This window comes from Maniola hyperantus, chromosome 9, assembly GCF_902806685.2.
Source record: "Maniola hyperantus chromosome 9, iAphHyp1.2, whole genome shotgun sequence".
In the NCBI taxonomy this organism is placed as follows: domain Eukaryota; kingdom Metazoa; phylum Arthropoda; class Insecta; order Lepidoptera; family Nymphalidae; genus Maniola; species Maniola hyperantus.
The window spans coordinates 11,220,345-11,344,613 of NC_048544.1; the positions used below are offsets into that span (position 1 = coordinate 11,220,345).

At 37.8% G+C, this 124,269-nt stretch overlaps 8 protein-coding genes across 10 annotated transcripts; 1 reads left to right on the forward strand and 7 right to left on the reverse strand.

Annotated features, from left to right (window-relative positions):
* Nucleotides 1-2,035: 2,035 nt before the first annotated feature.
* On the reverse strand, nt 2,036-18,969 carry LOC117985397 (potassium channel subfamily K member 18-like). The gene is made up of 3 exons (XM_034972099.2): nt 18,515-18,969; nt 3,049-3,737; nt 2,036-2,976 (listed from the first exon to the last, which is right to left on the reverse strand). Exons 2-3 carry the CDS (start codon nt 3,644-3,646, stop codon nt 2,183-2,185), a joined length of 1,392 nt encoding a protein of 463 aa, XP_034827990.1. The 5' UTR covers nt 3,647-3,737; nt 18,515-18,969; the 3' UTR covers nt 2,036-2,182.
* A 3,656-nt stretch (nt 18,970-22,625) lies between these two features.
* On the reverse strand, nt 22,626-39,254 carry LOC117985354 (apyrase-like). Its single transcript, XM_034972050.2, has 11 exons — nt 39,043-39,254; nt 34,035-34,257; nt 31,995-32,192; nt 31,555-31,685; nt 28,970-29,120; nt 27,606-27,732; nt 27,126-27,283; nt 26,757-26,838; nt 26,175-26,333; nt 25,459-25,604; nt 22,626-24,790 (listed from the first exon to the last, which is right to left on the reverse strand). The coding sequence occupies exons 1-11, from the start codon at nt 39,174-39,176 to the stop codon at nt 24,665-24,667; spliced, it is 1,635 nt and encodes a 544-aa protein (XP_034827941.1). The 5' UTR covers nt 39,177-39,254; the 3' UTR covers nt 22,626-24,664.
* A 4,031-nt stretch (nt 39,255-43,285) lies between these two features.
* Nucleotides 43,286-52,390, reverse strand: LOC117984847 (apyrase-like). Its single transcript, XM_034971506.2, has 11 exons — nt 51,830-52,390; nt 49,012-49,234; nt 48,290-48,487; nt 47,940-48,070; nt 46,956-47,106; nt 46,473-46,599; nt 45,696-45,853; nt 45,158-45,236; nt 44,588-44,746; nt 44,120-44,277; nt 43,286-43,508 (listed from the first exon to the last, which is right to left on the reverse strand). The coding sequence occupies exons 1-11, from the start codon at nt 51,949-51,951 to the stop codon at nt 43,380-43,382; spliced, it is 1,635 nt and encodes a 544-aa protein (XP_034827397.1). The 5' UTR covers nt 51,952-52,390; the 3' UTR covers nt 43,286-43,379.
* An 878-nt stretch (nt 52,391-53,268) lies between these two features.
* LOC117984846 (apyrase-like) lies at nt 53,269-67,404 on the reverse strand. 2 transcript variants are annotated; one of them, XM_069501089.1, is made up of 11 exons: nt 67,195-67,404; nt 62,043-62,265; nt 59,773-59,970; nt 58,451-58,581; nt 57,574-57,724; nt 56,778-56,904; nt 56,481-56,638; nt 55,144-55,222; nt 54,558-54,716; nt 54,310-54,467; nt 53,269-53,435 (listed from the first exon to the last, which is right to left on the reverse strand). In XM_069501089.1, exons 1-11 carry the CDS (start codon nt 67,317-67,319, stop codon nt 53,310-53,312), a joined length of 1,635 nt encoding a protein of 544 aa, XP_069357190.1. In that variant the 5' UTR covers nt 67,320-67,404; the 3' UTR covers nt 53,269-53,309. The 2 variants fall into 2 exon arrangements, with proteins under 2 accessions (XP_069357190.1, XP_034827395.1); XM_034971504.2 differs by having other exon boundaries at nt 56,778-56,900; nt 57,570-57,724.
* A 1,937-nt stretch (nt 67,405-69,341) lies between these two features.
* On the reverse strand, nt 69,342-83,738 carry kz (putative ATP-dependent RNA helicase kurz). The gene is made up of 19 exons (XM_034971503.2): nt 83,488-83,738; nt 82,629-82,811; nt 81,876-82,059; nt 80,921-81,409; nt 80,308-80,523; nt 79,501-79,742; nt 78,734-78,880; nt 78,286-78,432; nt 77,659-77,821; nt 77,111-77,330; nt 76,404-76,632; nt 75,758-75,883; nt 74,754-74,894; nt 73,541-73,696; nt 72,813-73,008; nt 71,841-72,065; nt 71,085-71,226; nt 70,177-70,379; nt 69,342-69,487 (listed from the first exon to the last, which is right to left on the reverse strand). The coding sequence occupies exons 1-19, from the start codon at nt 83,560-83,562 to the stop codon at nt 69,411-69,413; spliced, it is 3,561 nt and encodes a 1,186-aa protein (XP_034827394.1). The 5' UTR covers nt 83,563-83,738; the 3' UTR covers nt 69,342-69,410.
* Nucleotides 83,739-95,600: 11,862 nt separating this feature from the next.
* On the forward strand, nt 95,601-97,690 carry LOC117985380 (uncharacterized). Its single transcript, XM_034972078.2, has one exon. It carries the CDS (start codon nt 95,704-95,706, stop codon nt 97,663-97,665), a length of 1,962 nt encoding a protein of 653 aa, XP_034827969.1. The 5' UTR covers nt 95,601-95,703; the 3' UTR covers nt 97,666-97,690.
* Nucleotides 97,691-98,255: 565 nt separating this feature from the next.
* Nucleotides 98,256-104,967, reverse strand: LOC117985095 (fatty acid-binding protein 2-like). The gene is made up of 4 exons (XM_034971773.2): nt 101,531-104,967; nt 99,389-99,555; nt 99,127-99,237; nt 98,256-98,705 (listed from the first exon to the last, which is right to left on the reverse strand). Exons 1-4 carry the CDS (start codon nt 101,598-101,600, stop codon nt 98,649-98,651), a joined length of 405 nt encoding a protein of 134 aa, XP_034827664.1. The 5' UTR covers nt 101,601-104,967; the 3' UTR covers nt 98,256-98,648.
* A 148-nt stretch (nt 104,968-105,115) lies between these two features.
* On the reverse strand, nt 105,116-119,452 carry LOC117985529 (fatty acid-binding protein-like). Of its 2 annotated transcripts, XM_069501063.1 has the most exons (5): nt 119,265-119,452; nt 119,104-119,188; nt 107,698-107,867; nt 106,211-106,321; nt 105,116-105,813 (listed from the first exon to the last, which is right to left on the reverse strand). In XM_069501063.1, exons 2-5 carry the CDS (start codon nt 119,174-119,176, stop codon nt 105,754-105,756), a joined length of 414 nt encoding a protein of 137 aa, XP_069357164.1. In that variant the 5' UTR covers nt 119,177-119,188; nt 119,265-119,452; the 3' UTR covers nt 105,116-105,753. The 2 variants fall into 2 exon arrangements, with proteins under 2 accessions (XP_069357164.1, XP_034828169.1); XM_034972278.2 differs by having other exon boundaries at nt 119,104-119,451.
* Nucleotides 119,453-124,269: the final 4,817 nt, after the last annotated feature.

The window sequence follows — 124,269 nt, forward strand, 5'->3', positions numbered from 1 at the left end:
GATTCCTCGTACTCGCTAAAACCATCTTCACAACTGTATTACTTGTGTTCAGGTAATATTATTAAAAGTAATATTACTTACAACGTAAAAGAAGGAAAGGGTGTGGGTAAATCCTAATAGTGTTTTATGCTTCAGTGCATCGCCGAAGCTAATGGAATTTTTAAACAAGAACCTTAGCAGTACAGCGAGGAATTTCCACTCGTATAATTTGAGAACGCTACAGGTTTTTTGCTTCAAATAAAAAGCATTGTTACTTAATTGCTGCTCCGGCAAAAATTTCTTTAGAGAATACTTTTTAAATAGTATAATTTTTATTGTTGGTACAATTTGTAGTTTAAAATCTTTTAGGAATTGTGTTTTATTTAGACCGGATGCACATACAACGGAAAAATGTAATATAAAACACTTAAGTAATTAATATAGGTATTATGTAAGTTCAAAACTTCGAAACCTCGACTTTGGTATTGGTTCAAAAACCACAAGTGCTGCTTTGAGGTTACACCCATCTAATTTAAAAAACTGCATCAAAATCTGTACTGTAATTTCTAAGGAAAATCGTAAGAAACGTTCACACATAAAAGCTCTTATCCCAAACTAATCAAAACTTGATAAAAACAGTAATTTAGAAAGCCTTTAAAAAGCTACTATTAAAACGAAACTGGTCAGTTTATAACTAATTACCTACTCCAAAAAATCTATCAGAATTCTATATTGTCTTTTAAATACAAAACAGTGGTTATACTTATGTATCTACTTATACTTACTTACGAACTAAGACAATTTGTCAAAACCACTCAAATTAAGTAAGTAGGTGTAGGTGTTATCTAACGTAGACGCTATGAAGCGACATCCCGACACATACAAATATAATTTATCATACTCAACGTCTAGAAGTGTAATCAATCCATTGGTTAGTAGCACCAGGCTTTAGTGCAGTTTCAGACTAGCGTTTTGTTCTGCGGGTATTACTTACGCTCGTATTGGCATACGCGCGCGTTTCAAACGCATAATAAATCGAACGCATTCCGATTGCCAGCGTGCTCGCTCGAACCAGTGGATCAGTCAGTAGCAACTAGCAATATGTTAATATGATCAATGACGGTGATGAACAAAAACTTTTTATTTGATAAAAATGTTTTATTATCTTTACACTTCATACAATTGCACAAAATGACTTTAGGTCCTTAAATATTAGGTAGATGATAAAATTCACACTTTGTACGAACTAAACTACTTTTGCGAAAACGTTTCACAATAGTAGTTTGATTATAATAATTAAATATATCAATAACGCTCTGACAAACATAATATTATTTATCAATTCCTCTATAAGTAATATCCATTATAAAGAAAAAGAACATTTTTAATAACCAACCACTTTTTAGTAATAAGGCCCGGTATCCACTTAAGTGGTGCAAAACATTTATATTGTGTCTTCAATCGACATCAGATTTTTAAGAGATTGGTGTGCTAAAGTCTAAACACATATTCGCGTATGTCCACTTTGGTGGATACCAGGCCCAAGGTACATTGACTTTATTGCAATCTTATGAATATCAAGATTTTTACAGCTTTAAAGCCAAGAATATGAATATTTTAAACGTATACGTATATTATGTTTTTTCTATTTGACTTTTGTAGTTACATCATAACCCAATTCCATTGTTTTTAATAAATCGAGTATAGTAGGTACAAAAAATGATATATTATATCCGTATTCATATAACACTTATTTAAATATTATTTTATATATTAATATCCTATTCATATAGGTTTATACAATTACTAGAGGATCCACAGCTCCAGTCAACTAACCGAGACTTGCCTAATTTGGCACTATATTTACTTAAATAACGCAAGTAACAAACACTTCAGTCATTTTATTTAGTAAACGAGTATTATATTTTATCGGAATACTTTCTATTATTTCTACAGTTCATTCATTCCCTTCAAATCTAGAAGTTAAAAGTTAAATTCCAAATGATTTATGTCTTAGTAAATAATTTGGATATTACATTTGATTTGCTTTTTCTGGTTCTTTTTCTTCCTTTAAAGTATAGACAGATCGACGGATCGCGCCACCATCATATCTAGAAGTCGGCACATGATGCAAAACTTCGGGTAGTGATTCTGATTCAGAATTCATTGCAGTCTCTTCTGTGAAATTGCCACTTTCGTCTCGTCAAGATCTCTGCAAAAATTCCGGTGTCAGAATCTTCTGAGTATTACCTTTCAGTATCTTCTCGTGATGCCTCAATCGGTGCACTATTTCATCATGAAGAACGTTGAAACACATCGCCGTCAAAGCCAAACCAGTCATTATGTAAATGGAGCAAAACCAAACGGTACCTGATGATGCACCATTTTTTTGAGTCAACCCAGGAGCTAAGTGTCCAAAACCAATAGTACTGAGGCTCATAAAGCAGAAATAAACACCGTCTATGGGACTCCATCCCTCCAATTGGTATAAAACAAGAGCACCGAAGAAAATGTATGTAAAAATGGCCGCTAGACACAAAGAAATCGGTGCAAGAATAGAAAATCCACGCAGTGACACTTTAGAATCCGTGTCAGCACAGCTCATAGAATCGCAGTCGCGTAGAAAGTTCAGTCCGGTAGCTTTATCTTTAATGGAGTTTGTACTGAGGCTGTTAGCTTGAGACGCAGATATAATGGTACCTGATGGTGAACGTACGTAATATGGTTCTTGCAAATGCAATGTTTGCGTTCTGTAATCATCCTGTCGCCTTTTATCTTTTCGATCCTTAACAGCGATAGTTCTTTCGTCGAGGCAGCAGTAGCCACATTTAGAACAAAGACAACAGCATAATGCTCGACTGAACACACTCCGAGCAAGTCTTGATAGGAGAGCTCCTACGACGGACAGGTATAGAAGTGTTAGTGGGATGCCTATAACAGCATACCCAATTGTAACTGCTTTACCCAAAGCAGTTTTTGGAGCCACACTGCCGTAACCTGTCAACAAAACAAAAGTTGAAGAAATGCAACAAAGTTTCAACTTTATTAAGGGAATATCATAATATTTACCTATAGTAGTTAGAACCGTCAAGGAGTAAAGAAATGCTTTTGCGAAATTCCATTCATAATCATCAGTGACTAAAGCCGGTGCAGATTCCAATGCTCTTGCCCCTCCGTATTGTTCTGATACATCGGCAGCAACCCTCGCCACTAGTTTTTCTTGAAATCTCGCAATTTCTTGAGCAGCGAGTCTCGTCCAATTTTCCTTGTACAGAATATTCAAGGAAACTGTTATTTCCCAGATACTTTCAACTGTTTGTGATCTCAATTCAGCACTTACTTGTGCAATACTGTTATTGACTTTTGGAACAGTATTTGATTTTTTGTTTTCGTTTGCATGATAAGAAGTTGTGGCCAGGGTCTTTTGGTGCACTTTAGCAGCACTACCCTCGATAGCTAGAAATATAAATGCTCCTATTAAAGTGTATATTAGAAGAATTATGAATATTCCCAAGTTGGTAATACATCCAGCAATCAAACTTTTCTTCTTGCTCTTTTTAGTTTTAACACATAAACAACAGGTCGTGACGATGTCGTCATAGTTATCCGTTTTCCCGTTTTTCTTGTACTTTCCATTGACGGTATTCTTTTTCTTATTCTTTTCCATATTTGAATTCAGGGGATTGCACGTGGACACATTTTTTGTTTTTCAATTATGATTCAATTAAATTAGATTTTTTTTCTCATGTAGCCGCAATCTGCAACAAAAATATATATTGGTTAATCATTTGATAAAAACAATTATTTTTAAGAATTTTTTATATTACCATACTTAATCTTTATATTTGTAAATCAATTCATAATACTTTTTAAGTAAAGGTAAGCGAAGGTACTATTCTAAAAATAAAAAACGAAAATTTAAAAGGAAATGTTCCGATTGATATTTAAATGAAATCGGTGATCTGGAACTGATTATTATATGGATAATAGCGATTCCCGTAAACCTGCCCATATAAAGAATTTAATCTGAAATTCAGCAAACGAAAATAAAGTAGCTTGACTAGCAAAAGGCGTGGCAGAGAACGAAGAAAAAGGGGAAAGAAATTCAAAAGAGATATCGTGAATACATACATATGGCATGATGTTTTAGAAAACAACTTAAACATGAGCTTTTCTTGAATAATTCTCTTTTATTGGTTTTTATTTTCGCTAAGTTTAAATCGATACCTTCTTTATTTCTCTTCTTTAAAAGTTATACAACCTTAGGTTTCTGGTTCAAGGTATGTAGGTACATATTATTAGGATATAAATTCTCTAACCTAGGCTATCACCCTAAGGGCATCCTGTTTAGCGGGTCAGGTGTTCGATCCCAGGCATGCACCTTTAACTTTTTGGAGTAGCTTGTGTGTATTTTCACTTGCTTTGTGAAGAAAAACATCGTGGAGAAACCTGCATGCCCGAGCGTTCTCCATAATGTTCTCAAAGGTGTATGAGGCCCGCCAATTCAAGTGCGGATACATGTGCCTGACCACTGTGAAACACAAACCCTTCTCATTCTGTGAGGAGACTCGTACTCAGTAGTGAGCCGGCGGTAGGTTATGATGATGATGATGATATTATGCTCTAACTTACATAATCCATTAGGTATAAAATAATAAAATTTATTGAGCACACAAGGTAAAACCAAAAATTAAAATAATCATAATGGCAAAAGTGGCTGGTAGTGGTAAGGTAAAATCAAAAATTAAAATAATCATAATGGCAAACTGGTTCATAAACAAAGTCAAGCTTACTTAAGCTCCGACGATGTTCAAGTATGGCTTATAGATTACACACTTAGTTCATCCGCTTTAGTTCGCCTAGATGTTTCAAAGAACATTACATTAACGTTATGGCATCCCTTCCGCTACATTAGTCAAAGCTAGCATTGATTACTGAACTTTACTGAAACTTTGTTGATAACATTTTTTAAGGAACTATTAGGTAAAGTAAACCCTTTTAGTTTGTGATCCTTATTCTGTTTAACACAAAACTTGAAATCGAATTGAAAATACTATAAACGAAGCAGATTTCTACCGATTGAGCATTGTGAATGGATAGGTATGCTTCTATTGTAGTCAACTTCATACTCTGGTTCTGGTACTTATACGACCAAAATTAGTAATCAAGCTATTTGTAATCTGTCGATTAGTTACCAAGCAATGTTATTATTTGTCAAAAAATACCACACAATTTTGTGTGATTAATTATATTTATTAATTTCGGCCGATAAAAGAAATAATAATAACAGCTATAATAGTAATTTAAAAAAGTTAAATCGCTCTAAAACCATTAAAATTTCACCGTGCATATTTTAGACATTTAAAGGTCAATATAACAAGCGCCAACTATCTTCAATTTGGACACGAGTTAGAACACTAGGATATACTTCAGTCCAAACTTGACCGACAAAAACATGTCTATGTACATTGTACAGTATACAACCAGAATCACAGTACAACTTTGGCAGAATGAACGACTTTGGTATGAGTTATGATTTAAAAGTTTTTGCTGTGCTAGATGATTGTACAATCCATCAAGTCAGAGTCGGACTCGTACAGGAAGAGTTCCATACCCTACCCCTACGAGTTATTTCTCGTACCCGCGGTACAAGAAAATACACCTTTTTTTTGTCATGGCAGCAATGTTGGATTTTTAGTATTTGTTGTTATAGCGGCAATAGAAATACACATTATGTGGAATTTTCAGGTCTCTACCTATTATGTTTCACGAGATACAGCCCACTGACAGATGGACGGACAGACAGCGGAGTCTTAGTCCATCGTCCTAATTGGCAACCACGCAACGAGTACTTAGATACGATGACCCGATGCGTTTTCGTCGCACGATGAGTTCAAACTTCTGATCTCTTCAGGGTGTCCTAATTGAATAACGATCGTACGATGGGTTTGATCGTCCGATCATGTACCTAATCAAATACACCGATCTCTTTTGAGTGTCCTAATTGATCAAAAGATATCGGTTGGCAATGGAGAGAGCTATGTGATCTCTACGTGATCTAATCAGAAATGAAGAGAAGAGAGAACTAGAGTAACCAACAGCTCAACGGGTTGCGAAGCTGAAGTGGCAATGGGCAGGGCACAAGTTCGTAAAACCAATAGACGTTGGGGTGCCACGGTGCTAGAATGGCGACCTCGCAGCGGAAGACGCAGCGTTGGAAGACCTCCCACTAGGTGGACGGACGACAACAGATGAGTCGCAGAGAGACGCTGGATTCGGGCGGCGCAAGACCATGGCGTGTGGAAGTCCCTACAAGAGACCTATGTCCAGCAGTGGACGTCTATCGGTTGATGATGATGATAATGATGAATTAGTCACGCGTCATCGCGCGAGCACGGCAACGCGAGGGGGGGGAGTTAAAATTTGTGTTCACCAGTTCTGAAGGACCATAGAAAACAGGTCGTATTCGTTATCAAGGGAAATAATCTATTCAAAAATAAAAATAAATATTTTTATTTTTCATTTCGCGAACTTTTCAACCTCCTTCATTTTATTTTTCCTTCGCCAGATTTTTATAAATCTTCGCCGTTTTTAGGGTTACGCACCTCAAAAGGAAAAACGGAACCCTTATAGGATCACTTTGTTGTCTGTCTGTCTGTCTGTCTGTCTATCCGTCTGTCTGTCTGTCGAGAAACATACAGGGTACTTCCCGTTGACCTGGAATCATGAAATTTGGCAGGTAGGTAGTTTTTATAGCAAACATTAGGGAAAAAATCTTAAAAGCGTGAATTTGTGGTTACATCACCCAAAAAAAATTAAATTGTGGTTATGAACTAATAATTAGTATTTTCAATTATCAAAGTAAGATAACTACATCAGGGGTATCATATCAAAGGGCTTCACCAGTGGATTCTAAAACAGATTTTATTTATTTTTATGAATCATAGTTTTTGATTTATCGTGTCGTTAAAATGTGGAAAAAATACGACTGTAGGTACCTACTACGGAACCCTCGGTGCGCGAGCCTGGCTCGCACTTGACTGGGTTTTTCATCTAGTGACGATAGGCATAATATAAGTACTCTTAGGCGGCAATCACCAAGGCGTATACGACATTAGGGGTCTCATAAAAAATAACAAGGGGGAGGAAAATTGTATCGCGGTGAATGCACGGCTCAGCAGACTCCTTAATCATGCAGGATTTTGTCATACAATTACATTGTTGTGCTTCTAAAAACACGGCAGGCTTTTGAAAACCGCTTGTTCCAGCCTTACAATAGGATCATGTACCTAGTCGTACCTATACAATAGGTACAACAGCCTACCTACCAGCTATACTTATACTTATAGCCTACTTAGGTATGTAATTTTGTTTTATTTTATAAAACGCATTCATTTAAAAGAATGTACAAAACGTTCCGTGCACAGTTTTTATTCGGATAGTGGTGGCAAAAATCCATTGCCAGGTATCTCAACTCTCAATTGATAAAGGAAAATTGAGCATCGATCGATGATTATCCAATATTTTAGAGTCTTAGCATCCCTAACTCCTAACGTCCCATTAAACTCTCTATCCAATTTTGAATGAGTCATTTTTAAATAATCGAGTACTTAGTTACCATGGAACGCGATTCCTGGCCAAAAAATTCGCAGGTCTTCGTGCCACGTAGAAAGGCAAGAGTGAATATTGCTACTTCAAGGCAAGCGCGATCCAACCTAGAACTTATTCGTTTTCATCATTGAAGTTGGAAGGCCACCGTATGGTTTCCATTAATCGTGAAGCGCAAGCAAGTTTCATAAAAAAAAGTTTCTAACAAAGCCATAGAAACCATTGTTATCAACAATTTTTATATTCAATAACTACACCCGGAATAATTATTACAGTGATCCTTAACTAATAAAACAGTGCACGCACAGCAGATGGAAACCTGCCCAGAAAGAAGAAAAAAGGAAGAAGGAAAGAAAGAAACTTACGTACAAGGAGACCCGATCGCAAATGAAATGGGATAAGGGCGAGGGAAAGAGGAAGAAAGAAAGAATAAATGAAAGAATCTTTAAAATATTTCGAAGGCGATTTTGATTGCGAGTGCTTTATGCAATTACCCCCAAGCTCAAAGCTCGCAAGTTTGCAGTTCAGAACTAATCGGTAACTTTGGCTCTCCATATGAGAACTTTATGCAGATTAAGACGATAATGACCTCAGCGATATTACAAGTCGTATCTCCGAAATGCCTTGAGAGTGATAATATATTCAGGTACCATGACTTTGTGTTTACCGATACCTGTGCTGATACCCAGTTGGTAGGTTGGGTACCTAAATATAATCCATACTCATACACGCATAGACGTGAAAGTCTGTCTGTCTATCTGTCTGTCTGTCCGTCTGTCTGTCTGTCTGTTTGTATGTCTGCTAGCTTTTTACGGCCCATCCGATCGGTTTACCCGATTTTAATGAAATTTGGTACAGAGATAGCTTGCACGGAGCAGGACATATAAGCTACTTTTGATCCCGAGATCCCGAAAATCAACGAGTTCCCACGGGATTTTAAAAAACCTAAATCCACGCGGACGAAGTCGCGGGCATCATCTAGTTTTATCTAATGCAAACATGCATAACCATCTCTTTTTATTTTGTTTGTACAGTAAGTGATTTATTATCATGAACAACCTATCGCTGGTCCACTACTGAGCACGGGTCTCCGCTCAGAATGAGAAGGGCTTAGGCCCATAGTCCACCACACTGGCAAAGTGCGGATTGGCAAACTTCACACACCTTTGAAAATATGTGCTTTTTAAGACTATAAACACTAGACCTGCTAAGATCATGCGCAAGCACTGTGTGGACATAGCAACTTGGGTACAACATCAACCTACCAAATATTGCTAATCTCTTCCAAACGTAACTCACAATATTGCAAAGTAATAAAATTATTAAAGCAACGTTCGTCCCATGTAGGTAGGTATGTAGTGATATTCTAACATTGAACGAGAATCAGATCTGAGAATAATGTTTTCTTTTTCCTCACTTGCTTTAGAATTCTTAGCGGCGCCAGATCAGCACACAGCATTTTGTCACCTAATCAGTATTTTGTTCAAGAGTTCAATAATATCTACAGCTCCTATCGTGAACCAAGTTCTACGCGTAAATCAGTTTTTGTTCCGTATAAATTCATACTACGTAACTAAGAGGTAAGTTTAGTTCAGCATAATATGGAAACTTCGGCCAGATTAAGGCCGCATCGATTGCAGTAGCGTTACCATCTTGAAACTGCCTTCGGTTACGTTACAGTCTGGCAGTTTCAATATCATAAAAGTAGTTTATACCTACTTTTAAAAGCAAGTACCTGGAATTGATGAATGAATGAATATAAAAGCAGAGATAGAGCAGTCAAAATGCTAGGTAATAGAAATACATTAAATAATATAAGGCAAAAGTTTGTATGTGTTTATGTTTGTTACTGCTTCACGCCACAATGCCTGAACCGATGTGGCTGAAATTTGAAATAGAAATAGCTTATACCCTGACTTAACACATAGGCTACTTTTTACAAAAACAAGAATTCCCGCAGGATTTTTAAAACCTATATCCACGCGGACGAAGTCGCGGGCATTATCTAGTATAATATTATGTTTACAGTGGGTCGGGATTTTATTTCTAGTTAGCTAAGTACGTATTTGTACACCTATTCCATCAAATATCCATTTTAGTATTATGAATGTAAAATTGTGTCCGTCTGTCTGTAACTGTCGGCCCACGCGTTTAATCGATTTTCATGTTTGGTACAGGCAGCTTGCATTCTGTGCTTCATAGGCTTTGCTTTATATTACGAAACATCAAACAGTTACCCCAGGATTTAAAAAAACTTTAATACTTGCGATAAAAGTCGCAGGTCATTAAGTAGTATAATATTATAAGATTCACAATATTTAAAAAAACCCGTTAAGTTTCAATAATTAACAGCTTTTTGTTTTTAAAAACTTGAGGAAAATAACATCAGGAAAACAAAAATAAAATTCATTTTCAAACCAAATCTTTGAATACTTAGTAAGTACCTTCAAAACTTTATCGGCCGTAAATAATCAAAATAAATTATCGCAGCCCTTTTTGCTGAGCGCTGAGGGCGAAAATATAAGGAAAAGAAAAAATTTACATCCTTTTATCTTTTATTTCAAAAATTAAAGAGATTGTCTTTTATTCTTTCTTAATTTCATATTTCAACTTCCTTCTTTTGAAAAAGTTTACGACAATTACAGTACCTACCAAAAGCCATATTAATAAAACTGCCTTAAAATTTTACATGTACTAGGTAGGTATCTAGATGATGATGATGACCGCGACTTCGTCCGTCTTTATCTAACTATCTGAAATAAACAGCACACAAAGTCTGTGTCCACTCTCCAGGAAATGTATATCCATAAGAAAAATCATATGAATGCGTTGATCTGTTGGTCTGCATAATTAAAGGACAAACGCCTGAAAAATGGCATGATATCCCGCAGGAATTGTTTGTTTTTTCGGAATAAAAAGTAGCCTTTGTTTATAATAATAATAGGTTTTTAACTATATCCTAGCAAAAAACTACTTTCATCTTTTGCTTGGATCCTTTGCGACGTGATTGCCTTGACAAACCAATAAACAAACATACTTACTTTCGCATTTATAGTATAGGTAGTGATTTCGGAATTTATGCCTACGAATCTACGTCTGTAGAAACGCAGGGTAATGAAATAACTCATTTAAATTGGAATAGAGATTTCAATGGGACATTAGGCGTTCGGGGGATGCTAAAGCTCCTGTAATATTGGATTATATCACTGATTTATGCAGAATCTTTATCGGCGGCGACACCTGAAATTGGATTTTATCGCCCGCGGCAAAAGGGACGGAAAAGATTTGATTTTGCCCATTATTTATTACACGGAATGAATCTTCGGTTTTGGTTTAACGTGATTAGCGGATATTCCAACATTTGTTTGAGTCATTATAAATCGTTAGTATAATAATAATAAAAAACTAGCGCATCCTACTTATGCGCGGTTGAAGTAAAAACAAAATGCGCGCGGGAAATTTTTTCAAAATATTGTGTCGGCAAAAGGATTTTTGTCATAACCAATAGTTCTTGCATTTCACGAAGGCGAGTAACTCATGCTAGTGTTTAAGTCGTATCGGTATACGGAAGGTACAGTAAATGTCTGCGTTTGCGAGCGCTTGCACGCGAGTGATTGGTCCGACATGCACGCACACGTACGTAATGTCCGTGTACACGACGTAACCACAAGTAAAGTTCACTCGCCTTCATGAATTGCATGAACTCTACATATTAATAATTTAAAAAATAGAGTTTTTAATTCATGTCTTAGGACACTAATTATTTTCAAACAACCTTGACAAAAGCAAGCAGCCTCAAAACGTTCGGCACAAAATAAGTAGACAGTCGCATGCTGCAACACAAAGTTAATATTTCACTAGCATGCTGCATTTTCGAATGTTGCTTGGGCGTAAAACAGCCTTTATGTATACTGTACTATTATATAAGATTACTAATTTAAAAATAGAGTAGGTAAATTTAAAATTGGATACTAGTAGGTAGCTTTCACGACGCAGGCACACAATGTTTTATATTGAAGTACCTACAAAGAAATAGTAGAGAAAGAGTCCTGCATGATTAAGGAGTGTTCTGAGCCGTGCATTCACCAGGGCACAATATCCTTCCCCTTGTTATTTTTTATGAGACTTGCCATAATACATGTTTGCCGGACGATAGCTGATATAACGCCGGCGAAAGTGAAAATATCGCTTAAATAAGTCTATGAAGTACGCTTAGACTTATAATATTTATCTGAGAGCTTTCTTAGATAAATATTACAAGGAAAATAGAATAGTATAAGATGTTATACTTAATAATGAAAGATGCCTACGAAGAAAATGTAAACAATTATCTTTAACTAGCTGGCCCGGCGAACTTCGTACCGCCTGGAAGTCGATTCTATTTTTAAAAAAAAATCTCTCCGTAAAAATCCTCGTACTTCAAGGAATATTATAAAAAAAGAATTAGCGAAAGCAGTTCAGCGGTTGTCGAGATTTGCGATGAGCAACACATTTAGTGATTCATTTTTACATTATAGATTTAACTTATTGCACTTTTTAAGGTTACCTACCTCAAAAGGGAAAATGAGCCATTTTTGAATCATTTTGTTGTATGTCCTTTTTCTCAGGAAGTCGTGGAGGTGCGATTACAAAGTTATATTTGCAGTTAGAGATAATTTAAGCAACAAAATATAATTACACGTATCCATTCTATGGTACACGTTTATTATTCTGTAAGTTGTTGTCACGTAAGTAACTTACGTAATTAATTGTGAACTTTACTTACTATTGTAAATGTAGTAATGAGAGTGTTTACATTAGTAAAGTCGTAAGTTAATCACTAAGCAATAGTACGCGACAGGGCGAGATAGCAATCGGGGTGTGAGGCGGAGGGACGCCCCGCACACCTGCCCGTCACCCGCGCTATCCCGCACCTGGTTAGCGTGGGACTGTGCACTGTGCAGGTGTGGGGGCCGTCCCGCATGCCCACCCTGATTGCCATCTCAACCCGTCGCGTACTATACCTACTTACGTGCGTAAAATTAACAGATCGGCGGCCTTAGGGCGTTTGTGCACTCATCCGTATTCGGTTCTTATCCGTATTCTTCGAATTCTTCGAAGTGGGCGTCATACAAATACATAATATAGGTACATTCGATTCGAATATTTTCACGAATCCGTCAATTCACGAATGACTGCACAAAGGCCCAAAGGACCAATTTTTAACTGCCACAACATAGTTAATATTTAACTGAAAAATGACGTTTTGATAGTTTTTAAAAATATTTTTATTTGGCGACTGGACAATCAGCCCTAAAAGCCAAGAACGCCAGAGCTGAGTCTGACAGTGCATGGCGTAATTTCTAATACTTACTATTCCGAAGAAAATGTAAAGAAATTAGACTATACATTGATGTAAGATTTTTTTACACCTTTATTACGTGTTCCAAACGCCTCCGTGATCGAAACTTCATAGTCGCTGATCTTTCCTCCCTGTGTTGGGGACAAAACACAGAGAAACTTTTAGCTTTTATATAACCCGTTTTATGCCCGACAATTCCCGATAGTACCCGTACCTATGTAGGTACTCGTAGATACTGGCTGAAATATTCTGCACTTGTAACATGTCGACACGTAGACGCCTAGGAACAGCTACCAATTTAACAGAACACTAGCTGGATACTTGAAATTGTGAAGCAAAATTGCATCGAGAGTTCTAGAGTGGTACAACTACATGAGTTGTCGTAGAACACTTGTTTTTTTTATTTTTTAGGGTTCCGTATCCAAGGGATGCAAACTGGACCCTCATTACTAAGCCTCCGCAGCCGCTGGCTGTATCTCGAGAACCGATTATGGTTCGCGGAGGTACAGAGTTGAAATTTTCACAGAATGTGTATTTCTAAAACAACTTCTAGAGCCTCAATAGCTCAACCGGTCTATACCGGTCCACTCCTATGAGTGGACTGAAAACCGAAAGGTCGACAGTTCGAACCCCGCCCGTTGCACTATTGTCGTACCTACTCCTAGCACAAGCCTGACGCTTAATTGGAGAGGAAAGGGGAATATTAGTCATTTAATATGGCTAATATTCTTTAAAAAAAAAAAAAAAAAAAAACTAGGGAACTTTCTGATTTAATTCCGAAACTCCAAGCATCGCTCTCTCCATCGCCCACTAAATGACTCTGAACTTTCTTATCATATCCATAGTTAGCGATCATGTCTCGGATCCCCTACGAAAAACCACTAGTGATGAAGGAACCCCCCCTAGAGTAAAAGCTGTTTCAAGGTTAAGGCGTCATCGTCACGGACGAGGTAATGCGGCGAGAATCTCGCCATGCCACCAAATTCGATACAACTCTTATAAGCCAAGCTCCACAGCCCGATACTATCTCCAACGCTTCCAACGACTGTATAGGATGCGACAGGTTGAGATAGCAATCGGTGTATGAAACGGGGGGATGCCGCGCACACCCGCACGTCACCCGCGCTCGCCCGCACCTTGTTAGTGCGGGTGTGCGGGGCGTTCCCTCCCCGATTGCGATCTCGACCTGTCGCGTACTATAGATCGGACTCGTTGCGATTCCCTCACCCGTGGAGATGGCACCCAACAAATGCCAACAAGTCACAGTTGGCATTTGTTGGGTGCAACACACTCGATGCCGAATGCCTTATGTAGGTATTGAATGAACCTGTCCAATACGTGGCCGGAGTGAACAACTTCCAATTATATTGAACAGGCAGCGTCGACTACCGTCTAATTAAATTGGTTGTGCAGTTTTGACACATAAAATATCTTGTTAGTTGTAAATGCACACAAAAACTTTAATTATTAATAACATAAGCTGTGATAGCCTAGTGGTTAGGACGTCCGCCTTCTAATCAGAGGTTGGGGGTTCGATCCTAAATTCGAATTATGTGCGTTTTAATTAATTAAATGTCTGCTTTAACGGTGAAGGAAATCATCGTTAGGAAACCTGCATGGATGAGAGTTCTGCATAATGTTCTCGAAGGTGTGTGAAGTCTACCAATCCGCACATGGCCAGCGTGGTAGACTATCGCCAAAACCCTTCTCACTCTGAGAAGAGACCCGTGCTCTGTTGTGAGCCGGCGATGGGTTGATTATGATGATGATGAATATTGGTAACTGACGCCTGCGAATTTGCTGACTTGGATTTAGGTGGATTTAGGTTTTAGAAAATCCCGAGGGAACTATTTCATTTTCCGAAATAAAAAGTAGCCTATGTCCATCTCCGAGTTGCAATCTATCTTTGTACTAAACTTTATCAAAATGTGATAGATACCTAGGTAGACAAACTTTCGCATTCGTAGCTTTTGCCTGTCTTCGATCATTAAATTAAGTATTATGTGTATGTATGTATAATTAATAATAATATTTCCTCATAGCCTTCGATGGAGCAATTTGTTTGTCTGTAAAATTAACAATTGGGGCTCTAGTCTCGTAGCTCTAGCGTAGTAGTCTCTACGCTAGGGACACTAAGTATAAAAAGAACTATAAATACCTACGAATCTTATTTGATAACTAGCTTATGCTTACGACTTCGTCCGCGTGGGCTACACATTTCAAACTCCTATTTTTCCCCTTTAGGTGTAGAATTTTCAAAAATCCTTTCTTAGCGGATTTCTCCCTCATAATAGCTATCTGCATGCCGAATTTCAGCCCGATCCGTTCAGTAGTTTGAGCTGTGCGTTCATAGATCAGTCAGTCAGTCAGTCACCTTTTCCTTTTATACATATAGAAGTATCTGAAAAATATCAAATAACAATCTCATAAAATACCGCCACAAACTAATTTGAATGTCTAACTTGACGACCAATGAAATCGAACCTCATTTTTTTCTTTTCTGTACATTTCTCATAGTTAGAGTATAATATTATTCGACTGAGTTATTCATACTGAAGTGATTTTCTTGGAACGTTTTGAGGAGAGGAATTATTTATGTTATTATCAGCTTTCAATATGGGTATATTTTAAATGAGAGGTTTATTGGTCCTTATAATATAATATACTTACCTACCCAATCACTAAAATAACCTCACTTAAGAAAACATTTTCAAGACTCTACAACCTAATAAAAATAAATAAATACCTACTGGGGAAAATTTACAAGACTTGAAATATTATAATTCCTACTTTCGGCTACTATTTTATATTATATTTAGGTTTGGAATTTTTTGACTAATTCAGAAAATAAATTTTGTTTTCGTTTGCTTTCACGTGCTTTCTTGTATCTGTGCTATAAATGTATCTATTATAATGTAATATTATGTTAATTACTTATTGGGTTTATTAAAGAATTAGAATAGTGCTTACGTGTACTTACTGCTTCGTTGAATCTACCATTCTGTTTTAATTTATTGTTGTTGCTGTGACACAGCTGAAAATTAGTGCCCTGCATGTTATGCCCGTTTACTGCAGGTGTTTGAGGGCAATTATAAACTGTATGCTGAGCTATTTATTTTTTCAGATACAGTTAGCCCTTGACTGGTGGTAAGTGATGATGTAGTCTAAAATGGAAGCGGGCTAACCTGGAAGGGGTATGGCAGTTTTTATTAAACCCATGCCCCTTTTGGCTTCTACGCGGCATCGCACCAGAACGCTGAATTGCTTGGCGGCACGACTTTGCCGATAGGCTGGTAACTCCAACCAGACCAGACCAGAAATTTAGAACTTATAAAATTCCAAACCCCTGTCAGGAATTAAACCCGGGACCTCCCACTAATAAGACCACAGAGCTTACCACTGCGCCAGGGAGGTCGTAGAAAGTTGTGCAGTGTACACCTATTCTGGGTAGGTAGTGTCACTGATGAAAAATCTTATGAAGTAAACTGCACCTAAGTGTATTGGATTATTTATATTTTATACCCTCGAAGCATCCTCGGTTGAATAGATAGATAGAAAAACTTTATTGCACACAAACCCAGGACAAAAACATAGATAGATTTTAATTAATGAGGTGTCTGTCGTTTAGTCCTAGCCCTGCGATGATTATGCTAGGTTTTGTTTTTATGAAACCAATAAATACGTTATTGTATGAAGATTTCAAATCACGATGTCTCCTCTACCTATCCGACAGATTTACCGCAACGATAACTAAGCTCACATTAACTTTCAAAGTTACTGTATAGATCATTAGATGGTAGGCATAGGGTCGTGTAGGACAGATACGTCGCAGGTTCTAAATACCTGCAAATTACAGACTCATTAAATTTTAAAAAGCCCGTTGCCTCTACCTACCGACTAAAATTCTCGCCAAAGCTAAGCAGGTCAAGAGTTCTTTCTGTAAATAGTTCGTGTGTTCATTTTAATTTTTCAAATGCATTAAACACGGAAATAGACTGCTTTAATGCCGCATTAATGGAACTCCAATTATGAGAGGAATTCAACTCGGATCTTGCCCAGGCCAGCGAAATATGAGAGGCAAGTGACACATACTATTTTGACCTCTACACTTTACAATATAGGGTATATTTTACTGTACAAGGACAGCACTGTAACTACAAGTCCACTGTATTAACAGTTCTTTTGTATGTCACACGTATAAGTGGCTTTTCCACAAAGAACAAGCGAACTGGAGAGTGGTTCAAAGAGCTTTTTTTTTAATTTTTATAAACATTTTTCATGTACTAAAAATATATTTATTTATGAAAACAGTAAAAGTCGTACGAAACGAACAAAAGCTTTTGGGCATTGGCGAAACATTGGATTATTGTTGGGAACTAAAATAGAGATAAAAATAACATCGGCAACGCAATGGTTTGTTCGAGGTTTGTAGGTAGGTACTATTATTTTTTAAGTAAATAAGGCACATGTATAAAACATTTTTATACATATTGTTCATCTATGTATATAATAATTTTAATATAATCTACCTGTCTACTAATCATCATCATCATTATCATCAACCCATCGCTAGCCCAATACTGAGACCGGTCTCCTCTCAAAAGAGAATTGCCTTGGCCATAGTCCGCCACGTCGGCCCAGTGCGGATTGGCAGACTGTATCAACCTACATATTATAATACATATCTAAATATTATGTCTAAATGTTACAACAAGAAAAATCACCTACAATTGACCAGGCCGTATGGTCTACAACCTTTGGCTTTGAGGGGATGAATTGAACAACTTCTGCGTACATGTTACTAATGCATAATTTATTTATAAAATAAAATGTACTTAACACATAAAATCTATAATGTCGATAATCTATTTTTACGAAAACTGTTTCACCTACTTATTTTACTAAACGACCAAGTCAAAGAAAAGAGAAGAGTAGAAAAATCATATGTTTTGTAAGTTGTGGCCACACATCACAATCATGTTATACTAATTAAGAGTTGGGGGGTTATCCCGGCGCTTAAAGCCAAAATGCCTCAAGATGGTCTCAAGAAGACGCGCCAAAATAAACTGTCATAATAATGTGGCACAACTCAAGTCCACGATCTAAACAATCAATCTAAATCAGTATCGGTTGAAATTAATACCTAATCAATCTATCTATAATCAGGCGAGAAGTTGCTTAGCAACTTAGTTATTAGTCAGAAGTTGTACTAATTTTTAACTTAGATAGACATAGACTAGCGCTTGGCTGCAATCAGACCTTTTGGCAAGTGATGATGCAAACTAGCGCGCTTGCCTAGAAGATGCCTATTCACTCTTGACTTGAAGATACCTATATTAATATTGGAGGGTTTTATTATGATATTTTGCGTCTTTTCTATCAAAAAATCTTACTAAGACGTTGCTAAGGCGACAAATAGATTGATTACTAATTTCAGTCGCAAGTCTGGTTTATTTTCAAAATGTTCAAGTTTTATAAATGTACACAGAATAATGGTAATTTTTTTTCACTAAGTATATTTATATTTACACTTCAAAACTACTAAATCAGCTAAGTAATCCACAAGCTGACTAAGAGTTTACTTACCATATTAAAAGGTCTAGGTGACACATATCCCAATGTTCTAAATGTAATATCCCATTATCCTTATTCATCTTGCTTTCTCAAAAAGTTATTCAAGAATTAGTGCAGCCTGGTTTTGTAAGAAAATGCAGAAAACACAATTAAGTCTCGTAATATATTGCAGTCACTCATGTTCACTGATTTGAACTGATCTGTCAACAACCAAAAACCTAAGCGGATGGAATTAGCCATCTATGCATTAAAACACCCATTGTTCAAAAAAAATCGCTCTGTTTTCGAATTCCGAACTTCAATAGTGCTTACTTAATTCCTTTTCCGGTTAAATTATTACGAATATTTTTATTTATTACACAGCTAACTCACTACAATGAGTTTAGAGCCGGGCTCTTTCCGCCATCTTTGAAATTTTACAGCGCATGCGTAATGTATTTTTCCAGTGACATGCGCTTTGAATGTCCACCAAGGTTTCAGTTTTTGCAAACTTGAACAGGCTTTAACTTAGGGCCAGTTGCATTTCGGGTTGTCAAAGTTACGTAATAGTTACCGTTAAACTTTGAACAATACCGATATATTTTGTCAAAAAGCTACTTAATTGGGTTAATAAGTCAAGCTTTGTTAATGGACTAAGAGCCCATGAGAGCGACTGATGAAGTCTGGATAGTGGTGGCTTTTTTTATTATTATTCAGATACAAGTTAGCCCTTGACCTCACCTGGTGGTAAGTGACGATGCAGTCTAAAATGGAAGCGGCTAACCTGGAAGGAGTAGTAGGTATGGCAGTTTTTATTAAACCCATACCCTCTTTCGTTTCTAGTTGGCATCCTGTCTGCCTGTCTATCTTTTACCATTACTTCGCACGTCCACTTAGCTGATTTCTTGATGAGCCCATCGTTGGCCCACTACTGAGTACGGATCTCCTCTCAGAATGAGAAGAGATCCTTACCAAATCTGCCACACTCACTTGGGTGAGTGTGACACCGCACTAGTGCGAATTAGCAGACTTCGTACACTTTTAAGAACATATATGGAGAGCTCTTAGGCATGCAGGTTTCCTCACGATGTTTTCGTTCATCGTTAAAGCAAGCGATATCTTATTGCTTAAAACGCACCTAGCTCAGAAAAGTTGGGGGTGCGTGCCCAACATCGAACCCCCGACCTCCCAAATATTATAGAAGGCTGAAGTTTTAACCCGCTATTACCAGTCCATTAGTACCTACCTATAAAAGTGCTTTTCAGGAAAAACCGTATTCTATGAAGCTGTTAAAACTTAAAATTAGTATAACAGGGCATCAACCATAAAACTTTTGATAATTTTATGGGAAAATAAGTACCTACCTACCATCTACCTGAGATAAGATGAGGTAACTAACATAACAGTTACGAACTACTATTTAAAGCTATTTCAGATAGATTAGTTGAGTGTACATTATTCAGCTGGTAGATCACAACAAACACAACGTCCCTGGAGAGTTGACTCGTATACAACTTGTTAATTTGGTTTATTTTACACTACCGGAAATAGGTAAGGTACAAAATTATTGATCACTTTCGTGATTAAAATATATCTAGAAAATAATATAAGTAAGTGGGTAAGCAAATATTACGCTGACTCACAATGTTAGTGTCATGAAAAATCTGTATTTTTGAAATAAATATTTAATAGATTAAATCATTTATAATTTTTATTCTAATTTTTTAAGACCAGTTGTTTAACAGATACTTAGTTGAAGTTAGATTTAAAACATAGCAAAGTTGATTGCAAAAGTCAGTACCTATATATTCATTCATACCAAGATCATAATTGCTAAGATCAAAAGGTAAAATATTGGTCCAAAGTTATAAACTTAGAGCCTGTGAGGGCCAGACCTTCGTTATTTTAAAAAACCTTCGTTATTTTAAAAAAATTCGCATTGATATATTTGATATTTCTTTATTCTTATAGCTAGGTACTATAAATAGGTTTTTCGCTATACTAACATTCACAGCTTACTCAAGTAGTAGTAAGTAAGTAGTAGGTACCTATCTAGTATCTACCCAGTAGGGAAAAGTATTGTTTCAAAAAGTTTAACTTTAATTAACTAGAAATACGTTACATGAAAAAGAATTTGGTTTAAAAGTGGCGGACCGAACCGTGGGCACTATTTTTTTAGTTCCGCCAGATATTTATAACTGTCGGTGTATTTCGTGGCGCTTTTCCATCAACTGTCCGGAATAAAGTACGGCCGGTCACCTTCAGCGTTTATTTGGAAAAGGCAAAATATGTACAGAATTGCGCTAATTTTTGGTTTATAGGTAGCTACCTACTTTTCCTTGTCTATTTTTTTTATATGTTCCTTATTAAGCTCTAGAAACAATGGCGGATCAAAATTTTCTGAGAACCGAGACTATTCGAATCACTTTAACTAGTTACGGCACGCAATATAATAACACTAGTTTATGCTCGCGATTTCATCCGCGTGGACTATACAAATTTCAAACCCCTATTTCTTGGTGTTGAATTTTCAAAAATCCTTTCTTAGCGGATGCCTACGTCATAATAGCTATCTGCATTCTGCATGCCCAATTTCAGCCCGGTCAATCCAGTAGCTTAAGCTGTGCGTTGATAGATCAGTCAGTCAGTCAGTCAACTTTTCCTTTTATATATCTATACAATAATTATTTAGATATGCAGGTCTCCGTCTGAATCCAATAAGAACTAATTTGAATAACATCTTAATTTGCGAGTAAATTATGTTGTTTTAGTATTCCTACAACGTTACTATTATAACAGTAATTAATACCTATTTCTGAATATTAATAATATTAAATTGTATGCCTATTAGAGAGAGAGCCCGTGAGGGCCAGACCTTTCTTATTTTATAAAATCTAAAAGTTTATCTGCGTATATTGTCCCAACTCTCAACACAGGGAGAAACGATCAACGACTATAAAGTTTGGATCATATTGTGGCTTTGTTACGTAAGATTTTATTCGTATTGTTACCTGTTGTCCGCCAAAGAAACCACGATCTATCATCTAAACTTCATAGTCGCTGATCGTTCCTCCCTGAGTTGGGTACAATACGCAGAAATTTTTCAGCTTTATAAAAAAACGAAGTTCTGGCCCTCACGGGCTCTTACCCCGTATTTACTCGCCGGAATTGTAACGTCATTATTTTTAATTAGATTTAATACGCTCTACATGTTCACAATATTGATAGTAAATTATTACGTTGTATCTTGAATATTATGATGCAAATTATGTAAAATTTCGTCTAGAAAGCGTGGAATAAAATATTATACAAATAAAATCTATTAGTTATAAGAAGCGAATTTGGACTATACCTTCCCCCCGTGCCTCGCAGAGCACGTTAAGCCTGTGTAATCTGTGTATGTCAATGTTATCCATCTGATACGTAGTGGTTGCACCTATAGGAGTCAAAATCGTACCGTACGCGGCAGAAAGTAATGTACTCGACCTTTAGAAGGAGATAGCAGCTTTGTAGAGCAATATCTCTGTCGTTCAGACCGACAAACGTCAAGTACCTATAGGTAAAGCCCTTTCATATTATGACACCCCCACTTGGTATAGTAATCTTACTTTGAAAGTTGGAAATATTAATTACTAGTTCATGAACACATTTTAATTCTTTTTAATGATGTAACTTCAAATTCATGGTTTTCCAATTTTTCCCTTTACGTGTGCTTAAAAGACCTACCTACTTGCCAAATTTTATGATTCTAGGTCAACGGGTAGGTTGAACCCCTATGGGGTTCTTGACAGACGCGAGAGACAGACAGACAGACAACGAAGTGATCCTCTAAAGGGTTCCATTTTTCCTTTTAAGATAGGTACGGAACCCTAATAAAAGTCTAGTTAAAACTAATGCGGGTGTAAAATCAACGTGTAGTAAGTTAGATGGATGTGTAGTACCTACTGTGAGTTGTACCCGAAAAGTCCTAATTTTGGTTAGTTGAAAATTGTACTTAAGCTCGTGTCAATATACGGGACCGCAAGCTTTTAGGGGCTGCTTAAGAGGGCGAAGTTCGGTGCTTTCGTCATACAAACATAGTTGGCTGAAGCCGCGGGGATCAGCGCGGGAAGTTAAAATTAAAATTATGACAGTGCATAGTCGATATATTTTTGAAAATTTATTGTATGTCCATAAAACATAAATAAATTCAAGAAAAAAGTGACTGTCATAATGTAAATACTAGAAATAAAAATAAACTTGTAATGCCCACCTCATTTCATTTGTTGGAAAATCTATAAGTTTTTATAATAAGCTTCCAGAAGACATATTGGAGATGTCTCTCAACAAGTTCAAAGTTTTCATAAAACGTAAACTTATTGACAAATCCTGTTACAATTTAAAGGATTATAAATGATAAAAAAGTTTGGGAATGAGTTGCTTAACAGCCTTGTGATAGTTCTAATTAGTTAAATTGATTTTTTAAAGTGGTGGATAATAAAAAGAATACCCGGCTGAGTTTGTTGTGGGCTCTTCTCAGACCTGGGCGCTTTTGGAACCCTCGTAGCTTTAGTTTTAAGCTCGCGTAAAAATTATCACCACTATATCATCATAACAAATGCAAACCGACTATCAAAAAGCGTAATTTTTTTAACCTACTTTGAATAAACGTTTTGACTTTGACTTTAGTATTAATCCTTATCAAAATAAAATTGTTCAAGTGTTTAATTTAGACCAAAATTGCTCTTTGTATCATTTCATTTAGATTAATATCTTAATATCTTAGGAGATATCACGAAATTAAAATAATGGCGACGGCCGCGGCAGTCCATACGTGCAACGCGATTATGTCGCAGTGCGATTATTATTGGAGGTAGGTAGTAGCTACCTCCAATACCTCACGGAGACGGGCTACTACGGATAGGTTACTTTTTGTCCTGGAAAATCAAAAGTTTCCACGGCGAAGCCGCGGGGATCAGCTAGTATTCTACATAATATTGTAAGCTCTCACTTTTTTAAATGTTTCCTCTCAGATAACTTTTTGTACCTGAGTTCTCAAATTAGGTATTCCTGAATTCAAAAGTTTCGAACAGATGACGCCTTACTTATTATCATAGAACGGTCATTATCATACATTAAAATTAATTTTTGACCAATCTGAAAATTTTAGGGATTTCTACCTTACGCAATAAATTACGCAAAATGATTTGAAAAGTTACGAGAAAATTAAAAAGGTTCCAACTTAGCTGTCGTATTTTTTACCATCCCAATGTTTTACTAGCAACGTATTCGAAAAAAAGGGTTACGGATATACGAGTAACTTTTCAAAATTGTACCTACTTTACAGCAAAAGTTGTTCAGTAGTATATACAGAACAAGCTTGTAATGTTGCCTTTATACTATATGCTAGCTTATGCTCGCAACTTCGTCCGCGTGGACTACATAAATTTGAAACCCCTATTTCACCCCCTTTTGGGGTTGAATTTTAAAAATCCTTTCTTAGTGCATGCCTACGTCATAATAGCTATCTGCATGCCAAATTTCAGCCCAATACGCCCAGTAGTTTGAGCTGTGCGTTGATAGATCAGTCAATCAGTCAGTCAGTCAGTCAGTAAAGTCACCCTTTTCTTTTAGATTTACCCTTCAGAGGTTATTCTTAATAGTATCTTTAAATTATTTCTGAATGTCTTCATTCATAATAAGTAGGTACCTACTTATCCTCTTTTCGTTCTAGTGCCACCTCTCACCGAAGATTATTAAAGGCTATGTCGCAGCACTATACTACGACCTAAAGTAGATATTGCACAACTGGCGAAGGTAATCCAGGATATTCCACCTTCAGCCAATCACAAAAGAAATACGATTTTCCTATTACCGCTTCCAGTTCAGTAAATACCATGTCCTAACGATTTTGTTGATTTATTTACTGATCAAGCGAATCGAAGTCTCCAAGTCAGTTGGGCTTAGATAATTTGCAATAACTATCCATTAGTCCGTCTGTCCATCTGTTTGTCTGTCAAAGCCTCATAGCTTCTGCTTCTGCTTCTTATGAGGAAAGCGCCTGCCTGATTTTTTCTGCAAAAACTTGATGCTTGTCAAGTAAGTCCGAATTATGGTCCTTGGATGTAATAAGTAATAATTCTTCAAGGTCCGAATTCATAGGATTATTATTACTACAATCTTTACTAGAATTATTATAAGAAGTTAATTTATTACAGTAAGTCTATTATCCAATGAGGGTACTATCGGTGATTTTTTGCGTACATATCTCTCTAAAATATCTGAATCTTTGCCCACTATCGTCAGGTTCCTGCCATGGTTTTTCAGCATCTGCAATATACATTCAATTACAAGTTTATCTTATAATATGGAAACTTTATGTTAAGAACTTTGACTATTATAAATAAACCAGTATTTAGTTTTACTTTTGTGTATTTTATAATTTCGTTTAAAAACTTATGATTAGGTAGACATGATCCAGCTCTGTAATCCTGATGCTATAATATTATGAGCCTAGCCTATTGCCAACGTAAACTGTGAGGGCTAAGAATCTGCAGATTATGAATAATTTATATTGTAGGTGCAAAAATATAAGACTTTGAACTACGGGATCGTAGTACGGCTAATTCTACACAATTCGTAAGGACTGACCCTGTATTGATTTAACTGTGTAACTTTTCATGTTGTCACTTCATTTACTTGCTCTACAGATTTTTTAATTCTGTAAAACTGAATTTTTAACGACCTTGACGATTTTTAATCATATTAATTTACTAGCTTATGCTCGCGACTTCGTCCGCATGGACTACACAAATTTGAAACCCCCTTAGAGATTGAATTTTCAATCATCTTTTCTTAGCGAATGTCTATATCATAATAACTATCTGCACGTCTTTCAGCCGATCCGTCCAGTAGTTTGAGCTGTGCGTTGATAGATCAGTCAGTCAGTCAGATTTTCCTTTTATATATATAGAAAATACTTTCTCTTGAATACTTACATCAAAACCATTCCCGCCCTTGATAATAAAATTGAACGTTGTAACTTGATACTCCTCTTCTGGATCTAATTCTACAAATTCTTCTCCTTCTTTAACGAATACTTTGATTGTTAGTGTATCTCTCAAGTTTAATGTTACACGCAAACCTAGAAAATAAAGAAAATTTAATAGATTCAATCAAAAGAATTCCTTGTGAACATTCTTTTTATAAACAGGTGGAAAAGTACTGCCACACACCTGATACTCCATACACGTGAACTGATTTAACTTTCTATTACTACTACCGGAACACCGACCTGTCCACACAAGATTTGTGTGTGCATGTGGGTAATGGCAGGGCTAAGGTCTAAGCAAAGCCAATCAAGTGGGACAAGGATAACTCTTGGTACAGCTACGCTTTTTTTTTTTACAATAAATAATTTTAATTTTAGGCAGGCATTACCTTTGCATGTGATGATAAATTTGCGGGGGAGTGAGTATTGCTTCGTAACGTAGTAATAGTTAGTATTCTGTGATAGTATCATCTATACCTACCTACATTTCTGCAGTAGGTATCAGAGAAGCTATCAATATATTATTTCCGGCTATTAAAAAATTTGTTTATCAGCATCTTGTACCCTATATCGTATAGTGTATGGGGAAACGCTTTGCAAGGAGAAGACTTTACAATTTGCATGTGCAACATTTTATAATGAATAAAATTTCATTAAGCTTACCCCCTACTTGAGGCATCCATGGTCCTTGAAACGGGTTCGCAACCCAGTAATTGCCCATGCAGTTTCTGAAGGCATCTATCAAATATTTTCCTTGAAGTGCAAAAGTTGCTGCCGTATTAGTAAAAGGTAAGACATTGATTACATCACCTCTTGTTATATCTGAAACATTATATTCTTATTTCATAGAGATTTTAATACTTAATACTATTTAGATAGTTGGTATACTAGATATGGTGTGCCAAAAAAAATGAAAGTTCTTTTTGTGCCGATTCAAAGGGGCCCGTCAAGCATACCAGAACCTAAAATTGACAATTTGCCTCAAAATGTCGCGTTGACAGATATCTCATTAACACTTAGTTCCGAGTACGCTCATATGACACTCACTGCTACTATCAGCGCCAAAATGGTGATGATAAAGTTGTTCCAAAATTGCGTCATCATTCGCAGATTACCTACTATGTAAATAGTATTATTATTAATTTTATCAGTGTCTCGTTTTGATTCATTTACTTTTTTATATATATTTTTATACGCTTTAATATTGTTTGTATTTATTTTGTACCATTAAAAATATATATTTACCTCCTTTAGGGATTGATCCTCGCATCATATTTCTCAACAAGAACGCAACGTGAGTTAAGTTTGAGACATGCATTTCCTTTGTCTGAAAATTCGTAAGAGAAAAATTTAGTGAAAACTGGTTTCTTATGCTACGTCTGTGACTCTACCACCTCGGTTCGGTCTTCTACATAATTATTTATTCATATTTTATTTTAAATGAATATTATTTTCACTGACTTTACTTAAATACTTGTTATTTCAAAACCAACATAATGATATTGTACATGTAATTAATCTATTATCCTTTTTTAAGAATAAATTTTATTTTATTTTGTTTAATACATAATAAATAACTAATTATGTATTATATTTTATTAATTAGATACTCACGGCATCTAGCAAGGCATCAGCTACAAAATCGCCGATAGCACATTCCTGTGAACCACAAGGCCTAGCAAGTAAATTATCTTCTACGGAACCCACTTTTTCATTAACGAAAGTGTGCAATTTCTCACTGAAGGGTTTTAATATAGCTTTTATTTCTGGGTCTGTAAAAAAAGTTTATAGCTTACCTATATTTTTATTTTGCTAATTTTGTTGAAGTTAATGCTTATAATTACCAACACTTTACCTTGATAAAACTAAAATGACGATTTATCGTATTAAAACACCCAATAGTCCCTGACTGGTCGAGATGGCCATCGGGTTATGAGCTGGGGGGACGCCCCGCAAATCCGCACGTCACCCACACTCGCCCGCATCGTGTTGGCGCAAGGGCTGTGCGGGTGGGCGGGGCGTTCCCTGCCCGATTGCCATCTCGATCTGTCGTATACTATAAGTACGGTCGACATGATGTTGAAATGAACATACCTTCTGGAATAGATCTATTAAGAAATACGGGTTCACCACTAAAATCTTTCATATTTCCCATTTGGTCGAAATACACGGTAAGATTCCCGAGATACTTTGTAAAACTAGCCGCGGTTACTATCAGCACCTATTAATGAAAGATAATAAAATTAAAAGAAATATAATAAAATAACTTAAACTTACGAAATAATTAAATTTCAAGGTTGTTGATAAAAAGACGCAGATCCAGCAGGGTGATTAAGTATACCTAACTCAATGTTTAAACTTCAATAGTCAACACTGAATGATAGTAGCCACCCATCTGAGCTCATTATTAAGATTGGTTAGTTCTTCATTGAGTGCTATTAAAATGATTTTTCGTAGACAACCTTCAAGGGATTATAAATTCCTTGAAGGATCCCTTGATCACTGAGATAGCGAATCACCCGCTTGATCAAGATCAACTGAAATATAAAATGTTTTACATTGGTTCGGCACCACTATCGAGATTCGGCAAATGAATCTATCTTATCTTTCCGCTAATTTATGCTAACCCGAATGTAGTTCAGTGTTGAGTCGGTATTTGCCAAGTCCCGGTAGTGGAACCGAACCATCAGTGTATTTTAATCACTATCATAATTTACGAACGTTTAAAAGATAAGGTTTTTATTGTGAACTAGCTTATGTACTTCGTCCGCGTGGACTACAGAAATTTCAAACCCGTATTTCAATCCCTTAGGGGTTGAATTTTCAAAAATCCTTTCTTAGCGGATGCCTTCGTCATAATAGCTATCTGCATGCCAAATTTCAGCCCGATCCATCCAGTAGTTTGAGCTGTGCGTTGATAGATCAGTCAGTCAGTCAGTCAGTCACCTTTTCCTTTTATATATTTAAGACTAGCTTAATGCTCGCGACTTCGTCCGCGTGGACTACACAAATTTCAAATCCCTATTTCAATCCCTTAGGGGTTGAATTTTCAAAAATCCTTTCTTAGCGGATGCCTTCGTCATAATAGCTATCTGTATGCCAAATTTCAGCCCGATCCATCCAGTAAGTAGTTTGAGCTGTGCGTTGATAGATCAGTCAGTCAGTCAGTCAGTCACCTTTTCCTTTTATATATTTAAGACTAGCTTAATGCTCGCAACTTCATCCGCGTGGACTACACAAATTTCAAATCCCTATTTCACTCCCTTAGGGGTTGAATTTTCAAAAATCCTTTCTTAGCGGATGCCTACGTCATAATAGCTATCTGCATGCCAAATTTCAGCCCGATCCGTCCAGTAGTTTGAGCTGTGCGTTGATAGATCAGTCAGTCAGTCAGTCAGTCACCTTTTCCTTTTATATATATAGATAAAGAAAACTTTGACTTTAATGAGTATTCTTACTTCATGGTCTGGATTTGCTTCAGTTTTGACCAGGACAGGATATGGTCCTTCAACGTGCTCCTTGCTGGGTGAATTTCCATTCCAAAGAAGGCTGTGGGAGTGCCCGCCTATTATCACATCGATATTTTCACCCACTGAGCTTGCTATTTTCCTGGAAAGCGTTAGTAGGTAAATAATATATTACATATTATGTTCTGATCTGATATAAAATTATCTCGATATATTATATACCTCATAAAACATACATCGATTTTCTCATAAGTTTTGTCAGTTTGGCGCTAACAGCTCATAATAAAAAGTGCGTAATTACCAAATTTATCGTGAACTCTTTAAAAACGATCGTAACTTTTGTCTTTAAAACGCGACAGATCGAGATGGCATTGATGGGACGTCCCGCACACCCGCACAGTACTCGCAGTAACCCGGTGCGGGATAGCGCGGGGACTTTGCGGGTGTGCGGGGCGTCCCCCCGCCTCATACCCCGATTGCCATCACGACCTGTTGCGAACTGTATTTTTGATTACTATCTAATAGATGATGCCCGCGACTTCATCGGCTTGGATATAATTTTGTCCGCGGGAACCATGGATTTTAGGAGATAAAAGTAGCCTATGTGTTAACTCAAGGGACAATCTATCTCCATTCCAAATTTCAGCCAAATCCATCCTGTAGTTTTTGCGTGAAACCCGTGAAACATATCAAACTTTCGCCTTTTTAATATTACTGTGTAATAATATTACAGTAGATAGGAAGACAAGTAAGACACTCTTGCTATTATTTTGTGATTCAAACTTTGAGCCGAACAAAGGATACGTCAGACCTCACCTGTCCGACCTCCACAACTCTATTTCCAATGCCATAAAAAACAATCCATACTAATATACCTAAATAATAAAATATGCAAAAGTGTATCAGTATCAGTCTTTCTATTTGTTGAAATTCAACCATTGACAATCAAAGAGTGTATCTACATATTTTGAATACCTACATGGCTTTGACTTCATGATCAACCCATTACCGGCCCACTACTGAACACGGGTCCTCTCTCAGAGTGAGAGGGGTTTAGGTCATAGCCTGCCACGCGGGCCCAATGCGGATTGGCAGACTTCACACACCTTTGAGAACATGAAAATCTCCTAGGTATGCAGGTTTCCTTACGATGTTTTCCTTCAAGCATGTGATATTAAATAGTTTTTAAAAACGCACATAACTCCGAAAAGTTAGAGATGCGTGCCCGGGAACGCCCGACCTCTCGAAAAGAAGGCGGACGTCTTAACCACTAGGCTATCACCGCTTTTGGTTTGACTTTGTCGGTTACCTTTTTATGGCTCGTTCGCCCTTAGCCTTCGCTTAATTAATTTTAATGGATAGGTTATCATAAGCTAGTTTTTATTCAGGAAAATCAAAGAGTTCCCACGAGATTTTTAGAAGTAATAAATCCACGCTGAAGAAGTTCCGGACATCATCTAGTATTTATTGTACTAAAATTATTGTATTATGTTTCATCTAAGTATTTTATCCATATCAAATGGCTCGTTTGTTTGCACAAAAAATATTAGTAGATATTATATTCCATCTCCTCTGTACCGTAACTACCTTTGCATGAACAGAAAAGTACTAAGAAGAATATTTTCGCAAAACTGTTCAGTTTATAACCATAAGCTAAATGCGATATACAAATAACAGTATATATATACGATATACAATAATTTGGAAATTTTTATTCTTCAACGTTATGGATATATGAGATAATTTCAAGATTTATTGCATAAATCATAAGGTTAGAGTATATTGGCATGAAGGATTCTTTATTCTTATGCACCTTAGTCAGCTAAATGATAGGTTTATTGGAAAATATGAGAGCCGGCTACCTACTTTCTTTGCATTTAAATCACCGACAAGTCAACCGAAACGCATAAAATGCTATTTTAAAATATTATGCTCGAACAATTCTCATTTAGATGGAAATCGTTGCTGTAAAGTTAGAAAGAAAGTTTAATGTGCAGTGAGTATTAAAATGTCTGAGTACCTTCTCGTTTACTTTGATGTTCACATTAAGTTTGACCCGCTTTCAATATTTGCTTTCATCTCAAATTATTTTTATTATGCGAAATTAATTAAATTAGATATAGGTAACGTCTTATTCAATGACGGCTAAAATTATGCGACTTTGGAAGCTGTTTAACTGAAATTATAAATACAACTTTGAGTATGGATCTTTAATCTCATGATATAGAAACGCGATTTAATACAATTTCTTACGATAGAAAAAATATCGAAAACTGCTCCTCAAAAACATCTGATTTTTTTAATTTTAATTTAAAACGGTGATTTATTTTTATTATTTGGATGATTACAATTTCCAAAAATATTCTGTATATTTTTTTTCTAACATGGTTTATTTTTAAAAGGCTATAAATAGTTTGATATTCATCCCGTCGCATGCATTGTGTTGTGGCCCTTTCTTTCTCGACACTTTAAACTAGTAAATATATCTCAGAACCACCTCACATTTTTCGCTTGGTTCTGGGGTTCTGGCCTCTTAAACCTTCTAATTTGTTTGAATGATTTTCCAAAGGTCTTACTTGTCAATTGGAAGCCCACAATGAGAGAGCACTAGAATTATATCCACTCCCTGATCTGTCAAATTCTGTGCTTGTCTTTGTACTGCTGCTATCGGATCCAAAAACTTCACTTTATCAGGACTCGATGATGTCTGTTAACAAACAATTAATATGAGGAAGAATTTAATTGATAAATTATTTGTTTAGACAATGTAGTAATTCCAAACAGGCCGTCAACAATATTTTGTGCATAAATCTGCACATTCGTCACGTCACACAATTTTCAGTGTTTATGCCTAATGCGGTGCAAGACGGTGGCGTGTGGAAGTCCCTACAAGAGGCAATGTCCAGCTGTGCTGTGGGTATCTATCGCTTGATGATGATGATACCGGATATAAATTCGTTGAATGACGTTGCTATAGAGCTGAACTTAAGCAAGCTATTGATAAAGTAACAATTACCCTTGTTTCTGTTGTTGTAAGGCCAATGATACCTATTCTTCTTCCATTTCTTTCTAATATAATATGTGGTTTAAATAACCCATTTAATGAAGGTTCCAAACTAGTGTCAATATTCGCTGCTACTACAGGTGCTTGGAGTGCCGCAAGGTAGGGTGCTAGGCCTGCTACACCATCATCGAATTCATGATTGCCGATTGCCTGAAAATAAAAAAGAGGAATCTTATAAAAATGATTTTCGAGGTAAGAGAGTACAAGCCACAATATCAATTAGCATTAATCTTACCTAAATCGTTAACGCACACTATCAGTCATCTATTTAATAATTATACGAACAATATAAATAAATTGTTTTCTAGATAAACTTACACGTCATATTTTTTTACTAGCTTATTCCCGTAACTTCATCTGCGCGGACTGCACAAATTTTGAACCCCTATTTTACGCCTTAGGGATTGAATTTTCAAAGTCAAACATATACTTTCTTAGCGGATGTCTTCATCATAATAGCTATCTGCCTGCCAAATTTCAGCTCGATCCGTCCAGTAGTTTGAGCTGTGCGTTGATAGATCCATCAGTCAGTCAGTTAGTCAGTCAGCTTTTCCGTTGATATATAGATTACCTAATCTGCTATCTAGTTCTCTTCGGCTATATTTTCCTAGCATTAAATATTACATTCCTACATACATACGTTTTAAAAAAAACCTAGATGCAAAAATCATCATTATCATTTATAGGTCTAAACCTGGAAAATCCTTTATGGTAGAATCGTTATTAATAAAGGTACTTACTAGTCTTTTTACTAGGTCGATGAAAATAAACAAATGTTAATTCAGCACAAAAACTTATAGTTGTAAGATTTTGCTAAAAATCGATTTTTCGAGGCTAGACAGCAAATAAAAACACATTAGAAGTATCAAACAGCTATGGATAGGCTAATATTATTTTTAGATGTAGAGAAATCGACCGATTGAACTGGCCAAGGTTTTAGATGAAAAAAAACAGTTGAGCAAACAAATGCCACTGTTGAAATAATTTGAGGTGACGAATACTTATTTAAGAGACGTTTCCCTAGCGCGCTTACAATAGCCCCACAAACGTACAATCAAACTCAATGAAATGTCGTAGACACGTTCTAGAAATTAATATCTGCTAGATTTTCGTACTCGATTGCGTTGGAAGACCCCCCACTAGGTGGACGGACGACATCAGACGAATTGAAAGGAGCCGCTGAATTCAGGCGGTGCAAGATCGTGGCGTGTGGAAGTCTCTACAAGAGACCTATATCCAGCAGTGGACGTCTATCGGATGATGATGATGATGAGATTTTTGTAAAAGTATCTAATTTTAAAACACGTATTCAAAGATTTGGATGTAAATCCTTGAACTTTGAAACTAAACATTTTAACAAAAATCAGGCAAACTAGACATGTAGGTACCTAGGTACATTTTTTTAGAGCCGGCTATATAAGTATAAACTCCTCTTAATTAGTAATTAATCGTTTTTCGTCAACACCAGAAAGATCACAGATTTGTTTGAAGTCCTCTCTGGCGCAGTGGTGAGCCGTGAGCGGCGTGGTCTTACAAGTGGGATCCCCACTAGGGGCAATTTGGGGAAAAATTCTGGTCTGGTTTGAAGCTTTGGCCTTGGCTAGTTACCGGCAAAGACCAAGCTACGGCAAGCTGTGGTTTGGAACATACTACTACCATACTTCTTCTATTCTATTATAGACTGCATCGTCAATTACCAGCCGATGAGATAACAACCAAGGATTTATAACTTATCATTACTTTGCATTATTATTAATGCAAAAGTGTGTTTGTTTGTTGGTTTGCCCTACAATCATGCCGCAATGGAACGACCAAACGACGTGAATTTTTAAATGGATATAGAGTGGAGAATAACATAGGTTTCTTCTTATCCTAGAAAATCAGAGTTCCCACTGGATTTTTACATACCGAAATCCACGCGGATAATGTTGCTGGCATCTAAATTTTAGTCGAATATTATATAAAAATGTGCAGTCACCTAAAACTACTAACATGAGCGTCATTGGGTAGCAAATTGATGAATTTCTGTGTGACATTCCATTTCAGTAACGTATACCAGTAGGTACCCTGGAAGGTGTCTCCAGCATTCAAGAGTAAGGCACCAGGCTTCTCTTTGAGCAGAGTTTTAATCTCGTAGTAGAGGCGAGCAAAACCTCCTAAGCACGAGGTATCGTTTGATTTGCATACTGGATAAAATACGGCAGTTTCTTCAAATCTGCAAACAGAGTCAGAAAAGATCATTTTTAATCGGGCGAATAATACAGTAATCACCATGAACAGCACCACATCGCCGACCAACTACTGAGCATAGGTCTTTTCTTCTTATGTAATTATAAGTATAGATATACCCTAGCGTCAGTGTCATTATCATATTGTAACTAGAGTGAGATAATTCTCGGTTTAAACCCAGCGGCGCTCCTGCGCGTCCCCTGGTGACTGGGTCACGGGAACGCCGAACCAAACCACCGCGACCCAGTCAGCGACATCCGCCGAGGCGGACCTTCCACTGGGGACCCCGCTCACGAGGTCCCCACACCGCACGTCCGAGACGCACCGACCAAGTGCGTGCGCCTCCCGACCCGGGGACCCAACGGCGACAACTGCACACTCCGCGCACGTCACCCGCGTCCCATCCTCCGCCTCGTCCGCTGCACCCTTTGCTAGTCAGGAGAAACCTTCCCCCTGCCAGGTCATTAGCCATGGCTAACAATATCCCCCAAGAGAGATTATTAGCCATGTTACCGGGGTGCACCGGCCCGAATACTACTTTTCCCCTCGGATGCCCGATGCATCCAAAAGGGACCAGCAGAATCCCCTGAATAGGAAACCGACAGTTTAACCTCTAGGCTATTATATAACCATCTAAATATTTTTCTTTTTCCTTACAGTAAGGTACGATCTGCGTCTACACAATAAAATTGATTCAAGGTTCCGGAAAAAAATATGTTATTGTTGTTGTTATAAAATTAACCGGGAAGTACTTCTTGTTATAGGTAGGTATGTTATAACAATGTCTGCACCAATTTCATGGATCGGAAAACATTAGTAGCTAGCAGCTAGGATACAACAAAAGTCACAATAGATAAAATATCGTTTATCACTTTCAATGCATCAACGGAAGTGATGTCTTTTTTGATTAAGTACTTTGTAAGCTTTGTAAAATCAAGGTACTTTGCGGAAAAGGTGAAGCCAGTTTAATGCCAGTTTGACTCTTACGGCCAGTTCTCATACCTAACAGGTTTTTTAGTTTAGACAAGCGCTTGGCTGCAATCAGATCGGCAGGCAAGTGATGATGCACCCTAAGATGGAGCGCTCTTGTCTGGAAGATTCACTCTTGGCTTGAGGGTTAAAGTGAATGACCACTTAAAAGCAAAGTGGGTTGCAAAAGTTGTTATTTTTAGACCTCCATGATTATGGGTAAGTACCTACCTGGTTAAAAGTATAATTTTAGTCCGATGTTAACATATCCTCTTTAAAGTTGTACCTACTTACAAACGTTCATTTGAAAAAAAAATCTTTCTATTCCTGTGCAATCTATTTTACTTTCACTGACGGTCTAAGTTTCACACATGGATGTACGAAGTAATAGTTTGGTTTAACCTTAACCCACTTAATTTTAACTGCCTGTCATGCAGTTGCATGACAGGCAGTTAAAATCAACTAGTTAAAATTAATTAGTTTTCCAGAATACTCATAACTCTTGGTCCAGTTGGACCAAGAGTTATGAGTATTCTGGAAAACTCTAGACCGTAGCACAGTAGGGATATCTACTATTATAATATCTATATTAATAATAGTTATAAAAGTTATCAAAGAGGTCAACATTCATGTAATATTTTATATAGTAATCTTTTTGCTTACGTACTAAAAAATGTACCTAATTATTAATAATAATAATATCGTTATTTTCACACATTGATTTTACAAAATAATAACAAATGGGAACGATGATCCTGCAGAAGTATGAACTGTGTTGCAGTGATCATTTCCCTCCTCATACAATAATATGACAGTATTTAACACAGACTACAGTACTAAGTAAAACGAATAGTTACCTATTTATTAATATTATGAATAAGGAAATTTAATTGGTAATGAATACTATGTATTATCTATTACATATTTAACTGTTAAATTAGTTAAGGCGAGTCACCGAGGCGGGCAGCGCGGCTTTGAAGTAAACCGCTTGGCAACGCTCAAATTCTGTGTTTCAAACGTTAAATTTGAATTTAATAAATTATGGAAGTCCAGTTGAAAACCAAAATTTAGCAGGTTCTCTTAGGTAGTACTCTCAGGTAGTACTTATAGACAAATATTTCCATATAAAAATTATTTGCCAAGTCAGAAATTTTAGTATTAAATAATTCGTTTTAGACTTTTATTTCGGCTTATTTCAAGATTTTATTTGATCGAGTGAAGTACTTCCTATTGTGTATCAAAGTAGTACATTCTTTAGACAATGTCTTTAGGTATATTGTATATTTTTAGCAAGGCCATTATTTAATAGTAAATACCTAAAACATTTGATCTAGCAAACCAGTTTTTTCCACTTAGCCTCGGTAACTCGCCTTAATACTTAATTTCCTTCAAAGATAGTTAAAACCAGATTTCACTATTCGCTGACCACATGTTTATAGGTACGGACCTTATAAAGTAGAAATTTTAATCAAGCCCTAAATAAGTATACAACTTTCTATATTAGTAAGTATGTAGGTACACCTTGAAACTTCTTTTAATTTATCGAAAGCTTTACAGTACGCGGCCGAAAGTGATGTACATCGGACTTTAGAGTGACATTTCGGCTTTGTAGAGCGTTGTCTCTGTTACTCGTACCTATATGACGTTTTGTCGGTCTCAACGACAGAGACCGTGCTCTACAAATCTGCTATTATACTATATCTCGTTATAAAGTTCGATGTAAGTACATTACTTACGGCCGCGTACTGTAGGTACCTAAGTACGTTTTGTTAAGAAAAGTGAACTTCATAATTAATAATTAAAAACAAAAATAAAAGCCTTCATATAAGTTAGTCTGGCGGTTTTTGCGTGATCTCACAAAGAAACAAAATATAAACAAACATGCAAATTAACATACCTAACAAGTTTAATTTTACGGCATAAGGAAACCAAAGTTCAATGACAATCAAATAACAATTCAATGACCTACCCATAATGTTACGTTCCGACTTCCTTGCCCAAGAACTAAGATTTTTAAGTAGACTACCTCTACAGCAACAGGATTGTGGAGTTACGAAATACTACTTAACAACTGAGAGAGAGCCAGCGCATGCCAGACCTTCGTTATTTTATAAGTACAAGCTGAAAGTTTATCTGCGTATTGTCCCCAGCACTGGGAAGAACGCTTGTTTGGATGTTGGTTTGGATCATGGTGGCTTGAGGAGATGTATAAAAGTCTTCGTCAAAGTATAAAGTCTAATTTTTTTATATTATCATGGCAACCCCCTGCCAGACACCCTTAAAAAGTTTAAAAGTTTAAAGGTTTCTAGCAGGGGGTTGCCACGACACTAATTATCTGGCAATGCATGACGTGATTTCTAATATTATTCCGAATAAAATATTAAAAAATAAACTATAGTTTCTTTGACGCAAGATTTTTTACACCTTTATTACCTGTTATCTCCCAAAACCACCATGATCCAACAAGCCTTCCAGTGTTGGGAACAATACGCAGAAAGACTTTCATTTTTTATAAAGTAACGAAGGTCAATCACACGCTGACTCTTAGTCCAATAGTTTAATCCAACCGGTCGCGATGCATTCAGTTATGTATTGTCATGGAAGCAAAATTCTTGTGCGAAGTTCCATAAAAATCAGTTCAATAGACTTTAACTATGTAGTTTGAAACTACATCTCACCTTGTCCTAACCCCTAATACGAAACTTCTTTCATTTCGTAGCTCCACAGCTAAATAATAAAAAGAATATAAAACCGGCCAAGTGCGAGTCAGGCTCGCGCAACGAGGGTTACGTACTACGGTCGTATTTTTTCGACATTTTGCACGATAATTCAAAAACTATGATATATAAAATAATTAAAAATCTGTTTTAGAATGTACAGGTGAAGACCTTTCAAATGATACCCCACTTGATATAGTTCAAAATTGAAAATACTAATTATTAGTTCATGACCACAATTAATTTTTTTTTGTGTGATGTAATCATAAATTCACGGTTTTCAGATTTTTCCCCAAATGTCAGCTATAAGACCTACCTACCTGCCAAATTTCATGATTCTAGGTCAATGGGAAAGTACCGTAAGTAGGTTTCTTGGCAGACCGACAGACAGACAGACAGACAGACAACAAAGTGATCCTATAAGGGTTCCGTTTATTCTTTTGAGGTATGGAACCCAAAAAAAGTTAAATCTTTTATATTGATACCTACCTACTAGACTTAGTGATTTCATTCGCATTGATTATGGCTTTTTTTCATCTCGTGGGAGCTTTGGTTTTTAATTCCGGCGTAAAAAATATCCTATATGCATCTCCAAGACAGAAACCATATCGGTTCCAGACTTCATTAATATAGGAGTTCAGCAATTGAGCGGTGAAAACGTAACAGCCAGACGGACATTCTTAAGCATTGGAGAATCCACGACCAAAATGGTAACAGGAGAGCTGTTGCAGAGGCGGATTAAATGTCAAGAGCGCCCTGTGACCTCATAGGCGCCCCTCTAACAGCCATATTAAAAAAATTACTAACTTCGAAAGAACGAGGAATCGTCTCATTGCATAGCCTGGTAGTTGGTGATTATATTTATTTATGTGGACGAGTGAAAAACATCACGTCATGACACTTTGCTATTTAAAGAAGAGGCAGTTTCGGTCACTCCAAGATAGTAGGGATAATTAGGTAGGCCAGGTAATGGAACTCTACATGATCACCTGCGCCCCTTCTTAATCTCGCGCCCCTAGGCACGTAACTAGTTTGCCTTAGGGATAATCCGCCTCTGAGCTGTTGATAACAAAAACCTTCCTCACCTCGCGTGAAAATCATTGTAATGCACTATATCCAATCTAAACAGGTCATTCTTCAGCACCGCGCCGTTCACACAAACACTAAACACAAAAGAAAATATCACAAACAATAGATACATTTTCAAATAAACGAGCATTTATTTTTACGCTAAAAATTTATCATAGTTATCTCCTGTCGTAATAAAATACGAACAGAAAAAAACGTCTGCTCTAACCGTGTGGTTAAGTACTACTAAATTATTCACCACGTGAACTCGTGAGCTACTGCATAGTCAAGATTGACAGATTATGGTCTGCCCACATTTAGGGGTATCTTTCACAAGGTCATTTCAGCAGGTCAAGGTACGGGGCGACTTCTTCCGCGTGGATTACCTGCACAAATTTCAAACCCCTATTTTTAGTTGAATTTTCAAAAATAAATGGTTAAATTTTCTTAGCGGATGTCCAAGTTATAATAGCTATCTGCATGCCAAATTTCAGCCCGATCCGTCCAGTGGTTTGAGCTCTGCGTTGATAGATCAATCAGTCAGTCAGTCAGTCAGTCACCTTTTCCTTTTATATATTTAGATAAGATAATGTTGCATCCACTTAAATTTATTGAAATACGTTCAGTGTACGGAAATCGTCCAGTTCCAGTTTTATTACTTACTAGCTGATGCCCGCGGCTTCGCCCGCGTGTATATAATATAGCCTATGCCACTCAGGAATAATGTAGCTTTCTATTGGTGAAAGAATTTTCAAAATCGGTTCAGTAGTTCCAGAGATTACCCCCTACAATCAAACTTAACGACATTACCTCTTTATATATTGTATCCTAATAGCATAGAAGATAATATATTATTATATAGTATAGATAATAAAAATAATTTATTTAATAACTCAGAACAGTTCATTTCTTTGGAACCCTGACCCCTATACCTAAGTAGGTATATCTAGATGTTGAACCGGACTAGATAACCTTACCATTGTTTGCACTTTGCACCCGAAATATTTCCAGCTTATATTTCCAGACATTAGTATTCTAATCAAAAGTTGTAATATATATCAGTACCTACCCTTATTATGAATGCGAAAGTGTGTTTCTACTTTGTTTTTTGATTTATTGGTTTCTTGGTTACTTGGTTAATTGGTTTGTCGTTCAATCACGTCGCAACGGAGCAACGGATCGACGTGATTTTTTGCACGGGTATAGTTAAAGACATGGAGAGTGACATACGCTTTACTTTTTAATCCCGGAAAATCAAAGAGATCTCACGGGATTTTTAAAAACCTAAATCCACGCGAACGAAGTCGCCGCCGGCATCATAGCTTGTATATTATATTTTGTAAACCTATTTTTTAATTTTTTAAATATTTTACCTAATATTCATAAACGTTTCGAGTAAATATTATAAAGCGTGGTATAAGATTAATCCTACTTAATATTATAATTGTGAAAGTGTGGATGTTTGGATGTTTGTTACTCAATCACACCAAAACGGCTGAACGGATTTGGATGAAAATGAATGGAGATAGATTATATCCTGGATTAACACATAGGCTACTTTTTATCCCGGAAAATCAAAGAGTTCTCACGGGATTTTGAAAAATACAAATCCACGTGGACAAAGTCGCGGGCATCAGCTATTATCATAAAGGGAAAGGGAGCTCATAGCTTCTTATGCAGAATAACATTGAAATTCCTAACATTGCACATACTTAGAACCAGTCTTTGCAACGATAAGATAAGTACTAGCTTTTGCCGGCGACTTTGTCCATGTGATATAATTTATAGCCTATAGCACTCGGGGATAATGCAGCTATCTATCACTAACCCTGAGTGTTATAAGGCTATAAATTATATCACATGGAATTTTAAGATTCAGTTATCCTTGGTTCCAGAGATTACCCCTGCATATCTCATCATGTAAATGATAAAAGATGGATTTAACTTGCAGCTTCTTCCAGCAATTCCGGGACTGGAATTACTTTTTATACACAATGGCAAACTATTGTAGGTACCTACTTATTTCAAATCTTTGAAAAGAGTAACCGCCGAGTTTCTTGCTGGTTCTTCTCGGTAGGAAAGGCACTCCAATATCTGCATTTGACGATTCAAAAGTACTTGTAGCAGTTTAATTGAATTAAAAATATTTTTAATTTTAATTTTATTTTAACTACCAGGCTATCACGGCTCAACAGGCACATAATAAATATTATCTATCGCGTAAAACTATTAACTACATGCCAGTGGCGTGCACAAGGTTAGAAGCCAGGGTAGGCATTAGTTAGGTAGTAACCTGTTTACTGGCAGGTCAAAATGAAAAATATGCCTTGAGCTATTACAACTGTGGTAAGCAGTGCATTTATGCCTCTATGACCTGCACGCCACTGCTACATGCCTACATAGTTACTTTTATTTTGTACTAGATGATACCCGCGACATCACATCCGCGTGGATGTAGGTTTTTAAAAATCGCGTGTGACTTCCTTGATTTTCTGGGATAAAACGTAGCCTATGTCCTTTCCCGGGATCGAAGCGAACTCTGTACCAAAGTTCATCAAAATCGGTTAAACTGTTGGGCTGCGAAAAGCCAGCAGACAGACAGACACAATTTCGCATTTACTTATAATATTATAGTATGCTTTGCTCGCGAGTTTATTTTCTGTTGGTTGATGTTCGCGTCTTTGTCTGCATGCATGTATTTAGGTTTTTAAAAATCGCATGATAATTTCGATTTTTCTGGGGTAAAAACCTAAATCTTTAACTATATCCATGCAAAAAACACGTTGATCAGTTGCTCCGTTGCAACGTGATTGAAGGACAAACCAATAAACAAACACTCTTTCACATTTTAATATTATCCAGTCACGCCGCGCTGCATGCCGCAGCACGTTCTTAGCAAATTAAAACTAAACTAGAATATTAAAAAGAAGGGACAAAAACATACACATAGGTAATGCACCTGTTGATTTATGCTATATCTCGACATCCATACTAATATTATAAATGCGAAAGTGTGTCTGTCTGTCTGTCTGTCTGCTAGCTTTTCACGGCCCAACAGTATAACCGATTGAGATGAAATTTGGTACACAGATAGCTTGCATAACGGGGAAGGACGTAGGTTATCCCGGAAAATTAAAGAGTTCCCACGGGCTTTTAAAAACCTAAATCCACGCGGACGAAGTCGCGGGCATCATCTAGTATTAAATAAAATAATTGCTATAATATGTATTGGATGGACTAAGAGCCAGCACGTGCCAAACCTTCGTTATTTCATAAAAGCTGAAAGTTTATCTGCGTATTGTCCCCAACACTGGAAGGGACGTTTGTTTGGATGTTTGTTTGGATCATGGCTTTGGTAGATAACAGGTAATAAAGGTGTGAAAAATCTAACGTCAGAGTACCTAATACGTTATAGATAGAGGCTCATAAATTATACTTTGACGTAAGATTTTTCACACTTTTATTACCTGCTATCTCCTAAAGCCTCCATGATCCAAACTTCATAGTCGCTGATCGTTCCCCTCTGTGCTGGGGACAATACGCAGAGATACTTTCAGCTTTTATAAAATAACGAAGGTCTGGCACTCGCTGGCTCTCTCTCTATATATTTTTATATTTATGTCATACTGCATGAGTCACAGAGATAGTAAAAATGCTAATTATCTCACGTACCCACTTACCTATAGGTACCTATACCTATATACCTAATTATATTGCGTTCTTTATTTCGATCAGTGATTTTGGCCTTGCACTAAAAAAGGAAAATGAACATATTTATTTACAACTAGCTTATTCCCGCGACTTCGTCCGCGTGGATTACACAAATTTCAAACCCCTATTTTACCTCCTTAGGGGTTGGATTTTCAAAAATCCTCTCTTAGTGGATATCTACGTCATAATAGCTATCTAGCGTCAGTCAGATGTTTTATTTGCAATATATCGTAAACTTTTACAAAATTATAGGACTTTTTTTATATTTTTTATACCTAATCTAGAAAACCTAAATCACCCTACCAGCATCACTTAGGTTCATAAAAAATTACGAAGTTTAACTAATACTAAATCTACTTCAATAAGCTGCAATATAAATCTATATCTATAATAATCGTTATTATAATACCAATCTATTTTAATAAAATTCCTGATTCTTGATCAAGCATAAAGCCATAAACAAACACAAACCAAGAAGAAGGAAATATACTTAGTACTAAGTATATTTACACAAAATAAATAAAACATTTTAAGAAAATATTATGACACAATTATTTATTAAACAACACACAATATTATTTTGTACTATAAAAGTGAAAAACAGATTATTAAAACATTATTTTGTATAATGTAAAAAAATATTCTAAGAATTAACAACTATTCGTCCGTCCTTAGATATATTAATTGGTGTATGCTTCTCAATGTAAGTTGCCAAAACTTTCTGATCGCGGCTGGCGACGACTTCGACGTTCCTTTTGCCTTCTTTGAACATCTAGAAGAGAAAATATTTTATAGCTTCAAATACAGCATGTTAGACCCTGTATGAGCTGGATTTAGGCTTGTATCTCCACACATCAGTCAACTTTTCCATAATAGTATTTTCAACCACCCAATCTACCAGGCTGTCAAAATTAACCCTTTATAAAAACGCAACTCTTGTTACTACGCAATAAAATGCAATTCATTCAGCACTGCGTCATAAAATTGAAAAAAATGTCTCGCTTTCTATCGCATAAACTCCTATTTCTTAACTCTCTCTCTATCTCTCTCCCCCTCTCTCTCTCTCTCTTCTTATATAATAATACACGTAAAAGCCGTCAAAGGGGAGCGAATCTGTGGATATATTTTTCGGGTTACATCACCAAAAAGTGGGCCCTATCCTGCTTGTATGTCACACGTTAGTAGAGGTGGCAGCCACCTTTTAGTAATCATGTAGTCCGCGACAAGTTGAGATGGCAATCAGGGTATGAGGCGGGGATACGCCCTGCATACCCGGACGTCACCCGCGCTTGCCCGCACCGGGTTTGCACGGGGGCTGTGCGCGTGGGCACGACTATCCCTCTCTGATTGCCATTTCGCGTACTATACTAAAGTATTTCTGACCGTGAATCCGTCTCCACCGCCAGCCAAAAAAGCCGGCGCTATGGCATGGTAGTACACTGAAGGGTCCAGCGGTACGCTGAAATCTCTACTGTTGCCGACGGACACGGAAGTCACACGCTGGCCTTCTGGCAGCGACACATTGTATGTGACTTGAAGACCTGTGGACAGAAATCTTGTATTGAATAATTGAGGTGAATAGCATTTTTTTTTAATTTGGCGCTTGGCTGCAATCAGACCTGCTGGCCAGTGAAAATGCACCCTAACATGGAGCGCACTTGCCTAGAAAATGCGTATTTGCTCTTGACTTGAAGGTAAGTAGTACCTACCCATATTGAAATTAGAGGGAAAAACCCCTTTTCTTTTCAAAAAAACTTTTTCCGAGAGGCACATATTATTGCTGAAGACTAGAATAAAATTCCGTACATTTGGGGTGCGCGTTTTTTGGTTCAGGCTTAAAAAAAGATATACCTGCAACTTGCAGCACGTTGGGTCCTCTGAAAGGATTCATGTCCCATGCGTCGGATACACCCCTTTCCAGCGCCAAAAGAACATCCTTGCCTTGAAGCTCGAACATCTCAACTCGGTCGTTGAAGGGCAACAGATCGGAAATGAGAGCTCTAGTTATTTCTGAAAACAAATAATTAATTACTTCTTTTTTTAGGGTTTCACATCTCCAGAGAAAAGAGAAAGGTACGAGAAAAGAAAAGGCGATTTTAATATTCCATTCCATTTCATCAGCCTATATGCGTCCACTGCTGGACATAGGGCGTTCCAAAAGCGCCATCAAACACATACTATACTAAATAATATGATCGGTGCCGCTGCGTCATCCAACATAGAAATCGCTGTACCATGCCACATGATCTGTTACGACGTCGTGCTACGCTTGAATTTTAGATGGCAGTCAGAGTATGAGGCTGGGGAGACACTCCGCACACCCACGCTCTCCCGCACTGGGCTAGCACGGGTGCTGTGCGGGTGTGCGCCCCCCCCCCCGATTGCCATCTTATCTTTCAAACGCAAAATAATAATACTTACGACCACTAGGTATCGGAGATCTGATGTTGTCACGCTGAACGAACGCTATGTGATGGAACTCCGGCCGTAAGGTCTTTGCCTGTATAAAATAATATACTTAATACTAAACAAGCAGAGCTTAACAACAATAACACAAAATGGAAAGCAGATATGGATATTTTTGGTAGCCTAAATAAGCATAGGTACAATTTCATAAGCATTGGCTGAAAAACTAGCTCCATCCGCGTGGACTACACAAATTTCAAACCACCCTCCTATGGGTTGAATTTTCAAAAAATATTTCTTAGCAGATGTCTACATCATAATCAATGCATGTCAAATTTCAGCTAGATCCGTTCAAAAATTTGAGCTGTACTTTGATAGATCAGTCAGTCAGTTAGTCAGCTTTTCTCTATACGTCGCGTTGGCGCATAGGCTAACCACCAATAGCGGGCGGATGCGCGCTATGATTGGCTGAGATATTTTCACGCCATTCAAAAATAAGATTACTGCGCAGGTACATCGGCATTACTCATACAAGTGGTAGTGATGTACTTACATATTCAGCCATAGCGTCCACCAGCAGGTTCCCTATAGCGCACTCTCCAAACATACAGTCCTCGAGGTTTAGTGTAGTTTCACTCTCGCCTATCACTACTTGTTCCGCTCTGTGGACCATGTCGGCGTAGGGTGCTAGTCTTGCTTTAATATCCAAATCTATAAAAGCAGATACAGTGCGACAAGGCTCTCTTGGCAGTTGGCACTTGACTGGGGGGTGCTGTTGGAGTCAAGGTTGGAGTACAAAGGCTTAGACTAATTTTTTTTTTCAAACAAGAACAAAGCGGACACTTGACGACAACGTTAGTTCCGATTTTCGCCACGCGCCAAAAGAACCTTGTCGCACTGTAAGAAGTAGTTTATAAGACAAGAAGCAATCGGACTTAACTAAAGGTAAGCGTATAGCTCGTTCACTCCTGGTATACCTTTAGGCTCCTGCGATAGTGAGCAGTGCGGGAGGATGACAGTTGTCACGTTTGACGAATCACTGAGCTCTCGCGTCACGTTATCACACCTCTCTCGCACCGTTCCACTTGTAAAAGTCCCGAAAATTGCTAAAGCGCGTGGCCGCCACTTTAGTGACGTCAGCACTAGACTGAAGTTTCGAGCTGATGGTATATGTCTGACTGCGTATTGTACATAAACAGATCCAGCCAGGCTAGCGCTAGTGTATTTAATCCTTGGTCTATGACCTGCTCAAACCACTATGTTGTAATTTCAAATTGGACTACATCCTACTTTTTTTTTGCGATCATTCTAGGTATCTAAAAAAAATTACCTTCTGGCTCATTTCTGTCGAGGAAAATCGGCCCCCCCTCCCACCTGACGAAATCCCCGCAGTAGTTGAAATAAACTTTCAGGTTGCCCATGTACTTGCCGTATGCTGATGCTTGGACTATCACTACCTTAAACGAAATAAAGTTCGAATACCTCCTAAAGAACTTGAATCTTGATATACAGTGTGTTTTTTTTACTGGCACAGTACGGGGAAATCCAAAAACATAGGAGATAGAGGGAAAATGTCTTAGGAACCTTTAGGTATTTTATTGTGAAAACAATTTTAAAATGCCAAAATTGGTTTCTTAAAAAAAGACCTAAAGCGTCGTTGGAATTCTCACATCATCCCGAATGAAACTCGAATGATTGAACCCGAATGAAAAAAAATCAATATGGCGACAATATTTTAAAAGTAATTTTTTTTATATGACAGCCGAGTTTAAAATTTTTTTATTACGACTTTTAATTAAAAATAATTAGGAACCTTATGTTTTTTATTAGCGGAAGACTCAACAAACACAGGGTAAGGCCCTGCCACTGCTTCACCGCTGGGGGCCGGTCCGTTCCAGAGCAAAGAATGCGAGTGACCACCAACTATGATGTCTATGTACTCGCCGGAGTCCCGTGCGATTTTCCTGTAAATCAAAATTTAGTAATCTAAGAATTTTATATTGATCGTCATCATCAGCTCAAACCATTCGGACCAAACGGACCTCCTCTCAAAATGAGAAGCGTAGACTATATTCCAACACGCCAAATGTGGACTAGCAGACTTCATACACCATTGAGAACAAAAGAACTTTCAGGCACGCAGGTCTCCTCCCAATGTTTTTGTTCCCTGTTTAAAGCAAGACGTGATATTTAATTGCTGAAAAATGCCCGAGGATCAAAGTTAGAGCCCCGGTGTCCCGAATAGGTCGATGTCTTAACCACTAACTCGCCTACCACCGCTCAGATATTAATATTTTTTTTTAGGTTCTACAGTTCCCTTATAGTTTCGTCCAGATACTGGATACTAGAATTTTTTATTATTCGTTGTTATAGCGTCAATAGAAATACAGTAGCTGGCAGAAAATATTGTATATATCGACCTTTAGAAAGAGATAGCGGTTTCGTAGAGCGTTTGTCTCTGTTGTTGCGACCGACTAAACGTCACATAGGTATGAGTGGCAGAGACAACGCTCTACGAAGCCGAATCCTCTTTCTAATAGTCAATGTACAATATTTCCTGCCGGTTACTGTATATATTCTGTGCTCTGTAGTTCTATACCTACTACGGTTCACGAAATATGTGCGAAATATAGCCCGCTGACAGACAGACGTTGGACGGACAGCGGAGTGTTAGTAAGTGTCAAGTGGTAATAGGGTGACGTTGTTACCCTTTGGGTAAGGAACCAAACACATTTCCAGTTTGAGCTCGTTCCGCAATTGTGTCCAGATTTAGTTACTGTGAAACAATAACACTCACTTGTCAACATCGAGGCCGCAATGTGACAGTACAATGATTATATCAACTCCCTGATCATTAAGCTCTTTAGCTTCCCGCTTCGCAGCTTCCAGCGGGTCAGTGAACTCCACATTACCAGCCCACGATGAAATCTGCAAAAATAATCAGTACCCATATTATAAACTAGTGTGATCTTTGTAAAGAGTAGGTATCGCCTAAGAAAGGATTTTTCGAAGTTCCACCCCCAAGTGGGTTAAATAGGGGTTTGAAATTTATGCAGTCCATGCGGACGAAGTCGCGAGCATAAGCTAGTATGATGTATTTTTTTTAAATGCCCTGCCTGCCACTTTTTAGAAAAATTGAACTCTTACCTTAGTGTCTGGAGTAATAAGTCCTATAATACCAATTTTCCTCTTCTTCCGCTCGATGATGATGTACGGTAGATACAAGCCTTGCAAGATAGGCTCTTTGCTAGTATCCATGTTGGCTGCCAGAGCTGGTGCTCTTAGGGTTCTCAGGTATGGAGCCAAGCCTTGTGGGCCGTCATCGAACTCGTGGTTGCCGATTGCCTGTAAATATAGTGTCACTCTTTTAGGTCACCCCGCCAACGTCTCGAAGTGCATCGGAGAGCATCTAAAGCCGTCAGGATAACCAAACCTATATTAGGTATGACTGCTGATGTGTGGCACGACTTTCAAAAAATACAGTTTTCTTTCTTTCTTTCTTTCTTTCTTTAATGTACACCGGCCTTTAGAATGACATTTCGACTTTGTAGAGCGTTGTCTCTGTCACTCATACCTATATGACGTTTTGTCGGTCTCAACGACAGAGAGAATGCTCTACAAATCTGATATCTCCTTCTAAAGGTACATTACTTTCTGCCGCGTGTTGTACGTCATACTTAATATGTGATAAGCTACCATTAACCATACAAATAGTTCTATGACTACTTCGAAACATTTTTTCACAGACTCGGATTGAATGAATGCCGGCGTAAACGCCCTTACGATTAAACGACGACAAGAATACGATAGGGCTACGACAAGACTACGACAATACTAGATACCTACGATAAGGCTAATTGGTTACTTACATGAGCATCATGTTCCAAAAGATTCATGAACTCCTGTGTAATATTCCATTTAAGCAGCGTATACCAGTAGGTGCCTTGGAAGCTGTCGCCTGCATTCAGCAGTATAGAGTTCGGCTTTTTCTGCCGTAGCGATTCGATCTTCTTGTAGAGCCTTGGAAAGCCGCCTAGGCAGGAGTTGTTGTTGACCCGGCATGTTGGAGTTTCTACTGATGTTTCTTCGAATCTAAATATAGAAAGAAGTATAGTCCGTGATAGGTTGAGATTTGTATTTTCATCACCGTTTTCAGTATTTGTACCTATTCGCCCTCAAGTTTTCGCACATTTCAGTATTTCAAAATAAGTTTTCTTCAAACCTGAAATTTGAGTTTTTTTTTATATTAGCCAAGTTTATCATGCTGACTAATAAAAATTCCCTTGTGCTAGGAGTAGGTACGACAATAGTGCAACGGGTGGCGTTTGAACCGTCGACCTTTCGGTTTTCAGTCCGCTCCTTTAACCGTTGAGCTATTGAGGCTTTCACTCGTTTATATATATGCCCTTATCAATATCATTACAGTAATTTGTATTCAAGGCTGCAAAGTTGTTATTTGGCGCGAATGTTTGTACTGAATTAATCAAGCGAAGGAGTGGTTCGAAATATAATCCTAAACGTAGCGAGATCAAAACATCGATGGATGAAAATCACAAATTTTATACAGTTTTATCTGTACAGACGCAAATCTGTCTGAGACTGTGATATATAGTAATTATCATAAATTTAATTTTTATTATACTTAGTAAATAGTAACTTAAAAATAAACAAGGTTGAGGTACGGTTTACATAGAAATGACGACAGATACTAATTATTAGTATACAACCCCCTGCCAGACACCCTTAAAGTTTAATAAATAAATTGTTAGTCTGGCAGGGGGTTGCCACGACATAAAATGCCCCTGTCAACCATTTTAGATATACGTAACCCGTGTCAACTGCTAGTTGACCACGGGCAAATCAGTGGTGTGTCTGGCAGTGCATGGCGTGATTTCTAATACTATTCCGAAGAAAATGTAAAAAAATTAGACTATACATTGATGTAAGATTTTTTTACACCTTTATTACGTGTTCCAAAAGCCTCCGTGATCGAAACTTCATAGTCGTTGATCTTTCCTTCCTGTGTTGGGGACAAAACACAGATAAACTTTTTATATAAAGTCTCTATATAAAGCTCTCTCTTAAAGTATGCCTCCACGTTGTTGGTTTTGCGATATTGTATTTTTTTTAAAGCTTATTTGCGTAAATAAGCTTTAAAAAAAATACAATATCGCAATAGGGTAATATGCCCTAAAAAGAAGTTTCATGGGGCAATGGAAAAGCGCGTTGGAGTGTAATCTTAATAGACACAATTTTACTATAGGTTTAGTTATTATAGTAATTACTGTGACTATTAAAATAAATGTTAACGACCAAAATATGTAGGTACATGAAGCTACATTAATGACGAAAAAGAAAGGTTGTGTTTTGAATTTTGATAATATTTATTTTTTGCTAAGTAAGTATAATAGGTAGGTACCTAACTATACTTGTCTTATTTTAAAATTAATTTCTTTATTATGTTAAAAATTTGCACATATAGGTAGGTATAGGTACCTACAGATGTTTCTAGTAGATACAGATGTTTTAAACGATGTAGCTTTCCAAATTCCAAAACAACCTTTAGAATTACGTAGGTTTAGTCCGCGACACCTCGAGATGGCAAGCGGGGTAATGAGCCAGATCCAGGTATTTCGATAGGTACTTTTTCCTTTTCTGCTTTGACTAGGTTACCATATCATGTGGAATAGTAACATCAAGAATTATTATTGCTTGACGTAGGTACCTACAGTCAACAGGCACTACCTATGTGACCTATATCAGGTCAGATACATAGAATTAATTATTACCTACCTACGTACCTACTTCCTTAAAATCGTATCCCATGCATCCCAGATCGTTATTTACGAAAAGTATGACTAGGTAATAAGTAAGAGATCTTTTCAATCATTTAATTTTTCATCTTTAAATAAGAGATGTGAGACAGATAAGGAATATAAGGATTGCAGGAATAAAAGCTAGAGGCAGAAATACGGGGAAGTTTTTATTAGTCAGATACAAGCCCGTGATTGCAATCTCACCTGGTGGTAAGTGATGATGCAATCTAAAATGGAAGCGGGCTAACCTGGAAAGAGTATGGCAGTATATATTAAGTCCATACCTACCCCTTTAGTCTACACGACATCGTAGCGGAACGCTAAATCGCTTGGCAGCACGGCTTTGCCTAACTTTTGGGTGGTAACTTATAGCCACGGCCGAAATCTCCCACCAGACCAGACCAGAAATTTAGAAATTATAAAATTCCAAACCCCTGCCGGTAATCGCACCCGGGACCTCCCACTAATAAAATCACAGGGCTTACCACTGCGCCAGGGAGATCGTCAAAAAGTATGTATGTATGTATATACTTTATTGCACCACAGAAACACAAATGACAGGTTACAAAAAGAAATCTTAAAAAGTAGGTACAAAAAGGCGGTCTTATCGCTAAATAGCGATCTCTTCCAGACAACCTTAACGCTAAGGAGTAAACGAACAAATGGACAATGGGAGGTGGTGCATAATAAACCTAAATACCAATAGCTAAATAAACTAAACCATATAATAAGAATATAAAATACATATTATTAATACACTTATACATACAAATAAAATATAATAGACATACATAAGACTATATACACATATAGATTTAAATAATATACTATGCCGTTACCTACTAGTCCTACTAAGTATTCAAAAATATACCTGGCATGAAAATCATTGTAATGAATAATATTCAAATCATAATCTTCTAATGGCAACGCGGAAGTAAATACAAAACTGACCATGAAATTTAAAAGAAAACCTTTTAGCACAAACGAGCCCATTTCGTAAACAACTTTGACATTTCAACAGCAAAACTTGCTCGCGATTCGACGTTTCTACAATCACTGAGTTGAACTGACACTTGATAATGTAAATGAATGATATACAGTTAAAGTCATGCGCAAACTAATGGTTCGTACCTACTATGATGACGGATCGATAGATATAAGTCTCGCAAATTGCTATTGCGCTGGAACCATGTCTCATTAACATCGAAATGAAGTCATTTTGACGTCAGCCGAAATAAAAATATACCATCAGCTCGAAACTTCAGTCTAGTGCTGACGTCACTAAAATGGCGGCCACGCGCATTAGCAATTTGCTAGACTTATAGCTGTACGTAGGTACGGGCTACGGCCGACATGACACATTGACACCCAAACTCACGTGGCCGTTGCTCGCTACTCCGCTACTAAACAATGAACATACATTACAGACTTGGCTTCAGCCTTTTTTGCAGCATTTACACTAAATAAGTCAGAATAATTAAGTACTTAAATACAGAAGTATTGTAGAAGGGAGGTTGTCGCCGCGCCCGATAAGAAGTGTCCTTGGTTGAATGTGTTTAATTCATCTAAGGCAGTAACCCGTCATAGCGCGTTATTGTTAAAGCAATCTTAATTTTTACACAGGCGTTACGTACAGGCTTCGCGTTCTTTTCATGCATGCAAATAGGTACTCGTACAAAAACGCACGATTTTTGTATATTTTAGTACTAGTGGGTGAGTTGCTCAAAATCGGCTGGACGCGGTCCATGTATAAAAGAAATCAGATTTCATTTCTATTTAGGTAGGTACTTACAATATTTTAATTTATTTAAATGTACCTAGTCTAAAACGTGCAGTCAAGATCTTGAGAGTCCCTATCCTGTGCACGATCGGGGCATCCTTGCAGCATCACGATGGAGGAGTCGGGATCCAAAGTTCAATCATGTAGTCTAGCTTGGTACTTAAAATAATAGTGCACCATCCGCAGTGCCTGAAACACTAAGTATAGTTTAGGAGTACTGTACGCTGCGTTATCAGGGTTGAAGAGTTTGGCCTTGGAGTCCAAGCATGTCGTTGCCTCCAGTATTAATTCACTATAAACACCTCCTGAATCTTGATAATTTTGGCGGGCAGTAACGCTGCAGCATCAGGATTAAGAAGTTGGATCCAGAAATTGTTATGGGACCACCACGGAAACTTCTGCTATAGATTTAAAAAAGGAAATTGCAAACCGGTCCAGAAACCACGAAAAATCGGTGTTCATACATTAAAAAACGGGCTGAATTGAGAACCACCTCCTTTGGAAGTCGGTTAAAAATGAAAAACACTCTGTTAAAACATTAATAAGTAAATATAATATTTAAAAAAATATTCTAAGAATTAACAACTATTCGTCCGTCCTTAGATACATTAATTGGTGTATGCTTCTCAATGTACGTCTCTAAAACTTCCTCATCGCGGCTGACGACCTCGACGTTCCTTTTGCCCTCCTTGATCATCTAGAATAGAACGAAAAATCTTATAGCTTAAAATGTAACACACAGCTTTTTTTGGGGTTCCGTAGCCAAATGGCAAAAAACGGAACCCTTATGGATTCGTCATGTCTGTCTGTCTGTCCGTCCGTATGTCACATCCACTTTTTTCCGAAACTAGAAGAACTATACTGTTGAGGTAAGTTTCTAAACTCAATAGTTTGCGCGAGAGACACTTCCAAAGTGGTAAAATGTGTAGTCCCCCCCCCCCCCCCCCCCTGTAAGTTCTAAAATAAGAGAATGATAAAACTAAATAAAATATATGATGTACATTACCATGCAAACTTCCACCGAAAATTGTTTTGAAGTAAGTACCTATACTACTGTACGGCAGAAAGTAATGTACATCGGCCTTTAGAATGACATTTCGGCTTTGTAGAGCGTTGTCTCTGTCACTTATACCTGTATGATGTTTTGTCGGTCTCAACGACAGAGACAATGCTCTACAATATCTACTATTCAAAAGGTCGATGTACATTACTTTCTGCCGCGTATTGTACCTGTAACCGACAGAATTACCTGGCAATTTTCGATATGCAATAGAAAATGTATAATTCGAAATTTAATCAAAAGCAGCTTCGTGAAAGTACTAGCTGATGCCCTCGACTTCGTCCGCGTGGATTTAGATTTTTGAATTTGAGATTTGAACTTTGATTTTCCGGGATAAACAGTAGCCTATGTCCTTTCCCCGTGATGCTAACTATCGCTGTACCAAATTTGGTCCAAATCGGTTGAACAGATGGGCCATGAAAGGCTAGCAGACAGACAGACAGACAAACAGACACACTTTCGCATTTATAATATTAGTATGGATCATGGTATACACTTAAGCATTTCTCACCGTAAATCCGTCTCCACCATCAGCCAAATAAGCCGGCGCTATGGCATGGTAGTACACTGAAGGGTCCAGTGGTACGCTGGAGTCTCTACTGTTGCCGACGGATACGGAGGTCACACGCTGGCCTTCTGGCAGCGATACATTATATGTGACTTGAAGACCTGTGGATGAAAATCATATTATGGAATAAGAATCCAACCTTCAACAGCGGAGCTCACCCGGGCCTACTTATTATTACAAAAAACACGTACCCGAAACTTGTAGCACATAGGGTCCTTTGAAAGGATTCATGCCCCAAGCGTCGGATACGCCCCTTTCCAGCGCCAATAGAACGTCCTTGCCTTGAAGCTCGAACAGCTCGATCCGGTCGTTGAAGGGCAACAGCTCGAAAATGACACCTTTGGTTATTTCTGAAATTTGAATTAAAAGTTAATATAAAAAACTTATTCTTTTTTTAAGGTTCCCAAAGTTTAAAAATGGAGCCCTATCAATGTCACTCAGCTTTCTGTCTTTTTGTCGGTCAGTCTATCCGCGTGTCACAAGTCTCTAGTTTGTAAACGAAATGAGTTAAAAACCTAAAATTTTGGTATTTGGTGTTGAATATTGACCCAAAACCGAATCATCATCATCATCATTCGAAAGACGTCCACTGCTGGACATAGACACTCTGTTGTAGGGACTTCCACACGCCACGGTCTTGCACCGCCGCCGCTTGAATCCAGCAGCTCCCTGCCGACGTCAAAGCTGTCAGTTTTAGACCCTTTTTGTGACGATGGTCACCTTAGAGTGGTATATTCCTTGCATTCTGCCTTTAAAACGCAAAATTAAAATACTTACGTCCACTAGGTATCGCAGATTTGATGTTGCCACGCTGAATAAACGCTAGGTGATGGAATTCCGGGCGTAAAGACTTTGCCTGTATAAAATAATCTATATATATATATATATATATAAAAGGAAAAGGTGACTGACTGACTGACTGACTGACCGACTGATCTATCAACGTACAGCTCAAACTACTGGACGGATCGGACTGAAATTTGGCAAGCAGATAGCTATTATGACGTAGGCATCCGCTAAGAAAGGGTGTTTAAAAATTCAGCCCTAAAGGGGGTGAAATAGGGGTTTAAAATTTGGATAAATTTAAAATGGATTTTAAAAATTTTTAAAAAAAAATTAAAATCCACGCGGACGAAGTCGCGGGCATCAGCTAGTATTAAATATTAAGAGCCTGTTTCACTACACACAACCGCCAGATAAACTTTATCTAACAATAACGTTATGACAGCTTTTATATAGGGAATAACAAAGGTACACCTTTCAAAGTGCTTCCATCTCAAACTACATCATCATTTCGATCACAGGAGATAACGCAATAAAGGCAGATCAAACTCACTTTGACACTTCACAAAGTGATTTCGGTAAATAAGCATTACAATAGCTGTAGAAGCGCTTATAATGCTAATATATACAGCCAGCTAAAGCAGCATAAACACCCTGGCTGAGATCTATAGAGCGCAATTTGACTTTGCTCAGACTTAAGGCAATGTTAAAACGAGCCAGGGTTATACCGCTGGCATAAATCTGTCTCGTTTTAACTGAAACTTAAGCTTAGGCAAAGTCAAAGTGCGCTCTATAGATTTCATCCTAAGTATAATATGAATACAGCTTCCCTGTGTTACTTGGGGCGAGACCCGAGAAATATATCTACAACGACACGCCTCTTCGAGAGTAGCATCTTACCTGAGAGTAGCTCTTATCTCTAACCTATTGAAAGAGAAGGGTTTATTAAATTTTAAGCCGCAGGCAGCCCTGTACAATATAAATATAATATAATACTTCGGTACCTAGAAGGTACTATTAAGTATTCTAGATGCAAATATCTTCAGATACCGTGGGGCAGAAGTGAAACTGTGCTCTGTCTCGCTCACTCATATATGTCTGATTATGGGCTTTCGCGCTGCCCAGTCAATGTGCGATTCATCGCACAGTTCGTTCATGACACGTGAACGACCCATTCCAAAGCACATTATGTGCCACTTACTCTGTGATGCACTATGGGTGCGTTTCCACCGAAGTGGAGTGAAGTAAAGCTGAGCGGAGACGTGTGTTTTCAACCTTTTTAGAGCTATGGTCTATTGAATACGTATTCTCTCTGCTTCAGTGTAACTTACATATTCAGCCATAGCGTCCACCAGCAGATCCCCAATAGCGCACTCTCCAAACACACAGTCCTCGAGGTTTAGTGTAGTTTCACACTCGCCTATCACTACTTGTTCCGCTCTGTGGACCATGTCGGCGTAGGGTGCTAGTCTTGCTTTAATGTCCAAATCTATAAAAATAGATAGTAAGTATAGTTTTAGACAAGAAGCAATCGGACTAAGCTAAGGGTAGGTAAAGCGCTTAATTTAGTAGGCTCCTGCTATAATGGAGCGGTGCGGGAGAGAGATGACCTAATGAAAGAATTTTACCTTCTGGCTCCTTTCTGTCGAGGAAAATCGGTCCCCCCTCCCACTTGACGAAGTCCCCGCAGTAGTTAAAATAAACTTTCAGGTTGCCCATGTACTTGGTGTATGCTGATGCTTGGACTATCACTACCTGTAAACGGGATTAAGTTCGAATACTAATTTGAATTTTCTTGTTCTTGTGCGATCAAAGTTGTACAAGTGCGGATGGGACGCTGTGATGCCAAAAAATGTATGGCGCTCGACGGAATAAAACGCGTGCGCGGGCAGCGCTTGCTATAATAATAACTAGCTGATGCCCGCGACTTCGTACGCGTGGATTTAGGGTTTTAAATATCCTGTGAGAACTCTTAAATTATCCGGGATAAAAAGTAGCCTATGTCCTTCCCCGGGTTGCAAGCTACCCCTGTAACAAATTTCGTCAAAATCGTAAGGTAGCAGACAGACAGACAGACAGACAGACACAATTTCGCATTTATAATATTAGTAATAGTAATATCCAGTCCTAAATTGAAACTAATTCCTCTACTAACATTGAGGGCGTCATCTCAGGGCAATTTATTTGGTAAACTAATACTTACGCTTCTTTTCTACGGATCTAGTTGACCCGCCCAGGGTAGAATTTCTGATTTTTTTAGTGCGTTATACCTACGTCATACAGAAAACCTCTTTCACACAAAACATGTCTCTCAAACAAAGCATCAAATTTCTAGATCCAACAGTTTCACTAGGCTTAATTTCTGCAAATCCTTTTTCAGTGGGTTGTACTATCATAGAAAAATCTAGCTACGTAGGTACACACCTTATGTTTTTTACTAGCGGAAGACTCAACAAACACAGGGTAAGGCCCTGCCACTGCTTCACCGCTGGGGGCCGGTCCGTTCCAGAGCAAAGAATGTGAGTGACCACCAACTATGATGTCTACGTACTCGCCGGAATCTCGTGCAATTTTTCTGTAAATCCACATTTAGTAATCTAAGAATTTTGATATGAATCGTCATCATCATCATCTCAAACCAACGATCACCGAACACTACAGAGAACGGGTCTCCTCTCAAAGCAAGAAAGATTAAGGGCACTATCCAACATGCTGGCCAAATGCGGATTAGCCGAAGACCTTCAAAAAGAATTATTATTTACTACATACTGGAGTTAGCAGACTTCACATACCGTTGAGAACATTACAAAGAACTTTCAGGAATGCATGTCTCCTCCCAATGTTTTTCTTCACCGTTTAAAGCAAGTGATATTTAATTAGGTACTGAAAAGTTAGGGATGCGTCCCCAGGGTCTCCCGATTAGAAGGATGTCCTAGCCTATCACCTCTCGGATATTAATTAAAAAATTTAGAGATCTGGAGTAAAACAAAGATCCCTTATAGTTTCGTTCAGTGACTGGACACATAAACAGACTGGACTATAGTCCGTTTGTAGGTATGTGTGTCACAAGAGACAATCGGTCAAGTGCGAGACGGACTTGCACACGAAGGGTTCCTTCCGTACCTACACGTTCCGTATCATGCCATGGTACTCAAAAAATAACACTCAACGGTTGACTTCTAATACAATTTAAAAAACACGTTTTTAGTTTGAGCTCATATTCTGCTGTGTCATTCTGCATGTTTCGCCCAGATTTTAGTAAGTACCTACCTAGATGTCAAAACGCAATATTAACACTCACTTGTCAACATCAAGGCCGCAATGTGACAGTACAATGATTATATCAACTCCTTTATCATTAAGCTCTTTGGCTTCCCGCTTCACAGCTTCCAGCGGGTCGGTGAACTCTACATTACCAGCCGAAGATAAAATCTGCAAAATTAATATAACACTATTCATTTTTTTTTAATTTTCATGGCGGCTATTTTGAAATTTGTATAGCTGCAACAGAAATCTAAATTTATATAAAAGGAAAAGGTGACTGACTGACTGATCTATCAACGCACAGCTCAAACTACTGGACGGATCGGGCTGAAATTTGGCATGCAGATAGCTATTATGACGTAGGCATCCGCTAAGAAAGGATTTTTGAAAATTCAACCCCTAAGGGGGTGAAATAGGGCTTTGAAATTTTTGTATTCCGCGCGGACGAAGTCGCGAGCATAAGCTAGTATATTATAACCTGTGAAAATTTCAACTTTCTACCTATTACGGTTCTCGAAATAGAGCCCGCTGTCTGACAGACAAACGGACGGACGAACAAGCTTAGTAATAGGGTTCCGTTGGCAACCTTCGGGTACGGAACCCTAAAAATACCGTGTAAACAGCGGAAAATCAGCGCATTATTTTTGTCCTTCCCTTGAACGTTTAGCTACAAGTTACAACAAGCGTCGTCTTCTTATCTACTCATGGAAAATGAAATCTAAACATATAAAACCGAAAGGTGACTGACTGACTGACAGAATTATCTATCAACGCACAGCTCAAACTACTGGACGGATCGGGCTGAAATTTGGCATGCAGATAGCTATTATGACGTAGACATCCGCTAAGAAAGGATTTTTGAAAATTCAACCCCTAAGGGGGTTTGAAATTTGTGTAGTCCACGCGGACAAAGTCTCAATCTCGAGCATAAGCTAGTCTAAATATATAAAAGGAAAAGGTAACTGACTGATCTATCAACGCACAGCTCAAACTACTGAACGGATCGAGCTGAAATTTAGCATGCAGATAGCTATTATGACGTAGATATCTGCTAAGAAAGGATTTTTGAAAATTTACCATCTAAGGGGGTAAAACAGGGCTTTGAAATTTGTGTAGCCTACGCAGACGAAGTCGCAAATATAAGCTAGTAAAATATAAATGATCTTAGAATGTATTATGCTTAGATAACAAAGCTATTCTAACGAGTTGTCAACATCTTATCAGACTATTGAAGGATGAATGAATGCATGAAATATGCTTTATTGTAAGTAGGTACATCAAAAGATACCTACATGCAAATTATGCAAAATAATTACATATTGCCCTGCCTGTTACTTTTAAGAAAATATCAACTCTTACCTTAGTGTCTGGAGTAATAAGTCCTATAATACCAATTTTCCTCTTCTTCCGCTCAATGATGATGTGCGGCCTATACAGGCCTTGTAAGATGGGCTCTTTGCTAGTATCCATGTTGGCTGCAACAACTGGTGCTTTTAGGGCTCTCAGGTATGGCGCCAAACCTTGAGGACCGTCATCGAACTCGTGGTTGCCGATTGCCTGTAAATATAGTGTCACTATTTTAGTTCACCACCAACGGCCTAATGCCCCGCAGAGAACCTAAAGCCGTCGGTTCTTGACCTGGTATCTCTCCGGTCGTGTCGGGTTTCCATCCCATCGGACTATGAGAGTAAGAGAACAGAGAGTGCACGTGTGTTTGTGCACACACCTATGGACCATAATATCTCCCGCATCTCTGTGGAGATTGGCTGCGCTATGTTCGGTCGGGGGGATATTATTTCGGTATTTTGTATTCAGCAAAATCAGGGATGATAACTTATGTTACCATCTCCCAGTGTGCAAGCAAATCTGAGACGATGACAATGAGTCCGGTATATTTAGCTTTAAATAATGCTAAAGAACGCTGAATAAGTAAAGTCAATGGCAACCTAGACCGAAAGAGACGGAGCAGTTTTTTATGGCGTCTTGCCATGCAGTTTGTCATCACGTTTCACTTTAATACGCGGCAGAAAATATTGTACATTGACCTTTAGAATGAGATAACGGATTTGTAGAGCATTGTCGCTGTCGTTGAGACTTAGGGGTAGAATTTCGGAAAATCCTGTCTTTTACAAAGAACTCACCCTCCAAATTTCATGTCTCTAGGACCAGTGGTTTAGGCTGTGCGTTTATATATTATAAGTCAGTCAGTCGGTTAGTTGGTCAGTCAGGACTTTGAATTTAATATATACAGACAGACAGACAGATAGCTGTTTCGTAGTGCATTGTCTCTGTCGTTAAGACCGACAAAATTTCATATAGGTATGAATGACAGAGACAACGCTCTACAAAGCCGAAATGTCATTCTAAAGGCCGATGTACATTTTTTTCTGCCGCGTAGGTACTGTACCTTTATATTCAGCCTTTATATTACCTACACACAAGTGTAGCAGGGATACATAGGTATAATGTCCTGATGCAGAGGTGATCCTTCGTACCTGGCCTATAAGAATATACTCATAGGTATATTTACCCGGACAAAGAGCGTGTGAATCGTTTAGTCTTAACAATATACTTTTGAGCTATAAACTGAATACATAACACATTTCCGTTTGTAAATTGCATAATGGCTTGTAGTCATTACGTAGTTAAGTTGGAAATATTGAACGAGTGGGAATCATTTTATACCTAGTGCCTCCATAGTGCCTCAAAGAAAAGAAAACTAAAATAAATAAAAATAGTCCTCCAACTGCAGAGGTACCTAGGTATTTGTTTGTCAAGCAATCACTAAGTTCTATCAAATATTTTATTCCCCTTCAACATAAATAAAATATCATTCTAGGCTTGTTGACACAGAAAACCGAGCTGGCTTAGGTAGACACCTACCTAATACCTGTACAGTACCCGGCAGGAAATATTGTACATTGACATTTGGAAAGAGATAGCGGTTTCGTAGAGCGTTGTCTCTGTCGTTGAGACCGACAAAACGTTACACAGACATGAGTGACAGAGACAACACTCTACAAAGCCGAATTTCTAAAGCTCGATGTACAATATCTCTTGCCGGCTACTGTAAATGAAATTAGAAATGATCATAAAACACTACGATTAGACTAAGACAAGACTACAGCAAGAATACGATAAATCTACGACAAGACTACGTTACGACAATAGTACGACAAGGCTACAACAATGCTACGACAAGACTACACAACACTCAACATCATGACAAGTCTACGACAAGACCACAACAACAGTCAACATCACGACCAGTCTACGAAAAGACTACGACAAACATTACGACAAGCATACGACAGCACTACCACAAATGTACGACAATACTATGACAACACTACCACAAGAGTACGACAAGACTATGACAACATTACCACAAGAGTACGACAAGACTATGACAAAATTACCACAGGAGAACGACAAGACTATGACAACATTACCACACGAGTACGACAAGACTAGGACAACATTACCACAAGAGTACGACAAGACTATGACAACATTACCACAAGAGTACGACAAGACTATGACAACATTACCACAAGAGTACGACAAGACTATGACAACATTACCACAAAAGTACGACAAGACTATGACAACACTAATTGGTTACTTACATGAGCATCATGTTCCAAAAGGTTCATGAACTCCTGTGTAATATTCCATTTAAGCAGTGTATACCAGTAGGTGCCTTGAAAGCTGTCGCCTGCATTCAGAAGTATAGAGTTCGGCTTCTTCTGCCGTAGCGATTCGATCTTCTTGTAGAGCCTTGGAAAGCCGCCTAGGCAAGAGTTGTTGTTGACCCGGCATGTTGGAGTTTCTACTGATGTTTCTTCGAATCTAAATATAGACAGAAGTACTTAGTTAAATGGAGGTTCATCATCATCATCATTATCATCAACAACTGCTAGACGTCCACGGCTGGACATAGGGTCTCTTGTAGGGACTTTCACATGTCACGGTCTTGTGCCGCCTGAATCCAGCAGCTCCCTGCGACTCGCCTGATGTCGTCCGTCCACCTAGTGGAGGGGGTCTTCCAACGCTGTGCTTTCCGAGGTTGCGCTGTGCTTTCCGAGGTTGCCATTCCAGCACCTTAGGGAGGGTTAGGTTAAATGAGGGTTACTTATTACAGTTACTTATTAGCAATATTATAAATCACTAGCTGATCCCCGCGGCTTCGCCCGCGTAGATTTAGGTTTTTAAAGATCCCGTATAGCCTATGTCACTCAGGAATAATGTAGCTTTCTACTGGTGAAAGAATTTTTAAAATCGGTTCAGTAGTTCGAAAGATTACCCCCTACAAACAAACTTAACGACATTACCTCTTTATATAATACGTAATATTTTAATTTCGCCATAACTTTAAAACCAAACGTCCAATTTTAATCATTCAAAGACCAAATATTATCTCCATAAACTGTTCTTAGTGATGAAATCATTTATTTTGATAAGGATTAATAGCATGAGTAAAATAAACGCGTTTAAATGTAGTCCAAAAAAAATTCAAGATTTTTAAATAAAAAAATGGTTGCTGTGCCTCACTCGACATAGATGGGTATAGTGTGTCGCGGACTTTTTTGTAGATATTTATAAGATCTACAATTAATTAGAACATTTTATGGTTCTATCTTTTATAGTTTAGGCAGCGTACGCAAAATAAGTAACTTTTCTGGTTGATTTTTTACACCTTGTGTCCGAAAAACCCAAATATCTTACGGAACCCTATTTTTTTCCAAAATAAAATATAGCCTATGTTACTCGTGGATAATGTAGCTTTCGAATGGTGAAAGAATTTTTAAAATCGGTCCAGTAGTTTTTGAGCCTATTCAGTACAATCAAACAAACAAACAAACAAACAAACAAACAAACAAAGTTTTCCTCTTTATAATATTAGTGTAGATAGTGTAGATTTATTCCCCAATTGTTTGTTATTTTTGGCACTGTTTACCTACATAGAAATATTGTAGAGTACGAGTACTTAGAGTATTTATCTCTCTTCTAGGTACCTTATATCAAGTTTGTGGTACCTACTCGCTACGGTTTAGGGGTTAGAAGGTTTCTCTAGTTCATAAGTAGGTAGGTACTATGACAGTCTAATATTAGAGATTCTCATCTAGACCTTTTGGATTATAGTCTGTTCGTATAGGCGATATAAAATATTTCACATATTGTGGAACTGAGGTTTCATTACACAGTCATACTGGTAGGTTATTATTATTTCGTCAGGTCTGTAATTATTATGCTTCATTGCTCTTATCGAAAGTAGATATCTATAGACATAGTATGTGCGCGACAGGTCGAGATGGCAATGGGGAGGGAACGCACCGTACACCCGCACAGCCCCCGCGCTAACCCAGCGCGAGCGAGCGCGAATGACGTGCGGGTGTGCGGGGCGTTCCCCCGCTTCATACCCCGATTGCCATCTCAAGCTGTCGCGGACTACACAAGTAAAAGGTTACACTCGCATGTTTATTAAGGTTGCAAATATAAGTGTTATGTACCAACTTATGTAGGTACCTACTTAATAACCGCAAAATGACCTAGTAAGTAATATTATTATCATGTTGGATAAGAGACAATATACCTACCTACTTACTTACTTATTTACAAATTTTTTTCGATCTACCAAAACCGAGGTGGTTTTGGCAACGCAAATCAAATTTTATTACCTACGTTTGTTTTGTAACCCTAACCAATATTAAAAAAAACCGGCTAAGTGCGAAAGGGACTCGCTCACGGAGGCAAGGAAAGATTACAGTCGTATAAGAAATAACATTTTTAATCCCACACCAATCCCATCCTGCACTCGCGACCTCGTGCACCGGACAGCGCCATCTATGATGTGGTAAATTATTATTTGTTCAAGAACCCCGTAAGGAGGCTACGCCTCGAGGCCCGTACCCCCGCTTGGCCTTCGGCCAACCGGAGAAGACCCTGTCGTCGGAAATTCATAGTTTTCGGATTTTTTCGTTTAATTGTGCTGTAAGACCTACCTTGATTCTAGGTCAACGGGAAGTACCCTATACGTTACTTGACAGATGCGACAAATAGACAGACAATTGATCCTATAAGCGTTCCTTATAACTTTTGAGGTGCGGAACCCTAAAAAACTGAAGATTTGAAATTACCGATAATAATAATAAAGTAGGTAGGTACCCACATTGTAGGTTTTGCAATTTTGACCTAAAAAGATGTTTCAAGAAACATAAGCAAGTAATAAATTTCGATAACTGGATAGTGTCGCTACTAGATGGCATAACAGTCGCTTCAGTACTGAGTGAACATATCAATACTTATAATAAAACTGTAATCACAAATAAGCAAGTAACTTTCAAAATTAATATAACTACACTTAATTTAACTAATAACTTAACTAATAATTTTAAATTGTCGTTTTTAGTTAGACTTAAGCAAAAAATATACTTATAGATAGTAGATAGGTATTTAGAACATAGGTATAATATTAAAATAAACAGGTAAGTAGGTATCTAGTTACATACCCCGCAGCGTGTGAGCGACAATTTTATTATAGGTTTAATTATTTCGACTAGGTAGTTAGGTACCTATTAACTTTGTTAACGACCAAAATAATTAATGTAACTGAAGCTTAAATTACGCAAAAGATAGCTACCTACTTAGTTACTTTGTAAATGTTTAGTTTTTGCGATCATATTGAATAGTAGGTAACGTCTTTGTTTATTTATGATCAGGAGGTGGATCGCCCAATAAATTCAATCTTGATAAATACATAAATATAATTTATTATATTAACAGAAAGACATTACTTTTTCCAACGATAACGATAACTCACAAGTGACAGACTTACAAATATAGAACGCTATTTTATTCTCTCTTCACTTTAGATGTAATGAGTTTACATACAAGTATATCACGTTCTAATACGCGCCCTTAAACCATTACATCGCAAACAACATAGTGTGCCCTTAACTTATTACAGTGTAATATAAACACGCCCTTACATCGCGCCCTTAACCTATTACAGTGTAATATAAACACGCCTTTACAATTTTCTATCAATCAATAAGATTAAATAAAACTCTAGAAAATATTTGATTATAAAAATAAAATAACTATAAACTAGTTCTACGGCAAACACACAATATTCCTATTAGGTACAATATTATGCTTCTGAGCCTCGCAACTTTTCTATGTGGCCGCACAAACTTGAATTAGACTCATATCTTTCTACCATGATTGAATTTTCAGAGCTTCTAGTTTTAGATGTGAAGGCCCATACCATAACCTATTTATGATCAGGAGGTGGATCGCCCAATAAATTCAATCTTGATAAATACATAAATATAATTTATTATATTAACAGAAAGACATTACTTTTTCCAACGATAACGATAACTCACAAGTGACAGACTTACAAATATAGAACGCTATTTTATTCTCTCTTCACTTTAGATGTAATGAGTTTACATACAAGTATATCACGTTCTAATATTGTTTACCTTTTATTTACCCTTAGAAGTGACCCTTATAGGATCACTTCGTAGTCTGTCCGTCTGTCTGTCGTGTCTGTCAAGAAAACCTTTACAGTACTTCCCGTTGACCTAGAATCATGAAATTTGGCAGGTAGTTAGGTCTTATAGCACAAGTAAACGAATAAATCCACACAATTAGTATTATCAATTTTAAAAGTAAGATATATACTTATTACTATGTAGATATAGGTCCTAAGTGGGATATCATATAATGAAAGCGCTTTACCTGTATATTTTAAAACAGATTTTTATTTATTTTTATGCTTAAAAGTTTTTTATTTATCGTGCAAAATGTCGAAAAACATACCCGAGTTACCCTCGGTGCGCGAGACTGACTCGCACTTGGCCGGTTTCTACTAGTTTATCATCATACTGTGGAATAGTAGCATCAATTGTTTATTGTTAGACACGCTGAACGGTCAACTAGCACTATGTCAGGTCAGATCCATAGATTTTTTTAAATAACTACCTTAAGTTAAGCTCATGTGGTTATTTGAACTGTACCATAAGAGAATCACACGTTTTTAAAGTTTATATCTGTCTGTCTGTTTGAACGGGTTAATCTTCGGAACGGCTGAACCTATTTTGGCGGGACTTTCACAGACAAGTAGAGGATTAATCAAGGAGTAGGTAACATAGGCTACTTTTTTAACCGACTTTCAAAAAAGGAGTTGTGTTTTTCTACGTATATACACCGAAATCTCCGAGATTTCTATATCGATTTGAGTAACTTTTTTAAATTAACATAGAGAAACTTCGACCCTGTCCCATAAAAAGATTTGGATTCCAACTCCTCAATCCTGATGCCGTACGGGACCTGACCACAAAAATTGATGAGATTTAGAAATTGTCGTTGCGTACCTACCAAGTAAAGACTTTGAATTCGAGGACTCAACTCCTCAGCCCTGATGATGTAAGGAATTGCATTCTTAAATCTTGGTGATCAAATTTTGGTACAGAGATATATTATTATCTCGCATATCGGAGACGGGCTACTACGGATAGGCTACTTTTTAACCTGGAAAATCAAAAGTTCCCACGGGATTTCCAAAAACCTAAATTCACGCGGGCGAAGCCGCGGGCATCGGCCAGATGCTAATAAAAAGAGATCTTTTCAATTTTTTATCATTTAATTGTTTCTCTTTATGAAGATATTCCTCTTTATAGAGATAGAAATGTGAGATAAGTAGCTAAGGAATAAAAGTTACAGGCGGAAGTACGGGGAAGTCCTTCTATAGTACTTAATTCAAAAACATACCTGGCATGAAAATCATTGTAATGAATAAGATTCAACTCGTACAATCCTTCGAACGGCAATGCGAAAGTAAAAACAAAACTGACCATGAAATTAAAAAGAAAACCTTTTAGCACGAGCGAGCCCATTTCGTAAACAATACTGACATTTCACCAACAAAACTAGCTCGCGATTCGACGTTTCCACAATCACTGACAAAGAGTAGGTATATAATCACTACGTTTTATGAGTTGGACTGACACATGATTATGTGAATGAATGATTAAAGACGTGCGCAAACTACATAGTTGCTGCCTGGTTCGTATGATGACGGATCGATAGATAGGTACGGCACGGTACGGCCCACGCCCAAACTCACGTGGCCGTTACCGGCTCTAGCAGACGGTCGATAGTTGCCCGGGAATTACGCCTATTTTTGGCAAAGAAAACATTTTTTTATTAATTTTCTAGTTTCTTCTATTATAGGTTATTTACACACGAAGTTGCCTCAAAATGTGCCCTAAAATAGAGATTTTTCAAGGGCCTTTTGAAATAAACACAACTTTACTATGTTAATTGATTTAGGGCTTAGATAATGGAGACATAAATCGATATAAGTATCATCATGCGTCATCTTAAACTACATGATCACATACCATCAGGTGAGATTGCAGTCAAGGGCTAACTTGTATCTGAATAAAAAAAAAGATAGCTTAGATATAGATCTAGAACAACAAATAATAGAATAGTAGGCGTAATACGTTTGTATGGAGAAGCGCGTAATGGAGCCACTTAAGACGTTGAGTCCTATGTCCGCAGCGTATTAGTTTCGCTTTACATGTTGGAAGTTTTCGCATACCTACCTAGTATTTTGGTATTTCATCTGACATCTATGCAAATATGCGCTTGACCTTATTCGACTCCCCATCACCAATGCCTACACCGCGCTGATTCAGATAAGTATACTGATATCATAGACTTATTATAATGGACTTGTATTAATAAAGGTCAGTGGATAAGCGGCAGTCGCGGAACGGAAAAACTGTGTATAAGCCCAATAACTCTTCCGGCTGAAAAAGAAAACAAAGACAAACCAAAACATACCAATAGTACGCGACAGGTTGAGTTAGCAATCGGGGTATGAGGCGGGGGTACGCCCCGCACGTCACCCACACCGGGTTAGGGCGGGAGCTGTGCGGGGCGTTCCCACCCCGTTTGCCATCTCAACCTATCGCGTGCTATAATAGGTAACTACAGTACGCGCGGCGAGAGTTTGGCTTTGACCGTTATTGCGCAGAAATCAGAAATTGGGTATCAACGGGCAATTAGTGGGGTGCGGGGCGGGTGTGTAGGCGCACGCGGTGCTCTGATTGGCGCTCCACTGCTCCAGTCGTTCCCTGCCTCTGTTTGTACAATCACGTTCACAAGTGAATTGCTATTTTCGTTAATTGTTTATTGTTGTCGATTGTTATTATTTATTGAGTTTGTTTTTTTATGTTACATGTTAATTTTAATGTTAATTTTACATGTATCTTGGAATAAATAATTTTATTAAAAAACAATTATTTAGAATTTTCATCGCTGTCTCTGTAAACTTTAAAAGGAAATAAACATTTTATATAAGTAAAATAACTATCAATAGTTTTAATAAATGAAGAAGTTTATCTATTTCGTATTATTTTCTAGCATTATTACCACTGTACATGAATTTTGACCCACTCAAATATCCAACCTGGTACATAAAAAAGGAAAAGTATTGTGTGCGTGACAGTACCCATGCGCAGTAATCCCCTCCACCCGAAGGTCAAAGCCAAACTCTCGCCGCGCGATCTGTACTTGTAACACGAAGAAATCACACCATACATATACCTAAAAGTCCAGACTTTGTGATATTATGATAGTATTTCATGGAACGTAAAGATCCATATTAAACAGTTTTCTATACACATATAAAAGGAAAAGCTGACTGACTGACTGATCTATCAACGCACAGCTCAAACTACTGGACGGATATGGCTGAAATTTGGCATGTAGATAGCTATTATGACGTAGAAATCCGCTAACACGGGATTTTTGAAAATACAACCTAAGAGGGTAAAATAGGGATTTGGAATTTGTATAGTCCACGCGGACGAAGTCGCGGGAATACGCTAGAAAAATGTAGCGTCATCGTTTTTAAAATAATATCTTTATTTACAAAACAATATACAATATTTACATAACAAATGCTTATATAGTATTTATAATGGCGGCCAATACAACGTGACTTCATTATGTGCCGACTCCGGAACCCATTTCAGGTATTCATCCAACAAATCTGTAAAAAGACATTTTACAAATCATTTGTTCGTTCGAAAAATAATCTAAATTTATAAAAGGAAAAGGTGACTGACTGAATGACTGACTGACAGCTGAAATTTGACATGCAGATACCTATTATGACGTAGGAGTCCGCTAAGAAAGGATTTTTGAAAATTCAACCTCTAAGGGGGTGAAATATAGGGGTTTGAAATTTGTGTCGTCCACGCGGACGAAGTCGCGAGGATAAGCTAGTTAATTATAAAGTTGATTACAGATAACAGAATTCTGGAGAATCTCTCTCTCAACACATGTTATAAAAAATTTGAACTTTCAAATTTTTCATAAAAAGTAAACTTATTGAAAAAGAAAAATCCTATTACAATGTAAAGGATTATTGAAATGATAAGAAAGCTTGTCAATGAGTTGCTTAACAGCTTTATGATAGTTCTAATATGTATAAGTGATTTTGTAAAGTGGTGATAATAAAAAAAAAACCCCGGCTGAGTTTGTTGTGGGCTCTTCTCAGACCTGGGTGCGTTTGGAACCCTCTAGCTTTAGTTTTTAGTTCTTGTAAAAAATATTATTAGTATTTCGTACGACTGAGATAACGCTCTACGAAGCCGAAATTAGCCGACTGTCTCTTTCTAAAGATCGATGTTCATCACTTTTGACCGTGTACACAGTTTAAAAATAGCACAAACTTACAGGTACTTTGTTCTTTCCACGAGTTTGCCAACTGATCTCTAGTGCCAACTCGTCTTGATATTAAAGTTTTCAACAGTATTTCCGTCCTTGGCTGAAGTTTTGCCCAACTTTTGACCATGGTTGACGGCGGTGACAGTAAGGAGCTAGAGTATTTCTTGAGTTTTGGAAACACTGTGCCTTCCAGTAGGAATCTTGCAAACCATCTGTGAAAGACGTTCCCAAGTGAATAAAAATCGGTTAGGTGCGAGTCAGACTCGCACACGGAGGGTTCCGTATAGAATATACCTAACTCTTTTAGTCATCTATTGTGATTTAAAAAATTCTTTTTTTCGTGAACACATTTTAATTTTTCTTTGTGATGTAACTACAAATTTACGGTTTTCAGATTTATTCCTTTACTTGTGCTAGAGACCTACCTACCCGAAAAATTGTATGATTCTAGGTCAACGGGAAGTATCCTATAGGTTTTCATGACAGACACGACAGACTGAAAGACAGAAATACAGACAGGCAACAAAGTGATCCTATCAGGGTTCCTTTTTTCCTTTCGAGGTATGTAACCTTAAAAACAGCCCCACCTCCATTCCCCTCTGCAGTTATGCGTTGCGCTTTAAGCACACTGCAACGGAGGAAAGGACATCCCCTTTTTTGCAATCTGTTAAATTGATTATCCTGCTTAGTGCTTATATTATAAATGTGAAAGTGTGGATGTTTGGATGTTTGTTACTCAATCGCGCAAAAACGGCTGAACGGATTTGGATGAAATTTGGAATGGAGATAGATTATACCCTGGATTAACACATAGGCTACTTTTTATCCTGGAAAATCAAAGAGCAGGATTTTGAAAAATGTAAATCCACGCAGACGAATTCCCGGGCATCAGCTAATACATAATATAAGTTTCTTACTTGTATCGTTCTATTTTATCGGGAAAGTCGATCTCAACTGTAGGCAGTTCCCAGGAACTCTTCCCGAATGTCCCTTTGAATTGACACTTCACACGACCTGACTTTGCGTCGTACCTTGGTTCAGGATCTGATAGAGGCTCACCTGTTGAAAAAGTTTTATTTAAGGTGGAAGACACGGTCTGCCCGTGAAATTCAAATTTATTTGGTTTTTCGCATTTTGTAAACTAATAAAATAAAATAAAATAAAAATCTTTTTTATTCAAATAAACTTTTACGAGTACCTACTTTCGAATAGTCGGATGCATCTACCACTGGTTCGGAATGCCTTTCCTACCGAGAAGAACCAGCAAGAAACTCGGCGGTTGCTCTTTTCAAATATTTGATATAGATACAAGATTATGCCATGTATAAAAAACTATTTGCAGTCTTGTGCGTTGCTGGAACGAGCTGCAGGCCAAATCCACGCTCTTTTATCATTAAGATAATCCAAATAAGATTAAGATATGCCAAAGTAGGCTTATGGCATTCAAATTGAGCCCCTAGCAGTGTCATTTTCACAGGCTTTTATAAAAATCTTTACTTGAAAGTGTTCAGTTTAAGAAATTAGTCAAAATAATGAGTTTGACGGCGTGGTACTCACAAATTAGTCATTATTTTCATTTATTTTGTCTCGTTTTAACTCTGTCTTAAGTCTTAGCTAAGTCAGAGTGCGCTATATAGATCTCACCCTTATACATACAACCATAAAAAACATACCTAAGTTACATAGCTGAGGTACGTATACAGGCAGCCATTCTGGTTCAATGGCTGCCACATTCCTCATAACCATCTTCCTTTTGTCCTCACCACCGGTCTCGTACAGTTCTTGGTATATCACCCACTCCGGTATCACCTTGCGTAGGATTGATCCAGAGTGCAGGAATACTGGTTCTTCTAGATTCGCGCAGTGGTACGCGTATTTGAATTTGCGTTTATCTTCGCCTGTAAAGAGTCTAATATTATAAATGCGATGCCAATACGCATGTGTAGTTTGTCAGTTGGTTTGTCCTTCAATCACGCCGCAATGGAGCAAGGCATCAACGTGATATTTTTCATGGCTATATTACAGACCTGGAATTCCCACAGGATTTTTAAAACCACGCGGACCAAGTCATAGACATGGTACATAGATTCGATAACAAAACAGCTTAGACAATGCAGTTTCTAAGTTGTATTTTAGATTAAACCAAAATATTTTACGGCTCAATAATTTAAACGGGACCCTATTACTAAGACTCCATTGTTCGTCCGTCTGTCACCAGGCTGTATCGCATGAACCGTGATAGTTAGTTGAAATTTTCACAGGTGATGAATTTCTGTCGCTGTTTATATATCAACAATTACTAAAAAAACAGAATAAAATAATTATTCAAGGGGCTCTCATACAAAAATGATTTTTTTGCTCGTTTTTACAGATAATGGTACGGACTACGGAACCCTTCGTAAGCGAGTCCGACTCGCACTTAGCCGTTTTTTGGTGTCAATAACACAAATTAAAACTCATAATAACTTATAGTCACGATTTTAAAAACTAGTAACGGGCCGTAAAGTCTTTACTTTTTAAAATACTGTATGAAGCTTAGTCTTTACTTATCAAAATACGAATGTATGCAGCTTTACCTATATCAGATTTTTATGTAATATTATGGTATAGTTTACTAAAATACAAAGTAAAGATACACTACTTACCCTCCTTTACTTCTTCAAGTCCAATCTTCCTCCCAACTTGGTCCCCCAACCCACTGAGTAACAACTGTCTCAACAACCTGGCTTGCTTGTCGTCTGGGGGTTTCATCTCGGGGTCTATAGTCATGTCGATCCCTGACACACTGAGATTGATTTCTGATGTCAGTTGTTTGCGCAGCTTGCGTATTTCTTTTATGGCCTGTTAGGACAAAAAAAAATCCATTTAGGCCTAACTTGATCTTTTGAGACGCTATGTTAGTCCGTATTATTGTACTAAATGATGCGCACGACTTTGTGTGAATTTAGATGGTTTAAAACTTTATAGGTATTTAAAAATTAAAACCTGACTACGATCGTCTTAATAAATTCTGAAATATTATAGAAAAAATTTCATCAGACACTCGATACGATAGCAAAATAAAATTTGAGATTTCCACCTTTTTTGGGTGCAACATCCGCCATATTGATTTTGTTCATTTTTATGTGTTTCTCAAAATGCATTAATATCAGATGCCCGCATCTTTAAAAACCCGTGGGAACACTTTGATTTTCCGGGATAAAAAGTAGCCTACGTCACCCTCCAGGTCTATACCCATGTAAAAAATCACATCAATCCGTTGCTCCGTTCCGACATGATTGAAGGACAAACCAACAAATCAACAAACAAACAAACATTCGCATTTGTAATATGGGTAGTAATACATTATTTTGGAACACTATGAATCACAAACCTTTTCCCTCAAGCCATACTTCGCGCAGAACAATTCCTCTTCCCCCTTCACAAAGGAGTATTCCGCCGCGCCGACCGCTCTCAGTAATACTCCTGGATCACCCAATAATAGGGTGTTACCAGTTGCAGGCCAGTTGTCTGCTTTACCGGTCATTACCTACAAAAACCAAGACAATTCGAGTTATACCACAGTTCACGACAAATGCGAAACTTGTAACAAAACCTCAAGGCTTCACCTACACTGGCAGGCGGCAAATGTAGGTAGAATAGGTAGGCTATGAAACGACTAGGTATGTGACATGGGCCATCGTAGTAGCGTATATTTGAAACCGAGAATTTCCTCCTCTAGTTCACTCTAGTTAGTTTATAGGTATATAGGTATAAGTCCCGCAAATTGCTATTGCGCTGGAACCATGTCATATTAACATCGAAATGACGTCATTTTGACGTCAACCGAAATAAAAATATACCATCAGCTCGAAACTTCAGTCTAGTGCTGACGTCACTAAAATGGCGGCCACGCGCATGAGCAGTGTGCGGGATTTATAAGGCTCCTCCTGCGCGATTGCGGTAGAATGACAGCTACAATGTCGCATTCGCAATCACCTCTGATTGGTTGAGGCTCGCTCACTATTGGCTACAATAATTTATTGTTGCAATAAGAACACCATAAATTCAGCCAATTACAACAATTGCCATTGTAATAATGATTGATGCAGGTTTTACGAAATCGACCAGCGGGTTACGGGAGAGTGACAGTTGACATAAAAATCAAGACTTGGCCAACGTGGTGGACTATGGTTTAAGCCCTTATCTTATAAGAGAATAACTGTGCTCAGTAAACGATCGACAAAACGTTAAAATGAGATGAATAAACAACACAAATACTTACCTCTTGCTGTGATAGCCTAGTGGTTAGGACGTCCGCCTTCTAATCGGAGGTCGGGGGTTCGATCCCGGGCACCCACCTCTAACTTTTCGGAGTTATGTGCGTTTTAATTAATTAAATATGATTTGCTTTAACGGTGAAGGAAAACATCGTCAGGGAAACCTGCATGCCTGAGAGTTCTCCATAATTTTCTCAAAGGTGTGTGAAGTCTACCAATCCGCACACGGCCAGCGTGGTAGACTATGGCCAAAAACCCTTCTCACTCTGAGAAGAGACCAGTGCTCTGTAGTGAGCCGGTGCTGGGTTGATCATGATGATGACTTACCTCTTGTACAGTGAGAGCGGATACCAAAGCAATGGTGTACGGCAACAGGTTGAATTGATGACTGAGGGCCAACATCTTGCCGTATCGCGGCAGTAAAGGAAAAGCTGATACTGCCTTACCGAGCTGTGTTACTTTCAGTACCTGGAAACAGAATCCGTTTTTTACCCAACTGTAGTTTGGGACAGATCGAGATGGTATTCGGGGAGGGAACGCCCCGCATACCCGCACAGCCCATGCGCTAACCCGGTGCAGGCGAGCGCGGGTCACGTGCGGGTGTGCGTCCCTCCACCTAATACCCTGATTGCCATCTCGACCTGTCGCGGACTATACTACTATTTCTGAACTCTAACCATCAGCAAGTTGGAGTGGCAATGGGCAAGTCATGCTTGTCGTAGAAGCGATGGCTGTTAGAGACGGAAAATTATAGAGTGGAGATCGCGAACAAGTCTGTAGTGTGGGGCACCCTCCAGCACGATGGAGTGCGACGATATACGGGAGTGGAGACGGGGGGAAGAGAGTACTTTAATTATTGCATTTCTTTGTAGATTCGTCGTTCGGGAATGTAGATGATGGCTTGGCAAATAGAATAGAATATATGTTTATTCAAGTAAACTTTTACAAGTGCCTTTGCATCGTCAAATAGTTTAATTTACCACTGGCACTGGTTCGGAATGCCGTGTGTGTGAAAATATGAGTGTGTTGTCTGACTCTAGGTATTTTAGCTGTACTTGTACGCTTTCTATGGTGGAGACATTATGTCTGCACTACTCGTAACTGAGGCGTCGTTTCACGTAGGCGATTCAAAGCGAACACGATTGCGAACTTCGATAGGTATGACACTTTGTTGTTTGGCGCGTCGCTTCACGTTCTTGCGCGTCGCTTCACGTTCGCGTCAAGATCGCTCACTCAATCTTTCCAAAAGTTGCAAGTCTCAAAAATGTGGTGTTGCCATATAAATATTCAATAGAACATGTACTCGTAATTCGAAGTGTAAGAAAAATTACCTCCTCATCGTCTCTCCTATTGTTCCTAAATTCAGGCTTCTCCAGAATACCCAATACTTCTAACCGTTTTTCGGCTAAACGCAGTTGCAGTCTGTCAGGAGCAGTCGGATACGGGAAGTTTACTACCTGAAATATATCTACAGAGTTAGTTTTATAACAAACTATCTTATCCCCACGATTTCGTTCGCGTGGATTACGCAAATATCAAACCTCTATTTTACCTTTTTATGGGTTGAATTTTCAAAAATCCTCTCTTGGCGGATGTCTACGACATGCTGTGCGTTGATAGATCAGTCAGTCAGTCAGTCCTTTTGTTTTTATATATATAGAAGATCTACAAGCACACTGTGGCAGTTACCCTTGACAACAAGTAAATTTGAAGATTTCTTTTCGAAATGTATTTAGAGTAACAGTTTTTTAATCAAAATAAAACTACCTACTTAATTCAAAGATTAATAAAAAAAGAGATCTGTGGCAAGTGGCAATCGTCAAATCTAATTTTCTTAAATTTGGCTAGTTTTCGAGTGAAATCTATACACGCTGCCCAGTCAATACTATGCGTTTCATTAGTAGGGTCCCAAGACGTCGATTACTGATTAAGAAGAAAAACTGCTGCAAAACTGTAAAATGTTCACTTTTTTCTTACCTTATCAATACCCATGCACTTCATCATAAGCACCAGGTCGTCCACAGGCCGCCTACACAGGTCGGGCTCGTAATGCGGCACACAATCGTGTTGGAACACAGCACTGCTGTACAATCTGTAGGCGTGGCCTGCGGACGTACGTCCCGCTCTACCGGCCCGCTGCTCCGCGCTCGCTTGGGACGTCCATACGATACGCCAGGCGCTTGCGCCCGTTGTGTGGTCGTATACCCTACAAAAAAGTGTAGGGTTAACCGACTCTTTGTGTTTTTCATCTTTTGTGAAGCTGTTCTTTGCAGTAAAACAAGCGTTCATACCTTTTTGAGTGAGAGAGAGAAAGAGAAATAGAGAACGAGAGAGGCAGAGGAGAGAGAAGGATGGGGAGGGACATAGAGAGAGAGGGGGAAAGAGGGAGATAGGGTGGCAAATATAAATTAAAAATAGAAAAGAGATTGAGAGGGATCATCTTTTTCTTGCCAGCGTTGGAAGACCATGCACTATAGCGATGGAGTGACAGCTCTCTGTCACTCCATCGCTATAATGCATGGTCTTCCAACCATGCGATCCATTCCATGGTCATCCTTTGAAGGATGACAAAAAGACGGAAACAGAGAGGGGGGAAGAGAGAGAGAGGGAGGAAGAGAGAGAGGAAGAAGAGAGAGAGGAAGAAGAGAGGGAGAGCGGGAGAGAGAGGGAGATGTCTAACTCACCGCATCTTCTTCTTGCCAGTGTCCACCACGTACTTCACGCCGGGTATAGTGAGCGATGTCTCTGCCACGTCAGTGCTGACAACACAAAGCCTTGCTCCGACAGGCGGGGGTTCAAACACACGCGATTGTTTAGCCGAACCCAGCATGGAGTATAGCGGCAACACCCACAGGGGTTGTCTACAGGACTTGATCACTGGAGTAAGACTGTCCTCTTCAGCATCTAAAAAGGTAGCAAATAATTATTGAGATGATGCTTATGACAATAATAAATTATTTTTTTGTAACTATTAGACTTTGTAAGTATATTAAAAATTGTAAAATTCACTTCCGCTGCTAGTTTTAAGTTTCCTAACCATTTTAAATTATCGATTTAACTAAAAAATTACATACGTCAAATGTGTATAATGTCACATCTACGTCAACTTCCTATAAAGTATAAAAATATCACACAAATCTTGTATTGATGTCTTGTGAACCTTCGCCCTTTTGCGTTGATTAAAATGCATAGCAGTTCTTATGGATCCTGTTAAATGATCACTTCAACAAACCTGAATCACTCAAATGTCCCTCGCTGTCTCCGTCACACACTAAGTCCGCCTGTCCGTCGTCTTCAGGCATATCATAATCGTCCAAGTTGATTTTTGGCATCGTCTTGCCCTTTTTTTTAGCTTTCCTTCGTGCTTTGCGGATGCGTTTCATTTCTTTTTCTACCTAAAATAGCAAATCTGAATATATAAAAGGAAAAGGTAACTGACTGACTGATCTATCAATGCACGGCTGAAACTACTGGGCGTACGTAATACGTAATGCCTACGTCATAATAGCTATCTGCATGCCAAACTTGGCATGCAAGTCCTTTCTCAGTAAGTGTATACATTATAGAGAGTGATTTGAGCTGAACCATTATTGGTATTGGATTGTGTTTAGGTAGTATGACACTGTGGTTAATTCCGTTGTACACAATCTCTAAACTAAATTAAAATGGCATGTCTAAATCTATTGCTATCCCTTTCATAATGTTGCTTGCGGAAAAGGATGGCACTAGATTTAGAACTGTTAAATTTAGTTTAGTTTAGAGATTGTGTACAAGAGAATCGTCCCCAATAACGCTAAGTTTTTGCTAGCGTTCTGGTTACACCCTGTATAAATGTATAAAGATAGCAATTAATTATTACCTCATCATCATCAGATTCAATGTCTTCCGGTTCAGAATCCAATGCAGTATCTACTTCATTAGCTGTCTTCTTGGTGATGAGTTTTGAATAGTCCACATCTTTACGATACGGGAATGACGCTCTTAGTTTACGCACTAAGTAGTTTACCTACAACAAATTAGTGTTATTAAAAAACATCTAAGAGGCAAAACGAATTTTCTGTATTTTATGAATTTCAAGTTCTTAAAACCTGAAACCTTTAAAATGCCGGAAAATCAAAGTGTTCCCACGGTATTCTTAAAGGTCCATCCGTCCCATCCGCGTTTAACCGATTTATGTGAAATTTGGTACAGAAATCGCTTGTGTCCCGGAAATTGACATGGGCAACTTTTTATCCCGAAAATTTAAATCCATGCGGACGAAGTCGCGGCCATCAGCTAGTTGCAGATATATTTTTGGTAGGCGTTACCTCTTGCTGTCCAGTAACAAAAATCAGAATCCCTCCTTCCGGCAACCTTGTGTGTATTTTTACAGTTTTCTTGTAAGCTTCTTTCAAATAATCGCTATACGTGTTCTTATTAAAATGAATCGTCACTGGGAACTGTCTGGATTCTACCTATAAACACATTCCACATTAAGTTCAAAAAAATTGATTAGATGACCCAGTGAAAAGAAGTACGAATGCGGCAGAAAGTAATGTACATCGACCTTTAGGAGATAGCAGATTAATTGTAGAGCGTTGTCTCCGTCGTTGAGACCGACAAAACGTCATACAGCTATGAGTGGGGTACATGGCTCTACAAAGCCGAAATGTTATTCTAATGGCCGATGTACATTACTTTCTGCCGCGTACTGTAAAATAGAAGGAATTAACATTTTACAAGTAAGTATCTCTGCTTGAGCGAGAGGGGCTATAGTAGCCACGCTAGTTGCTTATCTGTAGGTATTTTTCTGTGGACAGCTCAGTATATCCGGTTCCACAGATGACCTTGACTACCTCTAAGACCGGTTCACTTATGCGCCACATGCCGGAATAAATTGGCAATGTCGATCCCCATTAAACCGCGCATACGCGCACTATCTTGTTTCGTTCTTTAACTTGAACAACACGGCTGGCACCTCGTTCTTACAAAATCACTTGGGAAGTCCTCGGCTTCGCCTCGTTCCTCCGATATTCTCGGCCGGCAATTGCTTTATTTCCGGTGTGGACAGTAATGTACTATATAGCAAACATACCTTAATAACTGGTGGTGGTACTTTAAACAGTCTAGTATTTTCTGTAAAGTCCTCAACTCTCAACGTAGCAGACATTATGATCAACCTCAACGGCCTGCCTCTCTTGCGTCTCAACGGCACAATCCGTGACAGCAATCCCAATAGTATATCTGTATAAACACTTCTTTCGTGCGCCTCGTCTATGATTATTACCGAGTACTTGCTTAGAAGGAAGTCTGATTGAACTTCTTTTAGGAGAACACCTGAAAATAAAGACACGAGTAGTATATTAAACTAGCTTATGCCCGCGACTTCGTCGGCGTGGACTACACAAATTTCAAACCCCTATTTTACCCCCTTAGCATTTTCAAAAATCCTTTCTTAGCGGATGTCTACGTCATAATAGCTATCTGCATGCCAAATTTCAGCCTAATGCGTCCAGTACTTTGAGCTGTGCGGTAATAGATCAGTCAGTCGGTTAACTTTCCTTTATAATATATTGCTGAAGTCCCCCTCCTCCACCCCCCACTAGTTGGAAAGACGACATCAAACGAGTCACAGAAACTAGATGACGCCCGCTAATTTATCCGCGTCGATTTTAGTTTTTATTAAATGCGTTACTCAGATTATCTGGGATAAAAAGTAGTCAAATTCCGTTTCCGGGATGCAAGTCCTAGCAAAAAGGCTTGCCGCAATTTCTTAAATCCAATTGCCAAATTTATGTTTTTTATGAATTCCATGGGAACTCTTTGATTTTCCAGGACACTAATAGCCTATGTCTTTCCCCGGTATACAAGCTATCTCTGTACCAAATTTCTTCACACTTACCATCAGTCATGAACTTGATCTTCGTATCCTTACACACGTTGCCCTCGAATCGCATCAGATACGACACTTGCTTGCTCGTCAACCCTAGCTCATAGGCGACTCTGCACGACATAGCTACAGTCGCAACTCGCCGTGGTTCAGTCACTCCTATCATTTTAGACTCTGCGTAGCCCGCTTCGTAAAGGAATTGGGGTAACTGCGTTGTTTTACCGCTACCTGAAAAAAGATTACCAAGCCGTGATTGGTCACGTGAGCTGAGAAATATACTTACGGCAGCGCGCACCTTCTACAGCATACCTATTGTCTCTTATGAGAGAGAGGGAGAGAAAGAGAGACGGATAAGAGTTACGCAATAGAAAGGCGCGTTTATTAAATTTTAGGCTGCAGCACTGTGTGAACTGAATTGCATTTCACTGCGTCGTAACAAGTGTCTACGAACTATACTCGCTCTTTTATATGAGCGACAATATGCGTTGCCCAACTAATGAGGTGCCGCGATGTCGTTCGTTTGTTTTTTTGCGCCATTCATAAACATACTAAAATTGAGAGTTTGCTAAAATTAATAGTTTCGTATCTTTAGGAAAATGTTAAAGTAAGAATAAATGTTACATACCAGTTTCACCAGCTACAATAACAAATTCATTTTCATTAACAAGCTCCATTATCCTCTGTTCCTCACCCAGAATTGGCAATTTCAGCCTTGCTACCTGCACTTTAGGATCCCTTTTGACTTCAACATGTACTGTATTGTGTTCTAGTACAGGTTTTTTGATTTCTTTCACATTTTGCTCATCTATTTCTACTTTCTTTTCGTTAATCTGTTTATCTGGTTGATTTGTATTTTTTTTGGTATTTGAAGATTCTACATTAACTGGCTCTAGTCCATTTTGTTCAACTTTATTATTTTCAACCAAACTTTCGATTTCTTCTTTGCCATCACTTTCATGATCATTTTCAATGACTTCTGGTTCATCATCATCAGATTCTGAACCAGTTTCATCATCAGAAGATTCGTTAAGACCTATTATATTGGGGTCATACTTTTTCTTTTTACTACTGTCTGAGTTTTCCATTCTCAGCAACCTTAATCGCTTTTTTGCACCTGTAAACAAACACATGTTTAATGCTGACTTATGTTTGCCTCAATCATACTTAATATCTGATCTAAAACTAATATTATAAATCCGAAAGTGTGTTGGTTTATTAAGCAATAATCCTTGTCCTTCAATCACACTGCAGCGGAGCAACAGAGCAGCGTGATTTTTTGCACAGATATAGTTAATGACCTGGAGAGTGAAATAAGCTACATTTTATCCCAGAAAATTAAAGTTTACCATGTGATTTCAAAAACCTGAATCCACGCGGATAAAGTCTTCAAGGGACAAACAGGCATCAAGAACAAAATGGTGGGGTTCTGTTTTTGGGATTGACTCAGGATGGATGCTGATAGGACTTTAGGAGCCTACTGCATTATCCCAGTAAAAACCCCGCCAATATGTGATTAATGGAAGGGATTGTAATCTTCTGCAAAGAGGACAGTAATGTGGATAGGTCACATATAAAATTACCTGCAATGCTACTGAATTTTTTCTGTTCAGTAGACTCTGATTGCGCTTTTTGTACATTTTCCTCCAATTTATATTCATTCAACTTGCGCAGCCCAAGTGTCTGAACAGCAGATATAGTTGTCAACTGTTTCACTTCTGCTGGCGTTGCTTGTACTAGTGCTAGAGATTCAAGGAGTGCTGTCCTCTAAAAATATGAAACATTATACACAATTAAGTAGTTATTATGTAGTTATAAATAACTAACAAACTAGTTTCGAACCCTTTATGGTCCTTTTTCAAAGAGCGACGAAGTCGCGACGCAACGCAAATGAGACTGCGAGCCGTACAGTCTACAACCTGCAAAGGCACGCTGTGAGGGGGGCATACTCCGACTAATCACATAAGTCTAGTCGTTAGTTATTTTTATATATGATGGACATCACTCATGATAGTTTAAACATCAAAATATTACGTAGACATATAGGTACAGTGAAAACTTTCTGTAAGGAATTACTCCATGTTTTGCTTATAGGGAGGATCATAATGTTAGATGCAATTTTTAATAGTCTATACACAGCCTAAAACTCTTCTAGTTTTTTTTTATTAAATTGAGTTTACACTGTATTGATAAAACTCTAATACAACATTTAGAAGGACAAAGGATATTATAAGTATATCATATCTCAACAATTTAAAGGGTTCTGGACCCTTTATATTGTTGAATAGGAATTTTAAAATTTTACAGACAAAATCTTTTTTATAATAATTACTTACATTTTCTTTTTTCTTCTTCTTGTCCACAATCTTCTCCAACCTTTTACGCTGAGCTTTCGAGAGAAATCTTGTCTTTTCTTTCTTATCTGTGACCACTTTTGTTTGCCTTTTCTTTGATGGCAATGCCAACAAATTGCTGGTATCTGCAGAGCCATATTCATTGGTTGCAATATCAAGTTTTATCTGAAAAAAAACATGATCAAAATAAATTTAAAATGAACTACTGTGGGCCTCTTTAACTCCAACTTCATGGATAAGGTTAGACAGCAAACCAATGTTCTAATGTAGACAGCACAATAAGTAATATAGGACACTTTCAACTAAGCAGAGAAACATTTGATCCGCAGATGTGCACAAAAGTGTAAACAATAGTTGTTATTGAGAACTTCTTTGTTGGTTATTGAACGATTCTTCAATTCAAATAACGTTAGATACTAAACTGCAGTGGGGCCCTTATATAAATAATTTATGGAACAGACTTAGTTCTACTGCATATGCGGTTAAAAAGATTCACCAGTTGACAGACATCGAAATAGTGAGGTTAGTGTATTTTAGTTACTTTCACAGCATTATGTCACAGCTATTATAAATGTGCATCTGTCTGTTACCTTTTTACAGCTCAACCATTAAACAGATCTGGACAAATTTCGACAGTATCAATTCATTGGTTACACAAAATGCATCCTGGAAACGCACAATATTAGGTATGATGTTTGTTGAACCAGAAAATCAAAGTCCCACGGGATATATTAGTAACCCCGCATACATGCTGATGAAGTCGCGAACACTACTAAATTTAGTCTAGCTAAATAATTAATAAATCATTTATAAATTTGATAAAAAAAACATAAGCTCCTACCTCATTCGTCTGGGAGTCGTCGATGCTGGTTTTGACTACTTTACGTGCTTTTGCGTTGTATCTTTTTCGGCCCATTTTAACCCACGATATGGCTGTTTATTTAAACAATCACTATTAATTAATAGCTCACTAATATTCATAAAATTAAATTAAATTTAAAACATGTTCTTATTCATGTGCTTTTGTTATGACATTTAAATTTTTAATTTTTACTTTTAAAGCTCTCGCCACATTATCCAATCAAGATCCAATCCACAGAGTACTTTTTACATATGATCCAATCCACAGATCCAATCGTTGTCCCAAAGAGCTCTCCCGTCTCTGGAAGTAAAGCCGGATCGGATAATTTGAAGCGCTTGAAAACCTGACGTGTGAATCCACTTTTATCTGTGACTTTATCCATAGACTCGACAGGCCGATTGCGAATCGACTGCATCTATCATTTAATGACAGCATCAATGTCAAAATATGGTTTTCTGCAGGCCGATTGCGAATCGACTGCATCTATCATTTAATGACAGCATCAATGTCAAAATATGGTTTTCCTATCACGGTTCGGTGAGACAGTCCACAAAGGATAGATGTGGACAAAAAAATGTTTTGACAGTTCATTTACACTATCGATAAAATTTATTGTATGAAAAATGCTATTGCGGACGCGTTTTGAAGTTTGATGTCATATAAGAACCTCGACAAATGTTACGTCAAATGAGGTTTTCATTGAAACAACTCGAGAGGTGTTTTTATCAGTGACATAAGCTATCCGCAAATCGTTTTACTACTCATATTAATTAAAATAAAGTTATGAAAGGGATTAAAAAATGCTATAGTAGTTCTTCTGCTAGATTAGAAATCAATTATTAATTTTAGAAGCTAGTATAATAGTATAAAAGCATTTTTAGATTAATATAAGTCTCATAAGTACTTTTAAAAGAATATGTGATGACTCTTTCATTAGTGGGTTTGATGCACAGAGTACATTAAATATAGAGGTATACTAACACTGAGAAATGAGAATCACAGAGTACTTTTTACATTTTAAGTAAATAATTAAATATCATTGCTTTAACGGTGATGGAAAACATCGTGTGGAAACCTGCATGCCTGAGAGTTCTCCAAAATGTTATCAAAGGTGTGTGAAGTCTACCAATCCGCATTTGGCCAGCATGGTAGACTATGGCCAAAACTCTTCTCACACTCAAGAGAACCGTACTCTATAGTGAGCCAGCGACAGGCTGAACATAATAGTATACCTTTGACTCCTTTGAGAACAATATGGAGAACTCTCAGGCATGCAGATTTCCTCATGATGTTTCCTTCACCGCTAAATCAAGTTAAGTATAATTAATTGTTTAAAACGCACATAACTCTTAGAGATGCGTACCTAAAATTGAACCCCCAACCTTCAATTATTCAGAGGTGGACATCCTAACCACTAGGCTCTTCGGGGGACTTCTAAAATTATTCCCCAAAGTAATGTCCAAAAGTCAAATCATTTTCTGATTTAATTGATTTAGCTTTGGAAATTACTTTGGAATTTAAATTATTTAGGCAAATAAAACAACAGTTTGATGATTTTTTATGTTTTCTTTTATTAAAGTAGATTAGATTCTGACATCTTAATTATATCACCATCTGCTTCTTATAAATCTAATCTGGCACCGTTCATTATTTTATTTGTCTCTGCACGGGGTCCAAGAGCTCGAGTTCACAACATATCCCAATCCATATCTTTGTCAGGATGAAGAAATGAATGCAGCACTGTATCACCTTTGCCTGAAAAAAAATTATGATAACTGAGTAAGTGACCACTGACTGTGTTGCTTAATCTATACCACTAGGCACTACCAGCTTCTGTTTAGGTATGACGTTGTCTGCGAAGACTTTAGAATCAGTGTATATGGTATCTTTATTACTAATTTAGCTAATCCAAATTGTTTCTTTAAATATTTGTGGTGCGAAGGAGTAAGAAACATCCAAACTTTCATATGAAGAGCAACGTTTTAGGCAGCTCTAGATACATAAGGAAACATACTCGAGAAAGCACTTGTAGTGTGGAGGTACTTACTATGAAGTCATAACCACCAGTAGCAATGGACTCAATTTGTATAATAGGTACTTTATGAAACGCTGTTAAAACTCCTCTAACTTTTCGGAGTTTAATATCATTGTAACAACTATATATCACTTGCTTAGCTGTGAAGGAAAAGGAAGATCGTGAGGAAACCCGCATGAGAGCCTTTACTTGTATTGAATGATAACGTTTGTTAACTTACGAGTTCTAACTTCTACCACACATCGTCACACAACAACTTCTCGAAGCAGCCACAGTCCGTCAATAAGGGTCCCAATACTTAGGCAAATCAGTGCCCAGGCATTTGCGTATAAGTTCAGTGAGAAAAACTAAGTCTCCGGAGTCCGAGGAGCAAGCAAAGTTGCAGAATTAATCACAAAAAACAAACGGGTAAACTAAGGAAAAACAACAAAAAATTGTACTCTGTGGTCTGGGGTTCTAAATAGTTAGGTACCACAGACTAACTACTTATTTGTAATAAGTAACGTAGCCAAATTTAGGAGACTGTTATGTCCATGTAAATTGCTAGATTACCAAGTGATTACCATAGATATTCGATTTAGTCGGGTTATAAATAGGTCCGTGCTACCAATACGTCATCAAAATGTCGATAATGACCAATTGCGATATAGTGCATTAGTCGTCCGCGATAGCAAATTTATCAACTGTAACGATCACGATTCTTAAGGATATTTCTATTGCGATGTCACATGTCAGTTTACGGCAATCGGCCTGCTGCGGGCCGATTGCGAATCGACTGCATCTATCATTTAATGACAGCATCAATGTCAAAATATGGTTTTCCTCAGGCCGATTGCGAATCGACTGCATCTATCATTTAATGACAGCATCAATGTCAAAATATGGTTTTCCTATCACGGTTCGGTGAGACAGTCCACAAAGGATAGATGTGGACAAAAAAATGTTTTGACAGTTCATTTACACTATCGATAAAATTTATTGTATGAAAAATGCTATTGCGGACGCGTTTTGAAGTTTGATGTCATATAAGAACCTCGACAAATGTTACGTCAAATGAGGTTTTCATTGAAACAACTCGAGAGGTGTTTTTATCAGTGACGTAAGCTATCCGCAAATCGTTTTACTACTCATATTAATTAAAATAAAGTTATGAAAGGGATTAAAAAAGGCTATAGTAATTCTTCTGCTAGATAAGAAATCAATGATTAATTTTAGAAGCTAGTATAATAGTATAAAAGTATTTTTAGATTAATGTAAGTCTCATAAGTACTTTTAAAAGAATATGTGATGACTCTTTCATTAGTAGGTTTGATGCACAGAGTACATTAAATATAGAGGTATACTAACACTGAGAAATGAGAATCACAGAGTACTTTTTACACGCACCTATAACTTCTTGGAGAACAGTTATGTGCATTTTAAGTAAATAATTAAATATCATTGCTTTAACGGTGATGGAAAACATCGTGTGGAAACCTGCATGCCTGAGAGTTCTCCAAAATGTTATCAAAGGTGTGTGTAGTGAAGTCTACCAATCCGCATTTGGCCAGCATGGTAGACTATGGCCAAAACTCTTCTCACACTCAAGAGAACCGTACTCTATAGTGAGCCAGCGACAAGCTGAACATAATAGTATACCTTTGACTCCTTTGAGAACAATATGGAGAACTCTCAGGCATGCAGATTTCCTCATGATGTTTCCTTCACCGCTAAATCAAGTTAAGTATAATTAATTGTTTAAAACGCACATAACTCTTAGAGATGCGTACCTAGAATTGAACCCTCTAGGCTAGACTAGGCTCTTCGGGGAACTTCTAAAATTATTCCCCAAAGTAATGTCCAAAAGTCAAATCATTTTCTGATTTAATTGATTTAGCTTTGGAAATTACTTTGGAATTTAAATTATTTAGGCAAATAAAACAACAGTTTGATGATTTTTTATGTATTCTTTTATTAAAGTAGATTAGATTCTGACATTTTAATTATATCACCATCTGCTTCTTATAAGTCTAATCTGGCACCGTTCATTATTTTATTTGTCTCTGCACGGGGTCCAAGAGCTCGAGTTCACAACATATGCCAATCCATATCTTTGTCAGGATGAAGAAATGAATGCAGCACTGTATCATCTTTGCCTGAAAAAAAATTATGATATCTGAGCAAGTGACCACTTACTGTGTTGCTTAATCTATACCACTAGGCACTACCAGCTTCTGTTTAGGTATGACGTTGTCTGCGAAGACTTTAGAATCAGTGTATATGGTATCTTTGTTACTAATTTAGCTAATCCAAATTGTTTCTTTAAATATTTGTGGTGCGAAGGAGTAAGAAACATCCAAACTTTCATATGAAGAGCAACGTTATAGGCAGCTCTAGATACATAAGGAAACATACTCGAGAAAGCACTTGTAGTGTGGAGGTACTTACTATGAAGTCATAACCACCAGTAGCAATGGACTCAATTTGTATAATAGGTACTTTATGAAACGCTGTTAAAACTCCTCTAACTTTTCGGAGTTTAATACCATTGTAACAACTAAATATCACTTGCTTAGCTGTGAAGGAAAAGGAAGATCGTGAGGAAACCCGCATGAGAGCCTTTACTTGTATTGAATGATAACGTTTGTTAACTTACGAGTTCTAACTTCCAAGCAGCCACAGTCCGTCAATAAGGGTCCCAATACTTAGGCAAATCAGTGCCCAGGCATTTGCGTATAAGTTCAGTGAGAAAAACTAAGTCTCCGGAGTCCGAGGAGCAAGCAAAGTTGCAGAATTAATCACAAAAAACAAACGCGTAAACTAAGGAAAAACAACAAAAAATTGTACTTTGTGGTCTGGGGTTCTAAATAGTTACCACAGACTAACTACTTATTTGTAATAAGTAACGTAGCCAAATTTAGGAGACTGTTATGTCCATGTAAATTACTAGATTACCAAGTGATTACCATAGATATTCGATTTAGTCGGGTTATAAATAGGTCCGTGCTACCAATACGTCATCAAAATGTCGATAATGACCAAATGCGATATAGAGCATTAGTCGTCCGCGATAGCAAATTTATCAACTGTAACGATCACGATTCTTAAGGATATTTCTATTGCGATGTCACATGTCAGTTTACGGCAATCGGCCTGCCTATCACGGTTCGGTGAGACAGTCCACAAAGGATAGATGTGGACAAAAAAATGTTTTGACAGTTCATTTACACTATCGATAAAATTTATTGTATGAAAAATGCTATTGCGGACGCGTTTTGAAGTTTGATGTCATATAAGAACCAAGACAAATGTTACGTCAAATGAGGTTTTCATTGAAACAACTCGAGAGGTGTTTTTATCAGTGACATAAGCTATCCGCAAATCGTTTTACTACTCATATTAATTAAAATAAAGTTATGAAAGGGATTAAAAAAGGCTATAGTAATTCTTCTGCTAGATAAGAGATCAATTATTAATTTTAGAAGCTAGTATAATAGTATAAAAGCATTTTTAGATTAATATGTCTCATAAGTACTTTTAAAAGAATATGTGATGACTCTTTCATTAGTAGGTTTGATGCACAGAGTACATTAAATATAGAGGTATACTAACACTGAGAAATGAGAATCACAGAGTACTTTTTACACGCACCTATAACTTCTTGGAGAACAGTTATGTGCATTTTAACTAAATAATTAAATATCATTGCTTTAACGGTGATGGAAAACATCGTGTGGAAACCTGCATGCCTGAGAGTTCTCCAAAATGTTATCAAAGGTGTGTGAAGCGAAGTCTACCAATCCGCATTTGGCCAGCATGGTAGACTATGGCCAAAACTCTTCTCACACTCAAGAGAACCGTACTCTATAGTGAGCCAGCGACAAGCTGAACATAATAGTATACCTTTGACTCCTTTGAGAACAATATGGAGAACTCTCAGGCATGCAGATTTCCTCATGATGTTTCCTTCACCGCTAAATCAAGTTAAGTATAATTAATTGTTTAAAACGCACATAACTCTTAGAGATGCGTACCTAGAATTGAACCCCCAACCTTCAATTATTCAGAGGTGGACATCCTAACCACTAGGCTCTTCGGGGAACTTCTAAAATTATTCCCCAAAGTAATGTCCAAAAGTCAAATCATTTTCTGATTTAATTGATTTAGCTTTGGAAATTACTTTGGAATTTAAATTATTTAGGCAAATAAAACAACAGTTTGATGATTTTTTATGTATTCTTTTATTAAAGTAGATTAGATTCTGACATTTTAATTATATCACCATCTGCTTCTTATAAATCTAATCTGGCACCGTTCATTATTTTATTTGTCTCTGCACGGGGTCCAAGAGCTCGAGTTCACAACATATCCTAATCCATATCTTTGTCAGGATGAAGAAATGAATGCAGCACTGTATCACCTTTGCCTGAAAAAAAATTATGATAACTGAGTAAGTGACCACTGACTGTGTTGCTTAATCTATACCACTAGGCACTACCAGCTTCTGTTTAGGTATGACGTTGTCTGCGAAGACTTTAGAATCAGTGTATATGGTATCTTTGTTACTAATTTAGCTAATCCAAATTGTTTCTTTAAATATTTGTGGTGCGAAGGAGTAAGAAACATCCAAACTTTCATATGAAGAGCAACGTTTTAGGCAGCTCTAGATACATAAGGAAACATACTCGAGAAAGCACTTGTAGTGTGGAGGTACTTACTATGAAGTCATAACCACCAGTAGCAATGGACTCAATTTGTATAATAGGTACTTTATGAAACGCTGTTAAAACTCCTCTAACTTTTCGGAGTTTAATACCATTGTAACAACTAAATATCACTTGCTTAGCTGTGAAGGAAAAGGAAGATCGTGAGGAAACCCGCATGAGAGCCTTTACTTGTATTGAATGATAACGTTTGTTAACTTACGAGTTCTAACTTCCAAGCAGCCACAGTCCGTCAATAAAGATCCCAATACTTAGGCAAATCAGTGCCCAGGCATTTGCGTATAAGTTCAGTGAGAAAAACTAAGTCTCCGGAGTTCGAGGAGCAAGCAAAGTTGCAGAATTAATCACAAAAAACAAACGCGTAAACTAAGGAAAAACAACAAAAAATTGTACTTTGTGGTCTGGGGTTCTAAATAGTTACCACAGACTAACTACTTATTTGTAATAAGTAACGTAGCCAAATTTAGGAGACTGTTATGTCCATGTAAATTGCTAGATTACCAAGTGATTACCATAGATATTCGATTTAGTCGGGTTATAAATAGGTCCGTGCTACCAATACGTCATCAAAATGTCGATAATGACCAAATGCGATATAGTGCATTAGTCGTCCGCGATAGCAAATTTATCAACTGTAACGATCACGATTCTTAAGGATATTTCTATTGCGATGTCACATGTCAGTTTACGGCAATCGGCCTGCCTATCACGGTTCGGTGAGACAGTCCACAAAGGATAGATGTGGACAAAAAAATGTTTTGACAGTTCATTTACACTATCGATAAAATTTATTGTATGAAAAATGCTATTGCGGACGCGTTTTGAAGTTTGATGTCATATAAGAACCAAGACAAATGTTACGTCAAATGAGGTTTTCATTGAAACAACTCGAGAGGTGTTTTTATCAGTGACATAAGCTATCCGCAAATCGTTTTACTACTCATATTAATTAAAATAAAGTTATGAAAGGGATTAGAAAAGGCTATAGTAATTCTTCTGCTAGATAAGAAATCAATTATTAATTTTAGAAGCTAGTATAATAGTATAAAAGTATTTTTAGATTAATGTAAGTCTCATAAGTACTTTTAAAAGAATATGTGATGACTCTTTCATTAGTAGGTTTGATGCACAGAGTACATTAAATATAGAGGTATACTAACACTGAGAAATGAGAATCACAGAGTACTTTTTACACGCACCTATAACTTCTTGGAGAACAGTTATGTGCATTTTAACTAAATAATTAAATATCATTGCTTTAACGGTGATGGAAAACATCGTGTGGAAACCTGCATGCCTGAGAGTTCTCCAAAATGTTATCAAAGGTGTGTAAAGTGAAGTCTACCAATCCGCATTTGGCCAGCATGGTAGACTATGGCCAAAACTCTTCTCACACTCAAGAGAACCGTACTCTATAGTGAGCCAGCGACAAGCTGAACATAATAGTAAACCTTTGACTCCTTTGAGAACAATATGGAGAACTCTCAGGCATGCAGATTTCCTCATGATGTTTCCTTCACCGCTAAATCAAGTTAAGTATAATTAATTGTTTAAAATGCACATAACTCTTAGAGATGCGTACCTAGAATTGAACCCCCAACCTTCAATTATTCAGAGGTGGACATCCTAACCACTAGGCTCTTCGGGGAACTTCTAAAATTATTCCCCAAAGTAATGTCCAAAAGTCAAATCATTTTCTGATTTAATTGATTTAGCTTTGGAAATTACTTTGGAATTTAAATTATTTAGGCAAATAAAACAACAGTTTGATGATTTTTTATGTACTCTTTTATTAAAGTAGATTAGATTCTGACATTTTAATTATATCACCATCTGCGTCTTATAAATCTAATCTGGCACCGTTTATTATTTTATTTGTCTCTGCACGGGGTCCAAGAGCTCGAGTTCACAACATATCCCAATCCATATCTTTGTCAGGATGAAGAAATGAATGCAGCACTGTATCACCTTTGCCTGAAAAAAAATTATGATAACTGAGTACCTAAGTGACCACTTACTGTATTGCTTAATCTATACCACTAGGCACTACCAGCTTCTGTTTAGGTATGACGTTGTCTGCGAAGACTTTAGAATCAGTGTATATGGTATTTTTGTTACTAATTTAGCTAATCCAAATTGTTTTTTTTTTAATATTTGTGGTGCAAAGGAGTAAGAAACATCCAAACTTTCATATGAAGAGCAACGTTTTAGGCAGCTCTAGATACATAAGGAAACATACTCGAGAAAGCACTTGTAGTGTGGAGGTACTTACTAAGAAGTCATAACCACCAGTAGCAATGGACTCAATTTGTATAATAGGTACTTTATGAAACGCTGTTAAAACTCCTCTAACTTTTCGGAGTTTAATACCATTGTAACAACTAAATATCACTTGCTTAGCTGTGAAGGAAAAGGAAGATCGTGAGGAAACCCGCATGAGAGCCTTTACTTGTATTGAATGATAACGTTTGTTAACTTACGAGTTCTAACTTCCAAGCAGCCACAGTCCGTCAATAAGGGTCCCAATACTTAGGCAAATCAGTGCCCAGGCATTTGCGTATAAGTTCAGTGAGAAAAACTAAGTCTCCGGAGTCCGAGGAGCAAGCAAAGTTGCAGAATTAATCACAAAAAACAAACGCGTAAACTAAGGAAAAACAACAATAAATTGTACTTTGTGGTCTGGGGTTCTAAATAGTTACCACAGACTAACTACTTATTTGTAATAAGTAACGTAGCCAAATTTAGGAGACTGTTATGTCCATGTAAATTGCTAGATTACCAAGTGATTACCATAGATATTCGATTTAGTCGGGTTATAAATAGGTCCGTGCTACCAATACGTCATCAAAATGTCGATAATGACCAAATGCGATATAGAGCATTAGTCGTCCGCGATAGCAAATTTATCAACTGTAACGATCACGATTCTTAAGGATATTTCTATTGCGATGTCACATGTCAGTTTACGGCAATCGGCCTGCCTATCACGGTTCGGTGAGACAGTCCACAAAGGATAGATGTGGACAAAAAAATGTTTTGACAGTTCATTTACACTATCGATAAAATTTATTGTATGAAAAATGCTATTTATATTATTGGTATTGGTAGCACGGACCTATTTATAACCCGACTAAATCGAATATCTATGGTAATCACTTGGTAATCTAGCAATTTACATGGACATAACAGTCTCCTAAATTTGGCTACGTTACTTATTACAAATAAGTAGTTAGTCTGTGGTAACTATTTAGAACCCCAGACCACAAAGTACAATTTTTTGTTGTTTTTCCTTAGTTTACGCGTTTGTTTTTTGTGAATAATTCTGCAACTTTGCTTGCTCCTCGGACTCCGGAGACTTAGTTTTTCTCACTGAACTTATACGCAAATGCCTGGGCACTGATTTGCCTAAGTATTGGGACCCTTATTGACGGACTGTGGCTGCTTGGAAGTTAGAACTCGTAAGTTAACAAACGTTATCATTCAATACAAGTAAAGGCTCTCATGCGGGTTTCCTCACGATCTTCCCTTTCCTTCACAGCTAAGCAAGTGATATTTAGTTGTTACAATGGTATTAAACTCCGAAAAGTTAGAGGAGTTTTAACAGCGTTTCATAAAGTACCTATTATACAAATTGAGTCCATTGCTACTGGTGGTTATGACTTCATAGTAAGTACCTCCACACTACAAGTGCTTTCTCGAGTATGTTTCCTTATGTATCTAGAGCTGCCTAAAACGTTGCTCTTCATATGAAAGTTTGGATGTTTCTTACTCCTTCGCACCACAAATATTTAAAGAAACAATTTGGATTAGCTAAATTAGTAACAAAGATACCATATACACTGATTCTAAAGTCTTCGCAGACAACGTCATACCTAAACAGAAGCTGGTAGTGCCTAGTGGTATAGATTAAGCAACACAGTCAGTGGTCACTTACTCAGTTATCATAATTTTTTTTCAGGCAAAGGTGATACAGTGCTGCATTCATTTCTTCATCCTGACAAAGGTATGGATTGGAATATGTTGTGAACATGAGCTCTTGGACCCCGTGCAGACACAAATAAAATAATGAACGGTGCCAGATTAGATTTATAAGAAGCAGATGGTGATATAATTAAAATGTCAGAATCTAATCTACTTTAATAAAAGAATACATAAAAAATCATCAAACTGTTGTTTTATTTGCCTAAATAATTTAAATTCCAAAGTAATTTCTAAAGCTAAATCAATTAAATCAGAAAATGATTTGACTTTTGGACAAGTTCCCCGAAGAGCCTAGTGGTTAGGATGTCCACCTCTGAATAATTGAAGGTTGGGGGTTCAATTCTAGGTACGCATCTCTAAGAGTTATGTGCGTTTTAAACAATTAATTATACTTAACTTGATTTAGCGGTGAAGGAAATATCATGAGGAAATCTGCATGCCTGAGAGTTCTCCATATTGTTCTCAAAGGAGTCAAAGGTATACTATTATGTTCAGCTTGTCGCTGGCTCACTATAGAGTACGGTTCTCTTGAGTGTGAGAAGAGTTTTGGCCATAGTCTACCATGCTGGCCAAATGCGGATTGGTAGACTTCACTTCACACACCTTCGATAACATTTTGGAGAACTCTCAGGCATGCAGGTTTCCACACGATGTTTTCCATCACCGTTAAAGCAATGATATTTAATTATTTAGTTAAAATGCATATAACTGTTCTCCAAGAAGTTATAGGTGCGTGTAAAAAGTACTCTGTGATTCTCATTTCTCAGTGTTAGTATACCTCTATATTTAATGTACTCTGTGCATCAAACCTACTAATGAAAGAGTCATCACATATTCTTTTAAAAGTACTTATGAGACTTACATTAATCTAAAAATACTTTTATACTATTATACTAGCTTCTAAAATTAATAATTGATTTCTTATCTAGCAGAAGAATTACTATAGCCTTTTTTAATCCCTTTCATAACTTTATTTTAATTAATATGAGTAGTAAAACGATTTGCGGATAGCTTATGTCACTGATAAAAACACCTCTCGAGTTGTTTCAATGAAAACCTCATTTGACGTAACATTTGTCGAGGTTCTTATATGACATCAAACTTCAAAACGCGTCCGCAATAGCATTTTTCATACAATAAATTTTATCGATAGTGTAAATGAATTGTCAAAACATTTTTTTGTCCACATCTATCCTTTGTGGACTGTCTCACCGAACCGTGATAGGAAAACCATATTTTGACATTGATGCTGTCATTAAATGATAGATGCAGTCGATTCGCAATCGGCCTGCTGTTGTTATATTGGCTGCATTGTTTGACGTAAGTCGTTATCTAGGTACCTACGTAGGTAGGTAATACTTGACTGGTGCTTGACTGCTTGTTGACTTGACATTTGTTTATTTTAAAAAATATTTATAACCTAATTTTTAGGAATCTAGATGGTTTTTACGCTTAAATAAGTGGATTTAACACATAATGCTGCATGAAATATCACGAAAAATAATAAATCTAAACAAATATGAGGAAACTAATATATGCTGGAACAACTCTGTGTTAACAGTGCGTGGTATTAAAGAATTGCATTTGTTAGAGTTTTCCTACAATTTAAATTCCCTAGAGAAGGGAATCGACTTCAAAGAGTGTACTGTGAGCTGCAGTAAGACTAGTCCTCTGCCAGAACATTATTTAACTGATTACGTATCACGTGGTGTAAGAAATTTGGAACTTGTTGATATGGTTACAAACTCCGCCTTTTGGCCTCATAATAAGCTTTTAATGCAAGAACTTACGAAGATCACGGCTTACCAATGGTCTCCATTCAATTTGCTATGTGAAAACGATGGATTACTAGCTGCTGTAAACAGTGTTGGAAATGTTGAATTTTATGGAGCACAGAGACGTGCTTGGTATTCCATTATGGACTTTTCGTCACTAATGAAAACCCATTTAGATGAACATATCAATAAAATATGTAAAAACCCTAAAAAATTCACAGATATTAAAGAAACTGTGTATTTTCTTGAAACTGCATCAATTTGCTGGGCTTCTAATTTAAACGAAGATAACTCATGTTATTTTGTCACAGCTCAGAAATCAGGGGATATATTGTTTTGGTCAATAAAATATCATCTCGGTTATTTCGAAACAGAATTCTGTGGTAGTATTCAACACACAAATAATATAGAAATAGTGCAAATGCTTTGGATAACTATGGAAGAACATATTTTTTTGCTGGTCTGCTCTAATGAATGTGGTGAAATTATTTGCTACAAATGCCAAATGACAGAAAAACAGGTCACTCTACTAAACATACACTATCTGTGGTCCTATAAAGATAAGATGGTGACAACATACTTGCATCACCATTTTGAGGATGATAAATTGTTACTAATTTTTAATAAACACAGACATTTAGTCATTCAAATGTATGACAAAAATTTGAAATTATTATTCCAAAATGTGGAAAACGTAAACGATTACAAAATAACTTCTCTAACAAAATATAAGGACACATTTTTCTTGACCACAGTGAATAAAAAATTATATAGAATTGATTATTCAATTGTTGATGACACTGTGCAGTTTTCTTTGGAGGTGATTGAATTTAAAGATCCTGGTCCATCCTACGAACTCTATGGTATAGCAATTTCAACAAACAGTGCTCTTTTTGCACTCGCAATGATAAATAGAAAACTTTTACTCAAGAAACAGACTGTCAGTATTGAAATAGTTCTCTTAAGCCCTGATACTGGAATTGATACAGAAATAACAAATATTTTAAATAATCCATCAAAAAAGCTAACTCACATGTGGGATGTAATAGAACTGTTTAGATGTAAGACTATGAAAACTAAAAAGCTACCAGAATTAGATTACGGTTGTTTACTAAACGATGATAATGATACATATAGTATGAAAGTGTATTTGATTATCTTAAACTTGTATCATAATTTGAAAAAATGCATCACCCCTGGCTTGCAAGGATGGCTCCCGGAAACTTCTATTGAAGTAATAAAGGAGAAAATACTAATGCTTCAAGCTTTTACACAAATTCATAATATTTATTATGCAAATTTTAAAACAAATCCTTGTTTGAGTACTTTTGATTATGAATGTTTCGGATGTAGCAAAACTTATTTAGATTATTATTGTAAAAAGTATTGTAAAAATTTGACTGATATTGTTGCAGCAGATGTTCTTAAAACTTCAGATTTTCGGTTTAAATACCTTTGCCAGTGGTGTGACGAGAGCCTTATAGACTTCTCGTGTATAAATAAACATGTGAACATGATTTGCTCCCTAACATTTACTCCGATTGAAAACGATTATCTTGTATGTAGAAGTTGCAATGCTACAGCTACAAAGGAGTTGTATAGTCAAAATCCAACTTGTATATTTTGTGATTTATATTTAATCAACAGGAATTTTATAACTTGAATACATACAGGTTCTAAAATAGTAATGTTGCATTTATTATTGATTCTAATGATAATATCTTTACATAGTATAAAATAAAGTCGCTTCCCGCTGTCTGTATGTATGTATGTATGAACGCGTAGATCTTTTAAACTACGCAACGGATTTTAATGCGGTTTTTACCAACAGAAAGAGTGATTCAAGAGGAAGGTTTATAGCTATAGTTAAATTTTCAAAAAATTAGAGATCCCTAGAGAAATTGAAATAATGTGATTTAGGTCGGAAAAAATCCTCTACATTGCACCCATGCGAAGCCGAGTCGGGTCGCTAGTTGTTAAATAAAATACCAATAATTCTTTCTTGTCTAGTCTTAGGGCCGGCGCACATCTGCAGGCGAGGCGCAGTGCTCATCATTCTTCATTACCAAACTATTTTCGATTTTACTTTTATTGACATAATATCGAAATAGATTGCCACTGCTATTATCCTCTAAATCAATTCTTGGCAGTGGAAAATGCTCTACGCTGCGCCTCGCTAAATGTGCGCCGGCCTTAAGACGAAATAATTATTGGTATTATATCAAACCCATATTTAGGGGTTAAATTTTCAAAAATCCTTAGCGGATGTCTACGTCGTAATAGCTATCTGCATTCCTTTCAGCCTGATCTGTCCAGTAGTTTGAATTGTGCGTTGATATGGCCATACATTTTGTTTTCACATATCGATGGCCCCGGTGCGCTTATTACCTATATCCCTAGCACTCAATAAAACTTATGTCGTATTTTATAATTTATTTTAATAAATACAAATAAAATTAATTAAGTAAACGCGCCCTTCCATTGCTACGCACGCAGTGCACGGGACTTGCGGCGATTTTCAGTTGTCATCGTTGCCATTAGACGGGCTGCATGGATTCTAGTGGATGATACCGCCTACATTTTCAGCTTACGTGCGTAGCGTGTCCGTGTGCAGCAATGGACAGTCGCCCTACAGCACACATTACATTATTGAGCGACGTAGTATCTCTTTGCTGTTCCATCCCAATCACTGAACGTAACGTACTGAAAACAAAATTGTATTAATTAAATACAGCTTGAGATGGCAATCAGGGTGGGGACGCTCCGCACACCCGCACAGCCCCCGCGCTAACCTGGTGTGGGATAGCGCGGGTGATGTGCGGGGCGTCCCCCCGCCTCTTATCTCGACTCGTCGCGATCTACACCTACTTGATGAACAACTGAACTATTATTATGCTTTATTATAGTATCGGATAGATAAAAATAATAACAGAATTAGGAATATGCAATTGCTTAAAACATATTTAACTCGGAAAAGTAAAGAGTTACGCGCCTAGGGTCGAACCCGCCGCGCCGACGACTCTCCGGCATTAACCACTATGTTATCTAGACTCTGGTTAATTCACTCTAATGAAATTGGAATAGGTTAAGTAAACAGTTCTTTCAATCAAATTAATGTTCTTACCACAATAAGTCCATCGTCAGTAAATTCTTTCTTGTAAGTTATAGATTTGCCATCGGGGAAAGTCTGGACTTGGGTGACGATATTGTCCTCAACTGTGAAGGTTGACTTGGCCTGGAATTTTATAAATAATTATTACTATCACTACAAATTAAAGCCCCTCCGACGCGTCTCTCTGTCTAAGTAGGTACCTATAATAGATACCTTTATTCTACCTATATTACCTACCTACAATACCTTTCTCCAATTATGTATAGGTACTTACAGTCATACTGTCTGTAATTTTTTCCTCGAATTCCACACCATTTTCGAATTTGACGACTTTCTCGCCTTCGGGCGTAGTTGTGGTTGAAATGTACGTGTCACCATCCTTCTCTAGCTTCGCCAGAGGCTTGGACTTGAGGAAGGCCTCTGCCTTCTCAGGAGGAATCGCTGCAAATACAAAAAATAATAATTAGGTATTATAAAAAACGGTTAAGTGCGAGTCAGACTCGCACACGAAGGGTTCCGTACCATCGCACAGGAAATAAACTTTACATACTTATTTAATTTTATTTTTTGATGTAACCACAAATTCACAATTTTCGGATTTTTCTCTTTACTTGTGTAGACAGAGCTACTTGCCCACGATTCTAGGTCAACGGGATAAGTACAGTACCCTATAGGTTTTGATTCCCTTGAGCGGTCTAGACAGACAGACAACGGAGTGATCCTACAATCTCGGGAGATACGGATCCCTAAAAAATGAGCTCTGTGGTCTTATAGGTAGGTACTTGGCGCTCAGGGGAGGAAGTATTATAGCAAGCGCCCAGCGCCCTGTGCGACCGCTATAACAGACAGACGACATCAAACGAGTCGCCGCAGGCTGTATTCAGGATTCTGGAATGGAAATGTCATCAATTACTTGAACTTATCAATTTCATGTAAGTGTAGATACCTACTTAAATAGATTAGATAAATTTTACATTAGTTGCCTAGTATCAGTTTCACTTTCATGTCATTGATAAATATATACCTATTTAGTTCATCAGGAAACTCAAAAAAATATTGTATTTTTTGTAAAATATACATATGTACATGTTGAATGGGTATGGGCACAGAATATGTAATAAGTAGTACTACCTACGGTATGGGTCGGTCCGTCTGTCCGTCTGGGTGGCACAGCCATTTTAAAAAGAAACTTAATTAGGTACAGCTATAAAGTGGCTTAGCACAATTATAGTTTAGCTTACTTTCAATCTTCTTTGTTGTAAGTAGGTAGGATCTACCTATTGTACCTACTCCCTCTATAATTTACAACCTCTCGCACTGCCTAGGGTCACTGGTAGAGATCTCTCATAGAGATAAGTGCTTCCCTGTCCACTTATACTCTCCTTTTCTCTTTATTGTAAACTAGCTGATGCCCGCGACTTCGTCCGCGTGGAATTAGGTTTTTATAAATCCCATGGGAGCTCTTTGATTTTCCGGGATAAAAAGTAGCCTATGTCACTCTACAGGTCATTAACTATACCCATGCAAAATCACGTCGATCCGTTGCTCCGTTGCGACGTGATTGAAGGACAAACCAACAAACAAACGCACTCACATTTATAATATGGGTAGGTAGGTACTGATGTTATTGATACAAACAAAAAAAATAAAAAAAAATTTGAGATGCCCATGTTACCGTAACAAAGGCGTAAGTATATTCATAACCATCATCATCATCATCAACCGATGGACGTCCACAGCTGGACATAGGTCTCTTGTAGGGACTTCCACACGCCACGGTCTTGCGTCGTCTGAATCCAGCGGCTCCCTGCGACTCGTCTGATGTCGTCCGTCCACCTAGTGGGGGGTCTTCTAACACTGCGTCTTTCGGTGCGAGGTTGCCATTCCAGCACCTTGGAACCCCAACGTCTATCGGTTTTACGAACTATGTGCCTTGCCCATTGCCACTTCAGCTTCGCAACCCGTTGAGCTATGTCGGTTACCTACTCTAGTTCTCCCACGGATCTCCTCATCCATATCCATACTATCCATACTAATACTAATATACTAATTATACTTATACTAATATACTAATTATTATACTAATACTAATATACTAATAAATGCGAAAGTGTACCTGTCTGTCTGTCTGCTAGCTTTTCACGGCCCATCCGTTCAATCGATTTTGATGAAATTTGGTACACAGATAGCTTGCATCCCGGGGAAGGACATAGGCTTTATCCCGGAAGATCAAAGAGTTACCACGGGATTTTCAAAAACCGAAATGCACGCGGACGAAGTCGCGGGCATCATCTAGTTTCTGATAATGGTGATTAATCACGTAAAATTAAAACTAAAGCTACGAGGGTTCCAAACGCCCAGGTCTGAGAAGAGCTCACAACAAACTCAGTTGGCACAAAAAAGGAAAATTACTCACGCAGGGCGTCCAGAAATTCCTTGAAATTCTCATCCTTTTCGTGAGCGTAAGTTACTCCAAGAAACGACATTGTAAAGCTACTGAGGCAAAGTATCGAACGGAAATAAGCGAAAAAGCTACGTATCCTCCCCTTTTATTAACTCGGACTCGATGCAACAAATTGACGTTATAGTAAATAATATATGTACTTAATACTAATAAAATCCTTATCGGTACAATATATCCAATGATAACAGGTTACTTAAGTAATGATTTATGTTCAAATTCGCACCTATAGCTACATTAATCTTTTGCAATGCAATTCGTTGAATCAACATGTCTCACAAACGCGCGCGTAGTTGTGCACGATTTGCAATACAAGGGAATGTAGATATACCAAATCATCGCGCAACGACGACGAGGCGTGGAGACTGGGGTGCTACTTCTGTGGTGCTGCTCATAATACACGTGCTTTTGGTGTTGTTTAGTGCCCTGTGCCTTTCTTATTAGTTATTATAATAACTTCTAGAAGTTGTGTTGAACACATTTCCGTCGCGCCACGCTGCCATCCCTATATTGTGCTAGCTTAATATGCTTCCGACTTCGTTCGCGTGGACTACACAAAATTCAAACTCCTTAGGGGTTGAATTTTAAAAAATCCTTTCTTAGCGGATGCTTACGTCACATGCCAAATTTCAGCCCGATCCGTCCAGTAGTTTAAGCTGTGAGTTGATAGATTAGTCAGTCAGTCTATCCTTTTATATTATATATTTAGATTTCAAGCTTAGATTCGAGAGAAAATAGAAGAGATGCTAAAATTCTCGCAATGAACCTTGAATCTTTTGGCTTCTTCAACTTTACAATCTTAAACAATTTATAAGCTCTATTTGTAGCTTTAGGTAAATAACTTTGTTTGACTTTGCATCGTCATGTTATTGCAGTCAAATATATTTTTATCAAACGAAATAAAAATAAAGATAAACAATTCTTACGACTTTTAAGGTGGCGACTGATCTAAAATTTAATCGTGCCTAGCTGGTAACATCACAAAATGCATTTTGTGCGGCGCGGCGTCTGCTAGAGCTAGAGACTGACCTGCATCATTCTAATGAACTAAGAGCCAGCGCGTGCCAGACCTCCGTTATTTTATAAAAGCTTTAAGTTTCTCTGCGTGTTGTCTACAACACTGTCTGGCACGCGCTGCTCTTACTATACGTAGTACGTAAGTAATAGATTATGTTACAATGAACTTTAGCGAGCCGAGCACATACAATATAATATAAAACCGGCCAAGTGCGAGTCAGGCTCGCGCAATGAGGGTTCCGAACTACAGTCTTATTTTTTCGACATTTTGCACGATAATTCAAAAACTATGATGCATAAAAATCTGTTTTAGAATATACAGGTGAAGGCCTTTCATATGATACCCCACTTGATATAGTTATCTCACTTCGAAAGTTGTAAATACTAATTGTTAGTTCATGACCACAATTTAATTTTTTTTGTGTGATCTAACCCTAAGTTCACGGTTTTCAGACTTTTCCCCAAATGTCAGCTATAAGATGTACCTACCTGCCAAATTTCATGATTCTAGGTCAACGGGAAGTACCCTGTAGGTTTCTTGACAGACAGACGGACAGACAGACAACAAAGTGATCCTATAAGGGTTCTGTTTTTCCTTTTGAGGTACGGAACCCTAAAAATGAACATAAGTAAATTTTTTATCAGATGCACTAACGTTTGTTGATAATTATACACGAATTACCATATACAAAAATCAGTCGCCATCTTAAAATTTCCGTGGTGGGCTAGCCTCAGCTTGCTCTACTGACGACACCTAAATACGAATGTTCACAATTGTTAGGCTACAACGTCCTATTACGTGATTACGTTCAAATGAAACAGGTCAGTCGCCAGCTTTAGAATTCGAAGAATTTAAGTTTTATTGCAGTTCGATAGGAAAAGCGGCGCCTCATGCAATGATAAATTGATAACATAGCCGATTAAAAATATGACGACCGATATGGCTAAACTTGTCACTTTATCACTATCGAGTAGCACTCCCTATTCAATTATTACATACTACATAGTAGCAGTTGCCCGCTACTTTGTCCGCGTAAAATTTATGGTTTCTCATGAGATTAGAAATTTTCTCACTGCAAAAGGCCTGAACTATCAGTCTCACCTTAAGGATAACCAGATAACCGTATCCCAGAATTTCTAAATCCTGATTTTCATATCTTTAACTTCAAAAACATAGGAGTTTCATATAAACTTCCAACTCCTATTTAACCCTTTTAGGGGTGGGATTTCGAAGAATTCCTTCTTAGTGGACACCTATAACCTACTTATTCTTTACAAAGAACACATCTATCAAATTTCATGTATCTAGGACCAGCGATTTAGGCTGTGCGTTGATTTATATAAAGTCAGTCAGTCAGTCAGGCTCAGAACTTTGAATTTGTATACCTACCAGCTTATGCTCGTGACTTTGTCCGCGTGGACTACACAAATTTCAACCCCCTATTTCACCCCCTTAGGGGTTGAATTTCCAAAAATACCTTAGCAGGTGCCTACGTCATAATAGCTATCTGCATGCAGATAGCTATTATGACGTTTCAAGTTTCAACCCAATCCATCCAGTAGATTCAGCTGTACGTTGATAGATCAGTCAGTACTACCTTTTCATCCATACTAATATTATAAATGCGAAAGTGTGTCTGTCTGTCTGTCCGTCTGTCTGTTTGTCTGTCTGTCTGCTAGCTTTTCACGGCTCATCCGTCCAACCGATTTTGATGAAATTTGGTACAGAGATATCTTGCATCCCGGGAAAGGACATAGGTTACTTTTGATCCCGCAAAATCAAAGAGTTCCCGCAGGATTTTCAAAAACCTAAATCCACGCGGACGAAGTCGCGGGCATCATCTAGTTTTATATATTAAGAAGAATAATTAATATGGATTTAGTATCTACCAATTAGCTATTAGCCTGACTCGCTCTGGCTCTATATTATTCTTTGAACTACCTCATAAGTCATACCTAATGTGAATGACCCAATAACTGGCGCTAACGGAAGCGTTAAGTACCAGTGTCTTGGGAACCATGCCCATAATGTATCTACACGAGCTGGTGAAGGTAGGTAACTATATTTTTTGTAAAAGTAACTAGATGATGCCCGCGACTTTGTGAGCGTGAGTATGGGGTTTATTTTAATCCCGTTGGAACTTTTTCTATGTTAAAACGAAGCCTTCCTTTTCCTGGATGCAAGCTATCCTATACGAAACGTTTAAATCGGCTTAACGGATTGGCCGCGCAAAAGTTAGCAGATAGACAGACAGACAGACACTTTCGCATATTTGCAATATGAGTATGGTATGAGAAGTATGGATATGGATGAATTTTAGAGGAACGATAGTAGGTAGGTACTTACCTAGGATATTTTATTTATTTATTTATATACTAGTGCTTGTTTGTAGAGTCAAATCTGCTGGAAAGTGATGCAGCCCAAGATGCCTAGGTATAATAATTTAGGTATTTTTGATTCATAGGTCATAGTCCAAGGTTGCAGTAAGGGATGCAACTTACGAAGAAAATAAAAAGTATAGGTAGGTACTTAAAAACAATATGCTTTACTGGTAACATAACTAATGATATTCAACAAAATCTATAAGACTAGTTATTATAGCTAAGGAGCTTCGGTATGTTCTATCTATGTGTTATTGTATCTCGTAATTCATAGATTTAAATACTTTAAACTACACAAGGTTGCCATCTTGGCAAGGTGGCTGCTGATTCAAAAAAAAAGCTGTTGTCAATATTTAGTTTGCCTGTATTTAGTAGACATACTTATACAAAGTTAATTTTAGTGGCAAGGAGCATAGCAGTCTGGCGACGAGTCCTGTTATTTATTTAAAATGTATGCAAGAAGTTGATTTTACTGGTTTTTATACCTAACTAGCTGATGCCCGTGACTTCAGCTCTTTAAAAATCCCATGGGAACTCTTTGATTTTCCGGGACGGTCTTTAACTATAGGTACCCATGCAAAAATCACGTTGATCTGTTGCTCCGTTGTGACGTAATTGAAAGACAAACCAACAAATAAACACAATTTCGCATTTATAATATGGGTAGTGTAGTGATATCTAATCAGGTCTTCACTGATTTCAACTTCTGGCTTCTTATGATTTAATTTTTCTTCCACCAGCTCCCCATCTTATTATACCTAGTTAGTACCTACAACACGTTAATTGACTAATTCGTATATCCGTATACATTTTCCATCCCAACCTTCAGCTGTAGTTGTCTGAAACAGAAAGTTAAACATGTTGCAATGATTGGCATTGAGTAGTACTAATCTATATAATATGATACCTACATTTACCTATACAAATAATGATTAAAGTTAAAGTAGTCTGTGATTTCGAAATTAACTAAGATAACCAGTTTTAGCTTTTAGTGGGTAAAAATCCTACATTTAAACCGACGTCTTTCCCAGGATGTCGCCGAGATCCCCCTCCCCCTCCCCCTCCCCCTACCCTTATCAACCCCCAGCCCAAACTCTTGGACCTAGAAAGCTGAATTTTTGAACAGAGGTTTCCATGGAATTTTCAAAGTTCCTACGGGATAGGGAATAAAGAGGATTTATAATTTCACCGAGCCAAGCCGAGGTTGATGCTAGTTAATAATAAATTCCTTCTTACCACGGTCAGTAATTTGTCGGAAAATTCTCTCACATGCGTTGATTTTCTACCATTTTCTTCTATTTGAGTCTGAATTAGGGCATCGCCGTCAACGCGCATTTTTGATTTCACCTGAAAATCAAATCAAATACTTCATCATGAATCAACACATTCAAACAATCATCGCCGGCCCACTACAGAGAACGGGTCCCCTCTTAGAATAAGAAAGGTGTAGGCTACGGTGCGAATTAACAGACTTCACACACCTTTGAGAACATTATGGATAACTCTCAGGCATGCAGGTTCCTCACGATGTTTTCTTTCACCGTTAAAGCAATTGATATTTGATTGCTTAAACTGCATATATAATTCTGAAAAGTTAGAGGTGCGTGCCTAGGATCGAACCCCCGTCCTCCAAAAAAAAAGGCCTCCGTCTATCTATCTAGGGCCTAGGCTATCACCACTCACCATCAAACACTTAGTGATCATTTTCAGTGACAATAATAAATTACTATCTAATCGGTTACCAGCCCGCACTGCTGAAGTGGCAATGGGTGTGGCACAAGGCTCGAACAATCGATAATCGCTTGGGCCTCGAGGTGCTGAATGAGCTGCTAGAAATCCACTTGCAAGGTGGATGGAATACGGACTTTTCAAGCGAATAACAGAAAGTCATTGGTCCCAAACACAAGTAGACATCCTTGCAAAAATATAATATCAGGAAGTAAAAGTAAATCAGTTATTACAACGACGACGATGAATATAGCACTGACAGTATTATTATAATCCAATCAGTTACCATCAGGCATCATGGTGATCATACAGATAGTATTATTAGAGGAACATTACCAGTAACCTACCGTACCTGAGACGTTTAAGAATAAAAAACTCTCCTCTCCTTCTACAACTCTTGCCTGCAAGGTCACAGAATGTCACTATGTGACTGACGGTGACGTGGACATGAATTCCTTTCTAAACTCTTCACATTCTGAAAGGAGACCCGTTCTCAGTAGTGAGCCGGCGATGGGTTGAGACGATTGATTGATAAGGAGAAGTTGGAGAAGACTTTTCCCATTTTGTATCTGCCGGCCAAGTGCCACTGTCCAAAACTGTGCTCGCCACTGGCTCAGATTGTCTTTCAGGAAAGTCGCAGGTGGACCAAAACACGAACTTTGAGATGACGAGATGTGAACAGTCGTATAATATCAGGGTCACGTGCTCATGGCGCAAATGGCTCAGACAGATACGAACTCCTACCTACAACTCGTTTGATATGATGGAAAAAGTTGTCGAAAGACGAGGATAGGGTCAGAAAGAATCTCTTGCTAAGAAACACCATAGACTGGTCTGGAATCGCGGTCCCATCCCGAAGAATGTACAGGAATATTACGAATATCAATTGCCAACCTTCGCTAGTCGGAGACGTATCTTCCTGGTTACCACCCGAAGAAGAAAAAGTTTGACCAAGACTTTAGGTACCTACCTATACTTTTTTACTATCTTCTCACCTTGACTCCATCTGGTCTGTCTTCATCAAACTCTTCGCCAAGTTTGAAGGTGATGACAACTTTTCGTATCGGAGTTGTCATCGTCAAGGAGTACGACCCATCTTCATTCTTCGTTAGAACACTTACGGGCGACAAGGCTGTGACTAATTTCCTTGATAACAGACCCACATCTGTAATCGAAAATGATAAAAATATATTTGATATACCTAGATAAAAACGTATTCTTCTTGGGCTGTGGGCGTTCAACTAGGTGGACGGACATCCGTTCTGCAACAAACCAGACCCACCAACAGAAGACGGTGTCATTCTTGACACCTTCTTCTGTTGGTGGGTCTGGATCTGCAGAAAATATAAATGCAGCCAAAATGTGAGCCAGTAAGAATACTGGCTTACATTTTGGCTCTGCAGACCCAGCCTGGTCCTTGGCGGCGCAAAATACCTATAAGTTAGCCCTTCTGTCACCAGATGAGGCAATTAACCGCAGTGAATTGTCTCGTAAGGTTTTTTAACACTAGGTATCTCTAAAAACAACTCCATGGCCCAGGGTCTCCACCCCACAGGGCAAACGGAACAAAAAAGTAGCTCTCGATGAGAGAGACGGGCGCTGATAGACGGTTTCAGGCATTTCTGCTGCGACACCAGGTCTTGATGTTATCGTTCTGAAATCCCTTGTATTACGATAGGGTGCCAATGTATCAATTGCGTCCACACAATAGAGTTTAGTCTCCGTTCTCAGGGAATCAGCGTCAATACGCTGCCACCATCCCGACTAATCCCTGCTGGCTCGATGAGCGCAAGGATATCTATGGTGCCAAGAACCTTCTGATCGTATTAACAACAGCATTAGAATCATACCAACTTGGTACATAAATAGATAGGCCTACCCTCATTGTCAGAATTTCAATGCATCAAAACTTATTCGGATTATCGGGCGAAGAGGGGCGAAGAAACTCAAAATTATTAGACGTAAACCCGGTAGGTACCCACCATGTTTAGACTAGGTACAAAGTACCTAATGTGATGATGAGTGATTTTTTTAGGTAGGTAAGAACGTATTTATAATTTAATATTTGTTACCTACCTGACTCGTAAAGCTAAAAGACCGTAGGTAATTAAATTACCCAAAAAAACGTAAATTATCTTTTTAATAATGATATTTTTACTACATATAAGTAGAAGAAGGAAATGCTACAGGAAATGCCATTGGTAATTTTAAATTTTTTACCTAAAGACCTTGTTAGGTAAGTCAGTAAAAACAAGTATTTTAATGAAATAAAAATATTATGATTATGGTGCCTATATTTTTATGATTTAGGATAAAAAGTAGCCTATGTCCTTCCCCGAGCCGGGATGCAAGCTATCTCTGTACCAAATTTCATCAAAATCGGTTGAACGGATGAACCGTGAAAGGCTAGTAGACACACAGACAGACATAATTTCACATTTATTCAGTATGGATTTATGTCATTTATTGACTAGCTTATGCTTGCGACTTCGTCCGCGCGGACTACATAAACACCCTCTTAGGGGTTGAACTTTCAAAAATCGTTATAATAGCTATCTATCTGCAATATGCATGCTTCAGCCCGATCCGTCAAGTACTTTGAGCTGTGCTTTGATATATCAATCAGTCAGTCAGTCAGTCACCTTTTCCTTTTATATATTTAGATAACACTATCATTGTACAATTGTATATGTCTGTATCATCATGATCAACCCATCATCCTCTCAGACTGAGAAGAGTTTTGGCCATAGTCTACCACGCTGGCCATGTGCAGATTGGTAGACTACTTATGTCTATATGTCTGTATACTTGTCTGTTATTGATGCCTACTGAGGTAGGTATCTTACCTATGTTTGAAAATCATACGCACGAACTATGAACAATGTTGGTAATTGAATGTATTACGATATAGGCAACAATGCATTAATTAGTTTACGTAACAACACCGGTTCGCACCGTGAGTAATAAAACATTTCCATCAGTACCCTTATTATAAATGCGAAAGTGTGTTTGTTTGTTGGTTTGTTGGTTTGTCCTTCAATCACGTCGCTACGGAGCAACGGATTGACGTGATTTTTTGCATGGGTATAGTCAAAGACAAAGGTCTGGCCCCCGGGGAAAAAGAAAAAGAGGCAGACCGCTGGAACGTTGGGCAGATGAAATAGCTAGCATAGCGGGAGAAAATTGGGTCAATAAAGCTATAGACAGAAAATTGTGGAAAAAAATGGAGGAGGCCTACACTCATAGAGAGGTCCTTAATTAAAAAAAAAAAAAAAAAAAAAAAACTTAATACATAATATTATAAATAATACATATAAATAATAACAAACTATAGACATAAATGAAAGTGTGTGTTAATAAGTGTAAGAAACATTATTAAGGAACAAAAAGGCTATAATAATAAAATAATAAAAATAGTCAAAGACCTGCAGAGTGACATAGGCTACTTTTCATCTCGGAAAAGCAAAGAGTTCCCACGGGATTGTTAAAAACCTAAACCCACAGGGACGAAGTCGCGGGCATCAGCAAGTGTTTTCTATATTCTTTTTGTTACATATACCTGTATGTTTGCGTATCGTCCGATTGAGATGAAACTTTGCACACTTTTTCTTGTCAATTGCGTGAAGTTTTCTATGAACCAACGTACGATAGGTGGCGCGCGAGTAGTTCAAACAAAAGGCACGTCGGGCATTAATTAGCACGCATTTTATATATTTTATTTTATTTTATTATATTAATAAAACGAAAGACCATACGTTCTACTATTTGCCTTGAATTGAGTAATTGCCTAGTCCAAATTACAAAACTTTATAAATACGTATCTATGTGTAGATATCTATTTACTAGGTAAGTTCATAATAGAAGCTATGATAACTATCTTTAGGTCACATATTAAAAACATATTTTTTTCCTTGAGGAAAATCTGTCATGGATACCACCGGCTACGAGGGAGCACAGTGGTTATGTTGGACTCCTACCGACTAAAACCCTCACGAAGTTCCATCCCACCGCCTGACGACGGAGCACAAGGGACCGGAAACTCCTCGTTACTCCGCCAGCTGGTGTCCGCTGTAGCAAACCCACCGCTCCCAAACACCGTTAGAGACATGCCGGAACCACAGCTGCACCTACCAACTCGAGGACCATACTGTCAGCGACGGACCGCCCTGTGTCCATCATCCACAAGTCCTCATAGTATTAAAAACTCCTAGCTCAACTTACTGCGAAGCTAAAAGGATGTTTCGCGGGTTGGCTAGGAAGATGAATTGACGTTGATATCTACCTAGGTGCTAGAACTGCAGTTCCACACTAAAAGACAAGCAACATTGGGAGCATTGAGAGCTCCCATAACAGACAGCGCAGCGTTGGAAGACCCCCCACTAGGTGGACGGACGACATCAGACGAGTTGCAGGGAGCCGCTGGATCCAGGCGGCGCAAGACCGTGGCGTGTGGAAGTCAAGTCTATTGGTTGATGATGATGATGATGATGATAACAGACAGACGAGGCGTCGGAAACAAGCCGTCCAGGCAAAGAGTTTAATTTTATTGTAGTTTAATATCTTTGGGTACCTGCACTTTTTTTCGGATTGAGTATACTGCGTAGGACCTACTCTGGCCGCTACAGCGTCACCGAGTGGGGTGGCGAACGTTAAGCTTCACCTGGGGGTGAGCCCTAGGGTTCGGAGAAATGATTGGAGAGATTAGGGGGGCAACGTTCTCCTAAGGGCGCCTCCTGTGAGGCTCAGACCACGGCTTATTTCTACTCGGTGACCTAGGATGACGTTGGGATGGGTGGGTTGGTTGGACTGGTTAGTCCGTACGTTAGAAATCGGGCACCTCGTCTCGGCAAAGACGCTAGACTAGGACACTACTTACAGAACCCTGCATATATGGAAGTCCCTAAAGAGACCTTTTTCCAACCGTTGACAATGCATTATATCGATGTATACATCGGTTGAGACTATAGTCCTTAAAATAAGGTATTTTCTCTGGTCATGGCATTTAGTCTATTAATAATATATTTATTGGAGGGTCGATATTGAAAGAGTTCTTACTGTCTATAGACTCCGTGAAAAGAAACGTATGAGTTTTACTCTACGGAAGGTAGCCATCTTTAGTTTAGTTGTCAGAGTTGGACTTTGACACGCACGAATTTTGTTGTCGTTCACAATTTTCTCTCGCGTTAAATTAATTAAGTATCAGATTATAGCTTAGCTAATTATTATTCTTTGAGATAGGTAGGTAGTTTCTTAATCGTGATATTTAATTCGGTGATTGTGATATAGTTAGAACAGTAATTGTTCGATGCTAATGTACATTGTGTTAAATCGTAACATCTAGTGCCATCCGGTGACTTTGTCTGCAAAGCACTATTAATAATGTTCGCGTAGTTGTTTGACGAATATGGAATACTAATTATTGGTGAATATTAGAGTAATTCGTGAGTTAACGTTTGGCTCAGTGGATAGATTATTATAAGGACATCCGTTAAGGTTATTTCTGCAGACGCTAGTGATTTAGAGTGTAATTGGAGATATACCGGCAGTTGAGATAATGATTAGTTTGAAGTGATAGCTTAGTGTGATAGTAACTTGAAGTTAACTTTGATAGTAGGTACCCGCTTTAGAATCGTATAACCCGGTTGGTAAAGAATCATTGATGACTCTCGTGTAATGTTGAAATGGATTAGACAATGAGTTGCCCATGAGATCGAATAGCTTACATTCTACCTGGTTTCTGTTGTGATCGCTTATTTGGGTGGATATAGTAGTCGTGGCGCGTGTGGCGCACGATGCTATGGTGTTCTGTATGCAGATGTGCACAGAGTGGAGAAGGTAGAGCTATTGCGATATTCTGAATTAGTAATGAGAAGTCAATTATAAGATCTGGTTTAGATCGTAAGAGAGTCGATGCAATGATCCTTTTAAGAGCGTTCATGAAGTTGTGATTGATTACCTTGAGATGATTAGATAACGGAGTAGGTCGTGACTTGATTGAGAGGTTGCAATAGCAATTGCGCCCTAATCACACGATGTAGTGTTTAGCTTAGGTTAGCTAGTTTAGAGTGAGGTGAGGGGTCGCTGTGAGGGGTGGTTGGAGGCGACCATAGGTAGGGTTAGGTTAGGGTGATCTGGTTGTGTTACGTTGATGGTTTCCATGTGCGATACGTTACTGAGAACTATTTGTAAAGAACATGGATTAAAGTACCTACCTATTAATTAGTACCTTCTGATGTCGGCTAAAGATGAATAATAATTATCAGCCATCCTCCTGTTCTCCGACATCAGAAGTGGGATACACGATTTATGCCCACATTTTCGAAAATCATTGCAACACTAGCTTTGTTAAAAAAAAAAAAAAAGTTACAAGATTTTTTTTTTTTTATTTATTTATTTGTGCAAGACATGTTTTCAATTTTAATACCCACACGTGGTCTTTCTTGAAAAGCTTGATTTACTTTTGTGTGTTTTGAATAAAAAGAGAAAGAAAGAAGGATTATTTTGTGTAGAGATGCGCTAAGGAGTGGTGAAAATGGCCGTGATTTAATGGAGTTAAACTCAAAACTCGAATCATTTATTCAAAATAGTTAAGTTTAGTTAATTTACAATTTTGACTGTCAGTTGTTGGAGTTATGTGGTATGGTGGTGATGGTGAATTGCGTAAGCTTGGAGCTAAGGCTACGAGGGTTCCAAACTACTTGGTTTCCTTACTAAATGGTTATAGCATTGGGAGTGTGATGTCCCAGCACGGTTGTCATCTAATTTAATAGCTAGTGGTCTGATGTTTTCAGCTGCTGAGATTGACTATCTAGCATTCTCAGATCATGATGCTACTTGGGCATTGGCAGTAAGGGTTGAAAAAAAAGTGCGATATAGGTCTGCATGGTCTTAATATGGGAGGGACTACAACGGGGATAATACGAAATAATTTTATTCATGAAATTTATCTTGTCCCTTACATTTTCGAATATTCGGAAAGCGTCGGCGAGGCATTTGATTCCTTTCATGATGTTGTATAACTTTTCTATGTGCTGTGTTTACCCTTTAAGAAGGTGAAAATGGATAATTGTAATAATAAAACGGTATGGTTGACTGAAGGGATTTTTGGTATAATAGAGTCACCGAGTGACACTGAAGCTGGGCTAAGATGAGATGAGGACTGGCTCTGTAGAGGAGTGCGCTATTCGCCTATGCAGTGTATTTGCAGACATAGTGAATCAGTCGTTTGAATAAGGGGTTTTAGGGGTTGCTAGGCAACTTAAAAATTTCTATAGTTACCATTCCTGTAGCCCGTGTTCAAAAAAAAGGCGATTGATGTGGCACCGTACTATAACATTGGTGCCAATATTAGCGGGAATGATTGGAAAGGTAATGGTGAAACGTCTCAAAAAAAAATTCGATGCCAATGGTGTGCTCGTGGATGAACGATTTGGTTTTTGCAATGACAGCTCCACTGTTGAGGATTGTTTCTGTTTAAGTGGAATAGATAATGATAGCCTGAATGACAGGGTATTGCTATTATTTTTCAGGATGTGACTAAGGCTTTTGACTTTGTGAATGATAAAATATTATTGGATAAATTAGATGGATATGGTGTTGAAAGAAGAGCTTATGAATGGATAGAGTCGTATTTGAATGGACCGAAAATGTGCGCTGGGATTGCTAGAATGAAAAATAATACCAAAGGGTGTACGGATCTCCACTGGAATGTGATAAGCGGGGGGTACCTCAGACTGTATGGTATGTGTGGTGTATTAGAATCCTTCCGTTTGAACTGACTTCAAAAACGGAGGAGGTTTTTAAATTCGCCGGAATATTCGTTTTTTTTTTGTAACTTGTATTGGTGACATTACGATAGCGACCACTGTTCGTTGTGTATTGTTTGCAGATGATAGAATAATGTTGAAGGAATGTACAAATGGGAATTGAACGGCGCTTTGGAGGATAATTAATTGAATTAGTAATAATGACTTGGAAGTGCGCTTAAATAAAACTAAAATGATGCAGTTCATGATCATGCGACGATGGAGAGGGTTGATGAGTTAAAGTTTTTGGGAATAATTTGCGACAGGAACTCTAATTTGAGGGTGCACATTAGGTGTGTGTGCTGAATTGGACGAATTTGTGTATGCGTGGGGACGTCTGGTGCAGATGATATAATTGAATGCGGCTTTGGGTGCATCCCACGGATGTGTATCATCCGTGTTGTCGTATGGATTGACATTGTAGGGTAATTACGTTGATGCTAAAAGGGCATTTCGACTTCAAAGGAAGTGCATAAGGACTGTCTGTGTTATGGGTCTGTTCGATTGCTGTATGCCGTTATAAAAAAAATGGGGTTCCTTCCACTGTGATGCATAGAGGATATGGGCGTATTTATTAGGAGATGTCAAAAATATTTCCAACGAGATTATGAGGTAAGGATGAGTGGGTCGGTTGGATGCACGAACGAGCTATGCATTTCAGAATGTCACAGTGGTACATGCATGAAAAGCGTTTGCGCTATGGCTGTAAAAAAAAATGAACAATAAGCTGCCGATTGACCTCAAAAGGATGAGTTTGGATGTGTATAAGGAAGAGCTTAGTGAATTGCTTTTGGAAAAGTGCTATTGCGACGTTAAAGAATATTTGATTTATAAAAATGGGTTGTCTAAACGGCGAGGTGGCCATTTAGATAATAAACGGCGAAGTGGCTGTTTTGAAAAAAAAGGGAGTTGTCTAAAAGGCGAGGTGGCCATTTAGATAATAAACGGCGAGGTGGCTGTTTTGAAAAAAAGGGAGTTGTCTAAAAGGCGAGGTGGCCATTTAGATGATAAACGGCGAGGTGGCTGTTCCGATGATGGATGGACGGCGGCGTGGCCGTTTCAGCTGAGGGGAGTTAGCTTGGTGTATAGTGTGGTGGGTGTTTGGAACAGGTGATAGGATCAGTAGCGGGGTATTGCTGGAGTTCGGGTTTTATGAGACATAATTATGAGCGGTGAGTCTATTATGGCAAATGGTGCAGTGTGTTTTAGAAGTTGCTACTATGGATAAAGTTGGGCTATGCTTTGGTTGTGTCATGCTTGTTTTATTTGTAATGGTTGTGATATGCATGCTTTAGAATATGTGGTTTGTGTGCTTGTGCTGATTGTCAGGATGAACGAGCGGATGTTCTGACGTTTATAAAATGTTTGTGCTTGATACATACTAGCGCCCGAGGACGGTCGCATGTCAGAATGGCCGTATTGGAGGGTCGATATTGAAAGAGTTCTTACTGTCTATAGACTCCGTGAAAAGAAACGTATGAGTTTTACTCTACGGAAGGTAGCCATCTTTAGTTTAGTTGTCAGAGTTGGACTTTGACACGCACGAATTTTGTTGTCGTTCACAATTTTCTCTCGCGTTAAATTAATTAAGTATCAGATTATAGCTTAGCTAATTATTATTCTTTGAGATAGGTAGGTAGTTTCTTAATCGTGATATTTAATTCGGTGATTGTGATATAGTTAGAACAGTAATTGTTCGATGCTAATGTACATTGTGTTAAATCGTAACATCTAGTGCCATCCGGTGACTTTGTCTGCAAAGCACTATTAATAATGTTCGCGTAGTTGTTTGACGAATATGGAATACTAATTATTGGTGAATATTAGAGTAATTCGTGAGTTAACGTTTGGCTCAGTGGATAGATTATTATAAGGACATCCGTTAAGGTTATTTCTGCAGACGCTAGTGATTTAGAGTGTAATTGGAGATATACCGGCAGTTGAGATAATGATTAGTTTGAAGTGATAGCTTAGTGTGATAGTAACTTGAAGTTAACTTTGATAGTAGGTACCCGCTTTAGAATCGTATAACCCGGTTGGTAAAGAATCATTGATGACTCTCGTGTAATGTTGAAATGGATTAGACAATGAGTTGCCCATGAGATCGAATAGCTTACATTCTACCTGGTTTCTGTTGTGATCGCTTATTTGGGTGGATATAGTAGTCGTGGCGCGTGTGGCGCACGATGCTATGGTGTTCTGTATGCAGATGTGCACAGAGTGGAGAAGGTAGAGCTATTGCGATATTCTGAATTAGTAATGAGAAGTCAATTATAAGATCTGGTTTAGATCGTAAGAGAGTCGATGCAATGATCCTTTTAAGAGCGTTCATGAAGTTGTGATTGATTACCTTGAGATGATTAGATAACGGAGTAGGTCGTGACTTGATTGAGAGGTTGCAATAGCAATTGCGCCCTAATCACACGATGTAGTGTTTAGCTTAGGTTAGCTAGTTTAGAGTGAGGTGAGGGGTCGCTGTGAGGGGTGGTTGGAGGCGACCATAGGTAGGGTTAGGTTAGGGTGATCTGGTTGTGTTACGTTGATGGTTTCCATGTGCGATACGTTACTGAGAACTATTTGTAAAGAACATGGATTAAAGTACCTACCTATTAATTAGTACCTTCTGATGTCGGCTAAAGATGAATAATAATTATCAGCCATCCTCCTGTTCTCCGACATATTAATGACTATTTTGGGTGAGACAGTGACGACATTTTAATAACTCTATCTGACTTTTGAAGATCTAATCAAATTAGTGTTTATTCGCGAAGTACTTAGATAAATATATCTACTCACTTGCTTATCTTATTCAATAATTAGTATACCAGTGCTAAAATACTTGGACGATCATATTATTGATATTAGGACACTGTTAGGACATTACAGAACTCATAACCCAATAAGGTATACAGGGAGATTGTTACGATAGTAATACTTATATACCTATGACATATACCATGTCAGTAAGACGGATCTTACTGTCCATAATCATATTATGTTATGATAAGCACACTGCATGCTAGGGCGGAACTTGGCCTGGCGAACTCCGTGTGCCTCGATATTAAAATAGTTGCAGTATCATACTGCATACCCGCAGCGATCTTTTCATACTAGCTATTTACGTGATTATGGTCCAAGAGCCAGGAGATCAAAAGTCCTTTGGATAAGGCACATGAATTTTTTTACGTTTTTATTGGGATAGAACTAACCGACAACACCTCTAAAATTGACCAATTTTGCCCACATGCAAAGATAATATGGTACCACTTTCGGTGGTGATTTTTTAAGCATTGTCTTATCAAGTTGAAGGTTTCTATGAGCAAAAAAATGTGTCAACTATAATGATGTCATGATGTATTTGATAACTTAACAAAAAATATATAATATAAGTAAGTAGATAGAATCTATCAGTCATGGCGTTCGACTCGAGTCAGGAAACGGATGGATAAAGCTTGTCGACCTTCGACCATGCACTTTTATTTCCTACATCAAAGTTTGCAGTTCGGTATCAACAATTATGGATCTTATAAAATAAGACAATCATAACAGGAAGTGACATCATATTTTTACATACAGGCAAAATTTATAATTAAAAACGCGTAAACGAATTTCCCAGCGATAAAAATGGCATGCAGGTACCTAGCTATTAGGTATAATCAGGGATTGAAATTTGTGTAGTCCACGCGGATGAAGTCGCATAAGCTAGTTGTACAATAATTTTAGAGATGATCGGTTAGGTCTATGATTGACAATTATAGTTCTCACAAGCTAAATATACCATTTACCTACCTGCCTATCTGATGCATAGGACTTTTCCTTCGGCTCTCTTAGGCCAACTAAGTATTATAATAATTCATAATTGAATAGCTTATAATATTTGGCACGCTACGACAAATTCACCGAGACATCATCATCATTATCATCGTGATCAACCCATCGCCGGCTCACTACAGAGCACGAGTCTCCTCTCAGCCAAGTGCGACTTCAAACAGCTCTGAGAATATTATGGAGCTCTCGTGAGGAGAGGTGCATGCCTGCATGCAGACATGCAGGCTTCCTCACGATATTTTCCTTCACCGTTAAAGCAATTGATATTTAATCACTTCACCATCACCGAGAGATCACCGAGCCGAGCCCTAATTTATGAAAATCTAAGAAGTGCCTAACTTGGCAATGAGTATGAGGGTACCTACCTGATAGACCCACATAAATAGACGTACTGCAAAACTTATACTCATAACTCTCCCCTAATCGCACTGAGAAAAAACACCACCAAAATTACTAAACTGGACCTAGGTACCTACTGTATTCAGGACTAAATAAAATTTCAATAATAATCGAAAAAGTTTTACTGCAAGCATTACCTAACAACTAGGTACCTACTTGTTATTAATTATTATTTATTACCAAAAGTTTACTAAGTAGGTAAGTATATTAGTTTTGCAATTCCAACAATTCAATTGTTACCAAAAGAAAACGAAATTTTATAAAGGTCATTTGTTGCCCTCGGATTTATAAAATTTTAAGTGCGTCTGAACTATTATTAAGTATATTAAAAACAATCTACAATATATTAAAAACTAGGAATAAACTCACCAATAAATTTGAGGTACTCCTCAAAGTTCTCCGAAGTTTTTAACTTATATTTTTTTCCGAGATATTTTTCCATCGTGCCGATACACTGAAACACGTCAGTAACACTAAGCGACCGGTCACGATATACCTAACTAAATAGAAACAACGCAAACCAAACCTACGAGTATAATAATAATTTATTAAAGGATCTGTATATAAATTAAAGAAAAGAAATCGATAAAATCCAAACTCTGTTCCAAGAGAACGCGTGCTGTTATAATGACAGAGATATTTTTAAATTTTATTTATGGTCAACACGGTCAATAACAAAGAGCTATAATAGTGTACGAAATTTGCATTTCATGTTGATCGCACATTAAGGACGTACCTACCTAGAACCGCTCGAATATTTACGCCAGAGCGCGAAATTGTGCCATGCCATAGGGCTGCATGGATTTAAAATATAGCAAAAATTTACGTTTTTTGAGGAAACTTGCATGCCTGAGAAGCTCTTCATAATGTTTTCAAAGTGTGAAGTCTGCCAATCCGTACTGGACCAGCATGGCAGGCTATGGCCATAGTCTTTTGGCCATTTTGAGAGTGCTCAGTAGTGGACCAGCGATGGGTTTATCATGATGATGATGAAGAAATTGTCGGCAGACTGTCTTACCTACCGTAATATTCTAATTCGACAGCATGGTCATAAAATAAATGCATAAATTAATATTTCAATTGGTAGCATGCCCTATTATCGCTTCGGCGTAAAACAGCCTAAGGGATGATTTATGCCAAAACGTGGCGGGCACGCGCCGTGCCTCGTACGAGGCGCGGACGAGGCACGGGTTCAAAACATCACGAACGTTATATATATGAAGCAGTTTACGCTTCACCGTGCTGTGTCCGTGCACGGACGACATGCGGTGAAGCATGAACTGCTTCATATAGAATGTTCTCGTCCGCGCCTCGTGCGTGGCACGGCCCGCGCCCGTCAAGTGTTGGCATAAATCATCTCTAACTCGTCTCATCAGGCCACATTAACATTCATTACTTCCTCTCAGGTGTGATTGTTGTCAACCGTGTGCCTATAAATTCATATCCATACCTACTAATATTATAAATGAGAAAGAGTTTGTCTGCCTGTTACTTATTGACAGACCGTCTGTTTAGCTGATTTTGAGTTTGGTACCTACGTTGAGAGATAGCTTGCATCCCGGAGACGGAAACAGACTATTTTTTAAGCCGGATAATAATCAAAGAGTTCCCGCAGACGCGGACGAAGTAGCGGACATTATTTGACTGTTCTTACAATAAATCGTTTATTGTTCGAAAAAGTATTGGTAAGAGAAGAATATTTTCCCGATATATCATTACATCAGTAGGAATAAGTAGTTAGAGATACAAATTATGTCATGGTGATAAGTGACTGTAATTTAGGTATATAATATACTTACATATACAGGGTTACAGGAAAATAGGACACGATCCCGTTAAGGGGTTATAGTACAGGACATTAGCTATCAAACGACCCCTAAAGTGCTTATGCGAAAGTGTATCGTTTTCGAGTTATTCATTTTTTTATTTTTTTCTTGGTAAAAGGGTGTTTCCCACTTTAAAAATTAATAAAAAAAAGGAACAATGTATTTCAGCAGATTTTTTTTTATTTAGTGCTAGTACATATCCTTGTTAATAATTAACAGATATAAAACTAAAAAAATCTTCAAGCATTTTAAAATTACAGCCCAAAAACTGTACAAGTTTTCGATTTTTCAATTTAATTCTTTGAATAACTTGCAAATTTTCTGTAAAAATTGCTATGGCACTTATCCTGCGGATTATTTTAAAAACATCTACGTTTCGTTAGCTATCCATTGGTACAAAAAAAATATTAAAAAAATCATAAAATCAAGAAAAAATTACACAACAAAGAGACCAGGTAGAAAATTATAACAAATGCTATTGCTAAAGAATTAAATCAGAATCAATGTAAAAACGAGTTAAATGCAAAATAGTTAAAGATTATTTTTAATGAGGTCAAAAGGTAAGATAAAATCAGTCAAGTGCGAGTCGGGCTCGCACACGAAGGGTTCCGTACCATCGTACAAAAAATAACACTTTTTAATTTTTTTTAATTTTTATGGCGGCCATTTTGTAATTTTTAGTATTTATTGTTATAGCGGCAATAAAAATACACATTCTGTAAAAATTTCAAGTCTCTACGTGTTAGGGTTCACGAGATACAGTCCACTGACAGACAAACGGACGGCCGGACAGACGGACGGACGGACGAACGAACATGAAATTTTCACAAAATGTGTATTTTTATGGCCGCTATAACAACAAATACTAAAAATTGCAATATGGCCGCCATAAAAATTAAAAGAAAATTAAAAATTGTTATTTCTTGTACGAAGGTACGGAACCCTTCGTGTGGGAGCCCGACTCGCACTTGACTGATTTTATATTACCTTTTGACCTCATTAAAAATAATCTTTAACCATTTTGCATTAAACTCGTTTTTACATAGATTCTGATTTAATTATTTGGCAATAGCATTTGTTAGAATTTTCTACCTGGTCTCTTTGTTGTGTAATTTTTTCTTGATTTTATGATTTTTTTAATAATTTTTTTGTACCAATGGATAGCTAACGAAACGTAGATGTTTTTAAAATAATCCGCAGGATAAGTGCCATAGTAATTATTACAGAAAATTTGCAAGTTATTCAAAGAATTAAATTTAAAAATCGAAAACTTGTACAGTTTTTGGGCTGTAATTTTAAAATGCTTGAAGATTTTTTTAGTTTTATAACTGTTTATTATTAACAAGGATATGTACTAGCAATAAATAAATAAAAAATCTGCTGAAATACATTGTTCCTTTTTTTTATTAATTTTTAAAGTGGCAAACACCCTTTTACCAAGAAGAAAATAAAAAAATGAATAACTCGAAAACGATACACTTTCGCATAAGCACTTTAGGGGTCGTTTGATAGCTAATGTCCTGTACTATAACCCCTTAACGGGATCGTGTCCTATTTTCCTGTAACCCTGTATTATTACTTGCTTACTTGTACATTACATAAATTTTACCAGTGGACCCTACACTAGGATCGTAGGGTCCGAGAAACAACAGGCCATTAATTACATTAACATTACACAAATAAAATTAAACTACTTACTTATAAAAAATAAGTTGATTGTAGTAAACCCTAAATAGCTGGTAGGTATAATTATATAGAATCGCGTGGTTAACCTAGACCTCAACTCAAGGATCTCGTTTCATTTAATTAATATTGCCTTACCTGAGTGAGTAGGTATAATTATAATACATATCATATCACGTTGACGCAAGTTTATTGATAAACAATTTAAATACTAGATGATGCCCGCGACTTCATCCACGTAGATTTAGGTTTCAAAAATCCCGTGGGAGTGGGAACTCTTTGATTTTCCGGATACAACGTAGCCTATATCCTCTAGGTCCTCCAGGTTTTTTTTTGTTCAGATATAATACAAGTTCTCACCAGTGGTAAATGACGACTCAGTCTAAGATGGACGCGGACTAACCTAGAAGGGGTGTGACAGTTTTTAATAAACCCATGGGTTTATTAAAAATACGTTTCTACACGTCATCGTACTGGAACGCTAAATCTCTTGACGGCACAGCTTTGCCGGTAGGGTGGTAACTAGTCACGGCAAAAGCCTCCCACCAGAGCAGACCAGAAATTTAGAAATCATAAAATTCTAAATCCCTGCCAGGAATCAAACCCGGGAACTAGAATAGGTATTCTTTAATATTTATACCCAGCTGTGTTTTTTGTGGGCTCTTCCCAGACCTGGACGCGTTTGGAACCCTCGTACGAAGTTTTACACGTACACCTGTACTTGCGTACACGCCTGTACAGTACATGTACACTATAATATCTCCTGGGTCCGGAGTAGATCTAGTAGCTAGTCTCCGTTAAAATTCGATATTATTAATGTTAATGTCTAAACCCTCTAAACTCTAAATAAAAACTCAAATCACATTTTTACGTAATTGCTATTTATTTTCCACAGTTATAGACTAGTTTTATTTTTTAAAACTGTAAAATTCAGAGACCCATAGCAATTTGAGTATCGGAACACACTAAAGCGGTTAGAAACAACAATCCTCAGAAGTCTGCAACCAGGAACCACTCCACAATCCCCGAGTTCTTTTCACAAACCGCCACTTTTATATATCCAAATCCAGGTTACTTAGTACGTGCAGCAATTGCAGTTTGCAAACACCAGAATTTCCATCATGAGAATGGTTTTAAAAGCTAGCAAGTGCGGAATCCAGTGGTAGAATTATGTACAAACCAGAGAGCGCCGTCGTATGACATCCAAAGTTAATAGTGACGTATTTAATTTGCATGGCGGCCATTTTGTAAATCGCCATCTTGGTTGTTAGGGCTCCGTACCCGAAGGGGGCCAACGGGATCCTATTAGGTACTAAGCCGCCGCTGTCCGTCCGTCCGCCTATCTGTCAGCGGACTGTACCTCATGAAGCGTGATAGGTAGAGAGTTGAAATTTTCACATTTAATGTGTATCTTCTAAATATATAAAAAGAAAAGTTGACTGACTGACTGATCTATCAACGCACAGCCGATCAGCCCCCCAATTGTGTAAGAATAACCATTTCATGGCTATCGCAATCGTCAAGAATTCTGCCCTTTGATTGGCTGTGAAAAAATGTAAACAGCGAATCAACCAATCAAAGGGAAGAACTTCTTGACGATTGCGATAGCCATGAAATGGTTATTCTTACACAATTGGGGGGCGGATCGGGCACGGATCGGGTTGAAATTTGGCTTGCAGATAGCTATTATGACACAATAATTTGACAAAAATTATCCTATCATATTATATTATCATATGATATAATGACAAAAAAATTCGCACTCATCCGCTAAGAAAGGATTTTTGAAAATTAAAACCCTACGGGTAAATAGGGGTTTGAAATTTGTGTAGTCCACGTGGATGAAGTTGCGAGCATAAGCTAGATGGCCGCCTTACATGGTAAAAAATAATAACCTTGTACGATGGTACGGAATCCTTCGTGTGTGACACGCACTTAGCCGATTTTTTCTTCACTGTTATTCGCAATGGTATGCAATAGCGGCAATATAATGTGATATATTGCATGTACCTAATTGCTCCGCCAT

Coding starts and splice junctions, on each gene's coding strand:
- LOC117985354 (XM_034972050.2), bottom strand. CDS start 39,176: ATGCTCGTTTATTTGAAAATGTATCTATTGTTTGTGATATTTTCTTTT. Junction 32,193..34,034: donor TGCTACCCAATGACGCTCAT/GTTAGTAGTTTT, acceptor TTTTATTTTCAG/GCAATCGGCAATCATGAATT. Junction 24,791..25,458: donor AGGGCGGGAATGGTTTTGAT/GTAAGTATTCAA, acceptor TGTATATTGCAG/ATGCTGAAAAACCATGGCAG.
- LOC117985529 (XM_069501063.1), bottom strand. CDS start 119,176: ATGGAAAAATATCTCGGAAAAAAATATAAGTTAAAAACTTCGGAGAAC. Junction 106,322..107,697: donor ACAGACCAGATGGAGTCAAG/GTGAGAAGATAG, acceptor TTTGATTTTCAG/GTGAAATCAAAAATGCGCGT. Junction 105,814..106,210: donor CCGACAAATTACTGACCGTG/GTAAGAAGGAAT, acceptor TTTCTGTTTCAG/ACAACTACAGCTGAAGGTTG.
- LOC117985380 (XM_034972078.2), top strand. CDS start 95,704: ATGCTGCATGAAATATCACGAAAAATAATAAATCTAAACAAATATGAG.
- LOC117985095 (XM_034971773.2), bottom strand. CDS start 101,600: ATGTCGTTTCTTGGAGTAACTTACGCTCACGAAAAGGATGAGAATTTC. Junction 99,238..99,388: donor AAATTACAGACAGTATGACT/GTAAGTACCTAT, acceptor ATAAAATTCCAG/GCCAAGTCAACCTTCACAGT. Junction 98,706..99,126: donor CTGACGATGGACTTATTGTG/GTAAGAACATTA, acceptor TTTTGTTTTCAG/TACGTTACGTTCAGTGATTG.
- LOC117985397 (XM_034972099.2), bottom strand. CDS start 3,646: ATGGAAAAGAATAAGAAAAAGAATACCGTCAATGGAAAGTACAAGAAA. Junction 2,977..3,048: donor GACGGTTCTAACTACTATAG/GTAAATATTATG, acceptor TTTTGTTGACAG/GTTACGGCAGTGTGGCTCCA.
- kz (XM_034971503.2), bottom strand. CDS start 83,562: ATGGGCCGAAAAAGATACAACGCAAAAGCACGTAAAGTAGTCAAAACC. Junction 80,524..80,920: donor TATTGTAGCTGGTGAAACTG/GTATGTAACATT, acceptor ATCTTTTTTCAG/GTAGCGGTAAAACAACGCAG. Junction 69,488..70,176: donor GTGGAAAGAACAAAGTACCT/GTAAGTTTGTGC, acceptor GTCTTTTTACAG/ATTTGTTGGATGAATACCTG.
- LOC117984846 (XM_069501089.1), bottom strand. CDS start 67,319: ATGGGCTCGCTCGTGCTAAAAGGTTTTCTTTTTAATTTCATGGTCAGT. Junction 62,266..67,194: donor TACAATGATTTTCATGCCAG/GTATGTTTTTGA, acceptor GTCTATATTTAG/ATTCGAAGAAACATCAGTAG. Junction 58,582..59,772: donor TTATTACTCCAGACACTAAG/GTAAGAGTTGAT, acceptor TTAATTTTGCAG/ATTTTATCTTCGGCTGGTAA.
- LOC117984847 (XM_034971506.2), bottom strand. CDS start 51,951: ATGGGCTCGTTTGTGCTAAAAGGTTTTCTTTTAAATTTCATGGTCAGT. Junction 48,071..48,289: donor TTATTACTCCAGACACTAAG/GTAAGAGTTCAA, acceptor TTATTTTTGCAG/ATTTCATCGTGGGCTGGTAA. Junction 47,107..47,939: donor TGCGGCCTCGATGTTGACAA/GTGAGTGTTATT, acceptor TTTGATTTACAG/GAAAATCGCACGGGACTCCG.